We start from the raw sequence: 144,179 nt of genomic DNA, 5'->3' as shown, positions 1-144,179 counted from the left end.
TGCAACAGAAGAAAACACATGCAAACACAAAAAAACACAAGCAAATTCAGAAAGCATTCGCGTTAGTTTGACGACACATGCCCTGCAAATACTCGCAACACAAGCAAACACAGAAACGCGCTGCAAGTTTTCGCAACACAAACAAACACAGAAACGCGCTGCAAATTCTCGCAACACAAACAAACACAGAAACGCGCTGCAAACTGCACACACGACAACGGAAGTGTTTCCGGGGGACCGCAAAAACTGATGCACCTGATTGGGACGCGCTTCACTTTGACTATTCAAATTCGTTAGTGGAGTTGTCAGCCACATTGAAGGTAGTTGCTTTATAACTTTATTTTAACTTTCTTAACGTACGTCCGTAGGATATTATTAGCCTGTCGATTTGAACAGTTTAACAAAAACTATGAGACGTAGTAATTGCTCGACTTACTTAAACAAGTGTCACGTTAAAAACATTTAATGGTTTAATGATTAATGATTAAAAATGTATTGTAGTCGACATAGTCAGTGTGGCTGACAACTCCACTAACGAATTTGAACAGTCAAAATGAAGCGCATGAAGTGCATCAGTTTTTGCGGTCCCCCGGAAACACTTCCGTTGTCGTGTGTGCAGTTTGCAGCGCGTTTCTGTGTTTGTTTGTGTTGCGAGAATTTGCAGCGCGTTTCTGTGTTTGTTTGTGTTGCGAAAATTTGCAGCGCGTTTCTGTGTTTGCTTGTGTTGCGAGTATTTGCAGGGCATGTGTCGTCAAACTAACGCGAATGCTTTCTGAATTTGCTTGTGTTTTTTTGTGTTTGCATGTGTTTTCTTCTGTTGCAGCGCATTGACACCCAGCGGCCACGGTAGATTTAACTAAAACGCCCAAATCTACATGTGAGTAATGTGGGCGGTCTTGTAAATGTCATTGTACCGTCGCTGGCGCAGCCTGATGTTCCGAATATGGTAAGAGGCGTTACATTTCCGTGCAGTATTCGTCCAATCACTACGCACTACTGACCTGGCCAATCATACCACACATCGCTTTTCAGTGCGATGAGCTTTGTAAAATATCATCGCGTTTCAGAGAGACAGGGCAAAGAGAAGATACAAACATGCACGGTAAGTGGAAAATACAGCGTATTTTTAACCTTAAATCGTGTATACACATTGTATTACATCTAAAGCAAACAATACTATTCGTTTTAACCGAGTCAAATGACATCACAGCTTTGGTGAGAAAAGGAGAAGACAAACGCCAGTGTCACTCACCAACGTAAATAAGAAGCTTCAAATGACACATATAACTGATCTGTCTATTCTTTTAACTGAAAATAACGAGCGAACATTATTTAGCTACTTTAGCTAACATTGTTAGTTTTAAACCTAGCAGTTAACTATTGGACAGAAACTAAACATAAAGGAAACTGTTATTCATCTCTCTCTCTTTTGGTTGTCACAGTGCATTAGTATAAAAGGAGAGGGAACAGTGAGAAGGCTCATGTTACTGTATGTGTCAGGTTTGTGCTTGTGTAAATGCATTTGCCAACATTTGCAACTGTTAGTATGTGCATCTGTAGACGTACACACTTAGTTTATCTTTATTATACACGCATGGTTTCTCTGTCTGGGAGGTGTAGATACCAGGCCACTTAACTGGAGTTAATCCTATCAGTTCATCCCTGTTTCCATCGAGTGAGCGCACACAGGTCGACCAGGTTCCCTGCTAATTGAAGTCAACTTTTTCAAAAGGAATCAAGGCCCTAGACAGTGAGCTTACATGTTACAATTAAAAAAAATGCTAGTCATTGTCAAAAAGCAAGCAAAAAAAAAAAACATTCTACAAACCTTTAGCAATGCGGTAAGGGTGAACTTCCTGCCTCCACCTAAACTCCACCCACAAATTGTATAAAAATCGGAGCTCAGATTTTGTTAGTTTTTTTTTTTTTTGATATGTTTAATAGCTTTCTACAAGTTGGAATCTCGTAATAACAGAAATTCTGAGATAAATCTGCTAGTGAGATCTAGTAAACGTAATGTAATTAGCCAATCATAGTACTGCCTTATACCATTTGTTAGCTAAACAGTAGGATTTAAATAAGAAACCAAGAGGCTGCCTCTTCCTTTGAAACTTATTCCGCTCTTGGACAGTCTCACTTCAAAACAAGTGCTTTGCACAATAGTTGATCTCCTGTCGTAATGCTTGTTTGTATTCCAGATTACCTTCCATTCCAAAATTGTAACATGTTAGGTTATAACATGCACCTGACTGATCATTTCTAATTTCTATATCTTTTCTACAATATCAAAAAAAAATGGCATGCTTAGATAAACTAAACTTGGCTCTGTACACTATAGTAGGCTTTATGAGACATGTTTTTATTGGTCTTATGCTTTTTGTTGTCCTGTTGTTTGCCCCAATTGCTTTCATTGTTTTCCTAACTTGTAAGTCGATTTGGATAAAAGTGTTTGCTAAATGACTAAATGTAAATGTAAATGTAAATGTAAATGCCCCTGATCCCTATACTCAAAAACATCCCGACACAGCTGCTCAAGGCTAACGGATTCATCAGGTGGAGTGTTCTGGCAGGTCGTGCTGTAAAGCTGTCAAAAGATCCACTCTCTTTCCATCAACTAATAAATTTATGAGATACGTGTACCGTGCTGCTCTGCCATCCCATATCGTAGCATGGTAACCAGAACTGAGTAGCAGAAAGTCATGATGAAGTGTGCGGAAAAAAAAAGACTGATGACTCCCTCCCCAGTCACCGTACATCACAGCGACTGGCCGTCTCAACGATATGACCACAACATGTCAGGTCCTGTTTTACTCCAAAAGTTTAATTCGCCCATCCAGCTAGAGATGAATGACCATGTCTCTGTTTCCGTATCTTTCTCGCTCTCTTTTTCTGTTTGTCTATGCTCTTGTGCTGGTCTGGCCTGTGTAAATTAACCGGCTGCTTGTCGGAGCACCGTGACAGGGCCCAGGAACGCAAGCTTGCTGGGGCGTTGTTACAAATTGCAAAATCAATGGTGACAGTCCGCTCACCTCCATCTGTCCATCATCTAGTGACAAGATGAATTCACCTGAACTCTGACAATTACCTGTTGCTTGTTATGTAGGAGCGAGGGATTGGGGTGGGGATAGGTTGGAGGGGTCTTGGGGTTTATTACTAGATTACATACCACATATTTTTGACAGCTATGGGAGCTTGGATGGGACATGGATTTAAAGCTCAGTGGTATTTGATGGGAGGCTTATTGTGAGATTATTTTTGTTTATTTCAGCAACATCTTTGAAACATCTCAAAGTAATGCAATTTGTAAACTGAGGATTTTGATCAAATAAATCTCACCAAAGCTTGTGTGACCCTGTGAAATTCTTAGCTTATAAAATATAAAAAGAGATCTTTAGAGTGTCGGATTTAAATAAAGTGTAATTTCTTTATAAATACAAGAGAAAACTTGCACAGTTTAATTTGCATTCATTTGATTCAAGCAGATTTCTTGCACTGATAGTTGAAGTACCTGTTGTGTGTTGCTGTATTCTCTCCCTATTGTGCGTCTTTCATATTTTAGAATAAAATGAATCTTGTTTCAAACAACTAAATAGTAGACTCTTAAAAAGGTTAGATATTTAAATGCTGCCATTCCACTTGTTAGATTAAATATTATTTTTAAAAGCTTAAACTACGGGAAAGTTAGAAATGTTGCCTTGGCAAAAAACTGAAATACGTTAAAGTTGAGACACGTTGATAAAGATGAAACCAAAATAAAATAAACATATACTATGTTAAAATGTTAAAAATGTAACTGAAATGAACATGTACACTACCATAAAATACTGATAAAATTAAAGAAACAATTCATAAACCTCCGGGACACTCTTGTTCTCATTTCAAATTTTCAGGTTTCAATTCCAGTCAAGGTTTTTAAATAATGAATGTGTCCTAAAAATAAAGGACTGATTCCTCAAGTATGCTCAGTAGGTCATCTTAACTTCAATTTCTAGGTTATAAACATGTTTATTTTTTTTACAATAATTACAGATTTTTATATGCTAGTAAAGAGCTTTATTGCTTCTCTGTTTTAGCCGTTACAACACTTTAAGCATCTGGGGAGCTATCTTGTAGTTACCGTAGTTCTTGGCTGAGCATTACTGCCTAAGGAATGATGTTTAAACCAAACCTCAAACTTGAATAGTCATGAGATGCGTATTTTTACGCACAGTACAATATTACTTTACTGTAAAGACAATGTGAAGTTTTAATGTGCTTACAGGTGTTAAAAAGAATCACACACACACACACACACACGTTTAGCACAACCTCATGGCAGGGCTTCTGAGTGGCAGGTTTGAAATGAAAATCAATATGCATATACATATCTTTCTGACACTACTGACACTTAAAAGCTGGTCTATTTCCTAATTACATTTCAAAAGATAATGTCAGCAAGAGTGACACCTGCATTTATAGAATGAGAAGATTAAATGGTGTTGGATCTTATTCGGCCATTTGCTATTCAAGATGTTCATGAAAAAACCCTGAAAAGTCATTCAGGATTCTTTTCTGCCATTGCCGTTGTTCCACTTTATTATAGTTTAATTTACCAAATAAAAATGTTAGAATCTTTTGTGGCATGGTTATTATGAGTCAAAAACAATCACATTCATTCCATTCTAAACCAGAATCCAGACATCATTCAGAATTCTTCACGGTAGGATCAGGGTTCCCATGTTTTCCTCGAGTTTTGTTGTCAGTGTCAGATGTCTCTGGGCTCATAAACAACAGGGTTAGAAGAACTGGGATGTTCTTTGGTTATTTGTCAAAGTAGAACAGGTGTGGAGAGCAGCTCACACTAGACAACAACCCAGGGGAGTCAATACTGGCATTTATCATCCGCAAACCTCAACAGATATTGACACGACGGCTGATTGTGTAAGCCAATTGCTTGGGTTGGATTTGAGATACTGTGGTGTTCTGTTTAGATGAGGAATTGAGTCTGGGCACATTTCATCATGCAAGCAGAGTTATGGTATAGACTAGAGAATTATTTTTCTTGATACCGTAAATGTTAAAGAGCTTGAAATATCGAAATACTGTGAAAAATTAGTTTTTGTTAAATGTATGGTGCAGGCAGTTTTTAATAAAGCCTTAGCAGGTGCTCGGGTCCTGATTATGTCATAAATACTGTTTTGATTGTATTAGCAAATCATCTTTGAGCAGACGTTGAGAATAATTAAATCACTCCTGTTGACAGAAGATGAAAGAATATTGGCAAGGAACAGTGTGTACCAGTACCAGAGAAATTATGAATTTGAAAACAAATCTGAAGCTTATATTTCGTTCTTTCCCTCTTCACCAGATGTTTCCGGAAATTTTAAACCAAGTGCTTCAATTTTACCAAAACAGCATAATCTCTAAAGCAAAAAGGCCATAAGACCATTCAGAGATCAGGCAGTGGAGGTCTCTGCACTCTTAATCAAACATATGTGTCCTTTGTAAGCAGCAGGCACGTCCACACTCACAGGTTCGGCTTCTTTTTTCCAATGGCTGAACGCACGTGAAATTTTTTTAATAAATCACGAGCTGCCGGGAATGCTTTGTTGTTCACGTCATTGTTTAATCAGGCAAGTAATGCTGTTCCACTTCGGTCTGGAATTTGATAGCCCCCAAGAGCAACTTGTGACACCTGTCAACATTTACAATAACCCATTACTGCATCACAGTAACCATTTCTGCTTTCACGTTCATGCCTATTCAATCACAGTGTTGCAACTATCATTATTAGACCTTTAAAAGACTTCTCTTGCAGAGTAATGATTACAGACAAAAATGGAACCACCATCAAAATTAACATGAAGGTCTTGCAAAAAAAGAATATCTCGCATACACTCATGGAGAACGGGCTTTGTAAGGGCGATGGGCTGAATGGGTTTGGTCCATTTTAAAAACAGTTCCAATTGTCTCAGCATTGATGACCACTGAGAGCGAGGGGCAGGGCAGCAAGCCATGACACATGCTCGACAGCAAGCATCATATTTTCTTACCTTTTGCCACTTCCTTTTAATAGGCAATAGACATTGCGTTACTTAGATCACAGAGTCATAATTTGTATAAAGGTGTTTAATAAGTTCTGGGCTTAGCACAAACCAGCAAACATTTTTCTATCCCAGACACGGTAAATCATTTCTAAATGGATCTGCTGTGTGCGCAGGGACAACGTCATGCTGGAACAAAACAGGGCTCCTTTACAAATGCTTAGTTAAGGGTATTGCATGCTTGATTTTATGCACTAGCAACGGGTGTTCCTGAAATAGCCAAACTCATTAATTAGAAAGGGTGTCCATATGCTTTTAGCCATGTAGTGTATCAAAATCCATCTTCAGTTTGAGCAAAACATTAAAACTAATGATGCATCGCATGCTGCATTCCGTTCCCATATAAACGTTTGGAGAAGAAGAGGATTTAGTGTGTAAATCTATTCATGCCCCACCTCTCTGTCTTAATGGAGCCTCATGAGAGACTCATGACTCAAGGCAGCACACTAGACAACAAATAGATTACAGCGAATATAGTCAGGGAATGAGTGAGCCACTTTACACAATAAACCCCACAACCACTTATACGCACTCACTGTTCTGGTGAGTTTATTTGGAACAATAGAGAAGTAAATGTGAAGGTAGAGAGGGAGTGAAGTGGGGAATGAGATGGCAATACACAGCCAAGGGCATTTAAAGATGCCATTGGGTGCATGGTCGATGTAAGAAAAAAAAGAAGTACAGTAACAGATAGGTCCCTTAAACACGGATTTGAAAATATTTATTTTATTTTTATAATGTAATATTTGAAGATGTACTTTTTCCGGTTTATACATTTTTACTCAAAGAAGATTGTGTCATATCAGTTAATGTGAAATTGTGAAATTAAAACCACTCAATAGTCCAGATGCCTTATAATCTCTTACACAGAATCAGAAGGTTTATTACCAAGTATGTTTACACAACAAGGAATTTGACTTGGTGACAGGAGCTTAGTGCAGAAGAAAGTTTACACATGGTGCCAACAGTGCAAAATGAAAGTGAATGCTCTATACACAAAAGTGAAAAATATAGACAAAAAAAAAACATATAATAGTTTAAATGAATGTGCTGATGTGTTATTTACAGTTTTATCGTATTGTTTCTTTGAATGAACAGTTTCAAGATGCTATGTACAATATGCAAGTGTGCAATGTGATGGACAGTGTGAGCGTTTAATTAATAAGGCTGAGGGAAAAAACTGTTCTTGTGTCTGGCTTTTTTGGTGGTCAGTACTCTGTAGCGCCGGCCAGATGGCAACAGTTTGAAGAGGGAGTGAGCTGGGTGAGTGGGCTCAAAGTGATTTTCTTAGCCCTTATTCTCACTCTTGAGGTGTAGAGATCTTGGAGGTTGGGCAGGGGAGCACCGATAATCGCACTTCAGGTCCTGAAACATAGTAGTGCCCAGGAACCTGTATTTCTCTACTGCAGCCACAGTGATGTTCATGATGGTGAGTGGGGGGAGTGCAGGGGGTTCTCCTGAAGTCCACGATCATCTCCACTGTTTGAGCCTGTTGATAGTGATGGTAGTGTCATCTGCAAATTTCAGGAGCTTGACATGAGAAGCCTTTTGCAGTGCAATTGTTTGTATACAGGTAGAAGAGCAGTGGGGAGAGCACACATCCCTGAGGGGCACCAGTGCAGAGAGTCCTGGATGTGAGTTTACCCATCTTCACTAGTTGCTGCCTTTCTGTTAGGAAGTAAGTGATCCATTGACAGATTGGGGTGGGCATGGAGAGCTGGGTCAGTTTGTCTGAGAGAAGCCCAGGAACGATGCATTTAAGACTGAACTGAAGTCCACAAATTAGATCCTTGCGTAAATCCCAGGTCTATCAAGGGCGTGTAGAACATAATGCAGCCCCATGTTGACTGCATCATCAACAGATCCGTTTGGCAATGGTCCAGGGATGTCCTTCAGATAGGCCAGGACCAGTCTCTCAAACGACTTCATAACTGCAGACGTGAGAACGAAAGGGCTATTGTTGTTAACTCCAGTGATTTTGGATTTTTTTGGGGACCGCAATGATAGTGGAGCATTTAACGCAATGGGAAATTTCACGCAGCTCCAGAGATCTGTTGAAGACCTATGTGAAGATGGGGGCCAGTTGGTCAGCGTAGACTTTTGAACAGTCAGGTGAAAAACCGTCTGGGCATGGAGCTTTCTTAGGGCAGAAGTAAGGTCCGCGCCGCCCACATGATGCAATTTTTTGTCATCAGAGGGGTCCGCGGTCATCCGCACAGCCTGTCTGCGTCATCCAACAGCAATATGAAAGACTGACAGCATGACAAGTAACATAAACTGTGATAAAAATCAAGGTTATCACAAATAAATTTTGTAATGGTCTTTTATTTTTTCCATGTCTGTATGCTCCAAGTACATTTTCCACATTAAATGCCCCACAATTTGACTTTCCAATATTTCTCATTTAAAAAGTATATATTGATACAATTTTAAGGTGAACTATTCCTTTAGAGGGTACATAACTAGGGGTTTTTAAGGTCTAACTTTGGTTTATGTAGATATCAACAACTAGTTTATGTGCATGAGAGGTGTAAAAAAACACTATTATTTCATTATAATAGTCATTTATTCTTACCTTACTTCTTGACTTATTCTCCAATGATTCGTTCCGCGATTCATCTGTCTAATCCCCTCCTTTCCGCTAGTCTGTCTGATGTTATACATGTGCTACATTGTTTGGAGGAAGAAGTAAAGTTTTCGCGGGCAGTCCTAGCAAAACGTAGGGACTAAATGTACTGATGTAAATCCGATCCCGTTCGCGAATCGGACTACGGACGACGCGTTTGTGTGATTAGAATTCGAGTCCTTTTTTTCAAGCCAATAACTTTGTTCAGCTTCGAATTTACAACTTGGCAGAAAGCTTACTTTCAAACACTTTTAAACACAGACTTTTTGTGTATTTTAGTTGGTTTGACTTATTCTATTTCTGTTGTACATTCTGCTGGGGCTTTTGTTTAGCATCAGTAGCTGTTGAATGAGATTGAGAAAGTCCTATGAGAACACACAAACCAACGTTCCAAGACAAACCAAGATGTGTATCGAAATAATATAACCATTTGTGGCCATGGTGGATAAGGTTAAATTGTTGTCACAGATAACAACTTCTTGAACATTATCCACAAAAAAAATGTTGTTACTGTGAAAAGAACTCTGGGAAAGTGCACGGCTGTCTTGCAGAAAGATTAACGTGTCACATGATTGCTCAGTGAGTCTTAAAGTGTGAGTCTGCGTGTTTATTGTGTGTAAATTCTTCTGTGTGTATCTCTCATTGCATTCCATTCTATCTGTTCCATGACTATCTAGTAGTGTGTGTTTTTTTTGTGCTCAGATTGATCTCATTATTATTTAAAATGCACTTCTAGTTCAATACATAGGCATTGTATGATTCCGTGCCTTTTGGCACAAGCATTAAACTGACACGAAGATGGCAATCACATTTATAACCAATGACAACCTGTCTAATAATGTCCATAAATATTTCAGTCTGTTTCAAGATCCATTGATTTTCTTACTGGTTAATAATACCGTGCCAAGAGTTTAGTGTTAGGTCAGGGTTATTATTTTTGTGGTTTTTGTTGCTTTTTCCCCCCTTGTAATTGGGACCATTTTCATTTGGTTTACTTTACGACTGCAAGTTTGAGATTATTCAGTGTTTTGTAAGAAAATAAAGATTGTTTACACTTTACAACAGTTTTTTGTATTGGCAAACATAAATATTATGTATTATGTTATAAACATTATAGAAAAGTGTTACCTATAAACTTTCAAGTGTTCAGACCTTGTGTTTTTGTGCACAAATATTTAATTAATGTGCATCTGGATAATGCGGGATTTTGCCTACAAACTGTAAATATATTATAAATAGGTTACTTATGGTCTCCAAAAATCAAAACATGTTCTACATTTCACCACAGGTCTAATTCAATATAGCTATCATTGATTCACAATATGGGGTGACAATCAAAGGGCTCTTATGATCTATTTGATTCAAGGTTGAAAACAAACTAACATAATACAGTATTACATTATTTCTGTATTTTGTATTATGCTATACATAGATGTTTTTCAGCCTAACTCGTCGCACCCCCCCCCCCCCCCCAAAACACCCAAACAGATGCACAGTCTGACATATAGCATCCAAATATTAATCAGAAAAATGACATGTAAAGCATATAATATTTCTCAAAACTGGGTAAAATTTACGTGAATGAATTTGTAAAAAGCATAAATGGAAAAATATCCAGTGCTACCAAGATAATGAAGTGTGTGTGTGTGTTTTATCTGTTTCCTAAAATGATTGGAGATGAAAGTGTCCTCCTCCAGATGCTAAAGATATCCAGTGACACACAATCACCCTCCCTCTTTCCCCAGCAGATTTAGGAATTATTGTGCCTGTAATCCAGGTTACACATTTAAACATGACACAAATGTATTACGTTACACAATCTCTGCTTTAGCAGATTAAGGATTGGATCACACTAAAGGTAAACTTACACACAATCAGTCTTAGAGCATATCTGAGCTTTTGTGCTTTGTTGCCTTTGAAGCCCACGGTTTACTGAAGCCTCAGCCAAATGGCATCACGCAGGAAGCTCAGAATATCCAATGAAGGAAAATAATACACAGCCTATAAAACTTACTGACATGAGCATCTGGACAGAAATTGTGATGGACAGCAACTCTCTTACTGCTGTTTGCTGTCTCTACATCTTCAGACATTTCTATCCAAAGCCTTAAAGTGTTTTTTAGTGTACATGTATGTGTTTTCAATGGGAATCCCTTTGTGTTATTATTGCATGGTTATTGTACATAAAACAATAAGTTGTGCCAGAAATCATACATTCACACTTGTAAATAAATCCAGTCACGTTTCTGTAGATTATTTAATGCCAATGAAAACACATAATCTTTATTTTCACAAGCACAGTCCTCTCTCTGTCTTCTGTCCATTATTAAAGTGAAAAATTGGCTGATGACTGTCATCTGCTCTTGACAGCAATGCCTTAAAAGCTGCTTTTAGTGCATTTATAGAACACGATCAACCAGCGGCAAACACATCGCTTTCTCCACATACATTAAAAACGGGGCACTTTGTCACATTGTGCTAAAAGGGCTTTGGGGGGCTATATTTTTTCATTTTATTGTCTCCTCGTACACAGTCTTCCACTGCTGTCAGTCTGTAATGGCAAAAGAACTTGGAACACGGAATCTTATTGGAAATTACTGCAGTATTGTAATAGGTACAGAGCATTTTTCCCTGGCCAGGACTAAATGTTGCTTTAAAGAAACATGAATTATAAATAATTCCAATAAATTAGAATATTCTAAAATAAATGTTTACTTTTATTTCTGTTCACTTGAAGGTGCTGTTTGTAAAATGTTTTGGAGGATCTAGTGACGGAAATGCTTAATAATTTAAAGATCTTTGCCCTTTAGAGGTGTATGAAGACCTTACATAATGAGGCTTCATGTTTTTAATGATGTATTTCTGTCTGTATACACCGTGGGTCCCTTTACATGGAATTCACTTTGTTGTACGTCAACAGCAGCCCTAAACGGACAAACTGCTCTATAGAGCGTCTTTCATATATACGTGATCTCCTTGGGCGAAGAAGCAAAAACATAACATCTTAGTTCTGTGTCAGCCACTGTAGTGCTTTGAAAGAGAGGGATGGAGTGAGCCTTTGGTTGCAATTCGCACCCTCACCACTAGATGCCGCTTAATTTCATACACCGGACCATTAAGTGTATTCGTCTATGGAAACCAAGCAAGAACATATGGTGTAACATCACACATGTTTGTCAACACAATGTTCAGTACAAGCTGTTCTTAACTCGACTTCCCATTTTAAAGGTGGTCTGTGGTACGATTCATATAAACATAATGAACGAAAGCCGCTGTGTTTCCCAAAATAATCTCAAACTGACATCCATCAAACATCAAACAATCTCTTCAGTACAGTCACATGCATTGATTCAAAGCCTCATACTGTATTTTGGGTAGAAATAAGTCTCATTGAAAAGAGCATCATGATGAAAGCACAATGCAAAGGGGACTCAGCAGCTCCCGATAACAAGTCAACATGTTTGGAGTTATAGGAACAGATATTTTGAAAATATGAAGCCCCTAAAGGCCAAATGAAAGAAGAAACAACAAAGCTTCCTATGAGCTAATACCCTCTGTTAAGATAGCACATCCTCCATCTATGACAACGGAAGAGTTTGCAATAAATCAAGTTTTTATACTTAGAGAGAAATCCCTGTGAACTTCAAACATAATAATAAAAAAGCTATGTTCATATATAACAAATGTTACATTATCTTTTGACAGCTGGACCAAAAAATCTTACTATGCACCGACTGAGCAAAAAAAAGACTAATTTCCATAGCAACACCCTAAATGCCAATACAGAAGATGATATTTAATCATAGATGACAAAGTTCACATCCTAGGACTCAAATCAGGGTTAGGTATGCACAAACCTGTCAATTTTATTAATAAAGACATTTTTACTTTTACAGATAATCAGCTTATAAATGTATTCAATATAGTTACCCTAAAAAATACAGGTTACTACATATCCTTACTATTAATTGCAAAATAAAATAGATAACATTTTAACTATTGTTTTCATACAGCTTAATTTTGTTAAAAAATAATATTTGGCAAACTATATGCAAAAACATGAATTTATATATCGTTCTGGACAATTAATCAACGTAAAAGTCATGGGTCTATGAATAGCACACGGTTGTTGATTGAGTCTTGGCCTGAATCACTGCAAAACTATACGTCTTCATTCTTCTCTGTCAGCTCGCTATAAACGCTAGCGTCCCTTAATCTTGGGCCAGTTTCCCAGTCTCAAAGACTGCTGAACAGGGAGAAAATGCTCGCTATTTTTAGCTTTGAAACATCAGGGATGCAGAGAGAGAGGAATGAGAGAGAGAGAGAGAGAGAGAGAGAGAGAAAGGGGTAAAGGAGGAAGAGAGCAAGCTTTATGTCACAGGATGGATTGTTTTATATTCGTGATTTACTCAAGTTCATTCAGAAGTTCTGAGGAGGTTTAGAGAAGCTGTTTGATTCACCCGCCGCATGAATCATAAACTTTACAGATTGTAGATTTTCCAGGCCGTCTTCTTAATGAATGCCACAGGGTGGCTATATTTAGATCTACGACACAGTGACTATTTTTGTAGGAAGGTCTTGCTTTTGTGATGTTGAGGTCGAGAGAGATGTTTTCCTGGATTGTCTTTTGTAGGATGAGGTTCAGTAATTAATACAAATCACTTTTCCATTAAAATAATTTAATTTGGAGAAGCTGATGGGGACAATGTGAACGACTATGTCAATGTTTTGCCATGTCCATGAGATGTGACCATGTATTATTAAGACCGATCTCTGACATTTCTTACCCTGAAAGGCTCCTGGCTAAAAATATTATAAAATCAATAAAAAAACGAATGGAATATCTGTGTGTTTCAGGACTTTGAAAAAGCAACATTGATCTCTGTAGGAGTAACTTTAACAAGTAGATTCATGACGCATGAGACGTTTCATCTTATGTGGTTTCATCTTATGTGGGTTTGTTGTGTGTAAGAATCTGTATGTGTCACAAATCGTATGTGTTTCACAACCGGCAGACCTATATCCACTATACAAATTAAGCCACAAATTTACAATGCCATAGAAGAATTTTTTTTTTCTTAAAAAACATGAATGCTTCTTTATGGAATCAGAACACAAAGATATTTTGAAAAAAGCTGGTAAACGAGCAGCTGTAATGTGTCTGCCTTCTGTTAGGTGATGTCTTTTATTTTGAAGGTTATATTAGGGTGACCATATGAGCCATTTCTCCAAGGACGTGTCCTTGCCGGGATTCGAATGCGTCTTCCGGGAGTCGCATTTGTCGACCGCATATTTGTCATGATCATGAGGTAAAACAGGGACAGAGGACCCAGGTGCAGACAGTGGGTAAGGGGTTTTAACACAACACTTTATAAATAATAAAGGCAAAACAAAAACCCGCAAGGGGGTAAACAAGCACAAGGGTATAACAAGATGACAAGATGACAAGACAGGACCAACCACTCTAAAACAAGGCTAAAGTTGACATATGACCTAAACTACAAATAACTAAGCTAGACTAGACTAGACAAGGCACAGGAACTCACCACACAAATCACAATAACCCAGCACAAGACAGAAAACACGAGGGCATTTAATAGGGAACTGAATCAAGGTGGAAACAGGTGTAGGGCATGAAATCATAACAAGCACTAACGAGGAATTGATATGAGGTATGATACCACGGAGCTACCATCAAAGCAAGTGTTGTTGAGGCTGCAGGCACTAATCTGGATAAGCTAATTAACACAGGAAGTGGGGTTCAGAGGACAGGCCCAGTGGAGGATAATCAAGAACTGGCCAGTGGTGCAGAAAGAAGAAGCCAATGGCTGTGGTTGAGGCCGATGGACACAGCATGGGCTCCCAGATGACCTTGTAACAATGCAACACATACCCAGGTCTGATCAACCTGCAGTGGGCTTCTCTTGGCTGAGAATGTCTTGTGATAAAGGGCCGAAACACCCAATTAGGCTAAGGTGCACAACTGACCATGCGTTACATTGATGAACAATAAAAAGGGCATTGTCAGCAGCACCTCACCAAAAGGCATCTTTTACCCAGATAAAGGATGTGATGAATGTGGGATCGGACACACAATTCGTGAGATGTCTCTCTGAAAATAGCAAGAAAAGGAAAGTAAAATTTGCTATGTATTTCTATAATCGTTTATCCCCCAAACACAGAGGATGCCTAATCAACAAACCCAGTGAAACCTCAAACCTCCTTTCTTTTTTCATATTCTTGACTGCTCCCCCTGTCATGCATAAGATGTGGGAAATGTTCTATTGGGCAATTCAACTGTGCTGAAATAGTGGGATTATAACATCTAGTCCTATTAAGCGAATCGGAACGCTCATTATTTTGTGTATATATTCCCCAGTGGTTGTCATTGTTGTGGTTGGTTATTATTTGCTGTGGTGTTCATTCCCATGGATTTATGATCTTTTTGTACTTTTGGATTCATATATATTATACCTGCATTTAGTCCAGTCTCATCTTTTTTCAACAGCACTGGACCCTATTCACTTCTGTTGTAATATTCCCATGCAAAATTTATGCAAGTAAATGGGGTCCAGTAAACAACATTTTTCAAAATATTTTATTTTGTGTTTTGCAGAAGGAAGAAAGTCAAACTTGTTTGAAATGACAAGAGTGTGTTAATGATGACAGAAGTTTTTGGGTGAAGTGTCACTTTTAAGTCTTAAAGTTTAAGATGACTAAAATATTTAAAATTAAATTAAACAAATATTAAAATAAGCTACAGTATAAAGAACTAAATATGCCTTATATGTGTTAATTGTTTAATTAATAAATATCTTAGTAAAGAAAACACCAAAAAATATATTATGCTGCTCACTAGGCTTAATGGGCAGATTTCTTTAAAAAAAAAATGAACATAACCTTTTCAAACGCATCTAGTGAAGGTTTTTTTCCATAACATCAGCTTAGCCTATGGATCGAAAAATTATGCAGTGCCAAGCAGATCATTGTGGTGCAGAATCCAAGTACAACTACAGGCAACTTATTATATAAGCAAACTTGTAAACTCAGATTTCACAAGCCCATAAGTGTGAATTTGTGGTTTTGGGATCATTTAATTTAACTGTATTTGGCTGTATTCGGTGCAATGTTTTTATCCTACCACAAACACACAGACGCCCTCATGCACACGCATGTTCCTCCCAAGAAGGCAGTGATGAGGCCATATGACGTACTCAAGAGTTACTGACCTCCCTGGCCACTTGACAGCGAGCCGCGGTTCTAATTAGCTGGTGACGGATTTGGTTAATGATACATGCAGTGGCCATGTGCAGAAATTCGGTTTTAAGGCAAAATTGCAAGAGGATAGAGAATGGAGAGTGTGTCCCGTGAAGCTTGCACCAGGCAACCCTGAGGACAAAAAGAGCAGCGGCTACTCGTGAAGCCCGATCAATAGCTGTCTGTGATTAGTCACCAGCTAAATAGTGGCCCCCCTGAGGATATGAACTGAGGACATGAAGTGTCTCCAGAGACACGGAGAGAAAAGATTCAAGACCACACCGAGATGAGCAGATGTCATCCTGGTTGCAGTCGGGATGCTGATCGCTGAAGAGCCATATGGCAGCTAATCAAAAGCTGTTTTTGTGAAGAAAGCTGATCTTGTCTTTGTTCCTTCATGATGTATGATCACCCACCTCTTCTGGGAGAAGTGTTTGTTTCTTAGCATCTTTATTACGGGTATATCTAAGAAGTCTCAAGGTGAGGCACGTTCATCTTCGCCTCAGATGTGACTCACAGAACGTTGGCTAAACATCTGATGCGCTAGGCACACTTCTTGGAAACACTTCAGCATATTCAAAGTCGTCATCTGATTGGTTGAATTCTACAGGATTTCCGGGAGATGTGTGTGTCGCATTCTGTAACGATCTGCCTGTAAACAACTCGAAGCCGTTTGATCTAAGTAGTAACTGTTGTGTAACAATGTTTGAAATAAGAATTCATCACAATTGACCAAATGATAAATTCTTAAAAGTATGCAAGGTTCTCTAAACATGATGCGGCACAAAACAAAACGTGATTGGTTACTTTGCCTGAAAGGCATATGGCCTCTTGGGTGGGCCTTGGCCATTGAAAGTTGCCAAAGTTCCCAAACCTTTCAGTATGAAAGCAGATGTTTGTGTTGAATGATAAAAAGCACTTGCATGAAACAAAGACTTTTACAAATGGTATAGATGCTGCCTTTCAACACGCCTTCTTTTGGCCAATTTCAAGATAGCACTGCATGTTACACAGAATGTAATACCATAATGCATTGCATCGATCTCAGTTAATAGAAGCGAGTGAGAGAAAATTCTATGACAATATTACTGTTATTGACATTATCATGACATACTATTACAGATTAAATCCATGGATGAAAACAGCTGAATCAACATTGTAGAACGATTTTGATAATTCAAAGTTTACACTTTTCAGGAAAATCATAAGTATTACTTGATGTTATCTCTGTCATTTGAAATGAAACTGAAAAGCCTTCAACAAAGTATTTAAAGAATAACACACATTACATATCCATAAAACATCACAGCCTCCTCCGCAGATGAATGTTCTGTATTATCACCATAAAAAGGAAATGTGTTCACAAATCTTTCCCACACTGTAAAAAAGAAAGGTTCTTTGAGGAATCATTTGTGGTTCTTCACATATTTGTGGTTCTTCACATTGCAACGCCGGCAGGACAGGGGAAACTCAAGGCACCGCTTTATGAAGGGCGGTTCTCTGAGGAACCCTCAAGGCTTCTTGGGGATCCCTTTGTATTAAAATGGTCTGGAATTATTTGTCATTAATCAGGATATATTTGCTATTCACAATATTTGAATAAGCAGAAATACTAAAACCAAATATACTCCAAAAAGACCAAAAAGAATATAAAGATAAGGTGTAGGGGAAATTCAAAACTGGTAATGTTAGAGATGCATGGAAAGGTCTGAATACAATGATGGGTAGGCAAAAAAAAAAACTGTCTAACAATATGGGGACGTTCAGTGTTTTGTAAACGATCTTACTACATTCTGTTCTAGATTTGAAAATAATCTATCCGATCTGACTATTACTAATGTAGCCAGGACCACGACCCAATCACAGCCTATGATTATACAGGAAAGAGAGGTTGTCACAGTGCTTCGTAATGTTAAATCACACAAGGCACCAGGCCCAGATGATCTGAACGGGATAGGTTTGAAGGAATGTGCAGCTCAACTTGGATGCCTCACTTACCCTCTTGAATAAAATCCAATGTCATCTGGATAAACCAAATACATATGGCAGAATGTTATTCATGGATTTTTCATCTGCTTTTAATACGGTTCAACACAATCTTCTTTTTCTCCGCTTACATGATTTGAGAGTTAGTGATTTTATGGATTAAAGAATTTTTAAAAGATCGACCTCAGCTTGTCCACATTGATAGCAACAGGTCAAATTGTTTGATCTTAAATTCTGGAGCACCGCAGGGGTGTGTACTTTGTCCAATGCTATTCTCTGTGTATGTCAATGAATGGCAAGGAGATAAAAACCTCTCTCTCATAAAGTAAGCTGATGATATGGCATTGGTCTCCTGTCAGGAAGAAAGGAATTGTTCTTCATATTTTAACTACATCGATGGTATTATACGTCGGCTTGAAAGCAGTTTTTTTACATCTTAATATAGCAAAGACAAAAGAACTATGCTTAAGTAGTCAAACACGAACATTGTGACCAGGACCTGCATTCGAACCAGTTGACTGATAGAACAGGTGTCCAATTTCGAATACTTAGGCACAATCACTGGCGATAAGCTTAACTTTGAAGCAAATGTAGAGTCCATTTATAAGAATCCAAGACAACGCCTTGGCCAGAAGATATGTATACAAAAAATAATTTGTCCCGATGGCAGTAATCTTTTTAAATCGAATGACTTTATGATTTTATATGTTTGCGGAATTGGGGAGTTATGTGCGATATGTGTAATGTTTATGTTAATATATTGTTATGTTATGTGTAATCTTATGTCAATATATTGAACCATGCGATCCGTTATTTTGAATTCCACCCTTTGGCGGGATGTTTGATCACAGACATCAAAGCACATTGAGTGCTTTAGAGATGCTATTCTGATGCCGTATGCTTTTAGTCATAAGGTGATCGGTCTGCACAGAGCTGTAAAAAGTTAAACACACATTCCAACGAAAGTGCCACATGCAATGACGCTGCAAAATTGGGCCAATAACGTCACAGTACTGGATGGCGAGACTGCACAATAAACACACAGAGCAGCTGCAGTTTGTTTGCATGGAAAGCACAACAACCTTTACATTTTCAAAAGATTTCAGTGGCTTCGGATCCACTTATATCCAATTAATATAATATCAACAGTATGAAATATAAAATAATTCAAAGCTTGCTGAATTTTTTCTAAATAACATGTAGCCTTTTCTAATCATGTGCATGATTTTATAATGTGTGTTCACATGGGGCCAAAAACCAAATTTTGGACTATTCTTATCCTCATAAAACATCAAATTGATCAGAAACTAAAAATGTAATGCAGAATTTTTGGGGGTTCCTCTAGTTATTGTCTTGTACAAGATTTATTACCATAAGTTTACAGATCATTTGAGGCCTTCAATATCCCGCAAAGCACTATGAGGTCCCAGTGTAGTGAAAAGGTGACTCCAGAACTGAATATGGGTTGTTCAAGAATCTTATAAGTTCCTGGAGGAATCACAAAGAATGTAGATGGTTCCAACAATAACACTATTATGAGACAATTTGCTTTGAAGCACTTAAAATACAGTTTTAGGTTCTTTGGGCACACAACAGGATTTTTGAGGCAGCTTTTATTTTTACAGTGCATGAATGGAAATTTCTGCTTTTCCTATTGACCTTGAGAGTAACAAAGAGATTCATGTCAGCATTTCACTACAGGTCAGAGCACTAACCCCAGGTTGCCCCAGAGGATTTTCCCTACATTTCCTGTGGCTTTGGTTAAATTTGGGTCGTTGTAATAGCATTTATCTGTTCTATAATCACATTATCTGTATTGATGATATTAACTTTAGAAATGAGAATTAGTGTCACAGGATGGTGTGTACCAAGAGCAAGGCAATGAGTATATTCCAAAAATAGAGTTTTTATAATAAACACAGACGGAAAGAAAACACAGAAGGAAAGAAAATCCAACGAGAGTAACAGCGTAACATTAACTTAAAACCAGACATCCGTCCTAATAGTATTTAAAAGTAGAATTAGTATGTCCCAAATCGTAGTTCGTTTAAATCCTTTAATTTTACAGCACCACTTTGCAGGCAACAAGAATTATCAATATTGCAATTACAATATTATGTAATGTGGGTTTATCGATGTAAATAATTATATGATACATTTCGAGACGCAGTATTCTTATTTTGATTCTTACTTCTGGGTTTACTATTATCTAACAGTAACTCATTAACTTACTCTAGTGTGCATATAACTCAAACACATGCATCGCTGGTCAATAACAAAAAGACGACACCGACTTGAAAAAGTTTGTCTGATGAACATGAAACAGCCCCTGGTGGTGCATGACTTATCTCAAGTCACAGCCATTACAAGATAATGCCTATACAAAATAAAATCATTCAAATTTATTCTACTATAAAAGGTTAGCAAAAAGTTGCTCTTTAGTTACCATCATGTTAACATCTACATTAGATTCATTGGATTTTGTGTACAAATATGTCAGGAATATTGCGTATTAAAACAAATGACAGACAGAGAGAGAGAGGTGATATTAAGAAAACTGTTGTTAGTATTATATCTAGTATTGATCGGTATTGTATTTTTGTATTCTAAATTCCACAACACTGCAGGTGCTTGCTGCATAATGCACTCCGAATGTGAACCTTTTTTGATATCAATGCCCTGACATTTTTTGGAAGGATGAAATTGAGCAGAGAATGACTCATCGTGCTAAAAACAGAATGAGACTGCCTTCCTTGGTGTTTTGTGCCAACTTCTTCCACCTGGTGAGGAATTAAAAAGAAATCATTATTAATAAACAAACTTCTATGATGAAACATGCAATTTGCCATTTACATGAAATATTTGCAATACAACCGTTCAGCTGCACACCAAACACAGTTTATTTACGGCTGCTGTGTTGACCCTTTCAGAGGCGGTTTTGTTATAAAACTATGAGGCTGACAGCAGAAACGAAACCACGCTGTCCGAGTGTGAGTTATGTCTCAACCTGTCTCAACTCTGTGTGGGTATTCAATTGTCTATATGCACAAAACAGCATCCCTGCAAAAAGGTCAGTGTTTTCAAAGTGTTGCACTCGATATAGGAACGAATGCATTCCAATGAATCTGAACACTTAATTGAAAATGACGTTCTGTGAGTCGCGGGGTTAATTTGATGTGAATTTGGACATTTTTGACAAGCAGACACCTTCACTTAACTACAGGAATTCAAATTACAATGGCTGTGCTCGCACAGCAGCAGAATATCGTTTTTCAACCTACTTCATACCAAATGTGTATGTTCCCCCACAGTTGAGTTAGTTGTGAGATTGACAAATACATTGTTTGGACTCCCTTACAGAGAACGCAAACGTGTTTGATTTCACACTTTCATTTATACAGACAGTGATCGATCTGGTTCTGTAAGATGTTGTCTCAACAAGTCAGAGCATAGAGCCACAGAGCTCTGCAGGGTCATGTTATGAACCGAGATAAGTGCTTGAGATGTCAACAATCGCTGAATTGTGCACGGTTCAGAAAAGGACAAAATCATCATCCCCAACCACTTTACATTGTGAACGCTGACAATGCACAGACACACTCACAGCCTGAGCGCTCAAACTTTTATAGACATCAGTTGAAGGAAACATGGTTGTGTGGAGCACGGCCTTTAAAATGGTAATCAAATTCAGATACAGGTTTGTTTGAGATCTATGATGTTCAAGATGGCAATAAAAAACGTTTAAAGTAGGTGACGCCATACTCGTAAACAATCAGATGGAAATGACCTCTCCTCTATGCTTTACAAAACGAGATTCATTTACATGTTAAGTAGCTCCTAGCAAAAGAGGAAACAATGATAATAGGAACAAATACAATATTAAACATGGACATCATCAGAAACCAATGCTGAACCTTTTAACGTCGACAAAGAAACGCACTGATTGGAAAGGACCGCATAAAAACTGCGCTCGGACCTAAAAATAACAACTTATGGTATTTACACACATAATGAAGCGGGAACAAATACCTGCAGATGGCCTGTTGCACTTCATTTAATTTATATTACTATTCAACCCCATCAGGGTAAATTACCTCTGCATAATTCAAATGAGAGTATCGTATTTACATACGTCAGTGAATCGTGAAGCCCCAAATATGAGAAGCACAGACTTGATGTGCATATTAAATCTCAATGGTGATATACATGCTGTTATTGTCTCTCCTTTTCTACCATCAGCAAAATCTGGTTCTGTTGTCCACGATAGAAAATGCAAAGAGGATTACCCACCTACACTCTAAAAAATGCTGGGTTATTTTCAAAATGCAACCAAGCGTTGGGTCAAAAGGGACAAACCCAACCATTGGGTTAAAAGAACCCAGACATTTTTATATTTGACCCAACAATGGGTCATCGCAACCCAGCATATGTTCATGTATAACCAAACAGCTGAGTTCATCCCTATTTGATCCAATGCTGTGTCGAAAATGACACAAAGCAACAAATCTCATGAATGTGACATTGTTTTATGTTAACAAAACAAAATATATAATTAGAATAATGACTGCATATTCAGTGATGGCAACCAATCTTATTTGCATTCATTTATTATGGAAAGTGGGGAAGCAAGTGCAGGAAATAAATGGTTGAGAGAAATAATGGCAATATAAAACACCAAACAGCACGCATCATGAAGAAAGGTAGATCTTATCTGAAGAAACTCTAACCTGTCCCCATGCAGCTAAACTAACCTTTGTTACACAAACTCTAGGTCTAGCCTGTAAGAACAAACCACTTATGTAATCGCTTTGCTTTGTACGCTGAGGTCAACCCAGAGGTTTCCTGGTTTGCTGGCTTTAACCGGGGGGAACAAGGTGAAAAAGCATGCAGAGGACAGCAGATAGAATAAACTAAGAGACAGATCTATATGGTTTTGTACAGCCCCAGTGCCCATTCACACAGTAGCTACTGTATATGACTACACATCATTGCTATGATGCTTGGGATTATTCACATTACATCACATGCACATACACAGAATGTGGCAAGCAGGCGTAAATTGGAGATGCACTATAGTGGGATGGGGGAAAACTAACGGCACATCATGTGACTCTGTGCTAATGTTAGCAACATTAAGAGAAAGTAAGATATTGGATTTGGAACACTAAAATAATTAATATGGAGGGATTTTTAAAAAACGTATTCATGGCAATGATTCCTGAACTATTCAGACACTATAGACATTGTTTCTGCCCATTCAACTAGAAAAACAAGAGCGACAATTCTCTCTAAGCGCTGGTATTTACTGGTACTAGTTGGTTTTTCTGCACATTACTCTATAATCCATAACATGAAGAGAGCAGATCAGCATTATTACTCTCTCACCACTGCAGAGTTATTCTTATTCTGATTCAAGAGGCCAGACCACCTGCATAAGCTTACTCACAAAAGCACACAGGAATCAATTCATTCCTTTTTGTTGTGTGAAGGGTTTCAGACGGTTTCCTTCTATTTTTAACACATAAAAATAAACTACATGGGACTTCCTAAAGCCGAAAACACCTGTGGTTTACACTTTTTTCAGAATTCAAAGTGTACGTTTACAGGCATATTTGAAGATGAAGTGGTGGAGCCAAAAGTTCTGTGGTGCTGGTAAGGATACGCCAACAAACAGTCACATTTTCTGTTTACACTTTCAGGAAAATCAACTTTCAAATTGCTCGGGTTGTTACAGGAAAAGGGTTTTAAAAGTGAAAAATCCAACACTATAATTTGAAATTTAAGTCAGTATTGTGGAAGAATAATCAATGAATGTATCCATTTTGGCTTATTATGTATTTGCCATAAACCAGACTTTTATCATCTGATAATTTTTTGGTAGATATAAATGTTTAAAGAAACTGAAATATGACGTACTTTATTTGTTACATGCAAATTTGTATACAGCGATATATAAGTGAAAATTTATATTTCATATTCACTTAAAGGTTTTTGCAAATTGTAAAGCAATAAAATACTGGGCAAAACATATTTTAAAGGATTAAAGTAATATATGTGACCCTGTCTGTGAAAACCATGCAGGCTAAAGTCTAAAGTATAAGTCAACAATTTCATTTCAGCCACTAATTTCAATATGATTTTGATGGCTTTACTCAACCAATATTAAATATATCAAGGTAACATTTTTGGGTTTTCACAGACAGTGTCACATATTTTCACAGTTCTCTTTTGTGTAAGTAAAGTGTGTGGCACACAATCATAAATTTAAAACATGAACTATCTTTGCATTGATATTACATACGTCCAAAGGCTCATTCAAATATGATACATGTTTGCAATTCAAATGCAAAAACCTCCTCATATTATTACACTGCAATGAATTGACCTTCTCTTTCTAGCCTTTGTGCTCAAATGGCCCATCAAAGCCCTTGATCTGACTAATATTGTAACAGTGTGAAATCAGTGTGGATTCAATATCCTTCTGAGATAATTTGATGCCGTAAATGTTATTATTTTTCTTCTTTTCGACTGAAGTCCTGAAAGAATGAGATTTGATGCAGAACCCTTTAATGGACATTTCTGCTCAGATTCCTGTTTTACCTATGACATTCAGCCTCTGGTATTTCATTAAAAACATACTTGCATTCCATACATCCAAAGTCCTCTCCTGTGTGTGGAAAAGACAATTCTGCACTCTTATGGAGTTATGCATTTGTCGTACATTTTACTACACCAGGACTGTAAAGTAGAACACACAAAAAGATCAGGGAAACGTTTTATTTCATTAAGTTCATATTGCTAAATATGTTGATCTTTTACAATTCATACTTCATACAGTTGCAATTAAAAGACTATATTGTAAACATTGGCAGTTTAGCCTAACAAAGTCAATGTCAAATGTCAATTTCAAGTATAAATCATAATGTTTCTAATCTTTTATGGATTCTGATAATCTGCGATATCAACCGTCCAATGAGAAGTGTACTGGAGTTGACGTCATGGAATAAGTGTCTCAAAATAAAGCTATGGATCCATTTTGTTGTCATTTTGATGTGCACTCACGAAATTGTTGTAGTATTATAGCTGGAACATTTTATTAAACCAAACAGTAATGGCCACAAGCTTGTTTTACGGTAGATTACCCAATTTAGCAGATGCTTTTTCCAAAGCAACTAGATAAGTATACCAAGGAGAACACAGTAAAAACATTTATTAAAAGTAAAATAGGACAAAATGAAACAAGGTAATCCAAAGACTGAAAACATACAGTACAAAGCCAAAGACTCCACGTAAACGGAAGACGAGCAAATGACATCTCAAACAAAAGGGATATATATACACAAGGGTAACGAGCTAACAAGACACACCTGCGGCGACTATCACAGGGGAACCAATGAACAAAAGAACTACAAAGACTACGGCTGTGTCCGAAATAGCCCCCTATACACTCATTCATTATTCCCTACATTAGTCCACTAATATAGTCCACTTAAAGTAGCGAATGGAATACGGACACTAGTGCCGAAGTGTTTTGTCATTGTAATTTTTATGTGTAAGTAAAAGACACACAACAAATATTGTAGTGTGTAAATAAACACATAATTAAATAAATATTGTTTAGTGTAAGTAATACATATTTTCTTTGTGAAAACAATGCATTCACAACAAACATAGATTTTGTACAATATTTGTGTAAAAATGCATACATGTAATCTGTCATGGAAACTAATTAAATTATTTATTATAATGTAATAATGATTCCGCAACCGCCATCTTCTTATGATGATGCGTTTAGTCGGTGCATGCATCTTCTTCTCTTGCGTTTTAATGATGGTTGAAAATAGCGCGTGCCTCAAGGTGCATTATGGGTATGGTCTAACGGTTGAGTGTATATAGATAATACATTCGTTATTGTGGTGCATTATGGGATCGAATGAGTGCACTCAACAATGTCCACTATAATTTTGGACACTACAAAATGGATATCCCCTCAAATAGGGCACTATATTAGGGTATAGGGGGCTATTTCGGACACGCCCACAACACGATAAAGGAACTAAAGAGGTAAAAACTAAAATTCCACAAAAACTAACATGAACACATGACAATAAGAGTATACATGAGCCTTTCTTAGACAATGAAGATCTAACACATCACATAAACGTAAGCCAGTGAAAACTGTTGAGAAACATAAATGTTATTTTGTTACTTCTATTCAGATAACCACATTTCCTCTGTTTATGTGTACGTGTTTGTTAACGCAGTCTGGTTGATTTGTCACTGCGAACGCAATGCTAATGCAACGTCTGCGGGTTCTAGAAGACCGAGTGGGATTGGCTCTTAAGTAGGGGCTTTTGTTACAGTATTTATGTTGAATTTACAACTGTATGGCAGAAAATTGCACCGCCTTTGTTTGAATGCACCAAGAGGGTTACATTAGCTGATCCAATACGATTCCTGTAGAATTTTCTTTCTTTTTAGTTTTTTCAATTTTTAAGGCGAGAACATTTATGATGCCGAAGTAGTCCAGGGCCACTTTTTAGTCCTAGACCGCCCCTGGGGGAGTGTATCGAGCACAGTAATACCCCAACATCCGTCCACTTCTTTTTCTGACATGTTGACCATGTCAAACATGAGAAGCCAGCACGTTTAACATTGTAAAGAAGTTAGAAACATTGTAGCACATCCCCTATAAAGTAACTAGATGACGATTAGTAAATAGCAGTGTATGAACAGCAGTGTTCGAATGAAAGAAATCCCTCTTCATGGCCATCTGATTGAATGAAGTAGTACAGTCTTGATTTCTCACATGTCGGATTAGGAAAAAGCTTTCACTGGGAAAAATAAGGCTGATTATTCGTATTCAGCTTGCGGTCTGTTTATTTTTCACCTCTTAAAGCAAATAGCCTGTTTGGTTTGATCTCATTTCATTTTTCCTCTTTCAATCTTGCCGGCTATGACATTCTGCTCACATACTGTACAAATAAGATGGACAAACAATTTAACCATCAAGAAAGGCTTTGTTGGGTGTATGGTGGGGTCTGAAAATACTGATAAAATGCATCTGTTGTGTATTTTCTTGATTATTATCTTATATATCTTAGTATTTGGTATGTCCACTTTTGAACTGAAATGTGTAAAACTTTAGCATGTCCCAGCATGACTTGAGGATGGTGGGTTGTATAAAAGGTCAATGTCACAATGTCGCTTATTTGATTAGTGGATAATCAATATTTTTTGTATTATGTCATAAAAAACTAGCTCAGTGGTAAGAGAATGGCACTAACATGTTATGGTCATGGGTTAGATCCTAGGGGATTGCAAATACTTAATAAAAAAATATAGAGGATAATGCGATGTAGCTCGCTTTAGATAAAAGCATCTGCCAAATGCATACATGTTCTGAATTCATCTAAAATTTGAGATATATTATTTCATATTATCTATTTGAAAAGTGACACCAAAGGAACAGTGTCACCTGGTAGTGAAGGAGATTCGGCGTCAGCAAGTAGATGCGCCAGATCAGTCTCTCAAGCCCAGCAAGACCGTTGGATGAGGTGGGAAGGCATTGAACGGCGCAAAATCACTTGGAGTGAGCTGTGGAGTATGGAAACGAACAGGCTTAGTTTTATTATAAGAGCTTCATATGATGTGCTGCCCTCACCAACAAATCTGCATGTTTGGTGTCGACAGGATCCAGCCGGCAACCTATTTGCAGCTCCAGCAAACTTTATGCATATTCTTGTGGGTTGTAAGAGGACTTGACCCAGGGGAGATGCACATGGCGCCACAATCAAGTACTAAAGTGCTTGGCTGCAGAGACCAAGTATAGCGGCAGCAAATGCCATCACCCAAAATGCCAAGGCTGACTCGCGTAAAAGGCAACCCTTTATTCTGGAGGGGCAAAAACCGCAGGCCAAGCCCTTAACCCTAGATTCAGGTCTGCTGAGTATAGTCAGGAAATGGGAAATGCAAGTGGATTTAAACCACAGACTTACTTCCCCTTGGAAATCACAGTGACCAACCTGCAGTTCTGTGGTCCAGCTCCAGTTGGACAGTATTCAGTTGAGTTGACTCAACCTTGGGAAGAGGCGATTAACAAAGCATTTGAAAGAAAGTATCTCCGGTATGCCAAGTGAACTAATGGTTAGAGTCGGACTCGTGCCCAGAAGGCTGCGGTTCGATTCTCAGGGCTGCCGGGTAACGACTGAGGTGCCCTTGAGCTGCAATGATACCTGCCCACTGCTTCTGGTGTAAATGTGTTCACGACATGGAGTGCATGAGTTAACTACTCACTGGACGGGTTAAATGCAGAGGTTATTGAGGAAAATCAGTCTAAAGACTTTGAAAAAAATTCACAAATAAGAAGGTCCACGTGTCAACTTCCAGGAAAAAAACTTTATTGCTCGAGCCAATAAAGTGAGATGTCCTCAAATCATCTGCAGATCAGAGCATGTGAGTGTGAAATATAGTCAGAGAATGGAGAAGGTTTTTATCCAAAGGCCGGAGTGATTGCTCTGTCTCGCTCTGGTTCCACTCCGATACCACTCACACCACGAGTCTAGGGCATGCACAAATCCACCCAAAATCCACCCGTGCCTTCAAAAATAAACAGAACTCTCAGCCTACACTTCAAAAATCGTTCGTTGTGAAGGAGGGGTGGAGTTCGTGAAATATTTCATGAAAAAAACGACAGGTCATTCCTGTCAAAAAACTACATGATAGACTAGGCGCCTATCTTTAACAAAGCGGTGTGGAGAGCCGCTCCTGGGATGCTCTTGAAACGTGCCGCAGCGGGTGTAAACACAAGTATAGACTAGAATGACCGTGATCAGTTCCGGTAGCCGCGTCAGAGCTGTACGTCCCGCAGATGCATGCGGTGTAAACGAGGGGTAAGGCTTCGGTTGAAAACTGCAGGTGTTTGGCATGTAGATGAATTTTTAATTTGAGCGAACGAGGAGCGATTTCAACTGAGCAGGATGAAATTGTTGTTGAGCGGAGAGCGGAATTGAGCGGAGCGGTCTGTTGCGACTTTGAGCGGTGGAGTGGGACAAACGAATACCCACAAGAGCGAGAAAATTATTCTCTCCGCTCAGCTCCACTCACATGCTCTGCTTCAGTTACAGTATTTTGCAACAACAGTTATACCTAAACTTCAGAGGGCGGTCTCCCTTTGCCAATCAGGTAAGGTTCTGTTATCTCTTGTTTTCTTTAGCCAATTTCATCTGTTTCAAATGGTTGAAACCAATCTCTGTGTATTTTTCATGTATCCTCACCCACCACAATTATGTCATGGTCATCATGACCTGTTTCCCCTTCTTCAGCCCCTTCTCTTGTCTTTTACTTGGGCAAAATTTTGGCCTTGCTCAATGTAGATAGTAGTCATAGTAACAGGGCGGAGCATGCCCAGATTTGGTCATACTAATGTAGATTGTAGTCATAGTTACTGGGCGGAACATTCCCAGATTTTGTCCTAATGTAGGTTTGGGGCCGGAAAAAGTTCCAGGATTTCGTAAACACTATCAGAATGAAAAAAAAATAAACTGCGCAGGGTAGTTTTCTGAATCTCATACAAATGTGTTTAAAACGAAGAGCAACACATAGTGAATAATGATCAAAATCATAAAGACAAACCATGAAATTCTTAAAACCATAGCTGACGAATAGGTCACTTTCCGAGGACAGGTCCAGTGGAGGATAATCAAGAACTGGCCAGTGGTGCAGAAAGAAGAAGCCAATGGCTGGCAGGTGACCTTGTAACAATGCAACACACACCCAGGTCTGATCAACCTGCGATGGGCCTCTCTTGGCTGAGGTTGTGAAATAGGGCCAAAACACCCAATTAGGATAAGGTGCACAACTGACGATATGTCGCATTGATGGGAACCATACAAAGGTCATTTGCAGCAGCCCCTCACCAAAGGCATCTTTAACCCAAGATAATGGATGTGATGAAAGTGGGACAAACAACTCATGAGATGTCTTTCTGATAATGGCAAGGAAAGGCAAGTATGCTATGTATTTCTGTAATCATTTATCCCACAAACACAGGATGCCTACCTGACGAACCCAGTGAAACCTCAGATCTGCTTCCTCTATTCATATTCTTGACTGCTTACCCCTGTCATGCAAGGTGTGTGAAGTGTCTTATTGGGCAATTCAACTGTGCTGGAATAGTGGGATTATAACCTAGTTTTATTAAGCAAATCTCTATATTATCTACCTCAATATCATAGACCCCCATTGAAATTTTCTGCAGCATGGCCAGGTTTACACTTTCTACATTTATAGTAAAACTAAGAAAACATTAATATCTTGCTATCGGATATAATATGTTGTGCTGTCCCGTCAGGATTTCCTCAGTTTTTGGGTACTTCCCAATTTTTTTTTGTTGGCTAATTGTAATGGCCTGTGCACTTTCGTGCAATTGTACATTTGTCCAAATTGTTCAGCCTCTGAGGCTGCCCTCCTACAAATCCGCTTGTGGAATGATTAAAGAGTTGTCAATGAAATCAGAATTTGAAGCCTAATTATAGATAACAAGTGAGTTTGATAAAAAAAAGGCCAAGAAGACCGGGAATATAACAAGATGTTAATTGCTCTATATGCACACAATATATAGTCATTCATCACATTTCTTAAGGTTATTATAATGTTATGCTGAAAGACGCATTTAGGGAGATGAGACAGATCTTTAAAGGGCATGTGAGTCATGTTTAAAACCTTGTCAAAATGTATCTTTTCCTATTCTTTGGGCTACTGCAGAGGGACAAGCAAATAAGAGGGTTTCAGTGACATTTAAAGGGGGGATTCGCATGTTAATTGCAGGCCATCACTGATTCATTTTCCCACGCGCCGGTTTTTTGTTCACTGCAACACAGTGAAATGTACATATCGGAAAAAGTAGATAACATTTCTCTCTTGTGGAACAGAAGGTGAAGTGATCATTGAAATCAATCGAAAAACAAAACACGCATCAAGGCTGCAGCATATGCATGGCATGACGCATGAATGCGGTGCTGACCATTTCAGGTTCATTGTCATTCAGAATGAACGATACAGTTCGTTTTATTGTACTGTAGAGCACAATTTGATATCATTTTTGTTTCTTTTAGAAAAACAAATACTATCTATTTTACAAATGTAACTGATAAGGAAAAAACAGACTGTCTACTGTCTGCTTTGATATGAAATTGAAGGATTTAAATCCTTTTAATGTAAAAACACACAGGTCTCCCACAAATTTTCTCTTAAGTCTGTGGTGGCTACCGAGGGGTTTAAACTGGCTAAAGCTGCACTATCCCACATGAAGTGATTGTATTTTCTTAATAAGTCCACACTGTTAGCTGCATCTCCCTTTTGGGCCTTATCATCAAGGAAACAGTAGGCATGGCTTTTGTGCCCTGTTGTCCCTTCCCCCATCTCTATTTGGACAAGCAGAGAATTTGGCAACTAGAATGCCCAGTAAATAAAAGAAGTTTACAGTGTCTCAGCCCTTGTCTGCTTTATGACCCACAGCTGTCATTCCGGGAAAGGTTTGAAAAAGAATGGCATATATTGGGAGCCCGCTGCCGTAAAAAGATCAAACAGAAAAACAGGCAAGGTTTGCCCGAAGTTAGCCACTGCCACCCTGACATTGTTATGAGTCTTGCCATGTCGCAGCTCACACAGGCATTACTGACCCTTGATCCAAATGTCACGGTTGCTTGACTGACGTGTAATGCATAAGAACTGACTATTATCCTTCTTTGGAGAGGATGTGACATGGTTAGGGCCAACCCATCAAAGTTCAGAAATATTTTGGAATTCAGGTCTACGTTCAGCCACCGACAAAACGTTGCTAAACATTTTATGCGCTGAACAAGATTGTAACTATGGCAGATGAGAAGGTCGTTCTTTGTGATCTTTTTGAAGAATTTTCGGAGCCTGATGAAATCGGTATAAATGCGTGTTTAATACTGCAGAATACATGTCTTCTAATATCTCCAATTGTTGCGCATACCAAGCTGCAGCGGACATTGTTGCTGCTGATTGGGCTGACATTTTTTACATACTCACGAAACAGAGAAAACTTATCTCAAACCTTGTTGCACACCGCTGCACAACGTTTCCAGGAAACAGCAGCAAAGGGTTTGAACTTGAACGTGGCCCAGCATAAAACCTTGAAAGATGCAACCATCGTTCATGCAAGATATTGACAGTCCTTAGAAGTCTTTAATACCAACCAGAGAAAGTCACATAACACTGATTTAAGATCTGGCTCATGAGATTAAATGAAGTTTATTTATTTTTATATAATGTCATTGTGATTATTGTGATGCATGATAATTTATAATAAGAATATGTAATGTTCTTTATATGTTTATAATATAAGTTTTTGTATTCTTTAAATTTATTTTGTTTAAACATCATGTTTACATTTACATTTATGCATTTACCCAACACTTTTATTCAAAGCATTGCATTGTTTAATACATTAGTAATATATCTTTGATATATATATATATACAGTATATATAAATTATAGATTTTCATCCCGAAAGAGGGACTTTGTATTAAATGTCTCTATTGTTGAGAAATCTTGGAAAATGACTTACAGCCGTGACTACGATTATTCAGAAAACATACAAAAATGTCGGTACACTCCAACACCGTGTCTACACCGGAAGCGACGGGCGAACCACGACATGACAGCCTTCTTGTGCTTAATGGATTTGTCGCGTCTCGCCGCGCCGCATCCACTGTGGACAATATTTGAAAATATAATGGGTTCTAATGCGTTTCTAATGTCTTTTGTCGTGTCACGTCGCGCATGTGATGTCCCCTGTAGACACGGAATTAGGGGAAAAAATACGTTTGACTTTTTTTATAAATCATAAGTCAGAGCTCAGGTTCATATGGTGAACTGTGCTCTACATGACACGCAAAGGATTCCCACTGGCCATCAAACACTGACAGGTGTGTGCTCTGTGAAACATGGAAATTGTCATAACTTATAACAGTCACATTTGAAAAGGGAATATATAGTGTCATGATTTCTTGGAGCAAGGCCTTCAAAGATTTCCATGAGGCATGATTTAGTATTCATATCTGTGCTAATAAATTAACCTTTTGTGACTTCGAATGCACTCTCTCCTTCTCAGAACATTAAAATATTCATGTGCATTTCTTGCTCAGCTGTTCGGAAAGTGTATTGTGACCTAGATAGTACAGCTATAAAATTGCACTCGTAGTTTTACACAAAACCTTTTTGTCCATTGTAACGGTTCTCTGCACAATTGTCTGCATCTTATCTGATTTTAAATGTTTTGTAGGGCGGTAAGATTTTTTTATGATAGCGGTGAGCAGGGGAGAATGAGAATGTTGTCTACAGCCTTGTGATGAGGGGACCCTTTAAGGTCCAAGATTATCAGCTTTGTCTAAGAGTGTCAGTTTCAAATAGAATGAGGACGTAGTATTTGGCTTCTCAGGGGTGTATGTGTATGTATAGTATGCTCAGTCTGGTTAAAATCTTCCTTGTCTAAGAGGCTCAATTAGAGCTGACCTTGAGTGACTGAAATCGATGGCAGAACACTTTATGATCCGGGCAGCAGACTCATTCCAGTGTGAAATAAGAGCTTGTAGGTCACATCATGTCTTGCTGAAGAACTGAGACTACGATTATATTCTAACCAGCTGACGTTAGAAGGTTGGTTCCCAAGACTTCAATGAGAGGCGATTAATTTTGCTGTGACAGTAAAATCATGGATCACAATAAAGACATGCAGCAAAGCAAAACACAGCGATCAATCCCAAAGCAATACTGGAAGAACGTTACTGTAGATGCGCAACGATTAAATAATATCATGCAAGCATCCAGAATATCAGCACAGCTTTGGTGTGAGAAAACGTCAACCCTTTTGCATGCCGCATAAACTAGGACAAACAGTGCAACCATGATATATTATATTATATTAAAGCACTCTTGAAATGCCGCTTGTCCAATAAGGTTATAGAGGTCCGTAACTAACTGTTGTATAATAAAGAATAAAGAATATCACTGCCGGCAGCAGCAACATAACCATCAGGGTGCAATTGAGTTACCGTGGGCCAGCCTGTGGGGATCTCTGAGACAACTGAATAAATAACAAAACCAGAAACCTCATTACTAAACCCTCCAAGGTCTCCAGTACATAGATTTTTTTCTGCCCCATCTGAAAAGGTTGCATTGTACGCTTGCATTCAGGATATAAGAGCTACCATAACTGACATGATCCCGCTTATGGTCTGTCCTCAGGCGACTTGTGAATAATTAATAGACAGGAAGTACTAACAGCTATAACATTATCATATTCCCAGAAAACTAGAGGAAGACGGGACTTGCCACGCCCGATTATTAGACCCTTCAGAGTCTGGAGTAGTCATTACATTATACGGCTGAAACCGTTTAAAGCTGTATGTCTTTCGGAATTAGTTTGGACGTTCCTGTAACTTGCAAAACAATCTATAAACTTGATTTGTCAATTAAGAAGTACATGATGGTCGAACTGTTTTATATAGACCACTTCAAAAGACGTAAACCTAGCTAGTCCAAGGCTTCAGTTTTTTCAAACAACACAAACGTTCAAACAAAATATAACCAACAGAACTTTTATAAGTAGTCAAAATGTTAAACAAACATATTAAGGTTTAATGTTATATATTTAAGATAAAACTAATAAAACTAATTAAAGATGAAAAACATTTAATACAATTAATACAATTAAATATTACTATAGATAAATATTAATATAATCAAAGAGATTTATAGTTGACATATAGTTGGCATGTGACTGATGAAACCATCTATAACCAATTTTCTTTACACCGTGGCTAAAGTAAACAATCTCAATTATGATTTTAAAATAAAAGCTATTTCAGACATTTTCATGACAGAATAAGAATAAGGTTGTATTATATTAACATTGGGAATGCATTAGTTATGAGACAACCTGAGCTAATAATGAACAATATACTTCTACATTAGTGAGTACTTTTAGTTAATGTTAATAGTCAATGCTAGTTTAAGCATTCATTGATGCATTCTTAAAATCAAAGGTTGCAGCTGCAATAGACAAACATGAACAATTTTATTGTCAGTTGTAACTAACATAACCAAAGATGAATAATTTCCGTAAAAACTATGTTGCCAGTATATTTTTAGTTCATGTTAGCTAATGTTAACGAATACAACCCCATTGTAAAGTCTTAGCAAATGTTCTTTCCTCTGTGTAACGAAAGACGTTAGTGACTGACAGTCCCCTCAGTCCCCATTTACCTTCCGAAAAGCACTGTAAAAAATCTATCAAGTTGCTTTGTGTATATTCAAAGTAAGTCATACGGGTTTGGAACAGCAGGAGCAGGAGTGCATAACTTATATTTGTGACAAATGAAAAAATGTTCTTGTTTGTTTGAACTATTCCTTTAAGACGTATATGACAGGGATATGAAAATGTACTCCACAGAAACCCAGCCGGTCCCCATCTTCAGCAGCAGTAACAGATTGATTGACTGATGTATTGAAGAGCTTCGTACTCCATTTCAGGCACAACACATCTGCAGTCCTCATTGTTAAAACCACAAAAAAGCATCTTTAACAGATTTGGATTGCCTGCATTTAGCATCAAGCTTTGAGGAAACCAGTTTTCCTTGATTGTACAGACCAACATTTTACTTCCATTGTTGAACGGTAACTGCATTTTGATAACTGCAAGAAAGACTGCTGTGTTTATGCCCCATTTCTGGCTCCAACTCCAACTCTGTCACCCTTTTCCTGACGCATCGTATGAAAGACAGGAGCGATCGCTGTGATTGCCACAAATCTCCTGGGGATGGGAACTGGGTCAGGGGTTCGGTTTGTTTGCGTCTGTCTGTAGTCCTCTCATGTTACGCCACGGTGCATAAAACCACGGTAATTGAATTGCACAGTACTGAATAAATCAGCAGAAACTGGAGACTGATGTGGGGGGAAATTTAGAAGAAAATTATTGTGTAAACATTCTCTTTGTTTTTCTCACTTACAGTCTTAAATATGCACTGTTTGATTGATCAGAAATAAGATTTCGTTATTTCAACAACTTCAATACTACTGGAGGTCATTCCAGAGAAAAGCTGTATTGCTTGTTAGTTGTTCACTCTCAACTCAATCTCAACAGTGTCTTAGAGAAATAATTGCTGCTGTAAAGGGGGCTCACTTCTGATTTTTTTTTCCTCTGGGAAGGGTGGGGTGCAACATGGCCTCTGAAAACATTTTGCACTGTAAACCTAATACTCAATACTTCTCTTTTCAACCCAGCAAAGGGCCAAAAAAAGGGGCTCACCCAACCATTGGGTCGTAAATGAACCATTAGGTTGTTTTAATTGTTGGGTAAAATGTAAACATGTTTAACCCTTTTTGACCCAACACTGGTTGAAAATAACCCAGCTTTTTCAGAGTGTTTAATGAGTGAAGATACACCTTAGTTGGGTAAAAGATAAAAATCAGCCGTTGGTTTAAATGAACCCATGAAATGCCCATTTGAATTAATGTGCGATTATAAATAGCACTATAATAGCAATGTACTATAATTTCCTACCATACTAGCAAAGGAGTGTCATCCAGGATGACCCCTGTGAATAAATGAAACCAAGTTTGAAACCATTGTGATCATCAACTGCTCTTGGCAAAAGTATTTAGAGACAGGTAATAGCTGAGTTCAGACATCATTCAGTAGCAGATCTGCATGACACACAGTGTTGGGTGTAACTAGTTACTAAGTAATTAGTTACTGTAATTTAACTACTTTTCTCTTGAAAAAGTTAAGTAAGGGATTACTCTTATTTTTCTCAAATTTAATGTACATGACAGGTAACGCACATCCAGTTACAGTTGCAGTGTCTGACGAACAGTTCGCTGGGGTGCGCCCATAGGCGGGCATTTCTCATTGCTGGCAAACAATATGACACATTTGAAGTTTTGATTGTATAGATATAGATTCATATCAACTTCATCCAACGCTCTTTGAGTTCTGCGTGTTCTTAAATTTCGGGTTACGAGGAGTGAATAATCCATTGCAGATCTTGCTGCGAACTGAACAAATATTTGAAGCGAGTCATTAGCCTATTCAAATGGTATTGCCCATTGTTCAATTAATCCTTTCAAAAGAATCGACTCAAATGAATCGATCACTCGGGAATGCCCGTTAAAAGAGATGACAACCTCGAATAAAACAACGCGTTTTAAAATGTGTATTTTAAAATGAAGGAACGAAGGAACATCACGCGATGCAACAAAGTAAAAGTACAGATTTTTCTATTAGAAATTTACTCAAGTAAGGGTAAAAGTACACACTTTAAATTTTACTTTAAAAGTACATATTTTCCAAAATGCAACGAACTAATTGTAGTGCGTTACTACTCACCACTGTACTTTAGTCAGTTAATAAGAATACTTTATGTAGTTTTATATTATTTATTAGAGCAGTTTCATATCAATCCTTGAATCACTTAACTATTCAAGGTTGATGTAGGATATAGAAAGTAATTAATAAGTAATTTCAATTCTTTTTGGAGAGAGTAATTTGTACAGTAATCTAATTACACTATTGAATATGTAATAAGTAACTAGTAATTTATTACTTTTTCAGAGTCACTTGCCAAACACTGATGACACATGAGTCAAAGTTATTATTACTATTTCTGGAATTGTGTTGTGGAGTGTGGAACAGGTTTTTGAATAAGACACCGGTGCAGTAGTCATAACACTGAAACTTGAGCTCAGTATAATTCCCATCTCAAAGATTAGAGGTACATTAAATTAGGATCTCATGCCGCCTGCTTGGCACTGCTGGTTACGTTCTGCAAACTAAAGGGATCTGATCATCTGTCTCTCGGCCGAATCATTGCTTTCACAAGAGGCGTGAAAATGTGGTTTGGCTTGACAGGGCTTAGCAGATAACACAATGTAGAGGCAGCTTCACCTTGTTTTTCTGTGGCATGTTGTTGTGAATCCCTTCAGACATGCCACTTGTCACCACCGCATTCATAAAAATACTAAAATTAGATTTGCTGGGTATATATATATATGTGTATATATTTCACATAGCGTTACATTATGCTCGTGTTTATTTTAAAATGAAAGCCAAGGTTTGGCACTCGGAAAACAGTTAGTAACGAAATGATAGTGAATATGCACTGTTCAGGTTATTAGATATTTCCAGATTATATTTTTAAATAAATGTTGATCTAAAACAATTTCACTACTAAGTGGTTTCATTATTTGATAAACAAAAGCTACCGTGAAGTACTACTTAACAGTGAAAAAGAAATCCACAAAGTTATTTTTGTAATTTTATTCTATGTGTGTGTGTGTGCGCAGATGTGTGTATGGAGCCTGAATGACTCATAAACCTTGTGCCGGAAGTCTGAGGGCATCAAAGTATTACTTTCACCCTCTTGACCCCTGGCTAGTGTTCTTTTGGAGTAATAACATTCATGATGTCATCCCCTTTTTACTAAATTAGCAGTGAAGAGAAAGTCAAATTTCACAAAACAACCCCTGAAGCCAAAAAACTGCTCGGCATCCATGTTACTGGCTATAAAAAATGCTGTTTTCGGAGAAAAAGTCACATTTCATTTAAACACTCAAGGTTTCTAAACCATTTAATATTAGCCAGTTATTTGAACATGATGAATGTAATGGAACAGATATAAGATCAACTATTAAAAATGACAATGCATTTGTAAGCCTTAATGGAAAACAGCCCAGGATCATGTTCAACATAAAACTCATAGTATATTAATGTCTGTCCCTAAAAGAGCTTACTCAAAAATTCCTGTTTGCATCCCCTGAAGCAGAAATTGCCTTTGGGGAAGAAGAGTTCCATTACTTCCATGTTCAAAAATGATTCAGCGAAGATAGGTGACAATATGAATGAGTCATGCATGCCTTGCAAGCGCAGCAATGGATGTCAATGTGTCATTAGAAAGCTGATAGCGTGTCAAAAAAATAAAATGTATGAGATGTACTGCAGCAGGTGTTGTGATAATGAATAGTTTTGCTGTGAATGGCTCTCCTGGAAAGTATCGAAGAGAAAAAGTTCTCATTCATTGTGTTTTTAATTTCTTGTTGTTAAAGTGGATAAGAGAAAATATTACTTAAACAGTAGAAATTAAACAGTAAAATAAGTAATTGTTACAAATAAACTTAGAACTTAAGTTATTTTTTATTGTTGTTGAAGTCAAATTTTAATTTGACAGCGTGATGTACAGTGTATTTTAATCAAACCGGAAAATGCGAAAAAATTTAGGAGGTGTTATATACCAGAATGTAAGCTTGTTGGGGTTTAAAATTAAGATGGACAAAGATTATGACATCACCAGAAAATGCGGTTATAAAAAGATCAAACGTTTTAATTTGGTGTGATATTGTCACAGACCCTTCTGTTTCCCTGCCTGTTTTCCCGTATTTCCACTTGAACTTCATTTCCCATGTTATTCCCTGCTCCCTCACCTGTCTCGCATCTGTATCACCGCACCTGTCAGCAATCCCCACATCACCCAGACACTTGCTATATCTGAATTCGTCTACTCATACTATGCACTAAACATATGTTCTACTTTTGTTATGGAAAAGCAAGCACGGATTGGCTGTTTCGAGAGTATCTGAAACATTCCCGGTAGGCCTATGTTGTTATCCCACTGTAGGGGCGGACTGGCCATCTAGCAAACCGGGCCGCAACGCAAACGCATGGGCCGAAACACAAATTCATATGCGGACAGATGGACAAATTAGAAACGCAAATCGTAATGACAGCATTTAATCCTATACCCATATACTGTACATATTAGTGTGTAGCAAAACAGTATGCACGCACTGACATACTAACAGGAAACGGAAGTGGCCATTGTTGCCTTGACAACATTGTGACCATTAACACACACATCAAAATTCAGCTCTTCTTTCCTTTTTATTAATTATTCTTTCATAGTTTTATATGTAACATGAACTCTATAATTATATTTATTAATTAAGTGATGCACCAGTTTTATTAATGCGGTTGAGCGTCACTAAAATATGCCCTCCCGCAGTGAGTTGTGGGTAACATCAGCTGTTAGAGCTTTGCGTCTTTTTGCAATTCAAATTACTACCGGAAGTAGTAGACCTTCCGGGAATCTTTGGAAAACTCTTTTCAACATACTACGATTTGGGACATACTAATTCTATTGTCAAATACTATTTAGGACAGATAGTATGCGGATTCGGACGCAACATATATAAGCATATAATCCTAATTCGAAGGCTGCAACCTTCTTATTTAACCAACCTTAGAAATGTACATATGTGAAACACAATAATGCATTAATTAAATCAATGAACAACATCATGTTTAATATAAAAACACAGAAAATAAAAGTTTTTTGCAGATTACATACTTTTTTTAACTAAAGTTTCAAATTTATATTTAACAATATGCAGTTGGTATACAGGCCCTCAATTAATCTCGGGATAGCCGATGCTGTTAAGAATCCATTCGATGTAGCCTTGTCAGCTCACTGAAACCAGGTCTCATGTTGAGGCTGCCTTTGAAGTGGCCTTCGAAATGGTTCAGCTTGACCAGTATCCAGTTGTGCTGCTCTGTCGCAAACAGTCCTGAAATGCAGCCTTCGAAGTATGCAGTATCTGAATTGGGACACAGCTATATACGCAATCCATTCTCCCAATCATTGTGTTTTAAATGTAAGTTACATGGTATCCAAAAGTGACTTAAAAAGAGTTTAGGGAGCAATAAGCGATATCATACAGGAGCAATCATACGATTGGTGCCAAAACAAAAAAAAATGGCTTCAACAAAAGCTGTGTTAGAGGGTTAGAGTTTATTTTTTTTGTCTGTCAAGTATTCACAGAAGAGATAGTAGTTGTTTGAATGTTGTGAGAGATGTGGTTGAGAATTTCTATTATTATAGAAAAATACCTTTTGCGATTATCGTTCCTCCTCATCTGTGGGCTGTGTGTTCCAGATTTGTTCTGATAAAGCATGCACAATAATGACAACTTCACATTTTGTCCTATAGTTTAGTCACATGTTGTTCCCTTCATTAATATCTGTGAGTGATCATGTTTCTAATTTTATGAAGTTGTGTTTTTTATGTATTAAGAGTAGTTTTAGATTATGATGGTGAATCTAAACCCAAAAATAAAAATAGGGAAAAATGGGAAAAAACAGATTCAAAATATTTTATTTTGAGTTTCCTATACCCCAGAAATACTTTTTTATTGAGGGGTTCTTATGATTTTAAGTTTAAAATTGTTATAATCCATCTGTTCATTCCGGATGATAAGTAATTATGTAATACTGATGTGAAGACCTGAGTGAATATGTAAAAGTTTCCATGTAATACTGTTACTGACCATAAGTGCTTACTTAATACTAATATGGTAAGACCAGAGTAATTATTAAAGAGTTATCATGGTTTTCACTTTATAATACTGTTCCGGACCATAAGTATTCCTTAATACTGATTTGGTAAGACCAGAGTAATTATTAAAAAGTTACTATGATTTCACAGAATAATTCCAGAGAAACACAGAAATACATTTTTTTATAATTTCAAATGGGTTACCAAGAATTTCCTAATAGTTAATAATGAAAACACAACTCTTCACCTATTGTCCAAGACTCATAAGAAGGGAGAGATATGTCAGATATGTTTGATGTAAATTGACCTGTGGGAGGTGTACTTCTTCAGTTTCTTTCCATGTAATTAAATTAAACAGAAAAAAGGATAAAGATTCATTAGATTTACTTCATTGATGTGATTGATATGAAAAATAAAAATCTTGACGAGGACAATAGTTTGGTGGTATAAAAAAATAATTGTATTGGTTAAATTGTATTTTTAAAGGTAATCAATTAATAGTTTATTGACATAATTATTTTTAGAAGCTGTTCTGAGTATTTACAAGCGTTGTCTGCAGATACATGAGGGGGATTCGGTGGGCTCTCAGCCTTAATCTGTGTGGTCCAAACCTCTATTGATGAAAAAATCTACTTTGAAACAATGGCAGTTATTAGTAAACTTTTTGGATGGGTAGTCAGAGAATTTTGTGAGAAATGGAAATTTATGTTGTATAAAATGTTTTGAAATGCAATTAAATTACAGCATGTAAGCATCAGAGGAGAGTAAGACCAGAGTGTTGAATAGATTTGTTATTGGGCACCTATTTTGATCATTTAGACAGAGAGTTTGGGAAAGCTGTCTGCACTGGTCACCAAATCAAATCCAAAAATGGACATTTCCAAGATGGATTTCTATAGTGTAATTTAGGATTGATTGTATAGTATTAATTACTGTCATTTATGTATTCAAAGAAAGTTACAGTAAATACAGGAACAAGTAAGAAATAGAGCATAGGCTGATGGTATGACAAATTGCAGTGGCAGTAAGCTCGTTTCATCTGACAGACACATGTGCGTTAAGCGTTAAGCGTTAAGGAACGAATGGCATGGCAAGAACACTAACCATTTCTGATGAGCCGTGAGACAAAATCCAGTCTAATAACTCACCTTCAAGCAAGTTGTTTGTTAAAATGTACCCCTTATGAATGAGAGAAAAAATACCATATCCTTTGTCGTCCAACAATGCAAGTATGCTACTGCAGAAGCAAATAAAAAACATAAAAAGAATAGAAAAACAAATCATGTTAGATATGTATAACAGTTCTCATACATCTCAAATTATACTTTACCAGGCGCAGAGATGGAGACATATTAATTCCCAAGCTTGATTTTAATAGCACACTGTTTGCCCCATGATGCGTTTCTTTTACGCGTGCATGGGAATAATATATTTATAGCAAAAATGCGGTTTTAAATATGTTTTAGTGCCCCACTTTAAAGAAGACGTTTGTGAAGAGAAAAAGAGAGAAGTGTTCAGGGACAGCTATGCTAGAATTTGTTAAACGCATTATTAAGGCTCAGCGTTGGTGTTGGTGTTCAGCGCGAGTGCGCAACACACTGTGAACCAGTTTGAAGATAACGGACGCACAGCCCGCGTGGGAACCACACAGAATAGTTTACACCGACGAACTCAGGAAGACTTTCCTGTATTGTCGTCACGCTTTACTCGCTAGACAACGTTATCCACACGCGCGCAAAATCCGTGCAGCTATTTCGTTCATTTGTGCGCAGCAACGCCTCCTTTCTGTCAAAGCAGGGCTTCATAGGAGCGCATTACAGTTGACCGATGGGACACAATCTGAGGGTCACCCGGTGCGACGAGGCAACATAAAGACGAGCCGCTGTGTTTACAGCAACGAATCATTTTGAGAGAGAGGAAGAGCAGATTTTGGTCCGACGTAACCCGTAGTACTTTGGGAAAAGTTCTGTCTGAGCCGCAGGGGAACGGGTGGAAATGCTTTTCGTGCTTTAACAGGGGCCACCAGCTGAGCGTTACGCGCGACGAGTGTCGCGCATTTGGGGCAGAAGAGACTGAACAAACCATATATATACACCTGCCTCCGTGGACCTTAAAGAACTCAAACACGCCTGAACGGGAAGGATTAGGTGCTCATCTGAATTTCTAAGTAATACGGATATATATCATTGATTCTAAATGAAAAATGAAAGAGCCCTTCAAACGCGCGCAGAATTCACCATGACACAGATTGATTTTCCGGTGTAAGTGTTGCACAGAGGGTGCATATGTGTTGTTTTTAAAGCAGAGGTCTGTCACCCCTGAGCGAAGCATCCGGACAGCTGGATCTGGAGCGCTGTGCTGTTTGAAGCTTTCTGCAGAATAACACTGAAGCGATGAGTCGCATCATCCATCCGCAGGTACGAGTATTGCTTCGTGAACGTGTGATTGTTCAGATTGTTCTCATTTCACATTGCTTAGCATCACATTCTCAGACTATGGACGCTGGTAATTTACTTTTTAATTTATTCTGCTTATTTCTATTAAGTCGCAACCGAATGCAATAAATGAAACGCATGTAAAATCCCTTTGAACTTTTTCTAAACTATTGCACCCATTTATCTTGTCTAGTTTTTAATTGTTTATCGCGTTTTAAGTAAAGGTATGCTTAATTCAATTTCAAAGAAAAAAATTCAATCTCACCATTTAACAGGTATAATGAAAGACACATGTATTATTACTTATAAATGTGTTACATACACAGAATGCAATACATAGTGTCGTTTAAATAACAATGCACACGTACCCAAAATACACATGCGTGCAGCAAACACACTGGCATTTATATGTGTAAACAGCCTATTCATACATTTTTGTCACCAAAAAAAAAAAACATTTGTGTCTACTTGCAGTTAATGAGGTGTATCATGAAAGTGCGGTTTGACATTGAGATTACGAGGGAAACTGTGCAGCTAATTAACGATGATCAGCCAATGTGACTCAGCAGCGTGTGGGTGTGCTATTGAATTCTGTAGACGGGTAAATACAAGCAGGAACAGGATCGACCCAATCCTTTGCCAGTCCTCAGAAGAGCCTCTAGACTATTTTAAAGAATGTCATTTCTATCTTATTATGGAAGCTTGGCATTGCATCACAAACAATTTTATAAACGATCATTTATATTAAAAGGCATCTCTGATAATTACAGAAGCAGCACTTTTATTTTAGGGGTTTGTCACTGTTTTGGGGAGCTGCCCAGCTTGGCACCACAAGGAAGACGTGTGGTGAAACTCTGACAGTCATAACAGGTTGCTGGTTGCATACTTTTAATAATTGTTAGAATACTGACACACTTTTTATGATTCATCTCTGTAGACGGCTGTGGTTATTTTTCTCGGTTACGTGACTACTATAACTGTGTAGTGAATGTATTTATTGAATGAATATGCGTGGCTGTGATTATCAGTTCGTGGATTTGTTTGTAGGCTTCGCAGAGGTATGAAATGTCTTGTGTATCTGGTGCTATAGTCAAGAATGAACACAACCGCTCGTATTTAAAGGTGATATGTGTATTTTTTGACTCTCTGAAAGGGACAGAAAATTCTGTCATCATTTATTCAACCTTTAGTTGTTCCAAATCTGTATACATTTCTCTGTTCTGATGAACACAGAGAAAGATATTCGGAAGAATGCTTGTAACCAAACAGTTCTTGGCAACCATTCACTAAAATAGTAGAAAAATTACAACGGTGCTTTCCCACATTCTTCAAAATATCTTCTTTTTTGTTCAACAAAACAAAGAAATGCATAAAGCATTTATTCCTACTACAGCCGCATAGCCCTATCATTTATTCTTTTTAATCTCTGCGTAATAAGATGGACGAAAGAAATCACACACTTCACCATTATCTTTTCTCCCTGCCTCGGCACATTAGTCCGGTCACTGTGATCTAAGAGGAAAAGATGTGGCAGGTGATCCAAACAATGGGATAGCCACTTTCATTCCTGGAGGATATAGAAATCGGAGGTGTTTGACAGGCCTTTTGTGCCGATATACAGGTATATAATAAATCTCTGTGCAGAAGAAAACTGACACATTCTATGACAGGAGAAAGACAAAGGGGCTTCTGAATGTGTACTAGATTTTAACCATGCCTCTTTTGCCACTGGTGATATAATTTCTTTCTCTCCCTCCTGCCCATTTGATAGCATGTTTCCATCACAGTTCCACCGGCTATTTACAAGGAATTCTCGTGTCTTTCATTGACAACCCGTGAACTCAGAATGCTTTGTTTTTCAAACCATTTGTGTTTTCTGATCAAACTTCCTGCAGGAAGCATAATGTCTGTGAGGTCATTCACCCCACGGGCATCCTTTTGTGACTGCTTGTTCTGTGCTGGTATCACCCGTTAAGAGAAGAATTATTTCAGCCATACGCCATTACTCGCTGCCGGTACTTTGGCCTGGTTAACCACAAAAACAATCTTTTGTCAAATTAAAGTCACTCTGGTGCGGTTCGACAAGCACGCGGCTCTAATTAACTTATCATGGAGGCGTGAGGTGCGTGGGGTTTCTCGCTCTCTGCAGACCCGGAGACTTTCAGCGAAAGGTTTTAGAAATAAATGAACAAACATCTCGGAGGCAGGAAGGAAGGTGCTTGTCAATTTCTCTGCGAAAGATCAGAATTAAAATGTCAGCTGCTGTGTGGTGTGTCGGGTCCATTGGTTATTTATTTGCTGTCATGATTCACCTTCGCTGGGAGACGTATTTGGTATTTGCCTTTTCTCGCGTGGTGAAATTGAATATTGTACATGTCTCATTATAGTACTTAGAGATGTCTCAAAATAACAAGACAGGATTTATCTTTTGCAAAACAAAACTTGCAGAAATCACACACTAAGCTAAATTCATATTCCATAACTAAATTTCCCTTTCGGGGACATAGATTAGCCGTTTCCATCGCATCCAAGTGTATTCAGCACTCACCGTGTCTTAGCAACGGCAGGTGCTCCCTTACATTTTTTTGGTCTAATATCCCAGGGGTCAATATCAGGTCTATAATTTAGCTCACGGAATGCACCGCACTGTCTTAGCGTTATCAACTGAATGAGTAGAGAATAAACACATATGAAGCATCCCAATGCTCATAATTCTTTTCAATGAACATGTCAGATGACCTCTTGTAACCTAAAACTGGACTTCTGCATCAAGCTAACTTTCCTGCAAACAATCTAGGGATCAATTGTTTTTTTGAATTGCAATGTAAATTGAGCTTACTTGGTGCCAACCCTGGGTGGTGTTTTGTCTTTGTTGTGAGGGCTTTTTCAATAATCGCCTCATCTCCTGAAAATGTAGCATACTATAGTAATACTGTTTAGCCATTTAGAGCTGCTTTTCAAATGTCTCTTTTCAAATCCCCTCCACGTCTCTTAGAGTTAGACTCATGAAATTGAACTAGCTGCTGAGAATTGTGAGATTTCTAACTTTTCGGCTCTTTGGCAGATGGGGATGGTTTTTATATGCATGACAAGTGTGAACTTGTGCTTTCCTGTCATTCACGATATTGGTCTTGAAGTGATTCATATCTTTCCCGGTTAAATTAATTTTCTTCTTACCAGAACCATAGTTTATATAGTGTCTCCAAAAGCCACAACCAGTATAAGGAATGGTTCCCTTTCTGTCGGTCTCTCGACGTTGTGTCGAGAACGACAGATGGGGTTCGCCCTTGAGAACCAATCAACTCTGACTACTATAGAAAAGGCCAATGAAATTTGGCGAATGCAATTTGCATGCCGGGCTCCGCCCCCGGAAATCCGGTATAAAAGGAGGCCGGCTTGCAGCATTCACTTACCTTTTGTTCTTCAGAGCCATCGCTCATGAGTACAACTCAGGATTCAATCCTCTACAACTACACGCTGGTGCTACGACGTGTTACAGCGGATCGTCCCTTCCTGCAGCGACCTTCCCCTGGGCGTCTCGGCGGTTCCGGAGGTGTTAGAGATTTTTTCTAAAAGTCCTTTTCAGGACTGACTGAGCATTCTCCAGCGCGGCATGTCCCGCTGTTCTCTTGGGTGCGGCACCCTCATCGAGGAGGGGGATGGACAAGATCGCTGCATTAGGTGTCTGGGCGTCCAGCACACTGAAGCAGCGTTCGTTGACACATCTGCCTGCACTGCGGGCAGATTGTCATTCAGAAGTTGCGGTCACGGGTGGCTGTCTTCCTACGGGAACCAGCCACCATTTCGTCTGCTACCCGGGCTGTGACATCTGTGGCTACGGCCCCGATGACCACCCACGTTAGCAGCGTTAGTGATATGGGGAACTCTGCGAACGTAAACCCGCCAGCCAAGTGCTCACGGGCCGATCGCACCCCGATTCGCTCTTCTGAACGTTCCCCAACCGGCGGTGGCATACCGTCCGGATCCTCACGCACACACTCGGAAACGATGTGTGACGTAGATGAGATGTCGCTCGCAGCATCGGAGGGAGACTGGCATCCGACTCTGCCGAATCCAAACTCCACCCCCAGCGGTCGAGTTCAGGAGGAAGCAGAAGTGATGTCATCCGTGCTAACCCGGGGATACGTGGTTCCCGAGGTCGGTGCGCGGTGCAAACCGCGCCCACCCCGGGTGCCATGTTTTTCCCGGAGGTGCATGAGGAGCTGTGTAAAACTTGGAACGCTCCACTCACGGACCGTTCCAGTGAAACCAGCTCTGGCTCCCTTACTTCCCTCGATGGTGAGGCAGCCAAGGACTGCGTCGAGATCCCCCGGGTGGAACGTCCGCCCGCGGTGCACCTGTGCCGCGGACGGCTACCGCCTCGGGGGGATCGACCACTCCTACCGTCCAAAGCACCTAAGACTTCGGCATCACTGGTGTCGAAAGCTTGCGATGTTGCGGGCCAGGCTGCCTCCTCTCTCTATGCCTTGGCCATCCTGCAGGTCCGCCAGGCCAGCGCGTTGAGAGGGCTCCACGAGGGTAAGGCCGACCCGGGTATAATGCAGGATCTCCGTGCCACCGCTGACAGCGCTCTACGGGCGACTAAGGCGGCGGCACAGGCCCTGGGTCGGACGATGTCCACGGTAGTGGTCCAGGAGAGACACCCCCGGCTATACCTTGTGCAGAAGAGTGACAGCAAGGAAGTCCGCTTTCTTGATGCACTCATCTCGCAGGGTGGGTTGTTGGTAACACCGTCGAGGACTGCGCTCAGCAGTTTTTTGACGGCGAAGCAGACAGTGGCAATTAACCACATTTTTTTCACACCGCGACTCGGCCGCCTACAGGCCTCCGAGATCTCACGTGACGTCTGCTTCCCTGCAACCCAGGACCCTTTCGACATCGGCTCCGGTTCCTGTGCCCCCACAGGCGGCACCCCGGAAGCAGAGGTCGAGGGGGGAAACCTCCACCCCGTCAGCAACCTCCTCGCGAGAAGGGACACTGACGGGAAGACCCCAGGGAGAACAACATCGGGCCCGAACCTTCACAGCCACGGCTCTGATCGGTCGGTACGGGACGACTCCTGCCTCGTCACCAAAGCCGGGCCCTTGTTAGGGCTTGGCGCCCACTTACTCACTGAGTTTTCTGTTCTCCCCGGGTTTACTTGCAGCCGATCGCACACTCCACTGGACTGTGCTCGGCGAACCGACCTCACACCCTGGCGAGGCGTGAGGTCGTACACATACGACAGCCGTCACCACTCTCAAACCGACAGTGCGTGCCGTTGTCCCGCCAGGCAGGTAAGTAGGCGGAGCAAACCTTCCCTCCGGGGACTCCCAACGACATGGTTAGCTCCGCCAGCCGACGAACCACCCCCCGTGGGAATGATGAAGCAGACCGTCCCCTTGGTCACCCTGTCACAGTCCCTGGGAGCTCGAGAGCTGCCCACACTGTCTCGCTGGCTAATGAGGGCGGTCCGTCTTGGTTACTCGATCCAGTTCGCCAGAGACTCACCCAAGTTTCGGGGCATCATCTCTCCCTCTGTCAGAGGCAGGGACGCATCCGTACTTCGGGTAGAGGTCACCACCCTTCTGGCAAAACAGGCATCGAGTTCGTCCCTCAAAACCAAGATGTTCAGTGGGTCACCACCCGCACTTCATCGTTCCCAAGAAAGACGGCGGGTTGCCCCCAAAGGCTGCGTACCCTGAACAGAGCACCTTCACAAGCTGCCATTCAGGGTGCTCACACAGAGGCGCGTCCTGACATCTATGAGGTGTCAGGATTGGTTCGTGGCAATCGACCTGAAGGACGCTTACTTTCATGTCTCGATCCTCCTCGACACCGGCCGTTCCCACGGTTCGCGTGCGAGAGGCGGGCATATCAGTACAGAGTCCTCCCTTTCGGTCTGTCCCTGACCGCCCTTTCTCCCTGAGAGGAGGAAGGCGAGCGGGTACTAAACTATCTCAGCGACTGGCCTATCTTGGCACACTCGCGAGATCTGTTATGTACACAAAGGGACCTGGTGCTCCGGCACCTAGGTCGATTGGGACTCCAGGTCAACCAAGAGAGGGGCAAGCTCTCCCCAGTGCAGAGCATCCTCTTTCTCGGTATGGAACTCAACTCTGTCACCATGTCGGCACACCTGTCCGCAGTTATGCCCAACCAGTGTTGAACTGTCTGAAATGAACATTTTAGGCAGACAGCGGTCCCCCTGAAACAATTCAGAGGCTCCTGGGACAAATGGCGTCCTCGCGGGTTAATACCCCTCGAGTTGATGCACATGACACCGCTCCAACACTGGTTTCAGAGTCGAGTTCCGAGGAGAGCGTGGCACACCGGCAGCAGGCGCATGGTGATGCCGCCCTGCTGCCGACGCACCATAACCCCTAGTCTTTATGACTTTTTCGACGGACTCAGGTCCCTCTGAGCAGGTTATGAGGCAGGTCGTGGTGACGACTGAAGTCTCCCTGCAGGGGTGCGGTGTAGTGTGCAACGGGCACGCAGGTGGGGTGTTGGACGAACCCCCGCCTGCGCTGGCATATCAATTGCCAAGAGTTGTGGGCTATGCTACTTGCACTGAGCAGGCTACGGCCTCTCGTGCGAGACATGCACGTGCTGTTCCGAGGACAGCACTATAGCTGTAGCGAATACAGATCGTCAGGGTGGCGTTCGCACACAGCAGCTAAACACAACTTGCTCGACGCCTCCTCCGGTGGAGTCAACAGGTGACTCGTTCCCTGCAGGCCACACACCCCGGGCAAACTGAACTAGACAGCCGACGTGCTTTCTCGCCAGTTTATGCCTCGTGGATAGTGGCGACTCCACCCCCGTGCAGTCCAGCTCATTTGGAGGCTGTTCGGGTAGGCCCAGGTAAAACCTGTTCACCTCCCGTAACACCACCATTTGCCCGCTTGATAGTCCCTGCCCTCGGCACGGATATCCTTGCGCACAGCTGGCCCGGATGCGTGCCCAAGAAGTTCCCACTACTCCCTCCGGGGCCAAGTGGTGAACTTGCAGGCGCTCCCCATAGGGGAGGAAGACCCAACCCGACTAGTGTTGTGTCCAGTACGTACTGGACCGCACGCAGAGCTCTGAAGCTCTGACCAGCTCCGTGTCTGTTGGAGGACAGCAGAAGGGGAAGGCTGTCTCCAAACAGAGGCTGGCGCACTGGGTCGTGGACGCCGTTACGACGGCATTCCGATCTCAGAATCTCCCATGCCCATTGGCAGTGAGGGCTCACTCCACACGGAGTTTAGCCACCTCCTGGACACTGGTAGAAGCGCCTCTCTAGCAGACATCTGTAGAGCTGCGGGTTGGGCTATGCCCAAACACCTTCGCAAGGGTTAACAACCTTCGCGTAAACCCGGTGTCAGCCCACGTCCTGCGTGGCGACATGTAGGACTGGCATCCGGGGGGGCGTATGCCTGCGAAAGCACCTTTCCACCCTCTAACAGGTTGGGTCAGTGTGCTATTTACCTTTTCTTCTTACCCGAACACATCGCTAAGAAACTGGTACCTCACCAGCCTCCCTTCTTACCCAGACACTGGTTAAGAATAGGCATTCCATCCATCACCAAACAAGCACCCCCTGGGGGCTGGCTGGGCAGAGCAGCCTTCCCCCTTAGGCCGGGATACCATGTGAGCTATCACAGATAGCTCTAACCGGACCTAGTGCTACCGGACGTCTGTAACACCCCCTCCGTGGGCTGTTCCGTCTGATGTATCCTGATGAGAATGGTTCCCACTCCTGGTAACCCATGAGCTTCCCCAGGTGGGCCTCCACCTCGCAGTTAACTACTCAGTCCGCACGTTCCATGCGTTCTCCTCCAAGGACGAGACCATACCTATATCCACCATATTCCTCCCCACGGGTAGGAGGTGGCCTCTGTAGCGCTTCCCTGATTAAGAGTCGCGCTTACCCGGTGTAAACTGATCTGGACGGCCTCTCGCCTATAGAGAGCTAAGGCCCCGTCCGTGAAAGTTACCGGTCAGGGCTGTACCCATCTTTCTCCAAGAAAGCTCTGGAACCCCCCGACCACCACACTGGAAGGTTACAGTCTCACGAAAGCTTCGAGATGACACGCCCAGGCTTGTTACCGTCGCTTCGCTAGAGATTGTGACGCGATACAGCGTTGTGGCGTTTTCCATAGGCAACCCCATCTGTCGTTCTCGACACAACGTCGAGAGACCGACAGAAAGGGAACGTCTTGGTTACGTATGTAACCTCAGTTCCCTGATGGAGGGAACGAGACGTTGTGTCCCTTATGCCACGAACACGTATCGTATTCTGCTGCAGTTTGAGAGGTCTCAGGCTCTTCAGAACAAAGGTAAGTGAATGCTGCAAGCCGGCCTCCTTTTATACCGGATTTCCGGGGGCGGAGCCCGGCATGCAAATTGCATTCGCCAAATTTCATTGGCCTTTTCTATAGTAGTCAGAGTTGATTGGTTCTCAAGGGCGAACCCCATCTGTCGTTCTCGACACAACGTCTCGTTCCCTCCATCAGGGAACTGAGGTTACATACGTAACCAAGACGTTTTCTTGTAGCTTCTCAAACAGCAACAGATTAAACTGATTTAAATTTGAGTGCTATCATAATTTCTCTCTACATTAACTGTAAATTACTGCTCCTCACCCATTTGTGGTTTGATATGCAGCTGTGAAGGCAAAATAAATGACATTTACCCAGTCTAAAATAACAGAAACAAATCGTGTGGTGTTTTGTCACTTGTCGCTTTCACAACCAAAAGGACAAAAAGGTCTGATGTGACAACATGACATAGTTAAGCATCGCTTACATATTTTTTTGTGGTGTAAATTTATCGAACTGGACATGTGTGTTGTCTGATATTAGAACTCTGCAGGCTTCAGGTTGATGGGTACAGACCAAGGCGTTGTGCCCCTTTGAGTGACAATAAAGACTTAAAAAAAGCTGTACAGTGACAATAAAGATATAGTCTATTCTATTTATTCTATTCCTAAACATGAACTGAAATGATCCCTCTCGCACATCTGGTCAGTCCAATGGGGTCGGTTTTTCACAGGTAATTTCCAACAGTCATAGATCACCCTCAACATCGTGTTGAACGCCTGCAACCTTGTTCCCTGCAGAACGGTAAAGTAGATATGTTGCTTATTGTAAAAAAAGACGTAGAGCTCAGTTGCTATTTTTGACTTGTTTATTAAAGCAATATATTAGGTATTTAAATCCAAGTACCCTCAAGTTATCTTTACACTTTACTAGGCTATTTTTTATGCTATGTTCAAACAAAAATGTTGGGAAAAGTTTATGTGCATGGCTAGAGATTACCAGAACTTATTTGTAAAGAATTAAACATCTGATGGACTGTCAGCTAGTTGAACGGTTTGAAAGTTATTTTGGCCTTGTGTGAAGATGTATTATCTAATTTATAAGTTGGTTGTTTACATATTAATGTGGTAGTATTCATCTCCACATCTTGAGGACTCCATATATAAATAGATCATTCCGTTCATTAAGCATCCAATTTTTTTGTTTTTATTATCAGTAGTCAAGAAACACTTGATTAAATAAATTGGTTTCGGCCCTTTGTACATCGAAAACAAGGAAAGCAAATAGCAGAATGAAAAGTGATTGATTATCGTATTAATATACAGTATCATTTTGGTGTAGTTGTGAAGCGTGAGGGTAGACTTGTTTCAACTTTTACACAAATTAGAAATATTGTGTTAGCCGACTCACAGCTCGTCTCAGATTCGCCTCCCTTTGAGATGAAATGAGTGAATTAACTCAATTAGCCTGTCAGTGGCTCCTCACATACAGCTGCTACCTGGCAGATGCTGTGCATACGTAAAGACCAAGCCTCATTAATCCCTTTGCAATCGATTTTCGTCTTCCATCCGGCGTTTTCCACACACAGAACCTGTGTCCCACTTTAAACCGAGAGTATGTACATCAGGGGGTTTCGCAACGCTTCCCAAAGGGCATTTCTTCCTTTGTATTGTTTGATCAGGATGCTGAACCATTAGGAATGATGTTCTTGTTTACTTCAATTTTTTACGTTTTTCGGGGGAAATGTATTCTCACAGCAGATTGCACAAGCAAATAAGTGAGAGCCGCTTGTTTGGAGAGGACTAATTTAGATCTGTTGAAAGCAAATTTGGCATTTGCTTGCTTTCGCTTTTTTGATTGTGAAAATACTTTTTGTTTGTAAAGAAACAAATGGGATCTGTTTAACTGTGAAAAGACTGTGACTTTTGATTATGAAAAAGTTGAATTTTAGTAATGTTTTTGAGGTTTCATGAAGCCTCTCTCTTTTTTCCATGTGTTCATGGCGGCATCTGTTTCCTCTCATTACGTTTTTAATTTAGTTTTCAGTTTTGCTGGCTAGACAACTAACGGCACTTAACGCACATCGGATGCGAACAACAATGAACAGTGAATTCAAAAGGAATGAATTACGGAAAAGCTCAGACTGAATGCATCCTTTACTGTGCAGGCAATCCCATAATGCACTGCGACAAGCTCAATGTTTTTGTGAGCTATGAGCTTACAATTGTTTTAGACACGAACTCACTTCTTTTTTGTCTCTGCATTTTGAACAATGAACACAGAGAAAGATATTTGAGGGAATGCTGATAACCAAACAGTTCTTGGCCGTCATTGACTGCCATAGTAGGGAAAAAGGACAATGGTAGTCAAAAGTGCCCTAGAACTGGGGACCAAAACTGTTTGTTAAGAAGCATTCTTCCAAATATCTTTCATTAGATCAAAAAAATAGACACATTTCTAACAACATGAGACTGAGTAAATGAAGAGAGAATTTTCATTTTTGGGGTGAACTGGTCCTTTAAGACCCTTCATCAGATCATTCCATGCAAAGTGGAGGCTTCAGTACAGTCTTGCAGAAAGACTGAAGAACACAGGCAGGAGGAGCAGCACAACGTCCAAGTGTCTTTCATTAATTACCCAGCTATGCCTGTGGAACACTGGCAAAAAATATATTGACTCCTTGCGCTAACACTGCAGCCCGTGTCATCTCCATTTATTACAATTAACAACCGAGCAGCCCTGAGTAAAGCTGAACAGTACGACCTCAAGGTCAGTTCGAGGTGCAGTCCGGAGCACTTAATGAACTCTCTGAGCTTTAGATAACATTTGTTATTTTTTATTTAATTCCTTTTTATTATTTAGTCAAATTGAAACTGTATTGGTATAAAGTGTTTGTGAGGCGCAGACATTTTGGGAGATGATCATATTATTTTTGGAGTTTTGTTTTTCTTGGCCTTGTTGCAACACTTACATTTTCTGCTGACTGACAACTTTACGACTGAGCTGAAGCCTCTGCCAGCAAAGTTGGACTTCGAGGCATTGGATCAGGCTGAGGTTAAATTTGGGATTTGGGGAGTTTATTTTTGAAACTAGGATGAGGTTAGGAGGTAGATCATGCGCATCTTTTCAGCCTAAAAGCTCTTGAACCAGCTTTTCTAAATTTAGAGGGAAAATACATAATGCATAACACTGAAGCTGAGACCCGTGTGCATTCATTTCCTGACATCGAGAGTGTCCTGGGATTTAAAGGGATTGTTCAACCTAAAATGAAGTCTAGGACTGTATACCAATTCGGGGGCTGCAACCTCCTTAGGTTGAGACTTTACAAACGAGGACTTGTTCTTCAAAGCACGCAGCCTTAAAAGTCAAAGAAGCGAACTAAAAAGAGATGGTGTAGCCTCACGGAGGATTTCCTAATTCCGTCACCTGCTGCTCATGTTGCGCTGACAGCAGCAGGTCACAGTAGAGACGTTTATGACTTTTTTTAACAAATACGGAGCCAGAAAAAAAATATTTTAATGAGAGAATATGACATGTTTATGTTCATTTAAACAGCCCAACAGTATATTTAATTGACTTCAGAAATTTAAAACACAACAATGTTAATTAACAAAATTACATATAATATTAAAACACTGAAATGGACCGTTTTTGTGAATTACATGTTTTTATTAACTAAAGTGTTGAATGATTATTAAAAAAAATTCAAGACGTTACAGGCGCACAGTGAATCTCGAGAAAGCATTTCGGGGCTGCATTTGAAGCAACCTTTGAATGGGGACAGCCTTACCAGCCTTAAGTTGCGCTGCTATGACGCAATTGGTCTTAAAATGCAGCCTTCAAAGCAAGCAGCCCAATCAAAATTAATAATACATTTTTTGTTCTGCTGAACACAAAAGAAGATATTTTGAAGAATGTAAACAGTTTCTGGGGCACTTTTGACTACTACTGTAATTTTTCCTACTATGTTAGTGGGCTCAAAGAACTGTTTGGTTACAAGCAGTCGTCGAATTATCTTTCTCTTTGTTGAACCAAACAAAGACATTTATACAGATTTGGTACAACTAGAGAGTAAGTAATTCATGACAGAATTTTTCATTTTTGGGTGAACTGTCCCTTGATTTAAAGTAGTGAAATTTTAGCAGTCAACCTCGATCTACAAATTGGGCTTTCTTTGTATGCTTAATAAAGCAAAATGTAAGAACTGCGTGTGTAAAAGATGAAAGATTTTTCGTTTTTTGCCCAACTATCCCGAAGTTAAAACTAGACCTGAAACCAGTTTCATCTTTTTGATTCAGTCAAGATTTGCGAAACCCATCAAGTTGCTGTTAAACGCTTGCCTGTATGTTCATTCGTTTGTCTCTTTCACACAAGCTGTCATGTTTATAATCTAACTGTGAAATGATTTTACACTACTGTCACGATGAGTCACCAACTACATTTCTTTATATGTGTAGACAAGCCTGCTCACAAATCTCAACTGAAACATTCTCTGTACTCTTTGTGCGCTCTGTTCAAATGCCACACATGGTTACTCATTCAGCTGCGTCCCACATAAGCGTCAAACGTCCCAAGTCTGGGAGCTCACATACGCACAGTTACGTCACGGGTTTGGCCGTGCACTCTATCATAGATTTATGGTTCACACACATATACAATGAACTTGCATAGCACACATGTTTTCTAAAAAGCATCCCCTTCTGAGGAAACACGCACACACAGAGTGCTCAGATTATCACGGGGTACAAAAACAGGAGGGTTATAGAGGGCAGTCTGAGTAAATAGTTTTGCAGTCAAACAGCATCCTTAATGCAGACGCGGAGGACAACAGACACATGTTAAACAAGCAGATATAAGCAAGCAAGAAGACACAAAGTTCTCTTTGGCCTCCTTTGATTTGTTTCCAAAGCATTAGAAGCGTAATCCTATTAATTTATAGTTTGTTTTATTATGCAGGTTAAATAAAGTTGTTATGTCACATTGGATTAACCTACAGTAGAATACGAAAATGCATCAAATGTGTTTTTTCTACTCGATTGTTGCATTTTCCGAATTATCAAATGTTACTAAAATTGTGATTTTTATTTATTGATAAGAATTTTTTATTTATATGTATTTACTCATGCTTATGTATTTGTTGTATTAATTTTAAATGTAATTAAATTATATATTTACTTATTTACTTACATTATATGTATTCATTCAGTTTTTTTATTAATATTTATTCTTTTAAATTCACATAACCCGGCTTGAACATTTAAAATTTTTAATCATTAGAAAACTTTTTTTACAGTTTAAGTCTGTTTTTTACCCTATTTGTAGAATGCAAGAAGCCCCTCATTAATTTCCACAGCAGCTCTCTCTCTCTTAAATGTTGCACACATCTTTCTGCGCAAGTCCACGCCACACATCTCCCCATCACCTCAGTTTCCATGGCGTCTATGAGGCCTAGCGACCGGGTGATGGTCAACAGCATCACTGTTGTTGTGTGTCTTAACTGCAGGTTTGAGGAGGGGATCATTTTCTCTCTGAATGACTGAGTCATGTGATCTGAGAGGAGCTCATCTAACCCAGAGCACCTGTGAAGGATCGCTTCCTTATATCGGCCAAACACCCTCAGGTCGGCGACATATAACCCTTGTTATTGACAGGTTAAGCTGGTGAGACTGTCGGAGAGCAAAACTAGACTGGACAGGGCTCAGTTTGCAGTGGGTTTTGAGGGCTTTGCAATAAGCTGACCTACATATTGAAACGGTTGGTTCCCATTGCATTCCACCTGCAAAAGCTATCAGCAGGGGCATTCACATGAACCAGATGGATTCACAGCACGATCTGTGAACCTCTCGAGTCGTTGACTGTTTCTTTGCAGTCGTACCTTTAAGCAACCTTGGAGGCTGCAGACGTTAACGTGTTGAAGACATATGAGAACTTATTGTGAGGATACATAAGCTATTCGTCACTGTCATCACGGATAGAGGTGCGTTGCCATGGTTTTTGTTCTTCACCCGACTAGTTTTGTTTCAGGTTAGACGTATGTACCATTTGTGTCGTTCGGAGAAAAAAGAAAGCAAAACGAATAGAGAATCTCATCCCTTACTTCACAAACACAGGAAGTTCAAAGTCAATTTTAATCGCTTTTCTGTCTGCATCTGTATTCTCCGTACACAACCGTATTTTGCTGTTGAATTCATGAGGTTTCTTTTATTTTTTACTGTTTTTAATGATAAAAGGTATTTTAAGAATATCAAACTTCTGAGCTCTCCCTGCCAGAGAACTCTTGAAAGGACAGTTCACCCAAAAAAGCCTGTCATGATTTACTCACCCTCATGCCATTCCAAACCCATCTGACTTTTTTCCTTCAGAGCACGGTAGGAGGGAATGAATAAATACTGGAGCTTCAAACCTCAAAAAGAATGCAAACGCACCATTAAAGTAGTGTGCTTGAAACTTGTACACTTCAAGTTTTATAATGGCAGCCATATGATGGCAGACTAAGGTGTAGGTCATTATTAACTGAATATTCTGGTACACACCCCTAACTCTTCTGGCATGTATATGAGAGTCTGTAAAAGAAGTCTAATTCATGAATAAATTGTTCTTTCGATTCAGATTACTTTCAATGAATGGCTTGAGCAAGTTCACACAACTGAATAATTCATTCACAAATCGAACAGATCCATTCAGCTCACTTACTCAATGAATTTGCTCGCTGTGGTTCTGCGGTTCTGATCTCACCGGAGGGGAAATTTGATTGTGAATTGTTTTTATTTATTTGCCAGATGCTTTTAGCTCTTACAGTGCATTACAAGTTATACAATTTATCTGTATATGTGTTGCCTGAGGATCAAACTCATGACATTTACTTTAAATGTTCTTGTTGTTTAGCTATCATATGGCAACAGAAGACTTAAATGTAGTTTAGTAGTTGTATGAACCTCTTTGATTATATTTAATAATGCTTTCGTGTCCTTTTGAAGCTTCAAAGCTTAAAAAAAATCAAGCATTATTAAATATTTCTCTTTGTGTAACATGACAGAGAAAAAGTAATGCGGGTTCGTAGTGCCTTGGGGGTGTGTAAATAAAGACAGGGTTTATCATCTTTGAGTGAACTATTCTATAAAACTCGATGTTATTTGCAGGCGTGACGTTGCTTTCTGGCAAATTGACACGGTTTCTAACAGATGTTTGTTATTTCAGCCAGATTGATTAACTGCAGATGGGTTAGATTAACAAAAACAAGTGTAACAAGAAGCTTTTGTACTATAGCAAACACACCCAGCCACTGTGCACCAATAAATTAAGCTCTTTCTTTTTTTCTTTCTTCATCTCAGTGACTTGTTTAATGTTTCATTCAACACTTCTATTTTTGCAATATGGCAATTTAAAGGGCCAGCGTAATTTGCGGCATCTAGTGGTGAGGTTGCGAATTGCAACCAACGACTGACTTCACCCCTCCCTTTCGAAGCACTACGGTGGTTGACACAGGACTAAAATGTTGTCACCCTTGCTTTTTACCTCTTTGCTGAAGAAGATAGCCTATTTACAAACGCGCTCAGAACAGTTTGTCCATTTAGGGCTACTGTAGAAACAACACGGCGAACTCCATGTAAAGGGACACGTTGATTATGTAGATAGAAATAGCTCATTCTAAGGTAATAAAACAACGCTTCAATATGTTAGGTCTTTATACACCTCTGAAGACATAGTAATGTATATTATATTGCATTTCTGTCAATAGATCCTCCAAAAATTACACAAAGCATCTTAACCTTATTCTTTTCCATCACCAGCTGAATGTACACTTTTTTTTAAATTATAGATAAAGATTAGATTAGATTAGATTCAACTTTATTGTCATTACACATATACAAGTACAGTGTAACGAAATGTAGTTTAGGTCTAACCAGAAGAGCAATTAGCAAGTGCAGGATATACAGTGTGAATAAATACAGAGTACAATATTAGGAAAATATTGTAAAAAGTATATCATATAAAGTATTATAGATAAAGCTTCAGCACGTTGAAAATTTAGACAATATACATCCTGTTATTACAATATGCCATCGAGATGTCATAGTGAACATTAAATCATACAGTTCATACATAAGGGAATGATTGTGTAAATAACACCACAGAACTACATAACAAAGATCCTCACTGCAAATTTCTCATTTTCATATTTATTGAAAAGCTTGATTGAAAGTAACATTGTGAAAAAAACCATCTCAATCGAGGAAGGAGTCTCGGGGTTTATTGCTCCGGGACTTGTTTTAAGGTCAGGGTCTCAAGTGTCTCCTAGTATCCTTCAGTAACCCACCTGCCTTTCACAGATAGAACATCCTAAGAGAGGATGACTGCAGGTGTTTGAAAGACATGTGACATTTGAAAGGATTCTCCTGTTGTTGCTTGATTCTCAGTTTAAGTGGACCAGCATGTCAGAAAAGCAACTATGAACCTGAGGAAGAAAGGACAGGAACCCTCATTCTAACATTACTTATGCTGTTAGCCTGCAGTGGTATTATAAAAATAGAAGAATGACAGTAATACAGGTTTGAAATGAAAAGTGTTTGAGTAAATGATGACAGAATTTCCATTATTGGGTGAACTATCACTTTAACTTGAAATCACTCGAATTTACCATAGTATGCATTGTTTCAAGTCTTGAAAAAACCTAATCTGAAGAGACGAAAGTAGTTGAAGGGAAAATTGCCCTTTTGCTTCAGCTACCAGACAGACTTATGAGAGGATTTCCATATTCACAGTTTAAGTTAACCAATTTATTGCTTTAGAGTTTGCCTCTGCCAGGAGAGCACCGTCTCTCAGTACCTCATTTTTCAGATTTGAAATTAAATGAGGTGCAAATAGACTTATCGGATTTGGAAAAATGTGTCCATTACACTAGACGTGACGTTTTGGAATGTGACAAATCTCTGGAGTTGTATTCTGAAGAAAGTACAAAAAAAGGACAGCAGGATTTAGCCAAAAAAGTGATTTGTTTAAATCCCTTTCGTTCATCGGTTTCGAATTTGTAACGGAATCTCACTTGGACAGTTACAGGATTTTATACTTTTTTGGATTTTCTTTCAAATGCACGGTTAATGAAGTTAATATAGATTTAATGATATTTCATCCGGCTGTTTTGACTAACAAGAATAGTAAGTCAATGTATTTCTGTATTTCGAGCTTAGAAAAGAGATAAAGGAACTAAAATGTGGCAAAAAACTGTACCCACAATTTTGCATCCAATTCCCGAGTTTTTATTTATTTATTTTTGCAAGTGTTTGACAGCACAGTAATGTGTCTTGGGACCCCACAATGTTTTACCGCTGTTTTACTGTGCTTGCATATACATACACCAGCTGACACATGTGCTGCCCAAAGCCCAGCTGGCCCAATGTAATATTGAAGCCAGACAGCAGACATGCAGTTTGAGGGCAAAAATGGCTATTTTTATCCTGCTTTCATAAGTGTCAATATATTCACATTCAGTTTGTAATAGACCGTATAGGAAGCTCAAAAGTAGAATAAAAGCTCTGACATATATCCCCAAAACTACTGCAGGACTGTTTTTACCACAGACACTCTGATTGGAGAGGGAGGGGAATAGCCTGTGACATCTCATTAAAGTGTGTGATAAGCTCAAGCTTTATGCTCATGAAAACTCTAACATGGATTCCCAACGTGCACTGGTGTCTGTGCTGAAGCCAGTTTCTAGAGTGAAATGTCTTTGATCCTTTAATCTTCTTAATGTCTCGTCTGCTCTGATTCCTTATCATTCAGTGATCATTCATTAAGGAAGAAGGGTTTGGGGTGTGATGACGCAGAGCCGGAGATGTGCTTAATAACACACAGTGACTAAAATAAAGCTCTAGAATCAGAATTTGCTGTCCAAGTATTTAAAGTGAAGATGTTTTTCTGGATAACATGTTTTCTGTGCAGCTGAAAAGCATTTTTTATACAAACATGCAATAGACATAAAATGCTACACACACTACACTGTAAAAAAATAGCCGTCAATGTGTAATTAGCTTTATGAGTCAATTAATATTGAACTGATTTAAAAAATCTAGTTGTAAGTCAGGTCAATATAATTTAAGTTTATTGTAACGAAGCTGTTTTTACTTAAATTTTTTAGTTTAACTTTTTAACAGTGAGTGTACCTTTCAAAAGTTTACGGTATTTTGAAAGAAATGTTAAGCGAGATAGATTGTGTACAACAAAAGAATATAGAAACAACAGACAACACAACTTTCTATTGTGTTTGCAGACTGTGCACTTCAGAACTAACATACACAAAAGTGTGCTGTACGATTTAGAAATGAGTCGTGTATGTCAGTGAAGTCTTATTTACAGGACTTCTAGAATGTCTTCCAATTCAAAGATGAATGTCCACAACAGGGTTTTCGAGTTTTGTAATGAATGATATTTGAACGTCAAATGTAAAATTGATTTGTTACTGTTAAGCATTTAAAACATGTCATTTCTGATTACTGCTGCATTATTTCATAGTTTCCAATATGGATACAGAGTTTCAGTGAGGTTAGCCAGGCCTAATGAACTTCTTTCATCTCCTATCATTCTAATCTCATAACAACAACCGGATGCTCGAGTCATTACTCACTATATCCATTACCAGCCTGGCCTGAATTAGCTGTGAATTTTTCTCAATCGCTCATTCACAGATTCCAGAAAAGTTATATGATTAATACTTCATATCAAGCAGAATAATTAACACCTTCTTGGTTTATTTTACAAACGCATTCAACAATTATTGATATTGTTCTTCAAAATGAAAAGGGTTATGCGTATTAAAAAGTTCTGCATATTGGTAGCTAGGCATGGCCTGATTACCAGTTTCAAGGTAAACACTATATACTGTACAGTAGATATTGACATTCCAAGGTATATATTGTCTTAAAAAGTCACGTTTTAAATTCAAATAAAATATTTGCTCAACTGCATTTTTTACATTTGTGTGTATATTCGAATGTCAATTGAATTACTAGAAATGCATAGAAACAAATTACTTGGGTGCCGTGCTTTCAGAAAGTTTGGGAACTACTGTTTTACGGTAGCCTGACATACTTTTCATGTTTACTATTGTTTTCAAATATTATGTGTTGCTATATGCAATATATTGCTTTTTACCCAGACATTTACAATAACACATTTTAAAGTCGCATGCAATCGCAATACTGCTATACTGGGAAACCGATTAATTTTTGCTTTAGGTTATACCATCAAAATGTCATACTAGCCCATGGTATCATAGTATTATTGTATTACTGTACAGTGTTGTGATGGAGTAATTTCCAACACACATTTTCTAGTTCGCACACGTTCCTAGAAATTAAACAACATGATCTTGTTTTATAAATATATCACTAGTTGGTTTATAATTTAAAAATGAACAAAGTAGGCCTACTGTACATAGTATGTCTATTATGGATGGGCTTTATTTTGTGATTACAACGGGCTGGATTGACAGCAGCTTTAAGGCAAAACACAAAGGTAAGATCAGACGAACATGCATATTGGTTTCACTTGGTTTTAAATCGTTTTAACAATGCATTTCCAGAACACCAAACATGAGGTTCTGGTTACACTGCTCAGATTTCTCTAAATTTGTAATCTTCCTTGTTAGGGGTCATGTACTTCATGATGAATTGATACAAGTTTAATAAAATGAAGTCGGCCCCTCCACCAGTACCATTTGATGTTGATAACCACTGATGGTTTTCAATCAGACAACCAATCAATAGAAAATTTTGGTAGCAGGGGTTAAATACAAAATTGCATGCCGACACACATGCATATTCCCTGTTTATAGTCACCCATGACAAAGACTTTGCATATTAATTATCTGTGCAACTTATCAAGCACACACATAAGTGTCCACACGTGCTGAGCACACGCAAGTAAACACACAGCCACGTATATGAGCATGAACATGAATATAAGTCGATCTCATAATCCAGTATTCAAAACTAAAGAGGTGAAAACAAATTGACAAATAGGTTTGTTTTCTTTGAGGGCAGATTAAGATGTATCTTCGTCCTTCTGAAAAGAAAAAGTCATACAGGTCTGGAATGACATAAGGGTGAGCAAATGATGAAAGAATTGTCATGTTTGGGTCAGCTATTCCTTTGACAATTCCTGAATTATTTTTTAGCCCTGAATATATTTTGGCTGGGTTGTGGAGCAACTAACCAAAATGAGTTAAGTAAAACTTAGTTAAGTCGTTTAATAAATGATAAGAGCCCAATTGATCAAACTTGTTATGTATCGATAGTTGTTGTTAAAGACCATAATACAGAACATCATGAATAGCTTGCGTACAGTTTTTTTTAATGAAACATGTTCCCTGATCCCAGCTCTATTTGTCTCTCTCTCGTTTACACTCCCCTGCGTTGGCATCACATATAGGCCATATGGTTGTGGTGTGGTCTGTGGCTTGGCATAAAGACAGTTACTGTTGAAGCACATTCTTTCATAATGAAGAAGACTCTTTTATTTAAATGAAAGGATATACTGATCAAAAGAGCAACACTCTAAAAACACATTAATATTAGTTCCAGTAAAACACAAGAATACCGTTCATTGGAATCATGCAGCTGACTTTCAGTTGTATGTTATTTAGAATGATCCCCTCTATTTGGCTGATTGTGTAAATTGGTTAAAAGAGAAATAAAACCTTGAGATAAATTGTTATCTAAGGTGCATGTGATTTTTGTAGCAGAATGTTGCTGTTGCTACAGTAGATTTTCCTTCGAGGACATTTGAAACACATTGTATAAAATAAATTGTGGTTAATCTGCTCAGTAAATGAAGATTCAAAAACATTTACAAGTCTAAGCCTGTATGTCTGTAAACAACTGCTGTCTGACAACATCATTTATCCAAATTGCTGCATTTGATATATGGTGCGTCATATATATTGTAACTTCTGTACTTAGGTTTTTTATAGATTGTCAGGCTATTTGTCTTCAGATAACTGGAGTTTTCAAATTTCTTTTCTCCTATGAAGGGTGGAAAAATTACAATGAATGAACTTTTATTTACTTTGTTATTTGCCCTTCAGCAGAAAAGAAAATATGTCTAAATGTCATTGTGGCCTAATAGTGAAATTCCCTTAATATTATAATATTATATATTATAATAATTTAATATTACTTATTTTTTTAAAGCTTAGTTCACATAAAAATGATTTTGTTAACTCAATAGCTGATTATAAAGCATCTATCTGAATATGTTTTTAGAATTGATATGTTATTTTAACTCTATTGATTTGATCTACAAATTTGCTAATTTGCATTTTATTATTAACTAATTTTAAAGCTGTATGACTTTCCTGCTTCTGCAGAACACAAAACAAGAATGAATTGTTAACCGGCACACTTTCACTTGCATTGGTTTTTTTGTCCATACAATAGAGGTGAATGGCAGCCGGCGCTGTTCGGTTACCAACTTTCTTCAAAATATTTTCTTTTATGTTCTGCGGAAGCAAGAAAATCACACTTTTTTTTGGTGAACTATCACTTTAACTAACGGTAAGCATTGACTTTATTGACGTTACATTTTTATTATTTTTCCCACCGTTCAAAAACACTTTATAAGTTTATGCAAATATTTTTCACTGCTAGTTTGGTGTGGAGTTGCAATCCATCAGAGCAAGTCTATCTGGAAAATTGTTGTCTTGAATCATTACCGTAAATTTGATGTGTAAAAAAAATTATGTTAAAAAAAAGAACCTTTAAATCAGAAGTGGTATCAGACGGCATTAGTGACCACATCTTCCCACTGTTCTATTAACCCACAAAACATTCAATTAACCAACTTTATGCTACCTCTGGCACTCGCCCTTAAATCCCCAAAGACCGAAATTGTCAGATGGAGCTGTGGGATCACAATAGCTTTACGCTTTCAGCCGGCAGTCTGGCATCAATCCCTAGGATTTCTAGCCTTTGTATCCTGAGATCATCCTTCCTCTTCTGGCCGGCAATCTCCAGCGCCTTTGGTGGATCAGATCACCATTGAGTCTTTACTGGAAGGGTTGGGGCTTACGCTCACAGTACTCTGATTCAGACTTCAAGGCCTCTGGCTCCAGCCAATCCAACTATTTGTCTCCGCTCTTATCCAAAGTCAGGCCAAGCCAGAGGAGAAGTGTGTGGAACACACCGTTACGTGTCCGTGCGGTGTTCCTGTTTGGAGGGCTATTGTTAGAGCAGTATAACACATTACCAACACCGCTGCCAGAGAACAGCCGTCTCCTCGGTTGACCTCATAGAACGAACCGCAAACTATAATTTCTCCTTTCAGACAACGGCAAAGTAAGGTCAACCGGCTGCATTGGGATATTGTCATTTCTGTTACTATATCTGCAGGGGCAATATTTTATATTTGCTTTCAAAATACAAGAAACACTTTTCCATAATGTTGTATTTGTTAACATAACTAAATGCATTAACTAACATGAACTATAGAGAAGTATAATTTTAGCATTTATTAGGCTTTGGTAATGTTAGTTAAATTCATTTTTTCATCTGAAATTGACAAACAAAACCAATGCAAGTCAAAGGGTAGCGACATTTTTTATGTAGTAGTAAATAGTGAAATCTTCTCACTTTTCATTTAATTTTTCATTTAATTTTAAATATCTTAGGGCTGAGCAATTTATCGCAAACGAATCGCAATCGAGATGTGAGACATTCCAATTTGCTAATAAGAAAATGCGTCCCTTCTAATCATGCTTTGAGTGGCATTCTTGCTAACTAACTGAGTCAGCGCACCTCTGTTATGCATAATCGGCACTGCCAGGGCCAACTGCGTAAATTTCCGTCATTAAGAAAACAAACAAACAGAAAGCAGGAGAAAGAGAGCGTGTGTGTGATTATGACATACGCAGAGTCAGATCGATCATGTAAGGCAAATAAATATGAAAGAAAATGAACTGAAAACATTTCTTGAATGAAATTAAAACACGGATGAAATGAAACATTCAGCACATTTTCTACTTGTTTTTAAAATCTGAAATACTTGAAAATGAATAAATCAGCCTATGTACTTTTTTAAAAATTCACAGACACAATCGAAAATGTTATGGATTTAAGGGTTGTAATGAGATTAGTATTAGTATTAGTTTTAATGGAAAGGACAATAGTGAACACTGGTATTTGGATTCTATAGGTGTGATGTAATCTGGCAGTAGGGAACCAATAGAACAACAGTAAGTCCTATTTGAATAACGCCCAAAACACACTACAAAAAGGAATTTTGTAATGGTTTTAATGGAAACAATTAGAATTTCTGTTATGGTTTTAATTGTTTACTTTCAGCAGGGTAACTATACACATACTGTGCGGCACACTATTGACAATATTGAGCCGAAGTTTGACTTTTTTTATTATTAAATTGCAAATCAAATCGCAATTGCAATGTCTGTCAAAAAAAATCGTAATAATATATTCTCCCCCATCGCACAGCCCTTCCAGTCCTCAACATGCATGCAATTTATCTGAGTATCGTTTTGAAAGTTGCATTAGATCCTCTCAAACAGCTGCATAAGTGTCTATTTACAATGTACAAATAGCCTGCCTTGTTATCTCCACCCAACAATACTGTATGTAAAAGTGAAAAAGAAAGTGTAAGAACGATGCCAATTCAAATAGCAACTCGCGTAAGGTGTAAAGTCTGAATAGCTTTGGCACTGTAGACCAGGGTTCCAATCCACCTCTCGCTGACATCACTCTTTTACCATTTTCTATCACATTACAGAACAGAATGAAATTTGTTTCAAAGAACTTGATTTAAGACTTAAATTCATTTTTATTCATAAAGTTTAGGTTTAGGGTAAGGTTAGGTGTATGGCTTTAGTATCTCAATAAGTTGCCTTCATTTTAATATTTTTTATAAATATAATGATTTACACTTATTATTGCCTATTATTGCATGATGTTGATACTGATGTGCAAATAGTAACGTTATCTGCCACTATTTATATGTGCAATCTAACTAAAATTTTTTACTTGATCAAAAGAAAAAGCACCTATTTCCGGTTAGTGTAAATAGCATATCGCTAAGAAATGCTTCTATTTTCAATTAGAGTAAACAGAACCTACTGCTATTTAAACTTAGTGTAAATTGCATCTATTGCTAGTTACACTAAGTTCGAAAAGCCGTTTCCTTTATTCATTCTTTTTCATTGTTAAACATTTGAAAGTAAAAGGTACATTGACCTCCTGGCCGCCATCTTGAACTCTGTGTGGTAGCGATAAGACGCTTGTGACTGACGCTGGTGATCATTTCCAAGAAAGCTGCGTCCGTAATACACAAGACAGCACAACTGAACCTCTCTTAATAAAGAAAGACACATAATCAAAGGAAAGAGATGTATGTTATAGTGCAGACTGGCGATGGCCGGTTAAAGTGTGTCTTTTTATCCTTTTGGTCTATAAGCAGGATTAGATGTTTGATTCTGTGCCCGAAATAGACCTGCCTCTGAGAAACATACATGCTTGTGTTGGATTGAATTTGATCTGCTCTAAGCTTCTCAACAATTGCTTCTAAAGAACTAATCGTAGAATGTTCTGGTCGAAGAAGAACCAGTGCTGGGTTGAGAGCTGAAATTGCATTTCCTTCAAATTTCATTTAGCGGTCACAATGTGAGAATAAAATAACGGTAAAGCCAATAAATATGCCTGTAGGTGAATTTATCAAAATGCCATCTTCATTTACTGCATCATTGCATCATAAATGTTTTATGTGTCACATTACTCTACAGTATGTGTTAAATTCTGTCACATCTAAGTCCTCCTTAACCAAGCATTCAACTGTTTAGATCATTTTTTTAGATGATGAAAATGTATGTAATATGTTGCAATGGTCTTCACATCTGTTAGCCCTTGTGACTCTACATGCATAATAAAGGATAAGAGAACATGCTCAGTGTTTTCTCCAGTAATGCTATTGAGTACCAAACATAAATGTTAATGTCATTTCTCCAACATGTTAAATCTTCTCTCGGGTATCTGCTTATTGCAAATTGTTCCAGAGTTTTAATCCCACAAGGCACATTTTTTCCTTTGTTGGATTCATCCGAGCTCTGTTAAAAGGGCCTGGGTCTGTTCTGCTCAGGCACTCTTTCCTTGCCCTCTTTTTTCGGAGAGGTTTGAGTGTTCCTCTGTGTCCTCCCTGTGTTCCTCAGGAGAGGTGAAGGAACTAGATGAAGCAATGCATTGGCTAGAAGGTTAGAGAAGGGTCTGATTTTGAAATGTGAGAAGGAATTGAGTTGTCACACACCTATGGTGTATTGAAACAAGAGTCGTTTCTTGGCCTCATGCCTTTTTATTAGTTTATCTGTAGTCTCATGGGGAAGCATCAGAGGCGCTTAATAGCTTCCTTGTGAAGTCTGTTGTGTTGTGATAAAGGAAGGAAATGAACAGTAATGTGTGCTATGTGTTGTTCCAACATTCGAAGGAGATCAAGTATATCCAAAGTCCTCTGGAGGTTTTAGAGCTGCTTATAGAGATGCACGTAGGCTTTCCAAACCAGCGCAGTTCCGCTTAAAGGTTTCTTCACATAGAAGAACCATTTTGGTTCCACAAAGAGCTATTCAGTTAAAGGTTCTTTATAGAACCATCTCTTCCTTACTTTTTTATAATCTTTTTTGTCACAAGAACCTTTTGTGAAACAGAAAGGTTCTTTGGATGTTAAAGGTTATTCTATGGCATCGAATTACCTTTTAAAGCACCTTGTTTTAGAGTGTAGTTTCCATGCTTGTTTATTCTGCTTTAACTATTCAAATATAGTTCATAAACTGCTTTTCACAGATGGTGACAATATTTTGAGGGTTTAGGGATTGTTTAGACAGTATTTATCCCATATTGTTCTAAACACAAAATGTTGTTAAATCACAAAATATGTTCAGGCAGTGATAGAAAATCTCCTGCAAATCCATCATGATCTCGCAAGAATTTAGAACTACAGTATTTTGTATTTTGAACTAAAGTAAGGTGTCTTATTTGAATGAATTTGTAAATCTTCCAAAAAAATACAATTTAAAGAAAAATACAACAAGGAAGCCCACCCCTATATCTAGCAATGTGAATTTAAGTTGCACTTAAACGTATACATTTTTGGGAATCAGCTACTTTGAGAATTAAGTTATGACTGGTTCCTTCTTAGATATTCAATTGTTTTATAATATTTCATTTTAAGCTTGCACGACACATTTGATTTTAAAAGGTGAGAGCAAAAGCTGTCAAAGACAAACCTGCCAAATCATTTCTAAATCTGACTTGTGAAGGTGCTTCAAAACTATTCTGCTCCACAAATGCCAACGACGTAATCTCCCTGAGAATAAATACTTAATTTTTTTTTTAGAAGTATATAAAGTAGAGGCTTTACATCCCATTATTTTATTAAAACAACAACAAAATCAAAATTTACTCAAGATAATAATCCACATGATAAGGATGTCTTGAATGTCCCAGCCTTTTGCCCTTTCTGGACTGTTTTGTTCTCTTGTTTCTTGTTGTATAGAACAATGCATCCCAGAAATCAGCATTCAAAACATATGCTGATGACCAGCAGTGCAGTTCATTGGGCAATTCTATATCTCTTTGTCATATAAATATATGTTTACAGGTGTTAATAGCCTCATGGGTAATGCTGTCAAGCACTGTCTGTGTGTATAAGGATTAGATGCTGGCATTACAGTGGCTGAGGGCGATGAAGTGAAACTGTTCCATGTGACACGAACATCTGCAGGCACAACCGCCCATAGACACCTGAACTGCACCCGAAACACAAGAAGCGAGACGAGGTTTGTAAAATGGACAGAGAGAGGTTTAAGAGAGAGAGGAAAAACACAACGAGTGTGAAGTATTTCTGGAAGAACTTTAGGAAAGGCCGTTTCCAGGGCTTAAAGAAGATTACAGCAGAGTGAGCCAGGAGCAGACCAGCGACATGAGTGTTAGTCTGCCAACTAAAGAACTTCCCAAGGGCGGGTTTCTCCCCCCACCCTCCATTCTTTATTTCTTTATGCAAGCTTGAATGTGTGGTATAGACGTCTTAACAGCTTTACAGCACACAACTCTGTAAACCTGTCCTCATCTGACAGAGGTCAAAAACCATCAGACAGAGAAAGGCAGACTGCCTTCGGCTGTTCATCCTGCGGCGCTGGAAAAGTTCTGTCATTTTTTTAACCGCCAGCAAAATTTTCAACACATAAATAAAAGTCGACATGACAGTCTTGATTTCTGTTGACGTGATGCGTCTTTGTGGATAGTGTAAATTTTCTTGGTTTCATCATGATTGGAGTCATTTCTCTGTAACACCGAAAGCGTTTAGAGGTCATGTGATCGTGCAGTGATGTATCTTACTATACTAAACATATTTGTATTTAAAAAATTTAACAGTTTATAATAAACAGACAAGAGAAAACATTTGTTGTTGTTTTGTCCACACATTCAAAAGAAAGGTGTTTAAAATGTTCTTCACATCGATGCCATAGAAGAACCATTTTTGGTTCCACAAAGAAACATTCAACCATTTTCCTTTTTCTAAACTTAAAACCCTTTTTCGCTACAAAGAATCTCTTTATTATTCATGTGTGTTTTATATTGTGCGATATTTCTCTCCCCCGCCCACAGTATCTGGTACTATGAACTAAAGCCAACAGTCTCATGCTACCGCACAACAGCAAGCCTTTCCATCTCTCACTCTCTCAATCTCTCTCCTAATAGAGCCATTAGTCTTAAAGCTGTTGTTAAATAAAACATCTCTAATGGATTCAGTTTGAAATATATAAATTGCATTTAGTTCAGTTGGAGTTAATCATTTAGTGAATGAACATTTCAGAGCACAAGGGTGCAATGATTTTACCTTTGGTTTTCTAAATGTGAATGTAATGGATGTGGCTGTAATACCTTCTTCACTTGGATGCCTCATGATCTGAGGATCTTGTGTGGTCTGTGATTTGGATTTATTATCTGTGTTTTTCAAAAATCAGTTTGTTTTAGTTACAAGTATGATACTGAATTGAATTAGACTCAAGTTGAACAAGCAACGCATTTCTGTTCTCAATATCTCAATTTGCTCTGAATAACTATACACACAATTTTTTTATTAAACTTAATATAATTGTATAATAATATTAGTGTCCCATATACATTTATAAAGTACGATGGCGTTTTAATGCCACGTTAGAAATAAAATGAAAAAATAAGATTTCGAGAATAAAGTTGAAATGTTACGAGAATAAAGTCGAAATGTTACGAGAATAAAGTCGAAAAAATGTTATGAGAATAAAGTCGAAAAAATGTTATGAGAATAAAGTTGAATTTTTTTTATGAGAATAAAGTCGAAAGAATGTTATGAGAATAAAGTCGAAAAAATGTTATTAGAATAAAGTCGAAAAAATGTTACGAGAATAAGGCGAAAATGTTACGAGAATAAAGTCAAAAAAATGTTATGAGAATAAAGTCGAAAAAATGTTATGAGAATAAAGTCGAAAAAATGTTACGAGAATAAGGCGAAAATGTTACGAGAATAAAGTCAAAAAAATGTTACGAGAATAAAGTCGAAAAAATGTTACGAGAATAAGGCGAAAATGTTACGAGAATAAAGTCAAAAAAATGTTATGAGAATAAAGTCGAAAAAATGTTACGAGAATAAGGCGAAAATGTTACGAGAATAAAGTCAAAAAAATGTTACGAGAATAAAGTCGAAAAAATGTTACGAGAATAAGGCGAAAATGTTACGAGAATAAAGTCAAAAAAATGTTATGAGAATAAAGTCGAAAAAATGTTACGAGAATAAGGCGAAAATGTTACGAGAATAAAGTCGAAAAAATGTTATGAGAATAAAGTCGAAAAAATGTTATGGAAATAAAGTCGAAAAAATGTTATGAGAATAAAGTCGAAATGTTTCGAGAATAAAGTTGAAATGTTTCGAGAATAAAGTAGAAATGTTAAGAGAATAAACTCATAGTAATACGAGAATAAACTCGTAGTAATACGAGAATAAACTCGTTATATTTTGAGAAAAATAACAGAATTGCTAGAAACAATGGCTGTGCAGGATTTGGTTAAATCCTATTTAAGATTAGGATTTAGCAATAAGGAGATTCTTTGTGTTTTGGCACATCATCACAGAGTTATAAAGGACACTGGAGCGGTTATGTAGGAAACTGAATTTATTCAGAAGAAAAAATCAGACATGAACTAAGAACTAACTCACTGGCTCAGATGATGTGCTTAAACATAACTTACACTCATAAAATACAACTTTCACGTAAACAAAATACGTATTACGTCGACTTTATTCTCGTAACATTTCGACTTTATTCTCGTAACATTTAGACTTTATTCTAGTAACATTTAGACTTTATTCTCGTTACATTTCGACTTTATTCTCGTAACATTTCGACTTTATTCTCGTAACATTTCGACTTTATTCTCGTAACATTTCGACTTTATTCTCGAAATCTTGGATTTTTTTATTTTTAACTTGGCACTAAAATGCCGTCGTAATAATGCATTATGTTTATCAATAAAGTAGACATTTGTACAGATATTAGTATGATATCGTATCACCAGGTTCCAGTTCATTCCCAGGATGGTGTCTCTTCTGGTAAGCACAACTATGTGAACGACATCACTTGTGTTAAAAAACCAAGAGACAGATGTTGACCTCCTTTTCTTTTCCATCACATGCTGTCTCTCACTGTATGACCAGATGGATGTTAGCAAACAGTTTTTTTATTCTACCTCCACAAATTTTCATCTCTTTGCAACTCTGTTGCAGGTGTTGAGCATCTGGATTACGCTCATCTCCAGAGCGACGGCTGACCTGACCTGTGACGCTCTGCTCCTACTCTCCACAAATCTCACAGGTAAGTCATCATAACTGATCTGAACCCGCTGTTGCCCTGTATGTTAAGGCTTAGCTTGACAAGGGTGATCGTACATCAGTTCCACAAGTCTGGTTAATGGTCTCTTGTGTTAATGGCCTTTCGTTTGAAGTATTGAACAAGTTTTATGGCCGCCAACCCGATTTATAGTTAAACTGCATATCACCAGTGCATCTAAGAACGGACTTCTTGTTACTTTATTGAAACCCTTAGTGGGTTTCCAGAGGTACATAACTTGAGTGAGATGCTTCAAGGCTAACTCAGAGTGGATATTTTATATATGTTTGATTTGTATGAGGAAACATTTATTCTAGGGATGCACCGATATGAAACATTTTGGCCGATAATTGTTTAACACTGGAAGCCGATAATTGATATACTGGCCGACATGCAGTATCTTAATATTAATATTACATCTTCTGAGACTGAAACAAAGGGCAAAAAGTGGACAGCTGCTTTTACTTGAAAACATTCACTGCAGAAAACAAGGTCTAGTTCTCTTTTTCCCCGAAAATCAAGCCTACTTCACACAAATTAAAGATTGTTTACCTTTTAAACTTTTCTGGTATGTTTATATAATAAACAAATTATAGATGTTCTTCCAGAGCAACCCAGAAAAGTGTTTTTAAAAGCAACATGTCTAACATGTGTCAAGACAGAAAGCATTCAAACAGCAATCGGCTATAAAAAATATGCTTTTGTTCCTTTAATTTATACATTCATAAATGTCTACATACTGTTCCTACATTAACAATATTTTGCTTGTAAGTAAGTGAATGATCATTACAGAACGACAGTATTGTACTGGGTTTTAATTTTGAGTTGGGCAGCTGAAGTGCTTTAACCGGAGAAAATGATTAATAGTATATCGGCTATAATTTATCAGTCTAAATTGAATTATCGGCCGAAACCGATAACACTCAAAATGACCGTTTATCAAACGATATGGACGATAATTTATCGTGCATCCCTAATTTATTCCTAGTGTATTCAGCACACTTGTGTTTGACATTATTGGTCAGATGTGCTCATGACTAGAGACGGTTTGTTGTTTATTTGGTCGAAGTATATGCTGGAATGTTGAAATACACAACAACTCTGTTTATGTTCGCAGCTTTGATGCGACGTATAGTGAGGGTGAAGTAGTCTTGTTTCTTAAACAAGGCTAAAATACTTGCATTACATAATGAAGTGTTGTGTTTTTATGACCTTAGAATGAGCTATTTCTATCTACATATACCACTTGTCACCTTACATGGAATTCAACATGTTGTTTCAACAGTAGCCCTTAACGGACAAACTGCACCACAGAGCGCGTTTTGTAAATACGTTATCTCCTTCGGCAAAGGAGCGAAAACATGACGAAGTGCTTTGAAGAGTACAGGTGAAGTGGAGTATGCCGTTAGTTGCTATTTCCAATCTCAGTGCTAGATGCCGCTTAACTTTAAGTATCAAAATTGTCGTAAATGTCTCGTTTTTACATTTTCTTAAGAGAAGTCTGTCTTTCTTTCCAAAAAGGTTTCATTAAAAAACCTGATTTTACCCATTAGAGATGTTCTTGGTCAGGAATATTGTTATCCTGGGACAACATTCCTATCAACCAATCAGATTTGAGGGATAAGTTTACAATTAATGTGCAGTTGAGCCTTTCAACCAGGGTAAGGTGTTTCTACTTCACTATTGTTTTATAACTATTATTTTTATCGGATTTTTGGGATAAGTCCAACTTATCGCACAGGAATTCGTAACTGTTTTACAAGGTGGCTAATGCTTATGAATTCATACAAAAACATATGATTCTGAGAAAACAAGCAATACTGAAGCCCCACTCCTAAACCTAGCGTCACTGGTGCTTAAGCTTATTGTAATGAAAATGTACGAGTGAGATCGTCCATATCCATACGAATTAGCCAACTTTGCCACATTGTGAAATAGTTACGTTTTTGCTATGAGGTTGTGATGGATATGTTATATCACTATACATAGTGTCTAAGAGAGTTACTGTTCAATTCTTTACATTTTGATTGTAGACAGCTTGAGACGTTGTTGAGATCTTTTTGCAACCCACAATGGACACATTGTGTCTTCTAGTCACAGAGTAATTTTGGGTTCCTCACCACCGTTTGCATATTGTTTTGCACTATCTGCCTGGCCGGGGGGGCTGCTTTAGAATTCATACTTGTATTAAATGTGTCTCATGTACAGCTGCTTTGTAACAATGAAAATTGTAAAAAGCGCTATATAAATAAAGTTGAGTTGAGTTGAGTAAAGTTCTCAGATATTCATATGTTCAAAACAGATCCTAAAGATCATGTGACACCAATCCTGTGTATGAGATTAATCCTCAAAACTTCAAGAAGTTAATCTCCCTCTGTCATGTGGTTAGGTAGAATTTTCCTCTCAAATGCGGACACGTCCTTATCCATCGAGTCGACAGATTCATGAATCAGGTTTACACTGCCGAGTTTTATATGCAGTCGTACAGGAAGCTCATTCAGAGAATCGATAGTCAGATCTTTAAATCGGCAAGCACTTGCAGTTCTTATCTAATATGTTTACTTTGACTTACAATCATTTTTTTTATGCACCATTAATAATAATAATTTTCCAAAGGTTCCAGAAGTAAACCAAACATCGTATTTTTAACGGTTGTCAATATAACGCACTATTAAAAACACATTTTTAATTTACGCCTCTAAAAGCAAAGCTCACTCTATAGTGTCCACCCCAACCAAGTGATGATATAATTACACAAGGAACTTACTTTAGGAATTTAACCGCTAGTCTCCAGCACAGCTGTGGCAACAAAGCCTCCTGGTGCCAACACAACAATTGCAAGCTCATACAGAGCTACAGTCAATGCTATGTAATATTCTTTAGTAAAAACACCTTTTGAGCGTGTGAAGAGCTATGTGTAACGCTTCACGCTGCTTAATGAAGGCTTTAGTCCAGTCTTAGATTCAATTTGTTTGTGCGCTGCATCGCAAAGAATAAAACAGGCTGAGGAAAATTGGGGGGTTGTGGTGTTCCTGTGGGGGCGATTGTGAAATGCAGAGAAATACCTTTGGCTCATCTGTCACGCTCAGTATCGACACAGAGCACCAGATGATGTCAAATATTTCTGCCTCTCCCAGGTGCTCCTGCGAGTGAATCTGGCACCCTAAACAATGTAGAACGCCTCTTAAATATCTGCACAGTGTGATAAAGAGCTCAGAGTTTGAGTAGAAATGTAGTCTCAAAGAATATTGAGTTTGAGATTATTGGAGCAGGTGATGGATGATTTTATCGCTGAAATGTCGTCTACACACGAGGAAAATGTTAAATTATTTTTGATGAGTAAAACATAAATGAAGGGTTGTGTTGTTCAAAACTTAATGACTTTTTTTAAAAAAAATCTGTTTGAGTGAAAGAACAGAATAACGTTGATACATTTTCACATTACAGTGAATAATTACCAAAGGATGTCATGTCACAAAAGTGGAAATACATATAGTTTTGGGTAAAAAAGATAACATTTCATTTGTTCACATTCTCATGTGTGGCATTTAAAGATGTGTCACACCATGACATCAGTGAGGCCAAATGTCATTGGTTTTAATGTGTTTTGTAACATTCAAATCCCACAAATAAAATATTAGAGCTTAGTGTTAGAAAATGTGACCCTGTCTGTGAAATCCATGGATTTCAATCCTTTTAACATTGATTTCAGTCTTTGACATGGCCTTACTCTGTCAATATTCAAGATATCAATTTGATATTTTCGGAGCATGATTCTTTCTATTAAATCACAAAAAACCTCTTAGGCCTATCCTCACAGACGGGGTCACATATACATTGGTTTATATTGAACTTTGGTGTGATTCACTGAGCTTTAATCTTTTTCCTGAAGCTCTTTTTTGATCTATAGTGAAAGGCAACAAAATAGGTTCATTATTTGGACTAACTTTGATGATGAAATTTTCTTTTTTACCATCCCTTTATATTTTGCATTTACATGAGCAAAGAAACCTGTCAACCCACGGTATTGTGGTGCCAAGTCTTTGATTCCTTGAATCGTCTTTGCGGTTGTTTAGCAACAGTTTGTAACCCACACTTCTTTAACACTTTTTAAATGAGCTGTAAACACTATACACTAACTAGGAAAAAACAACACTCTCAGTAGCTGCGTCTGCGCTTTGAGTGAAAGAGAGAGAGAGACGCTTTTAAAGAAGTGTGTTAAAGTGAAATAAAACTAATCAAGTGTTTCTTACTGGTTTTATCTGCTTTGGGTTTCTGCGGTAACCTAGGCGGTACTAATAGAGAGTCTTGAAAGAGAGATGTTTAACAAGCTGACCTTTCATCACTGCCTGTTGTTTTACAAGGTGCTCTTTGTTTTTGGATCAGAACAGGTCAGAGTGTTGTCATTTATGACCTGTCTCAAGAGTGTAGATGATGTTAAATGGAAATAAAATGGAATATCAAGTGAAAAGAAAGTGCTGTCTGTCCGTCAATCATTTTTCATAATTTATTTTTATTTTTATGTGGAGACGTTTATTTTAAATAATGCTGAATCTGTCCAAGATCGTTCCAATTTTAAAATATTACTATGCAGATGGTCATCAGGTCTTCTGGGCAGAGCCGGCCCTCCCTATGAACTAATTTAACAGCTGGTTAGGGCCCCGCCGCCACTAGGGTTCCCCCAAGAGCATATGAAATGGCAGTTTTTCTGTGATATATTTTCAACACACATTCCTTTTCTCACGTATGGCGGTACTCACTATTTTTTTCTAAGGTTTGTATCTAAATTTGTGAAACTACTTACTAAACGAAACATTGCAATATCAAAATAAGTGAGGTGGCCAATCAATGAATGGAGGCGGGAGTTACACAATGGCAATTCAAAGTGCTTTACATCAAATGATTGACAGCTAAATTTGTGTGTTTTTAATCTGGATTTAAAAGTAGCTTCTGTTGGTGAACGTCTGATGTCTTCTGGAAGCAGATTTCAGCTGCGGGTGGCGTAATGGCTAAACACTGACTCGCCTTGTTTTGAGTGAACCCTTGTTATCTCTTACTGATCCTAATGATCTGAAAAGTCTGTTTGGTTTTTTATTCAATAAGCATATCGGAGATGTATTTAGGTCCTAGATCATTGAGTGATTTATAGACAATTAATAATACTTTGAAGTTGATTCTAAAATGATCTGGTAAACAGTTTAAGGACCTGAGGATTGGAGTGATACGCTAAATTTTTGGGGTTTAGGTCAGAATCCGCAGCAGTGTTCTGAATTAGCTGCAGCTGTCTGATGGTCTTTTTGGGAAGACCTGTAAGGAGTCCATTACTGTAATCCACCCTGCTGGTGATGAAAGCATGAACTAGTTTCTTTAAATATTTTTGAGATGGTAGTACGCTGATACTTTTTTTTTCCTTATTACTTTGACATGACTGCTGAAACTAAGGTCAGACTCTAAAATGACATAAGATTTTTACCTTACTTTGTGTCTTTAGACCTCTGATGTCAAGGTATTTGTTTACGTTGTTAGTTTCATCCTTGTTATCAAATCCAATGACTTAAATTTTGTCTTTATTTAACTGAAGGAAGTTTTGACACATCGAGCTGTAAATTTCATCAATGCATTGGCAAAGAGACTCAATAGGCCTGTAGTCATTGGGTGAGAGGGATAGGTAGATCTGAGAAGACGGAGCTATTGTCATGTCTTCAGCTGTTCAGCAAGGCACACGCAGTTTCACATGTATAAAAGACAGATACAGTTGTTCGATTATATAGACCGTTTATATAACATTCCTCACCGAGATGCAGTGAACAAACAACGCAGCTGTACTTCATGAACGCAGTGCCCTTTCTCTGGCTTGCTCTAGCTGGTTGACGTGTGGGCATGTTCTTTTTCACGCTCTCCCTGGCTGACGCATGGGCATGCAATTTCTTCTATTTCTGGCGTGTTGACGCGTGGGCATGCTTTTATGGGAGAATTGTCAAATGAAGGACTAAGAAAAGTTGTTACGAATTGGATTTTCATGTTCAAAAAAACTTTCTGAAACCCGACGAACACAGAAATGCTCCGTTATACTTCGAACTTGACCATGTTAAGCATGAGAAGCCAGCACGTTGTAAAAAAGTCAGAATGCATGAAACACTGTCGCACACCACCTTTAAAGTTCCATGGGTGCTGTAAAACCCACAAGAAGCTGTGTATTTTGAATGTACATTGAATATTTGAAAACTGTTTAGTGTTTAACGATTGAAGTGTTGAACATCCGAATGTATTCACTGATGAAAACGACAAAATGCTGATTTAGATGAAAATTATGTAATTTATTGTCATTTAAAACATCCTCAAGGGCTGTGTGGCTTTAAATGGGTGTTTATAGGTTGTCTTTGCAAATAGTTAAATGCATTGAACAATAAATGCTACAACCTTTATATGATCTGTGATCAAAATTTAAAGGAACAGTTCACCAAAAATGGGAAGTAATGAAATTCTAAAAAGTTTTGAAATTCACAATACACCTGTAATTCAAGATTTATGTGTTTTTTATGACATTCCTACATCCCAAACACAGCTACAACTGATAGAATTGGGTGTGTTAGATTCAAAGTGTGCGTCAAACAATCTTACATTGACAATAGTCTCTGCTTCTGGCTGTAATATTTAGTAGATCAAATATCAGGAGTCGAGTTGATCAGATTTCAAGAGATCATGTTCTGTGTTACAGTTATTTGTTTAGTCATTGTTAACAGTTTTTATGACATGAAAACATTCACACATCCGAGCCTGTGAAGACAAGGTGCTTATAAGACCCCTGCAATTAGCTGGAATTCTGAAGCCCACTCAGTGTAATTAACACCAAGTGCCCCCTTGTTCTCTGGCATGTTGTCATGGTAATGATGAACAATTTTCAGTAGTGATATGCTGATCAAATGACTTTTTCTCCTTGTATTTATACAGTAGGTCTAATATTGCATTTTTTTTATTCGTTTAAGGACAAGGCCTTACAAAATGTTGAGAAATGTGAATGTGATTCAATATATACAACATGTAAAGTTAAAGTGATACTTTACTCAAGAATGTTCTCATGAACACAGAGAAATATACAGTATTTGGAAGAATTCTTATAGCTTTGGGCATGTAGCCAGGCCGGGGTCTCAGCTCCACGTGGGCGTTACCCGCCCGAATTCTAGGCATTCATTGGACACAGAGAGTGCATGCAGATCCCCTACCCTTTTACGGAAGCGAGCGCCACTGAGAGAACCATAAGATGAGGTGGGGTGGCTTCCCCTATGGGGTCAAACGAGGACCCTTGGCCCACATTAAGGTCCCAAGAGTGGAGTTTATTCCAAAATGACTACAATGCATTATCATATACATTTTGTTTTTAAGTATGTGGAATACCCTGGGATCAAACCCACGACCTTTGCCTTGTTAATGGCATGCTCTTACCACTTGAACTACAGGAAAGCTAAGTAGGTTACATAGAACAAAAGGTGAATGAATGGGCACGCCATCTTCTTTCTATACCCATATGTACAGGGCGGAGACTGGCATGCCATGCCATTCACCAAGTGCTAACATTCTTCCAAATATCTTTGTTCAACCGAACAGAGAACTTCAAGTTCTATTATTCAAGTTGAGGGTGAGTCCCTTGAAGATTTAGATTATTGTCTGGGAATTTGAACCTGCCACTTCTTTACATACATCTTTATTTGAAGCAAAATTTGCAGTCTTTATCTCTTTAGCAACTTTCTGTGCTGTAGTTGAGATTACTGTTCATTTAATAAATCAGCAGAATTATAGGATCTGAAGTTTGTTCAACAATATATGGGGGAATAACACTGGTTCAACACTGGTTAAAAATATCCTTTTAAGAAATGTATGGCACTTAAAAAAAGAAAATTTGTTTTGCAGAAGCAATCACACTTCATATGAAGTATAAAGGCAAAACATAATAAAAAGAATATGTATTCTGCACACACACACATACGCACACACACAAACAACATTTATGAGGACATTCTTATGATATATTCTATCCCCTAAACCTACCCTAACACCTAAACCTAATAATCACACAAAACTTTCTGCATTTTTTGTACTTTCAATAAATATCATTCTGTGTGATTTATAAGATTTTTTCCCTCATGGGGACCTGAAAATGTCCCCACAAGGTGAAACTCTACTGCAATTACTATCTTTTTGGGAACACAGTGATGAATACCAGTACACACACACGCAAACACGCACACACACTCTCACTGTAGGCTTCGTTCTGTTCCTCGATTCAGTGTAGACCATGTAGTGTAATCACATGTAGTTTAACCCCAAAGAGCAGAGTTCACAGTGAATGTTTTTTATGTCAGCACAGTTATGATAAATATGCATTAATACATTATTTTTACGTTGTTTTTAGTTTATGTAAAAATATCCGAGCTGATGTTATATGGAAGCCAAAAAGAGCTGCAATAGTAGTAAATACTGCATGCAATTGTTACTTTTGTAACAATTTGTATAACGTTGTTTTTAAAAATATATATATTTTTACTAAATTTCCTAAAACGAAGCAGACAAAATAATTAAGTATATTTGGGGTTATTTGTACATTATATAAAAAAGTTGTTTGCAGTACTCATCAGCCATGATTATGAAACTGGACAGGATTTTTCTAAGGAGGTACTTCAATACTTTTTGTGGATGGCGGTCTGGAATTCAAAATGATTTAATGTATGTCATTATTTGTGCTTTTGCTATGTTTCCTCAGCTGCTCAGGTTAACAAGTGTTGAGACATTTGTGATATTACAGAACCCATCAGAAATCCAGTTTTCAAGTAGATCCCTTCCAAATCGGGATAGTGTTTCCTGGCATACAGGAGCTGACACAAAGCACGTCGACAAAATATGTTAATCTCGCGCAGCTCCTAAGAGGCCTGTTGTTCCAAGAACGAAATATAAACAACGCTGTCAGAATAAATTGCGTTTGCAGGGATAACAGTGGTCTTCATTGTTCAGCCAAATAAACAAACTCCAACCATAGGGTGGATCCTCATCTTTAAATTAACGTGTTTATGACAGGTCGTTTTGTAGCGTATCCGTTACTGTGACTTAAAACAGTTCCTGGCGAGATGAATCCACGAGAGAAGGAGGGACCTTTTTTAGTGAGAAGCACTTGCCAAGGATTGTCATCTTTCACCAGTCATTGTGCAGTATAAAGGTGCTTCATTAAACTACAGTATAATACTGAGAATCAGACTGTATAATTTGAAAGAAGCACATTAGTATGCATGTATTTCTTCACAGATATGATGATAATGATTTGTATTTTTAAAGGGAAAGTTTGTCCAAATAATAACTAAACTGCTACCATTTACACACCCTAAAGTCATCTTAAATCTTTAAAAAAGTCTTTTATTTTCTGAAATCCCACCTGTTGAAGTTTTTATCCAATTTGTCTGTCAAGTATTCACCGGATAGATGGGTTTTAAGTAGTTTTTTGAATGTTGTGACAGATGTGGTTGACCAGATCGAGTTAGGAAGGATGTTCCACCAGGAAGGAGTAGTGAAGGAGAATGAGCGGGAAAGCGATTTACTTGCCTTCTGAGAAGGCAATACAAGATGCCGCTGGTTTGCTAAACACAGGGTTCTTGATGGGACGTAGGAGTGTAGGAGGTTGTGAAAGTGTGCCGGTTCAGATCAAGTCATAGTCCCCGTAGCCAAGCATTAGTGACTTGAATCTGATACGGGCTTCAACCGGTAGCCAGTGGAGAGAGATGAAAAGGGGTGTCATATGAACCCTTTTGGGCTGCTGGAAGACAAAGTGTGCTGCTGTATTCTGAATAAGATGGAGTGGTTTGATAGCCTTTGCAGGAAGACCAGCAAGGAGAGCGTTGCAGTAGTCCAACCTTGATATTACCAGGGCCTGGACAAGGAGTTGAAAATCAGTGAGATGGGGTATGACCTTTTTAATGTTGAAAAAGGCATGTCGGCATGACCGCATTGTCTTTGCAATGTGATCATTGAAGGACAACTGTTCATCAAATATGACTCCCTGGTTCCTGGCTCATTTGGAAAGAGTGATAAGTTAAGTCTCACCATTAAGTTGAATGGTGAGATCGTGTTGCACCGTGTTTGTACTGTTAAGATATTTATATAAACAAAGTTGCCTTATTTTTATGGACAGGTAAGGTTCAAAAATATTGTAGCAGGTATTTTTTATCAATAAATACTAAAGTGTACGGATTTTAGAGGCTCATATTAACCAGAAACAGAGAGACTAAATTTAAGACCATTAACAGCAAAATCTTACGAAAGTAACATTTCAAACTCACAAAGACAATGCACAAAGTATTGATAAATGTCGTCCTGTGTTTTTTCCCAGCTCGCACTTTATTCCTTTGGAATCAGACGTCCACACCGACCAACTCCACAGGTCAGTTTCCATTTCTGTTTTTTGCAGTGTGCATCTGTAAACATGACAATAAAAATGTTACTACGGTATTCATGTTAAGGGATATTCCAAGAAAATATATTGTTATTCAAAAAAAATATATATATATATATATATATATTGATTATAACATCGGATTAAGAAGCTGCATATTTCACATCTCATTCTACTGTAATTCTACTTCTATAAACAATTCATAATGGTCCTGTGATTCACTGCTATTGAGCGATGTCTACTTAATAACATTATAAACTTTTGTAATCAAAACATTCAATCAAATGCTCAAAAAAGTCTTGATTTGCTGGAATGAGCAATGTTTACTCCATTACACAAGCTCTCAGAAGTGAAACAAGAGATGACAGTGGCAAACCCAATAATGGGGTTTGCATAGATTTTCCAGCTGTCTGTAAATATGACTTAGTGTGTCATAAATAAACCTTATATTCCCTTAGATGGAACACAAACAAGAAATGGAAAACTTTTAACTTTTGTAGGAAATGGTAACATTTTCACAAAAGATAATAGAAGAGTAAAATAGAAGTGAATGGAGCAAGAAATGCTCCTTGTCCACTCACATTCTTATGAAGCGGTTTTAAATGCATTTTGTGAATGTAAAGTATTAAAACAGATCAAAAGCCTTAAAACACAGTACTTTTTAATATTTTCTGAGCACCTCAGAGCTGCTTTGATTAAAAATGAAAGTGCAAAAAATTCTGAGACGTGAAAAAGAGGGCAATTTGAAAGATATAAGTGCGGCCTCCAGCTAACACAAACACTGAGAGGAAAGCACTAGAATTGAAGAGGTATAGAGAGATGCTGTAGATTGGAATGATTGGAACAGATCTGAAACCCGAGTACAGACATCATCACCGAAAGCTTTAAGTGCTTATGTCAGCACGTCTTAATTTTTCTTTAAGAAATGTGATACTTGATGGTTGAGGTACCACATAGAAAATAACCAGTGTTGAATTATCTCCTGTAGAGTTCATTTAAGACACTCGAAGATGTTAGACTCAATTTAGAACCGTAGTCAATATGCAGAGCCGTGTTGGAATCTGCCCCCGCCAACCTCAGGAGAAAGCTCTGCAAATTTTGGAAGAGTCAGAACATCCATCATTCACACAGTTACATTCAACACTTTTATTGACATCGAGTGGACAGGAAGTGTTTAAACCAGAAAAAGTCACACAAGCATCACTTCAAAGTTTTCCCTTTGTTTTCTTTTCTGTTAGGTCTCTTCTGTAACACATCTATCGATGGCATTGGCACGTGTTGGCCCAGGAGCAGTGCTGGAGAAGTGGTGTCCCGTCCCTGCCCTGAGACCTTCCTCGGAGTCAGATACAACACCACAAGTAAGTTTATATTGTGCATGTCCTGCAACAGCTACAATTATTTTAGATGAAAATAAGATCTCTGAGGTCTTTCAATCAGGTTTTAGAAAACACCACTCGACTGAGACTGCTCTCCTGTAGATTTGAAATGACATTCTATTAAATGGTGACACTGGGGATCATTCTGTGCATGGTACTCCTAGACTTGAGCGCTGCTTTTGACACTGTGGATAACGCTATCCTGCTTGCTCATTTGGAACACTCTGTAGGCATCAAATGAAGTGCTCTTGAATGGTTTAAACCATATTTATCAAATCGAAGTTTTATGGTTAATATTAGTGAATACTCATCTGAGGTGGCTTTTCTGTCATGTGGTGTTCCCCAGGGATTCAATTTGGCTCCAAATTCTTTTCTCATTGTACAAGCTCCCATTGGGTTATAATTTTAGGAAATATGGTCTGTTTTTCCTTTTATTCCAGACTAAACTCAAATCTATCTGACCTTAAAACAGAATTCAAATGGTCTAGAAGCACTTATGTCTTAAGCACTTAAGCCTGTCAAATGTGAAAGCCTGGTTGTCTTCACATTTTCCAAATTTCAATAAGAATAAAACTGAAATTTTGTGTTCGGTCCATCAGATTCTCGTAGAACACCTGATGCCATGGGTAAAAAATCTGGGGGTTATTTTTGATGATGGTTTAAAACTTCACAACAGATCAATACAATAGTCAAGTCCTACTTTTTTCAACTTCATCATCTAGCAAAAGTAAAACCTATTTTGTCCATTAAAAAAATTGAACATTAATTAATGCTTTTTACCACATATTTTTGACTGAACATCGACCCCTCTTGTCTCTCCATTCAGCCAATCAGACATTATTATTAGTCGAAGCTGAAATGCAGGGGTGACCGCACTTTCTCAGATGCCGCACTTAGATTGTGGAATGCTCTGCCCCACTGTATCAGATCTACATCTTCACTATCTGTTTTTGATTTGCCGTTTTGTCAATAAGAACTTTCTTCTGTATTGTTTCTTATAGTAATTAGTACTGTTTTTATTGAAATCTTTTTATTGAGCAGCACATTGGTCTACCCATGGTTGTGTTTAATTGTACTATATAAATAAAAGTGACATTGACATCGCTTTTTCTAGTAATCATAATATTTTGTTTGATTCACATCGTACAATTAGCCGTGTAAAATAGTTACAGATTCCCATCAGATTACGCTGTGCTTGAGATTATAAAAAGTGCAAACCCCATATGAAATGAATACAATATTCAAGCTCATTTAACATTCAATGTGTCCTAAAAGGGATGCTAAGCAACATTTTCCAATGGTTTCATCTGTTGGAAAGTTTCAAGCCTTTTTGCACCCTGGTTATGAAAAATTGCTTCATAGTCGTCCCATCTGAACTCTTTCTTCTGCATATTTTGCCTGTTATTCTCTTCTCTTCTGTTTTATGGTAGATTTAGCTGCTTGGCTCTCGCATATGTAACTTTCTTTTGTCTGTCAGTGTTGTTGGACCTCACAAATTGGCAGGTTTTCTGGTATTTCTGCCTCAGACATGTGGAAGTAAGGTTTTAGATGAATATAAACTTTGCACAGCATGCTCTGAACAGCAGTAGTCAGAATACCAGAACAAGGATGACAGCGGAGATTCATAACAAGGTTTTAAATTTGTGTTTGTGTGTGTGTGTAGGATGGAAAGGAGTGTTAGCATGCTAGCCAAATTGGTCTGTGTGTGTTGGGATATGTAGGTCAAATTTTCTGCTGTGTTGAATGATGCAGAGTTATGTTTCGCCATTAATAACAAGCTCACTAATTGTTTTGCCAATCTGAGTGTACTGAGCATATCTTCTGGGAGGTTTGTAGATTAAGTCAGAGGAAGTGTGCGTGTGCGGGAAATTAAACATTTTTTGGATCGATTTTTTCTGTTTAGATAATAGTAAACCACTCTTACATTGATATTCATATTGATATTTATTTATATATTGATATTTATGTTTATTGTTGTAGTTATAGTTATATTTAGTTATAGTTTTCCTCATAGTTATGTTTATGTTTATATTTATATTTTAAGGAAATCATGTTTGGGTGGCAAAAAAAGGTGAGAGAGGGGGTGAGAGTATCATTTCTGAAGCCAAACTCAAATATTTAGAGATAAATGAAAGATAAATACACTATATTTTATTCAATTTTTGAGTTTATATTTTATTAGAATATTTTATTTATATTATATTTTTTATATTTTATTTTATTTATTCTAAAAAGGAAATCATATAGATTGGTAGTTTAAATGGTGAGACTGAGAAAAGGAGAGAGGGGGTGTAGAGAGAGAATACTTTCTGAAGCCAAACTGATAAATGATAGAATATGGATGATTTGCCTGGAGACAGTGAACGCTGACGTGAGTAATGGTTTGTTTGAACTGTTTTGTCCATAATAATAATTACCTTTTCTCCCGCACCTGCAACAAAGCCCAGAAAATCCATGAAATGTTCAATAAAGCATAACACAATAGGCAGGAAACTCAGAACATTTTTCCTGTCACTAGATCGTATTTGTCGTGGTTGATAAACCCAAAGAAAATAAACTCTCTCATACACATGAAAGAAGGCCGGCGCAGTGGCCGTACGACCAAGCATGCTTCTTTACTTGACTGGTTTATCAAGATTTACTGGAGCTGATAGCACAATTGATTTTAAAGCCCCACGGAAGCAGCATAAATAGCTTCAGGCAAAGTACAGGGTACATCATAAACATATAGGCAATACAGGACCTTGCACACAATCTAATGTTTGTGTTTCTGTTCTGATAGGTTGTGTATGGTACACTTTAGTGTTCTTTTATGTTTTTGGAAAGCATTGCAACCAAAAATCTTGTTTTAGTTTTAAATGCACCAAATGTTTGTATCGCTCTTTTTTATTGAATTGGATTTTGTCTGTTTAATTTTTATGTTTATCTACTGTTTATATCTAGCTTTAGATATCACATATTTAGTCAAGTTTAAAAAAATTGCAAACCTCATAGAACATTAACATAAAGTACAAAATCTTAACCTTATTTTTTTATTATTAAAACACCAGCATTGTTTTAATTAGTTTGTTTTTATGTATACTCTTTCCCCGAAGTGCATGTTTTTATTTTATTTTTTAGAGTATGGTGTACGTGCATTACTGTAAATACAGAGATGTGGAGTGTGGTACTTTTGAGCAGAATTTAATGAAAAGAAATCGAATGAAATATGGGTTTTCTTCATGCAGCAAATTAGCATTGACATTGTGTTACTGGTCAAATCGACTAAAGAAATTTTAACCCAGCAACTAGATGGAAAATAGACTGAGGAAAACATTAATAATGATCAGCCAATAATGATTGTAAATGAACAATTTAAAAAACATATAAGATGAGCTTTAGTACAGTAAGGAAACAGACTGATGCCCGGAAAAAAAACTGTGAGAAAGGATGGAGTCTTATCTGTATTATATACATAATTTTTACATTACTGTATATACAGTTGTCACACATAAGTGTATAAATTATTTACAAATTCTGAACAGACATTATAATGGAGTATTTGTTATTTAAAATAACCCCAGAATAAAAACAATTGTTTTTTCATAGTAATACTTAAACGACAGTATTTAAAAATTCTGTCATCATATAGTCACTCTCAAATTGTTCCAAATCTGTAAAAAAATGGTTTGTTCTGATGAACACAGAGAGCGATATTATGACCACCATTGACATTACCATGGTAGGAAAAATTACAGTGGTAGTCAAAAGTTCCCCAGAACTGTTTACCTCTACATTCTTTAAAACACCTTATTTTGTGTTTAACGGAAACAAATCAATATTTTCCTACTATGGTGGTCAACAGTTGCCAAGAACCATTTCGTTACAAGCAGTCTTCCAAATATCTTTCTCTGTGTTCATCAGAACAAATACATTTATTCAGATTTGGAACAACTTGGGGGATTAAATGACGACAGATTTTTCATTTCTGAAAATTTTCATTTTCAAAAATACTTAAAAAAGAATACAAAAGGATAACAAAAAATCTAAGCAAACTCTTTATAAAAAGAATCAAGAATCAATCTCCCTAAATAAATTATTTTAAAAATCACCAAAGAAATCTGTATTCTAGAGTCTTAGACCTTTCCAATGATATATAGTTTGTCATGACTCGATTAGAAATAACATGAACAATATTGACGCAAACTAAGGTATCCCGTATACGGAACGCGTGACAGTTTACAGGCTACATGCAATAAAGGTCCAGACAGTGAAATCTAGCGGCAAGGTTGTGAATTGCAACCAACCGCTCACCTCACCACACCTCCCCTCCTCCCAACATGGCGAATTAGATGCAAGGGGACCCGCGGTGTATGTAGATAGAAATAGCTTATTCTAAGGTAATAAAAACATATCACTTCATTATGAAAGCTGCACCCTTTGAACACATAGTTATGTATATTATATTGCAATTCTGTCAATAGATCCTCCAAAAAATTACACAATGGATGTTGTAATTAAAATAAATAGAACCTTGTGATTGGTGGTGTGTCAGTTTACAGCAAATTCTAGTAATGTCCTTTTCGACAAAAATGTAAAAAATCAGGGTTGCTCATTCTACACTTAGAGATCAATAAACTTCCAGCTCCAATTGAAGTACCCGAGGCGGCTACAAGGCCTTGAGTTCATTTTCAAACCACATTTGGTTGTGACTAGACTCTGCAGGAAGTCTTCAAGAACCAGTTTGAGCACTCTTGGTAGATGGAGCCACGGCAGGTTTAAAGTGCAGCATTAAAAATAGAGCATTATAAAAGGCTTGTTTTCGAACACAAGAGCCCTTGAGAGAAATGTGGAGGGGAAAGCTCACTACTGTCTAGTCCTCACCTCAGGGGAAGTGTGTGAAAGTTAATTATACTCCCTTGGTGGGAGGAGGCTTTTGCGTGAAATGACATAACTTCTCATCTTCCCTCTCCACATCACTTTTCGTGCCTTCCTTCAGGCACTGTCGTTCTCTCGCTGACCTTGATAGGCCCATCTATTGGCCTGGCTTTTTGCAAAAGCAGCACCATGCAGCGTTTCAGCGAGTTTAAGTGACAGGTAAAGATGCTTCAGTGGGAGCTGAGCTGGATCTTTCTGTCACTATGCTAAGTGACACTGGCTCTTCATGGGTCACTGGCAGAGCATGTGACAGAAATGAATCTGTAGCAGTATTCTGTGCATAGAGCTGTTTTGTCTTTTTCAAATGCTACTGCTGCATCTGCCACTGTACTGACTGATATGGGGCTGTGTGTTTAGTATGTCAATTATGTTTTTAGATATCAATTTTAATTGAAATCCCCTTTTAACCACTTTGATACTCTGCTGATGTTTTTTCTGATTTCTATATGCTTTCCTTTCCTCTAGTATACTGTATGCATGGGTCAAAAGTGATGTTGCACAATGGTTGCTTTAAATGCCACCTGAGTTTATTTTTAACCATCAAAATACAAAAGCCTTTGCAGGAAGACCAGGAAGAAGAGCATTGCAGTAGTCCAACGTTGAGATTACCCGGGCCTGGACAAGGAGTTGTGCAGCATGCTCAGTGAGGGTTAATCCTTTTTTAATGTTGAATAAGGCATATCGGCATGACCGCGTTGTCTTTGCAATGTGATCATTGAAGGACAGCTGTTCATCAAATATGACTCAGAGGTTCCTGGCTGTATTGAAAGGAGTGATTGTGGTATTGCCAAGTTGGATGGTGAGATCGTGTTGCACCGTGGGGTGCGCTGTTAAACTAGAGTTCTTAATCATTCTTAGTAAGTGTGACTTAAACATTTCATTCATCCTTCTCATGAAATGAAGTAGACAGAACTCATGTGTTTTAAGTTAAGTGATATCAGTTTCTTTATTTTGCATATTTATTAGTCTCGGTGTGCACCTTACTTATGCAACCCAAGATGAGCTAAAAGAGACTGATCTCAGAACCGGCATTAGCATAGTAATTGCTCACTAGTGACACAACACAGGATACATATAAGCACTTGCACTACTTTCCCCCTATCCACTGTTGATATTGTGTTAATCAAATAAAAAGGAACAACACAAGGTCTTTAGATATGTGTTTACCGACATATTGTGTGGTTTTTAGCAACAGTTTTTATAGTCCATGATGTGAATTGTTTAAATTACAAAATACCGAACTTTTAAGGTATTTTTTAGACAGGTGTTTGACAAAAAGCAAGCTATAGCATTAAAGGGAATATGGGTTTTATTGGAATATACAAAAATGCATGGAAAAAACATAATTCTTATGGACAGTTTCATCAGATGTCCACGCCTGGCCCGTAGTTAACTTCTGGTCTGTGTCTGGTTATAATATGACAATTTATTTTATATTTAATGTTAATAAATGTTTAATTTAATATTTTATTAAATATGAATTGTATGAAATGAAAACTACTCAACATTGGATTCTTTGCTGAGGTCTAGCAGAAGTAAAGTTTGGGCCGCAGAATGTTTGTTGATGTCGTTGCAGATGAAACCGTCTGTAGAAAAAAGTAACTGTGCATGTGTTGCATGTCATTTTTTGTACAAGCTTCTTAAATTGATACCAAAGCTGAGCTTAAGTTTTCATTTCAAGTACAACAATAAAACATTATCAACAAAAAAAAATTATCTTTGAAAAAAATGTTTTAATTAAAAGCAATTTTCCATTGCATTTGGCCACTAATTTTTACCCCATATATGGGCTAAAAGGGTAAATATATATCATTTTTTATTGTTGTTATTGGATATAGCCCACAACATTTGGACTTTTAGGGCTAAATTGATATTTAAACCAACAAGGAGCAACAAATTAGTTTTTCTTTTTTAGTTGAGAGTTACTGCAACTGAGATTGTATCCAACAGAGTTGTACCTATGTACGTCAACCACCTGATTGTACCAATTCAGTGTATCTCTCCCCTCTGCTCTCTTAAACCATTTGAAAGAAAACTCTGCTGTAAAACCATTTGTTTTGTCCTAGTCATGGTCTGGTCTAGTTGTAATTTTGTGTTAACTAGTGCCGACCCTTTGTTTCTGTGCACCTTACCTAGTTTGCATTCTGTTGGATTTACCCATTTCCATGGGTAAATCTGTTTAATACCTGCTTCCCTTCTGTTGGATTCACCTGTTTTCATTGAAACCTCCCGTTTCGACTCCGTTCAAGAGTAGAATCGTTCATCTGTTAGTGGTGTGTTACACTGATGTCTTAAACCACACGTTTACCTTTGGTCACGAGACAAGAACCATTTAACCCTTGTTTGAAGAATTATCACATTGTTTCCAGCATCGTCCACTACTCATCATCACATTAATGTGCCCTTGTCTTTAAATGTGCCTGAGGCAAAAGTTGAATGGTTGATCAGACGGTTGGATAGGGATGTTTACAGATAATTCTCCATGCAGCGGTTCCTCTGTGCCCTGATTGGTTGAGTGATCAATGGAGCTGCCTTTCTCCCTCAGTTACTGAATCAATATAGCCATGGGCGAAAAGTAAAGAGAAGTGTGGGTTTATAAGAGGGTAATGGAAAGAGCATTTCCTTGCCCGCTGTAAGTGTTTGGGTAGAGTTCACAAAGTTTTAAGTGCGCTTCTTACACTGTCTGGTTTGAGAGTTAAGGCTTTTGTCTGGATCTTTCTGCTTTTTATAAATTAAGATTAGATTTACATTAATGCATTTGGCAGACACTTTTATCAAAGGGCTTTTTTTCTCAAGGGCTTTTTTTATCAGTTTGTGTGTTCCTTTGGAATCAAACTCATGACCTCTGCACTGCTAATGCCACGCTTTACCAATCAAGCTACAAGAATAGGTTAAAATTTTACGATATACTGATTTGTCTAGTTAACATATTTTTGAGGTTATGTTTGTTTACTTCTCACAGTAATGTCTTTGTTAGTCCTTCTCACAAGACCGTATGATACAATCTACAAAATTGCTTAAGATGGGGAATATTAATATTCATCAAAGTCCCCTCTCAACCGCATAGACATTTGCATCTCGCCAATTTTTAAGAGACCCCATTAGTCGACAAACCAAAAATGCTTGGCGTATTTTTTTTTTATGAGTCACTCGATGTATGATGTCACTCCAAGCTGTGAGGAAAACGGTTTCAAAGAAAAATCAAGTACGTCTTAGAAATAATATCAATTTCCTCTGTCAATGTTCCATGATGGACGACAAGCTCCGGGAGATCCGATAATTACTTTTTGTATGGCTGCTGATGTTGGATCCATAGAGCAATCAGGCCTCGGATCAGCTTATGGCATCCAGTGTTAGAAATTCCCTTTAGCTTTGAGCGATTCTTTTCCCCCTGGATTTGCTTTTTAGAGGTCATTTTTTTCACATTAATGAGGGCATTATTTAGCCAGATATACAATACCATCATTGTTTGTTATTTATGAGTTATTTAATGAATTTGTTAACATGAAGTCAGCTTTAAGTCATATTTTATGTAATAACATGTATAGCTAAGTATACAGTAGAATATTAACAACTATAAAATGCAACAGAAAAATTAGCATCGATTTATTTTGCTGACATTTGTTTCTTATGCTATTTCTGTCTGCGACCCTTTTCATTTCTAAACTTGTTAGGATTGTATCTTTTTAATTTTAATTTGCCAGACAAATTGCAGAATTTATCATGGAAACTGAAGTTTATAAGATTTATAAGATACTGTGACTTTTCAACTTGTGCATCACTCTAATGATAGCTTAAAGCGAACAGTAGCTTTGTTCATTGTGAGACACTTCCATAGAAATTAGTTTTGATTGTTTAAAATAACTTTGAAGATGTTTTGTACACTTGCTTGAAAACCCCTGGAGTATTATACCTTCATATACATCACCAGACATTACCTGCTCCAGTGCCTTATGTTTTTATACATATGTATTATCATGTGTGGGCACCAGATATTCTTGAAGTGCTTCATGAAAAAAAACTTTGCCCCAGATTCCTGGTTGGATCTAATAATAGCAATTGGAAGCACAATACAAGTCTTTGTATCTCTGAAATGGGAAATATAAAACCTAAACTTACATTTCTTTTATACACTCACACATTCTGGGATTTACCACAGATTTATGTTATGTTTTTCAATCAAGTAAGATTGACAGATTTATACACTCACACATTCTGGGATTTACCACAGATTTATGTTATGTTTTTCAATCAAGTAAGCAAAGGTTTTAGGGGTTTCTGATATTATATTTTCTGTTCTTTTATGTAACATACAGTACATATTTAGTCATTGCTCATGTGCAGTGGGAAAATCAATTTCGATTTTGAGTGTATAGTTCACATGTACTGTGTAATTTTAATATTATTCCTAGCATTTAAGGTCATTGCATAACTCAAAATAATGTAAATGAAAGCAGTGTGTGAGGTGGGAGATTTGTCATACACATTATAAGGGAATACTGGGGCTAGTTGTCACATTTTGTACTATAAAAAATATTAAGAGTGGGTTTGTTTTTTAAAGTCAGACACATACCCTGCTATTAAGTAGTCAGCGCACGTAGGGCATTTTGTCACAATCAATGTATCCTGCCATTAAATATCTTATTACATAAAAAATACTCAAACACTTGCACTTTCTAAATTATAAACAAAACATTTACCAAGTGCCCTAATAAAGTGACAACTTGCCCCATGTCATAACATCATATTTTAACGTAGTTCTACTTTGTTGTAAGTTATGTGCATCTCATTTTGCGTGTGTGTGTGTTTTACAGATAATGTGATCAGAGAATGTCTTGCCAATGGGACCTGGGCGAAGAAGGGAAACTATTCACTATGTCAAGAAATACTCACAGAGGAGGTATGTGCTTCACTATTCATCACACACTTAGTTACAGTTAGAGGAACAGATACAAAAATCATGTTTATAAATGTTTTAATCACGATTGTACGTGATTAACTATTCACATGCTGGATTGTGGTAACCTGCAGCCTTCCACAACCCAGTGCTCACAACTAGCCTTAAAGATGTGGAATTGCGGCATGCAAACAGATTTTGTGGACACGTTTGCATAACCTGTTTTGCATAATTCCTTCAGTGAACCAAGCGGAGAAATAACCCAGATGGCGCATAGAAATAAACAGCGCTATTAGTCGGTGCAATTCATTCTTGGTATATTTTCCGCTTGGATGTGGATGTTATATTACAATGACCTTTGATGAACTGAAGGGAATCAAATTAAATCAAATGTCTCTATGAGAAAGAGTCATTGCTGAATGATGGGCACTTGTTATGTTTTCAGTGAGGCTTTTACTACATCATTGTGCCACAAAATCCTTTAAATCCTCACGATAGACCTCAAACATTCATGCTGAGAGTTGTCACTTTGACACTTTGGCAAGATCGTGATGATTGTGCTGTGTGCGGTTTATATTTTTTCTATTTAATGTGTTCCATGTTCCAGCTGGATACTGGGCGTCAATCCTTAGATGTATAATGAAGAGTAGCTGTTAACATTGAACTTGTCTGTCTGTTATAGTATTATTATGGTGTTGCACAAAACTGTAAATTTATTTTTATAAAGAAGGAAAATAAAATCTAATCTTTAAAAATAATATACCACCATCATATAAACATTATAGGAGCCAAGAAAAAGAAATCCCTACACATCTGAAATTCTGAGTGACTGTATTGCTACATTTTTATGTCAACATGAGTCCAGAACAGCTGTGATCTATCCCAACAACTTTAAAGACAAATCTCTGTTTGAAACACACACGTCGGACAGAGACAGTGATGCCACGTGTCCGATTCATCTTTGGTGTAACAGAAGTGAAGGATTAATAATGGATGTGCTTTTATCTGAGCTCGCTTTAAGCAGAAGTGATAAGCCAGTGTTAACATGAGGCTGGCGAAATAAGAAATCGCTCATCCAATCAGAATGGATGATGGGGTCGGATTGAAAGAATAAAGTTCAGCTTTATATTTAGCCAGCGGGGAGGGCTTTCTTCCACAGTCAGTGGCTTTCTGGAGCGTTAGATTACCAATAGACTCTACTTTAGCAAGCGATAAGGATTTTTCTCGTTACTGAGCAAACTGTTGGAATCCATGTTCATATTGGGTTTAACAATACAATAAAAGAGAAAGCCTCTCAATAATATCCCGCTGTTTCATTTGCATACTCAAACTCCTTTAAGAGGTATTTTTTATAATTGTCAGGTCGGGGCAGATTGTCACATGTTTTGTATGTTGCAAATCTATATGATTAATTAATTCTAATCAGTGTTATCAAACGATTAATCATGATTAATAAAAACTAATAAAAGTTTGTTTTAATAATATATGTATGTGTACTGTGCATATTATTTTGTATTTAAATATATATATATATATATATATATACATGTATGTGTATGCTTTTGTGTATAAAAATGAATATGCACACACATTGGGTTTTAATTGTTTAATTTGCGATTAATTGTTTGGCAGGCCTAATTTATAATTGTCAGTTCTCTTGGCCATAAAGGTTTAATACTTAATGTTTCATTATACTTTTTCATTAAAATACAACATAAATGTGAAACCTATACTTTAAAAAACAATTTAAAAATCTTTTTAGGTCAAACAATAATCCGCTTATTTAGCCAGCCTGCGTTTGTTTCTGTAAAAGAGCCCCTTGTAAGCAAGTTTTATTCTTGGTTGTATCTTTTAAATTGTTTATTTCCATTTCCAACCTTTTGAGTATCCTTTCTGTGTTTTGTGTAAAAGGTAAAAGGGTGCAATTTTCAAAACATTTCTACAGCAGGAGTAAGCAGGCCTTTGGTTCCTTGACTCAAAAGCATAACAGTGGAGTCTTTAAGTCTTTAAGCCTTTTTATACTTTGTCAGCAGAGGCCGGCTGGCATTTAGAGCTGGCGCTGTGGGCCGGATGAAGTGAGGCGAGTTCCTGCTGTTGGATGTTTTAAATGTGGCTGTAAAAAGAATTAAGTAACTGTATGTACTATCATGCTCACATAAGTTGTATTATACTATATGAAGGTCAGTAAGTAAAAATGAAAGCTTTAGAGTAAAAGAAGAATGTGTTTTGGCTGGAATTTGTTGGTATTTTTCCATTTAATTTGTTATTAATACTGTCTAGCTATAAAAAGCATTCCTGTAAGATATTGTATTCTCTATTTTCCGATATTTTTGGGACATTGAGAGTCTTCCAAAAATGTAAATTCTGTCATCATTCAATCACTGCATGTTTATATAAATCTATATAGACTTTACACAAAAGAAGATATTCTGAGAAATGTCTCTGTGGTTTTGGGTCCACACAATGAAAGTCTATTGAGGCAAGTAGTGTTGGTTACCAATGTTCTTCAAATTTTCTTTTGCGTTTTGCAAAAGATAGAAAGTCAATCAGAGGAGTGTCATGAGTGTGAGTAAATGATGACAGAATTTTCATTTGTTTTGGTGATCTATCCCTTAAAATCTTTTAACAGTGTTGGGAAGGTGTCTAAACTGTTCAAACAATATTTTCACCAAAAACTGGTAAGTGAAGAATATAGACATCATCAGTTGCCTGGTCACCCACTCAGCAAACACACTCTTGCTTTTAACTCGTCTGCATCACTTGGAAAGCGTTTGGAAAGCGTTTTACCAGAGGAACAGATGATTCAATACAGACTCAACACTTATAATGATGCCATTCATATTGCAATTAAATAAGAATTAGAAACAGAAGGCAATGAATGTTTGTACTCAAGCAAACGACTGAGCTTTCAAAACCAAATTTTGCTAACAAAAAAAGCATATGATTTGGAAAGCAACCTTCCCAAACCACTTTACTGTGATAGTTTATTATTCATTAGTTCACAGTGAGCTACAGTATATTAAGCCAAATGTGACTGCATTGAGTCCATTGAGTTAATGTGTGAGGTTTAAATCGCCACATTTAGTGTGATTCTTCAGCAGAAAGCGAAAGAAGATATTTTGAAGAATGTTGGTGGCCGAACAACGGCGGTACCAATTCACTTCTATTGTAGGGACACAAAACCAATGCAATCCTATAGCTACTACCATTATTCGGTTACCAAATTTTTTTATTTGGTGCCACGCCACTTCAGGAAATCTTACTGGTTCTCGCGTGACCCATGACTAGTTGTAATATGCCTGTATCACCATGAGAAGTTACATCAGTATTTGAATTAAGTGTTCTGATCTGCATGTTAACATTTCAGGCTACAGTATGTTTTGAAGTCATTTGGATTCCTTTAATGATGACTTAATACTGTATATGTGCTTTTTGAATCTTACGATTTTTATGAGTAATGAAAAGTGAATTTTATTTTTCGGTGAACTACTGCTTTAAGATAAGATGCAAAGCAAACAGCTAAAAACACACGTGTTGAAGACCATAAAACTGTATCAATCTGACATTGGTTGGGTGTGGCCGTCCTCACATGTTTGTTTTTAGCCATGTCATTCTTTAGCGTGAAGTGTTGGGTGATGAGCTCAGTGCTGTGGGATCAAATCACAGTGTGATGTATTTATTCATGTTTCTTAATCCAAACTGAAAGAGCGTTTAAATAAACATTGTAGCGTGATACCAATCACTTCGGTTAAACTGGAGGTGATGATGGCTCATTAACACTTGGGCTCTGATCATTTCAAACAGTGTTCAGCTGGACCAGAAACTGTAAAACGTCTTCCTCCAGATTTAAAAATAATTGCGTTAAAGACTAAGCATGGTTACCTCTACGGTAGTTAGTTTTGTGCGATACGCACAAATCAGCCTGCTAGCCAACTGGCACTTGGCACTGCTGGGACGTGTAACAGATCCTAGGTAGTCTAAAACCACCCACTTACCTACAGAACACACACACGCATACCAGGCAGACGTGCATTAGCTGGCCGCTATCTGTGCCATCTGTTTGCTGCGGGATTGTTGATTTAATAATTAATAAGTTCGCTGACATGGAAGAACATGTGGTGCTCACAGTTTAGGCAAATGTGGAAGTGGAGCCACCAGGGAAGGCCACACTTGCGTGGGTTTTGCCCTGAGGGATAAGCACGGCCAGGCAGGCTGAACAAACTTACAATCACTGCGCTTCTGGCTAAAAAGAAAAAAAACCGAGACGGTGAAGTGTGGCAGCTGTCATGGGATTTGGACTGGACTGGGTTTATGGATTTATATAATTATGTCTGTGATCTGTGATGTCTTCAAAATACTGTACAGTAGTTGCTTTTGTCAGTAGTTACTGTGAGTTGTGATATGTACACTAGTTTTTTCTGCTATACTGTAGCAACTTGGCCTTGTGGGCTCTTAAAGTATATTGTTCACTGCAAGATGCAAATTCTGTCAACATTTACTCGCCCACTTGTCAATTCATACCTGTATGGCAATATTTTGAAGAAAGTTGGTAACCAAACAGCAGTGGTCCCCATTAACTTCTATTGTATGGACACAAATCCAATGCAACTGAATGGGGGCCTGCTACCGACATTCTTCAAAATATCTTCTTTTGTAATAATTTATAGTAATTTTTCAAACACAGTTTTTTAAACAATTTCTTATCTTCATTAAAACGATAAAAAGCAAAACTGGATTTGTGCCCATCACTGCCCTGTAAGACATACAAAGAATGCATAGTTAAAAATGTTTTTAATAAAATATTTATATTTTCAGATTTTTCTGTGAATATAAAAGATCACTTTGTAATGATTTTGTATCATTTACATTTGTTTTTCAATTATGAAAGGACTGAAGTGAATCCAGATTTTTTGTTTGTGATTAATCCTCTTAAGTGTTCCCTTATAATAATACTTAACATTTCAGAAAGGAAATATAAGTGGAGTAGCAAAAAAATTGAAGGAGGAACACGTCAGGTAATCAAACTAATCCACCACAGGTGATACCCATTCAATAACCATCCGATCAGGGGTATAAATACACAGCGTCTTACCTTCCTCGACAGTTTCAAAGCATCCCTCCTCCACCCCTTCTCCACACAAACAATCTCTTAGTCTCAACCGGGGGGATGCTCTGGGTTCTGGCCGGTCCGATCCCAGGAGCTGGGCCGGTTCCCGGGCTCTGACCAGATCCCTGAGTCAGAGTCCTCCCCTCGGTCAGCTCGCCAAATAAGCATATCTTTTCATATGCATTACATGTATGTGTGAAGTAGTGAAACAGTCAATTTTAAAGGATTATATTAAGCAGTAAAACTCAGCTTGGTTATACTTGTGAAGTTTTTCAGCCCGTGGAAACAGAAACTTAGGTCATAAAACGAAAACTATGTAGAAACCCACTGTACCAAAAAAGCAACGAGTTTTGTGTTTAAACCACTGAAGCAATCTCCACAAGCAGATTTCGGTTTAAGGGATATTTCAGGGGCAAAACTACATTTCCCCTTGTTTTACTCGCCCCTCAAGGCATCGTGACTGAATATGACTTTCTTCTTAAAGAATAATGCAGTCAGAGACCTTTGTTATGACCACGGAGCCATGTCGAGCCGTTCTTGGATCGATGGAAGAATTTTTCTTCCAAGCGGTAAATTGGGAGTGAATGGGGGCAATTTTTGGAAGCTCCAAAATGTGAATCCATCTATCAAAGAGCGGCTCGACACGGCTCCGTGATCATAACGAAGGTCTTCTGAAACGAATCGATGCATTTGTTTAAGAGAATTATCCGTATTGACAGAGACTTGTTTTTCACAGGCCTGTCGTACGTTTCGATGACGAATGCGGAATTTTTCGTCCAATAGGAGACCTTCTCCTTTGTGCGGGAGCTTTCGTCACCATCGTTAGCTGAAAAAAAACAAGCCTCTGGTTCATGCGCAGCTGATGGAAAATGGAAGCTAGTAGACTTATTATTGTTAATAGCACTCTCAATATGAATATTTCTCTTAAACAAACGCATCGATTCGCTTCATAAGACCTTTGTTAAGACCACAGAGCCATATCGAGCAGTTCTTTGATCGATGGATGCACTTGTTGGAGTTTAAAAAATGCTCCCCATTTTCTCGCATTCTCCCACTTGGAAGAAAAATTATACGTGGTTTTATAACCCCACTGCATTTTTCTTCAAGAAAAAAGTCATATTCAGTCACGATGGATTGAGGGTGAGTAAAACATGCAAAAGAAATGTTTTGTCTCTGAAATATCCCTTTAATACTGAAGTCAATTTAAAATTGGTTTAGGTATGAGTGGGATGCACTTAATCCAATTAAACAATTAAATGAATAAGCTTCAGATGTTTAATGAGGCACTGGATAGTCTATAATCTTATTTGTTTGGAAAGATTTAAGATAGCCGTTATCGCTTTAGCAATTGTCAAATTTTCCGTATTAAATCTTTATCTAATTTCAATTTCCCTGCTAATGAAAAATAAGTTCAATACTGTTGTTTCCAAATGAATGGCTTCTTTTAGCATTGAGGGAAACCACATTGAATGGCTCGGGTTTCAAATGAGCAATTGCCCTTAAACCATCTGGTTCTGCAACAGAAATGTGTATGCTTGGTGAGGTGGTCCATGAGCCAATTTGTTTCCTATGAGTTACCTGCGTTGTTAGAGAATCTGAGTGGGGGGGAATATTCGTTGCTCACGCTATAAGAGGCATAGAGTCAGCAACAGTAGAGTGAGCCCTGACTGGTCTTGTGTCATCCTGAAAATATTTATTTTGTAATGTTTGCCGGCTGACTGTACATTACCTTGTGTTTTTATAAGGCTACTTGTCAGATTGATAACAATGGATATTGATTTGAATTTATTTGAATCATGGTTGTCAGGCACAACAAATATACAGCATTAAAATGTGCACAGTGTGAACAATTCAGAGCTCAACTCAACATTTTCTAGTGATTTGTTGCCTTTATAGGAAGAGTTCACCAAAAAAATTCATGGTTTACTCCCCCTTCAAGAGAAATTTCTTTGTTCTGATGAACATTCGGAGTTATAATGCCACATATCCTTTTACTTCCAAGTGGTAGAATGGGAGTGAATTAGGGACAATTTTTTAGAACTTCAAAAATTGCATCCATTGATCAAAGAAGTACTCGATATCTTGGTCTTAACAAAGGTCTACCATTGTTGTTTTTCTGGCAAATGACACAGGTAAGTTCCAGTGAGGAACACAGCATTTTTGATTTCAGTCAATAGAAACACCGCTTCCTGTGGGCGGGAGCTTTCGTCACCATCATTTAACAGAAAAACAAGCTTCTTGTTGGCCTGCAGCATATGTTAGACATCAACGTTAGTATCATTGTCAATACGGATATTTCTCTAAAATAATTGCATCGATTCACTTCAGAAGACCTTTGTTAAGATCACAGAGCCGTGTCAAGCAGTTCTTTGATCGATGGATGCACTTTTAGTAGCTTCAAAAAATGATCTTCCATTCAATCGCGTTCTACTGCTTTGAGGTAAAAGGATACGTGTATTATAACCCGACTGCATTATTCTTTGAGAAGAAAGTCACATTCCCTCAGGATGCCTTCAGGGTGAGTAAAACATGGGCCTGAAGCCTGAAGTATCGGCCTTTTAAGTCGAGAATTTAGCTTTTAAATAAACGTATCTGTGACCTTATCGAAAGACTTTTACATGTAATACTGTATAATGCATTTCGATAGTTTATCTATAACGTAATATATGCAAATATGCACAAATACTGTATATAAGTTCATTCCATCATTCACAATGCATTATGTGAGTAATGTCTCTGTGGAATTCATTTAGGCTGTTCGCGTTTCCATGGTGATTGCCACTTCTCTAATTGGTGGATCCAAAAAGCAGCCCACTTAAAGATTATAAGTACAGAAGTACTTCACCACTAAATCAGCTATTAAATACAAATTGCATTCATTGAGTTAAACACCCTGACTGATGTCTTCAACAGAGATATATCACTTTACAACCCTGGGTCTGGTTTAAAGGGCTTTTTATCTAATTTTTGAAAATCAATTTCCCTTTGGGGGAAATGAATGGCATTTTTTACTACAGGAGCCCGACTGCTACTCCCTATTACCTCATGAATTTTTACGGCATTGTAAAAAGGTGCTGATGAAGTTTCAGTCGGCTGTGGTGTCTTTTGTAGACCGAAGGTCAAGAGCCAAAGCATCTCTTTTCTCCTCTGCAGCTTAAAATATTTTGCAGGCACGGTAGCTGTTGAGTTCTCAATGCTAAATGCTTCAACACAAAAAAGCACTCTGCAGAAGTCTTTTAAAAGAGTGCGAGACAAGAGTACAGACAAAGTAACTGCCATCTCCAACACGTTCCCTTCGGACTCCGTAAGAGACGGTGTGTTAATGCAGGAATGTAGTCTCGGCTGGCATCCACAGCAAACTGCAAGACCCTTTAAATTGAATCCCGTGCATTAGTAAAGTAGAAACTTTGATATGAGAAAACTTTGGCTCCCTCCAAAATGTCCGCAAGAGACCTTGCATTGTCGAAACCAAAATGACAGAAATATCCTAAATGTGAAAGCATGTGTTCCCACAGGCTCGTTGGATGGGGATGTTGGGTGTGAAACTGTCTGCTTTTAGCCGACAAGTAGTCTAGCCAGAAGACAGCAACGGTATCCCGAGGGAGAACGCTTTGCTCTTTTTTGGTGGAGCGAGCCTCTCCTTAAAATAGGACAACCGTGATACAATTTGGGGATCAGAAAGGGCTGCTTTGAAGAGCTCTTCTCTCAGGATTTAGCTAAAAAGAAAGAGGCATCAGAGAGAAAGAGTAAAGCTGTGCTCATGCAAAAATAAAAAAGCAGACGGAGGGTTCTTTCTGTCCCTCTGTTCGGTTTCATTTGAAAGGGAGACTTTAATAGGGATGTTTGTCATTTCTGCACCGCTCCAGTCGTAGATATACTACTGTATATAAACAGTAGTAGGCCTAATCATTTTAGGGTTGATTTGAGGTAAAGCAAGAACAGCAATGTTGTCAGACTGTATATGTATATTGAACTGTAACCTTGAGCAACATATTCAAATACATTTCTATCTTCATGACTGACCGATATTAATTCATATTTTTTTTTAATGAACTGACCTGCCAGCTTGAGAGATTGTTCAGTATCAAACTATTTTTAAGTTTCTAATCTTTACGTAAGGCACTTGAACACATTGCTTTCCAGACGATGCGCATGTTCGCATTTGCAGAGATCTCGAATATCTCCACTGGCATTTGTTATTATGATAAGCGAAAAATGGTGTTGATCTGCAAAGTGCCGTGGCCAAGAAGTGCAAAACAAAACAAGTAGCAAAACTAAAATCCAAAAAATGCAAGATCAAATCTAAAATCAAAATTGCAAATATTAAAACACAACTAAATGCATATAAAACATATAAATACTAATATTTATAGCATAAACAAACAATCGCGTATGTCGCTCTCTCACCATAACCAACAGGGACACAGATTGAAGTACATATCATGTTATATGCTTATATTGTATGTATCTTGTGAGGGAAAACTATCATGGATGGTTCAGAAGCAGTCGCCTTCAGCTTCACTATGTGTGCTGCTCAGGGCTCATGCCGCGCATGCATGCAGTGTGAACAGACACGCATCTTCTCCTAATGCAAGATGAGCCCGTTTCAACTATATAAACAAAATGTGGCTTTTGAACCTTAATCAATGAGTATGCGCTGTATCACATATGCATGTCCTTTTTATAGTAACATTGAGCGCCCTGGATATCTTGATTGATCGGAGTTTCTGACTTGGTATTGGTTTTGTTTTCTGACTTGTCGATGTGGTTTTTGACTTATTGTTTTCCGAATTGTTGTTATGTTTTATGGTTTGCTATTATGTTTTTAGATTAGATTTCGTGTTTTCAGATTTGTCATTTTGATTTGGGGGGTTTTATTTTGCTTTTAGATTTGTTTTTAGTTTTGCGATTTGTTATTTTGTTTTGCACTTCCCGGCCACCGTAGCAAAGTCTGATAAACAATCTCACCAGTAATGGATCATCAATTTATGATACATTTGCTGTAAGATTTCTACAATTTCTAAATTGTAACTGCTCTCTTCATCCATTCCATTCTGAGGATTAGAGACACTGGAGTCCAGAACTGACTTTACTCCCCATGCTTGGACAGTCTGTTACATGGTTTCTGTGCTCTAGTGGCTCTGAGCAGTGGGGGCTTTGCTTCATAGGCCTGTGAGGACCACAGGAAATCAGCGGCATATTTGTGCACCGGGAGGACACAGTTAGGAGCAAGAAAAGAAAAGGTCCTGGACCCATGATGCCTAGCACATGACGCCTATATGCTCACACATACGCACACTATGTGTTACGTGATCAACATATGCTGCATGGAATGTAAACTTGCCATTTGGGAGAAACTCATAATTCATATCCATTATTGATAGCAGTCTTGCAAATCTGAGGTAGGTTTAAGACATTGTTAAGATCTCTTCTACGCTGTAAGAAATCCCAACTCATATTATTACTTTTCTTATCTGCAAAATTTTAACTTTGTCAAATACGTCGGACTAATCAATTGGATAATCACAGAAAAACTAAGTTTAGTTGACTATGCTGAAACACTTGAGTTTTTATTTCTCAAGACGAAAATATGGAAAGACATTTAAACACATTAAAAACTTTAAAAACTCCCACCTCATCTCATGGGAAAATGTAACTCTTTTCCAAAGTGGTGAATTAGTATAAATTTATATGATGTAAGTTGTACAAAAACAACAATAGACTCCATGCACGATCGCCAGCTCAGTTAAATCCGGCGCACGTAGGGTCCATGGGGAACAATGTTGTATATGTAGTATACAAAAAAGCAAGAATAAAGCCCCGCCCCTATCCCCACCCCTTAATCTAACATGACTGCTGACGGCAGATTATACTGAAATGATCTCAAATTAATTTACATACTATAACATACAAATTTTCATTAACATTGATAAAAAATGCAATGATATTGTTTCAAAGTCATATTTCAGATTTTATTTAATATAGTTTGGATAGTTAATCCAAAATTGAACATCATGATTTCCCCTCATATCATTCAAAACTAGCAACAGTTGCTGGTTGGATATTAGCGCGGCTGCTATTAGCATTAGTCTCAGACAGAGTCATGTAAAATGATCTTCTCGTTCAGGGTTTATGCTTACGGAGAAGACTTTGTTAGTTTGCTATGCTTTCAGGGTCAGTCTGTGTGTTGGCTGCAGTGGGATTTTAAATTGTTTATTGCATGTTTTATTTCTAATGCTGCTCGAGACACACACATCTGATCCAAATCTCCTCGGTTGAGTAATAATCAAGACGATTGGCAGCTGTTGTTAAAGGTAGCCAATTCAATCAGTGGTAAACTGAGAAATCATATTAACCAAGATATTGCAATCATTTTTTTAAATGCAAAACATTATCATTATCAATGCAGGATTATGTCATTCATCAAAATCTGAATGAATACTGCAAGGTTGTTCATCAGATGTAGTTTAAAGGGACCGGTCACCCAAACATGAAAATTCTTTCTTCATTTACAAGTTGTTCCGAATCTGTTTAAATGAAAAATAGATGCCTGCCAAATTAAACAGCAATTTTTTCCAGTGGTCTTGACCCTGTCAGATAATTCTTAAATACTGTACTTCCAAGCTGTATCGTTCTCGTGGGTCAAAAACTGAAGGAAATATTTGTTTATTTCTTTAAATGTCTTAAAGGAACAGTACAGCCAAAAAGGAAAACGTCATCATTATTTATTCGATTCTCATGTTGTTGTAAAACTGTATGTTTATTTATCTTTCTATTTTAAGCAGCGTTTTTGTGCAATAATAGTTCATTGTGATCAATGGAACAAACTTGCGACAAAAAAACATTTCATCCATTGTTGACAGATACGGTTATTATGAACTATCATTCTATAGAAAATGGCTTTGTGAAGATTACACGGATGACAGTAATAACAGTATACAGATATGGAACATTATGTGGGTGAGAACATAATGTAGAAAAAGTAAAAAAATGTGATGCAAAAAAACAGTGTGGAAGTGGACTTTGTAGTCTTTGTAGAAGTTGAAGTCTGTTCCTTTAATGCCCCGAAAAGCTTTTAGCGTTTCTTCCATGTTGAGATTTAGATGCCACATATCTGCAGGAAGTTTGTCATTTTTCTAATGTGTTTCTCTGTGTGTCTGTCTGTGATCTTTCAGAAAAGGAGCAAGCTGCATTACCACATTGCAGTCATCATAAACTACTTGGGACATTGTATATCACTGGGAGCCCTGCTGGTCGCCTTCATCCTCTTCATGAGACTCAGGTGAGTGAGAACCTCCGCCATGAGGACTTTTGAAGTGCAGATCGTGTGGAATTGAGCGACGTGTGCATTAGCCACACCACTGGACGTGTACAGTATGAGACAGATTTATGTACGGGCTGCTCCGCTGGGTTTTAAAGCGGATGAGGAGGGCACCTCAGGAATATAAAGTGCACTGTTTTAGCCCTTCTCCAAACTCTGGGAATATTTTAATTGCTTTGAGCTTGCTTTTTTACATCTCAGGAGACTTGAGTATTCAGTTACACTTCAATTAAAGGGTAAAGAGAGTCATTTTTGAACTGCTGAAACAGGCGATGTTTTAAAGCACAAATATATAGAGTAAAATATCCTGATTCCTCATCAATGCTTTCTTTTCTGGTCAAGTCCATTGTCATGCCCAATGTCCTTTGCTTTGATCAACTTTTTGTCAGTTTAACCAAATGAGACATGGTCCTTGTCCTCCTGTCACGTCTCATCAGTACCTCAGTTGTATTTCTAGCTGCTGACAGAAACTTTACATCAGGTCTGAAGGATTGAGTGTGCTTCGTGATCACGCGTGACGTTTTGGTTACGGGCCTTCTTGATCTCAGGTTTCTGGGGTCCAAGGACAACCTGTTCAGATTATCTCTCAGTTGTCACTTCACCTGAGAAATCGATAAGCTACGGGTCAGCAGACTGGCCCACGGCAATGAGATTTTAGAGTGATGGCGTAGAAATTAACACACCTCAGCACAGCATCCAAGGACATGAGCGTATGTCTTGCTGTTCCAAAGTTTAGGGGTTGGAACTGAAGGTCTTTATTGTCTGGTTGCCATTAAATGGTGCTCAGACAAAGTAAAGGGTTTGTTTATTGATAAGATGTTCATGTCTTAAGGTCTTTGCACATAGGGTCCGAAATTTTCGCATTTGGCGCTCGTTTGTATGGTGTTTCTGAATTGTCCAAACGTCTCTCAAAATGCTTGCTACGGATGCGAAAAACGCAGAAAATCGAACCCAGTTCGATATTTTTTTATGATGGAAGAAGATATTTGAGAAAAATATAAAAATATATGCACACACTTTTATATTGAAATGATTGGTAAATATAAATGAACACATAAATATTTCCTAAATATATTCATGTATGTATAAATGTTTTTATAAATACAAAATTGGACAGTGGAAAGTCATATATATGTGAACACAAACATTTATTCTGGATGCGATTAAGTTTGACAGCACTACTTTTAAATATAATATATTTTTTAGTAATAATAACAACATTAAATGAAAGGGTAATACGTCAATAGACTATTTATTTCCAACCAATCTTTTCCCCCATACACACACCAACAATTAAAGTAATAGCGCACTGAAATGGTTTTTTTCAATGGTTAGTGCATGGCCCTAGCAACGCCAGGTCATGGGTTCGATCCCAGGGATTGCACATACTCTGTATAGGATTATTGTATTGGATAAAAGCACATGCCAGATGTGATTTCAATTCTACAATTGAACACAAATATTTTCTATTAAATTGACAAAAAAATCTCATATGCAAGTATGCCAATAACATCAAAGCTCATTGGTTCCTTCATCTCCTATGACATATTGTCTTTTACATGTTTTGTTAAGAGACACTCGAAGAACCAATGAGATTTGACGTTATTGAATCTTCATATTTTGGTGAACTATTCCTTTAATAAACCGGACGTCAGATACAGTATATCAAAGTGTTCCATACACACGCTATGGTGTCTGGTCCACAAATTGTGTAGACAGAGCAGATTATATAACCAGCCTTTAGCATTCTTTCGACTAGATTATCTCAGATTTAATCTGTTTTGATTAATCCGGTTCTGGCATCTTTTCCTGGATTTGCGATTGAAATCACTCTAGAAATCATCTGACTTGTTTTTTTTTCACACAGCCTTTTAAAACAGTGTTGTCCTGCTGATTAACCTCTGTCTCTGTCTGCCCGGCTAATATTCTAGAGTGCGTCATGGATGAACTGAGACTGTGAGTAATAAAGCGAGAGGTCATAAAGTTAGTTGGGCTGGAGCTGTTTTTGTAGCATGGTAACAGTGTAATGAAATAACTATTGAGCAGATGTTTAGGGTACACACTGAGAGCACTCGGACCCTTCGGCTATATTTATGTCAGGATAGTAGGACTAGGAGATTAATTTCTCCGCAAATTAATGTTTTGAAGGGTTCATTTCCAGCGTCAAGAATTCCAGGTTTTGAAAACGTGTCTAGGAGACCCCTGGCTCTTAAAATTGTTGTTTTTTTAAAACACATGGTTGGGTCAAAAAGGGACAAACCCAAATGTTGGGATATAAATTAACCTATATGGTTGGGTCAAACATAATTTTCACTAGATGTGTAAAATGCTTTAGAAATTTTTTGTCTTAAGGATCAAGTATCCTTACTTTATTTTTATTTTATTTACTTCATTCAATATAAAGGATATATCATAATTTTAACTCAAATACATTTAATAAATAGATGTCAATTTGTTTATTAAAAAGTGCATAAAAATCATAGTACTTACGTTTACTCGTGTAATTGTACTCAAAATTAGTTTTTCTTCAGTGAATATAATGTTATATGAATATAAAGGTTTTTAAGTAAAAAGACCATGTACATTTTTATTTTTATGAAATGTAGTGGAGTAAAAAGTATATTATATGCTATATAATTTAGTAAAGTATTTTTTACTAAATTATATAGTACTATAGTACTTTTTACTAAAAAAAAGTAAAAACATAAAAATACTTAATACTTAATAAATGTACCTGAGTTTTTCAAAATGCTTTTTTAAAGTGTGGTAAAATATTTCTTTCAGGTTTCAGAACTAGACTATATTTATTTTTCCATGCACTGCTTACTTAAAATGAAAAAAATGAAAATGACCACAAAGACAAAGTACAAAAAAACTGCTATTGTAAAATAAATGTTTATTTTAATTTTGCAATCATAGTTTAATATTAGACTAGACACAGTGTGTGAACATATGATAAACTAACATGAGATCTCTGTTTGCTTTAAGATTCAGAAAACTTTTTCTGTAAGTGTCAATAAAAAATTCTTACAGTGGCAGGTCAGTGTGAATATAGTTTATACTCTTCCTGATATAAAAAACAGAATAACCTTCAATGTGATTTCACGCTTAGTCAATAAAGTCCTCACAGCACTCTACTGACAGGAGTTTTATCCACATCTTCAGTCATTCAGAGAATCAGTGGTGCTGGGTAAAAAGATGTTGCTCACTGGCTTTCACAGACATCAAAGTGTGAAAAAAAAACCAAAGCTATAGCGAGTGGTACTATAGAGGGGCTCACCAGGTCAAGATAAAAGAAACAGCCCCCTGTTGACATTGCTGTCTCTTATCCTGTTTCTTGACAAATGCCCGAAACTCAGTGACTCCTAACGTGTTCCTTTAGGGCAGAGACAGGCAGCAGTAAACTGCACATCATTTTTATGTATACGAGCATCTGCATCAAGTTGAAAATCAAGGCTGCTTGCATAATCCACCCCACAAGGCAAGTTTTTATCTATAAAAGTAACTTTTGAAAAATTGTGATCCTGGGAAACTAGCGCATATCATTTTCTTTTTTGAAATTTCCACAATAATGTGGCTTTGATTAAGTGTGTTTATCTAAATTGGGTAGTGCCTCATTCTTACAAACATTCAGAGCTTTCATTCAAAAAACGAGACACATCCAAGAACACTTAACACTTTGCAATACTCTAACTGAAATTGCATCGAATTTGTTCAGTAGATCACCTCAGGCAAAAACACACTCGAATTTAGGAATATAACACATTGTTAATATGGCTTTAACCTTTTAAATAGCTTTGGGTTGCTTTTTAGATGCTTATGTAATCAGACCTATAAAGATATCACCTTATTTTCACATGGGAGTGATGAAGTAACAGGGAGAAATCAGAAAAATTCAGAGTGGGATGTGTCATGGGATGCGAGAAGGCCTTTTGGTGGGGGTTATTATTATTTGTAATTCAAAGTTATATCTCACTTTTGTTTTCATTTTTGTATAATGAAGACATAGCTTTTTTGAGTCGTTCCCTTAAAATACAAAGCAAGAGAACCCCAAAAGTGGAGGTTAAGGGATAGTTCACCAAAATTGAATCCCCATCAGTTTTTCCAAAGACAAAGATATGTGAAAGAATGCTACCTGTACTTCGCCACCATTGAAACTTGCTTTATACCACAAACAAAGATATTTTGAAGAATGTAGGAAGGATCTCCAGTGCATTGGTTTTTTTTTTGGTGAGTAACTAACCAAACACTTCTCGTTAAACATACCCCACTAAACGTGTCCTGCAACTCAAGTGGCACAAGATAAGGAGGACCTCAGTTTTTCTATTTTTATCCGTGCTTACGCAATGAGTTCAGCAGGGTGATGGAGTCAGCAGACCTCAGAGCACATGGTCACTGTATGAGTTGGTGGCTCTCCGCCAGCACCCCCGCAGTACCGTATGCTTGGACAGACAGGTCGCTCATCCTGGTCCCCAGCAGGGGATGTTACCAGTACATCTGCACACAATTTTGGCCTGAAGACGCTCCAGGAGGTCCATATCTCTGGTGCCACGGGCTCTGCATAAATTCAACCCGGTTCGTTAATGTCGGCCCCTGTGGAGCGAGGGACCCTAAACTGCCCTAAGCATACTGCTTTAGCTCCCTGCAGGTTTTGATTATCGTTACCATGTTTTTAGCCTGAAAATGCAACTCTCAGTGACTTCGCCTGTGACCCCTTTCCGTACTAGCTGGAGGATCAGATTGTGCAGCCAAACTCATGGCAAATGGCCCAGGCAGGGGCTTACATATTCACAAAGGGAATCTTTTAGGGGAAAGAAGCCAGTGCAGTGATCAATACAAAAGTAAATGATGAGGGGGAGGTCTTGAATAGACAGCTGTGATACACACTTCCATTGGCACAGGCAATGGGAATGCTAATAAGTGAAATGTGTGCAATTGTGTGCAGGCATTGGAACAGTAATGGACCCACGCTAAGATTGAGAAGTGGATGCAAGAGCTTTTTCAAAAGCACAAGTTATTTTTCTTGGCTCTGGTTGAAGAAGTGTGTGTATGTCCTGGTAAACGTCCCCACAAAGATAGTAATTCCAGTCATTTTGTACCTTGTGGGGACATATTTTTGGTCCCCATGGGTACAGCAGGTATTAAATCCTTAAACTTAATGTTTATTTGAGAAATGTAGAAAATTTCCTAGGAGTAGGTTGAAGGTTATGGGTAGAATATGCAGTTTGTACAAAATCATCCAGTGATTGAGATGTGCCCGTGTATGGGCGCTTGTGCTTGTTTTTGGTGTGTGTTTGTGTAATATGCAATACAAATCAGAATTGTAGGATAACTTGTACACTTTCTTATATATATATTTTTAATTTAAGAATAAAACCAAACAGTTATAAAGTTTTCATTGATGCTGGGCTCTTGTTGCCTTTTTTATTTAAAGGCATCTTTTCAAAAACCTTCTTTATACAATTTATCAAAGAAAGTATTAGTTGGTTATTTGTTTGCATACTTGTTGCAAAAAGTAGAATAGAATACATAGAAGAACCCATTTTTTGCTGTAAGGCTCCATTAAGGACCCTTCTAGTGAAAAGGCGCCCTTTATAATTCTACTTAAGAAACTTTAACTGAATGATTCTTTGGGAACCAAAAATGTTCACCGTTTATGAGAGTGTAACTTTAGACATACAGTATTCTGAAACTTTAGCATTCTATGTTTTTGCGCTCCAGTCCAACAGTTGTGAAGTCTTTTATAATGGACTTGTAGATGAAACTGGGATGTGGTGTGTGGAATGAGGCTACAATCTCTGTAGTGCAGCTTCAGTGGTGTAATGACCAGACCTTCTCCTGCCAACCTGGCTGGCCTTTCAACGGAAACACAAGCCTCTGGGCACTGACTCATTCCTGTCCTGCCACCAACATCCGCACTGCCAGACAGCTGCCAAGCACCTTAGATATCCAACAAAGCTTTATGGTTCATCCTCTAAAGCCTGTTTGTTGTCAGATGGCAAACTCAATGATGCAAAATGAGGTAAAAAATTATCTTTGATGAACTTTTGACTGAATGGTTCTTTGTCGAACCAAAAATGGTTCTTCTATGGTCTTGTGAAGAGTAAATAGATTGTTTCATTGAATGCGTGACAGAATAACCAACCTTTCTAAAATATGGATAGCTATGGCTTCTCTCCAGAGGCCATCCTCAAGGTCCTGAGGCAGGATGGTCGGTCTCTGGAGAGCTATATGGAGGAGTTTCTGGAGTTGAGTTATCGGGTGAGTTTGAGCGATCCTTTTTAAACCATCTCTTTTGGACTGGTCTGGATGATGACCTGCTCGCCCTCCTTGTGGTCCCCTTCGCAGAGGAGTCTTCACTGGAGGACTTTATTAATCAGGTCCTCCATGTGGGAGTCTCTGATTTCTGTGTTGGGGGTGCCGAGGAGGACTTGAGTGGTCGTCATCCAGAACCGGTGGAGAATGGAGGGTCAGCTCCAACTCACTCCATATCAGCTCCACAACTCACAGAAACCCCTCATCGCCGTAGAAACCGGCGACGGGTCAAAGGGGACCTACTCGCTGAGCCGGTCCCGTCTGGCATTCCAGCCGCCATCGAGTCGGTCCCGTACGGCCTTCCAGAGGCCCTCCAGCCGGTCCCGTCCAGTACTGTAACACTCCAGCCTGTCCCCTGCCTGTGTTCCCCATGTGTTTTGCCTTGTTCTTTTTTTTCACCATTCCCTCGTCATTGTTTATTAGTCCCACACCTGATTCTGTTTTCCCCGACTGTTTCCCTATGTATTTAAGCCCTGTGTGTTCCTCAGTTCCTTGTCGGTTATTGTATTGTCAACCTGGTTTGTCTCCCCTGTTCCAGTGTTTGTTTTCATAAAACCCTATGGATTATACCTTTTGCATCTCTGTTCGTCCCCTTGTGACATCTGTTTGGCTATGTCTAATAATATAACTATTTATATTTCATTTAATTTATGTTAACACAAATGAACATGATTATTTTACTGTATAATAATGGTATTGAATCGAACGATTTGTTGAACTTTGTTTTCTGTTCATTTTATTAAATAAACATTTTGTTGAGTAGTTTTGACGCATTTAAACAAACCGTATTGTACATTGACATCTAGTGGTTGAGCTTGGTATCGCAGTCTAAATTCAAAACATTGGAGAAACAAGTTTAGCCAAGTTACCGTTCTTCTCGGTTTCTTTTGATTGTTATCAGAAATAATCTATAGGCACTCTGTTGTTGGTGCATTCACAGTAATATTTGTTTACGTTGTTAAAATGAAACCGTCCATAGGGTGTATACGGTTTATCCCATGGTAAATATTTTTTAACATGATATAAATTGCCAGACTTACACCGTATATGGATGTGTTAGTTGACCAATTGGTGTGTTATTACTACAGCGATGGCAGTAGTATTTTTGTAATATCGTCCATGCCTGCTCAGGATAAACATTATCCTTATTAAATTCCAGCTTAGTTCAGATAAGCTTCTATAAAAATTGTTTCATTCATTATTATACAGTGTGAATAGGGCTCTTTCTGATCCGCGCTGGTTTCATAAGCGCTGCAGTAGGCTCATTTCCAGGTTTCCACTGGAGAGAACTTATGTCCACTTGTCACCAGTACTGCCAGCCTGTTCCGCCTCCCTCCACCCTCATATGCCATGGTGATGGTTGGCAAAAAATGCCACTCTTGGGCTATGTGTAATATAAGTGTGGATTGCTATTCTCTTCTTCCAAGAGCTTTCATACATTCAGGTACGGCAGGCAATAGAAATTATTTTCAGTAGGGGTTGTACTGGTCTGAAAGGAGCTATTGTTGAATTGTCCCTGGAAACTAGAGATCTGCAATTTAAAATTTAGTATTATATCGAGACATAATAGACTAGTTTAAGGAGTGGATTTTTTGTGCAATTCATGAAATACCTTTAAATTAATATGACAAAGGAATGATAATGATTTTTTGCGAAGCTATTAGGACTCTCTGGTAATAATCAGTTTAAAAGATTTCTGGGATCTTTATCAACATTTAATATGACAGCACTTACCCCTACAAAGGCAGGACATGAAATTAGAAACAAATGCTAACGTCAGATTTTTCTCCTGAGGTGATAAAATCTAACCTCACACGTGTTCTCCTCTGGAGTTTCACATTGTCTCACACTGTGTTCTATTTTGCAGACTTTGTAATCTTGGTAGGTTATATCATAATCAGCGACTTCAGTGTTAAGTCAAATACTTTTCATCCTGAGATGTGACCTAAATTTTGTAACTTTGTATCCTTACTGTATGTCAACTTGTGACGAAAAACTCAGGAATCAGATGTAGGGTACAATGAGAGGTATTTTTGCAGCACACAGGGAGAGACGAACACAGTACCAAGAGTCACAAACAGGGTCTATCACCAAGCCTGGAGGGACCGGGACGAAAGGCTCGAGCCCTCGGCCGGGGAGAGGCGAGAGGAGTGGCCCGGAGGAACAGAGGCAGCCGCTGGGGGGGAATGAAGACTAGCTAAGCGAGAGAGATAGTTCATGAGAGATGTAAACCCCGCAGGGAGAGATGAATGTTACTCGGACCAGACAAACCCGTAGGGAGAGAGAATACACTTGGGACGAGAAGAAATTTCCCACAGCTGGAAGGGAGGCTGCAGCGACGAGGGTGGAGAGTTGCTGCCGGAGCTTGTGTCCCCGAGGTGAGATGATGACGGCAGAGAGACCTGGAGACCCAATCCGGGGCAATGAAATACTCCACACTAGAGGCGAGAACGAGAGCCTTGGTCACCAGGGCAGCAATCAACGGGTACAGCAGAAAACCTGCAGGGTGCTATCAGCTCTGGTGCCTGAACAAGACATGAGTTAGTAATCCAAACCGAATTAAGACAAGACACAAGCGGTCAGGGTGGTTAGAAAAGCAAACGGTCTGGCACGGGACAGAAAAACACAGGAGCTTAAATAGAGAGAAAGAAGACAGCGAGAACGGAAACCAGGACCGGCCCAGCCTCTGTTGGTGCCCTAGGCAAGTTTGCGCCACTACTATACAAAATAAATAAGAAATAAATACAAATCTCAGAAAATTTACTTTTTTATATTATATATATATCATACTTATTTTAATTTAACATGAATTGTGATTAACAAAATAGGAAGTAAATGAATAACAAAAAAATATTTGTAATAAAAATGTTTCTAATTATGTTATCATTGTTTGAAAGTAATGCTGACAATCAAATACAACTTTCTCAAAAATTATGGATGTAGTTGAAAATTAGAGCTCATAAAACGTACTGTATATTTGATTATTATTATTTAGATAAAGGACAAGAACGTTTTTTTTACATTTTGTAAAGCTCTGCAGAAGAAATGCTATAGGTACACAAAAATAAGTTTATTGTACTGTTTTGGATTTTCTTAAATATAATGGCATGACCTAGTCACAGTGCCAGGAAACACTTTTTGCAGTTCACTTAGCTGAAAGAGCGTGAGTGAATGTGTGAGTGTGTGTGCCCTGCGATGGGTTGGCACTCCATCCAGGGTGTATCCTGCCTTGATGCCCGATGACTCCTGAGATAGGCGCAGGCTCCCCGTGACCCGAGGTAGTTCGGATAAGCGGTAGAAAATGGATGGATGGACTTAGCTGAAAGAAGTCAAACACTGCACGCAGTGTCAGTGTTGCCAGTAAATTGGTTCTTAATAATCAAGCTGCTCCGGGTGGGATTCAAACTTAAATCAGGCAATGAGATCTTAATGGTAAGCAGGCGATTTTACCACAAGGCCACAATCTAACTCAACTTATGTGGACATTTCTTGAACTCGCGGGGCATACACACGCAATGAGGGCGGGGCACACACACGCAATGAGGGCCGGGCACACACACGTGTACTCCGAGCACATGGTGAGCTGTCAAAACAACCCCATGTGCTCGACAAAACCACTACACAGAGACGAAACGAACAAAACAAGCAGGTGATCACACCCGGTACCTGACACATCTATTGCCTTCTTTGTTATGTCTGTGTTTTTTTGTTATGAAGGAGCCATATTCAAGAAAATGTTAAGATGTCATACATTTCATGTGAAACTGCTTTCACCCATACACAGAGAACACATTTGCTGGTTTATTCTCTTGTAATGTGTGTGTAACACTGGCTCTGGGTGATATCGATGCTTCCTGACTGGTCAAACGTAGTAACATTTTTTTTGCACTTGAGAACCCAACTTTTGTATCCGTCTGGTGAAGCTTGCTATTCAGATAATACAGACTTCCCCTTTAAATAATACTGGGAGTTGGAATCTGGTTTGGAGCATATGGGGGAAGGGTGAGAGAGAGATAGAGATTCAGGGTCAGTCACATCGCATTGCAGGAGAGTCACAGTAGACTTGATCTATGTGTCACATTTACTGGAGGAGGTCATTGGAAGGTAAGATCCACTCGCTCAAAATGTCATTGAGCTTTGGTGAGATAGTCTGAATGGAGCGCAGACACAGATGATATGATCATATACCAAACAAATGAAATCGCGTACAAGTTCACCCCAAAACATGATTCTTTTAAATTCTGTGATTGAATTTATTCATTTGTAGATTATTAATTATTAGTTTAAATTATTACACAGTCTAAAAAAGAAAATAAACAGCTTACAGCTTTTATATGGGACTGTATGAGGGTGAACAAAGTCATTTTTGGGTGAACTCTCTTAAATGGATAGTCAAACATTTGTTTACATTCATGTCATTCTGAACCAGTTTGACTTTCTTTCTTCTGCAGTAAACAAAGGAAGATATTTTAAAGAACGTTAGTAACCAAACAACATTTCCCCTCATTGATTATATGGACATAAAACAATTCAGACATTCGTCAAAATATCTTCTTTTGTGTTACACAGAAGAAAGGGTAAAATACAGGTCACATACATGATGGTGAGTAAATGATGACAACATTTTTATTTTTACTTGAAGTATTCCTTCAACAAATGCAAATAATGCTTAAAGACCAACAGCTCAAACATTTTCTTTCTGAGTTAAATGTACTGTATGGATTCTAAGCACAAAAATGCACTCATTATTTATCCTCTGATGTGTTTCAAACTGGCTTTAAAGGAAAAACATCCATAGGGTAAATTTAATGAGATCTGTGCATATAAACGCGCAATGTACTGGATACACAGAGGCATCTCAAGCAATGCATTGTGTTAACAGAACTTCATTAAAAACATCTTAACAATATACAGACACACACAGCCACACAAACCAAGATCTGCAATCAAACGTGCCAGAGCTTATTTACACTGACATTTAGTGTGTGTGTGTGTGCGCAGTTTGTGAGCGCACATCTGTGTGTGTGCGCTTGCGAATGTACCATCCGTAACTAATGAGAAAGTAACGTCAGATTCAGCTGCTCAGCGGGTTGTGTGAACGAGGTCAGGGAACAGCACAAGCGTCAGATACTTGGATGCTAACAGCCCAGAGCTTGTGTTTTTGTACAAGGGCAGCTCTGGCCTTACAGCTGTCCTTCCTCTAGATAAAAGTCATCTTCAACAGCTCATTGTGTGTCGGCATTCATCCATCACACTAGTAACTGTACTTTAAGTTGCTACCCAGCGCTTATCAATTAATTCAGTTGGGGATTTAAAGGAATAGTTCAAACACAAAATCCCTGAAAGGTCCAGTCCCCATTCACTTTCTTTATATAGAACGAAGGGCACTAGAAATTCACATTTTCTGTTCTACAGATAGGGAAATGAGATTCAGTGCTACTAACTATCAGAATGCAATTGTTTCAGAAGCTATGGATGGATTTTTAATGACATGCGAGGGGGAGGTCTGGTTTTTGCTTAATAATCGGATTGCATGGAGAAGATACGAAATGAGACGCATTGAGCGATCGGCTCTATGTGAAATAACCTCTAATACTCAATTATAACCCAACGGCGCCATTAATAACCAACAGGGTGTAGCTTGAGTCTATACGTCAACTCTCATCTCCGTCTCAGACTTCACAAATCTGAAGCTGGCGATTACCATTCAGACAACACCATGCCCTCCCATCTGTCACTAGGAAAATTACATCATCATACGATCCATCTATCCATCCTGATGTCAGATGCCCGCTTACTACTGTTGATTGCAGATACTTTTGATAGGCAGGTGTTTATTTATGTTTTAAAACATAACACAATTTTACTACCGTATTCTCGCTGTCTTATAACAAGAATTTGTCGGGCCATTCAATATGCACACCCTTCTAGCTGAGATGTTAGAGGATGTGATCTGAATAAGGAATGGTGACTTGTTTGAGAAAGACTTTTACAAGAAGCATGCTTTTAATCTTTATCCCGTCTTAGATCTCTGATGTAGCTACTCTGTGAAGTCAGACCTCTAATGTCTTTGATATGTTGAAATGAGCTGAATGAGAGTGTGTCTCAGGGAGGTCTATGGATCCAGAAAAAATCTTCTTTATTCATGTACATGGCAGTTGCTCTGCTGGTACAGGACGTATTATTCAGGAGCCATGGGACTATTCGGTCAGAAAAGTATTATTAGTTGAAAGAATCTCAATTTAAAACAATTATACCTGCTTACGTTTTTATTTTAGAGGCCAAAGGAGGATTATTTTGTGGCTGTTTTAAAGGTCCAGTGGATGAAATTTAGCGGCATCTAGTGGTGAGGTTGCAAATTGCAACCGCAGCTCACTCCAGCTCTCCCTTTCAAAGCACTACGGTTGCTGACACAGAACAAAGATATCGTCACTTTTTCACTTCTTTACCGAAGGAGATAACGTTTTACGAAACGCGCTCCGTAAAGCAGTTTGTCTGTTTAGGGCTACTGTAGAAACAACATGGTGACTTCCATGTAAGTGGTCCCCAGGTGTATACAGATAGCTCATTCTAAGGTAAAAAAGATTGCTTCATTATGTAAGGTCTTTCTGCACCTCTGAAGACATACACTAGTCATGTATATTATATTGAGTTTCTGTTGCAGGTTCTGTTTGGACCTGTCTTTAAGTCAAGCATATAAATGCATACTGCATTATAAACAAATTCAAAAAGACAAATAACGTGACAGGAACTTTGCTCGCTTTTTGTTTTCCGTGATTAAAGCGTAGGCAGTAAAACAAAGGCACGCTTTGTGCCGTGTAATGTCATAAATTGTTGCCCTGCGTCCCACGTTTGTACTAAATGAATTTCCACAGACTTTCATCTTCCTGCTGAGATAAATGCAGAATGTGTTTGTGCAAGTTTGCCTGAAGTCTCATGAATGTTTTCTGAATGTATGGCAAGAAGTTTTGTATTTGCAAAGATATCATTTGTTGTAAAATATATTCATATTTAGCTTAAAAAGTTAGGAGGATAGCTGATAGTGTGTGACGGTCTTCTTATTTTTACAAAATGTAGATTCATTCAAATGACTTGATGTGAAAGTCTATTGGCAGGTTAGGTTGTGTTTTTTTGTTTGTCTTGTCTGTACATGTGTGTGTATGTGCGTGCGTGCACGCGTGTGTGTGTTATGAGATATTTATTTTAGTCCCTGAAGCAACATCAAACAGAAAAGATAATTGTTTGGCGACCGAGTCCTGAAAATGACATGTTGATTTCTTGATGTCAATTCAACATCTCCCTCTATTTTACATTCTCTTGTTTTGAACTGTTTAGGTTAATTGGAGAAGCTCAAACACAGAGAGAGAGAGAGATTTGGGTATTAATCTTATCTTAGGGGCATTAACTGTGATGGCAACATTATGTGTATGTCTAACAGGCAGTCCGATTGAAGCTAATCGATAAAATTGATGACATGGGTTGAATAAGTGATGCAAAATCAGTGCCAGAATCTGTTCATCATCCCTTAATAACCCTTAACGCTTTAAAGTTTCCAGAGCACGAGGTTTCATCTAGCATAACTTTACATTTATCTTGCGTAAGGATTGGCAAAGGCTATTTTCCATCCGAAGTGTAAATGTGTCTTTCGAGATCATTATGGGGCTAGAGATCATTATGGAGATGACTGCGCCATATTCTGACATCTCTGCGGTGAGGATGAAGGATCTAAACCTAATTTGCACATTTGCGTGTGTTTTTGTGCATGCCTCATGTGCAAGTTTCTTTTTGTGAAAACGTTATTCATTCTTTTAAATCGGGTTTACTACATGCTTTTATTTCATCATGTGTTCTTGATGTAAGAATGTGTGTTTTTGATATGTGAATTGGTTTCTGGGTTCATTGAGGCGACTTCATGGGTTTCTAAAGAAGATAAATTAAATGTGGAAATGAAAAGGTCTTCCATCATGCTGTGAATCCATAAATAGATTTTTTGAGTTGTGTGGAGTTCTTCCTTCTTTCTTCTGATCTGGGACCAGTTTTGTTGCATATCTCATGAAGAAAAAAGCTTGGGTATAGACAGCAAGGGCTTGTTTTAAGTCAGTCGTAAATACTGACTCCTGCCTAAAGCTGATATCACAGCCAAGTTGACCTTGCAGTTGCAGTAGTGTGATTTATACCGTAACAAAAGAGAACTAGAAGAAGAAAAGGAGTCTAATAAGGGTGCTCTTCTTATATCCAATGCTATTCAGGGTATACATTTTACTGGTATTTGTGCTCCTAAAATTTGATCCCCGGATGTGTGTGTTACTATTACTGAGGTGTGTTTGCAATGCAAGCGACTTTTGTGCATGCTCAGCTTAAGTTGGTTTGTAGATCACATATCCTCAAAACAAAATACTAAGGCAAAATAAAGGTCATAACAAATTCACACTGCACGACAAGGAAAGAGTACAACAAAACAACACATTTGCAAGTGAAAATGGAAGCTTTTAGAGAAATCTGTTTTAATGTTGTTCTTACATACCAATACTCACAAGAATTTAGCCTTAACATACCATAAACATAAATATTCTGCAGTAATGCCATGTTTCTGAAGCACTATGTTCATTTCAGGGTTAAAAGTGGCTGCAGGGGCTTGAACATATTATAACCAAGGGAAGCTTGGGTGCGGAGTAAAATGAATATTGATGGTTCAAAAATACATTTGAATGTAAGTGTTAAGACTTTCAACCAGGCTCCTAACTTGATGTGTTTTTTATGAAATGAGTGCTGAATGTGAAATATGAATTACTTAAAGATGCTTTACCCAGTTGGTGTGCCATCTGAAGATAAACATAACATGCTGGGATGGGAATGCACGCAGAGAAAAGTCAAGACACAATGGATGTACAGCCAATAAAACAACGTGATGTTGTTAAATCATGCTGCAGAGCCAAAAAACACACACTACACAAACACTCAAAAATGTGCACAAACACTCACAGCCCAGATAAAAACTTTCTTTTGTAAAATGTTTTTTTTTTGACCGTTTCATTTTTCTCTACGGTCCTTTCATTCTTCCATCTTTCTATCTTTTTTCCCCTCGCTCTTCTTCCTCCATCTCTCTTTCCTCCTCTATTCTCAGGAGTATCCGGTGCCTGAGAAATATCATCCACTGGAACCTGATTACGGCGTTTATCCTGCGGAATGCCACCTGGTTTGTGGTGCAGCTCACCATGAATCCCGAGGTGCATGAGAGCAACGTGGTGAGTGCGGCCCAATGCACCCCAACACACACGTCTGTGCCTATTCCATTTCTCAAAATACACAAACAGTGAGCACTTTATGCAGTTTTCCACAAAACCCACACGCCCTATCTATTGTCCAAACCATCTATTGTTCACACTCTCTTTGGTTCCCTTTCTTTTTCACACACATGTTCGCACACTCAGGTTTTAATCTTCCTCTATTAATTGGATTGAAAACCTCTGACCCCTGGAGTTTTATTTCTGGCCTTTCATAACCACTGTAGCTCCAGCGAGCACTGCTGTAGATGTGGGTGTCTGCGAATGCAAACAGTTTGGTCACCATCCAGCGTGCCTTCCAGAAAATTAATCACCATCCAGACTTCTGTGCTTCCTTTATCAACTCATCTGAGCCGGGCAATTAATTCAGCTACTGTCATGTCAATACCAGTCTCGAAGGGTCATTCCCAAGCATTCTGTAACCGTAAACACTTTATTTTACATCCAGTATTGGAAATAATGACATGCACGGGTCTCCGAAGGTATTAGAATTCGATTCAACCAGGTTCGACCTTGATACTTTATGTTTTGTTGTTTCCAAAGCATAGATTTGACCAATTTGTTTATCAGTGTTTCACGCAAGGACAAATTAATTGGCTCTCTATGCTTATATTGTGTAGTCGTGCATTAGTTTCACCTCTGAGTTGGCATACCACTGGAGAGGGATTTTTACAAGAAAGGCAAAAAACGTTGAGGAGTGTTTTAAAGTGAAGCGGTAATTAAACATTCCTTTAGGTCTTTGTGAAACAGCTCTGAACTAATTCTCTTGCTTGCTGTACGGTGAAAGGTTCAAAAAGTGAGTTGTGAAAGAATGACTGCTATGGACTTTGTACTACAAGAAGAATGAAATGAAAATAATGGGAATATCACTCGAAAATTCAAACTCCTTCCTCCATTTTACTCATCCTCATGTCATTCTTAACCCCTATGACTTTGAGACATCTCTGTGAAATTTCTCAAAATATCTTCTTTTGTGTTCCACAGAGAAAGTCATAAATTTTGAAAGACATAAGGGTGATGACAGAAGTTTTTTGGGAGGGTTGAACCGTAAAATTTCTCTTTGTCAGATGAAGCTGCATTCAGAAGATCTGGAATATAGCACAAAAACATGATTTTCACTTTCAGAAAAACCACGTGAATTTTACGTTTCACATGGGATTAAACGGGTTTCACATGGGATTTCACAAAAAATGTTCCAAGACTTTTCAAGAAGTTCCACTTCTGTGTTCGGTGGATGAAAGTCATGTGTTTGAAACAACACCAGTGTGAGTAAATATTGACAGGTTTGCCTCATTTTGCTATATGTACAATTCATTTAGACAATGCTCTTTTCTTTCCCAGTTTTTACAGCACAAAGTAACACCTTTTTTGTGAAAAATGGCACTTTGTGAAGAATTTACGATACAGCACTTGATGAAAGACATTGTTCGGTAAACAACTTTAAAATTAGCTATAAAGTTTGCACAGATGAATATAATCTCTGCACACTTATTAACTCTTGTCACACCATAGGCCTGTTAATGAAATGGGTTGTAAAATTGAGACATGCAAAATGCTTCAGAAATACTTCTGTAAACTGGAGGGCTTTACGACTCGGGGAGCTTTTAATTTTTATCCCTCTATTTCACATGTTGAAACAAAAAAATTACCAGAGAATATATGTAATGGACTAAGGACTATTAGCTCGCCCATTAATGCCTGGAAAATATGAGTCGACGGTAGTTTCTCAAGCCCACAATGCTGAAATAAATTTAGATTTTGTTTTCTCTTAAGGACTGTAAAAGAGTGAGAGGACTTTATTGTGAAACCAGTGGTTTGCAGCAATGCAATACTCAAGTGTGACCCCAGTGTTAACACAAGATGTAATTTTCAGTCTAGTGCTGAGATTGACAGATCTTTATCTTCTTATGGGAAAACATCCTGATAGAGCCTATGGATGAAATACGGTCTGAACAATAAAAAGAAAGGCAAAGTAAATAAATGGAAACGTAAATTTGAAAATATATACATGTGAAAATATATTAATGTGAGACATAAATACATAAATGGGGAAATACATACAATTAAATAAATAGAAAACAAATACAATTTATTTATGAAAAAATAACTACATTAATAATTATATGAATTAATTAATGTGGAAAATATAAAGAAATACATGTATAAACACAAATTTAATTATATGTATAAATTAATTTTGCTTTTTTAACATTTTCATGTAAATTCATTTTAATGTTTTATTTTTGCTTTTTTGCATTTCTTTATCTTTAGATTTATTTTTGTATTTTAAAAAAAAAATATATATATTATTTCAATGGAGCCAGTCATGGAGACTCTTTTTTTTTGTTAAGCAAAAAGTTAAAATAAATCAATGTCACAAATCAAACAAAATCTCTGATTCTGACCATGTTAAGTTCTTTGTATAAAATGTCAGATTTCCTTGCTTTTGTCATGCTGGGATAATTTGTAGATCCCACGCGTTATCATCTTATTATTTAAAAAGGCTAAATTGAAGCCTTTTGGACCCTGACAGTATGTGTTACGTATTATTTTCATTTTGGTGAAATGATTTTGTTTAATCTTACATATCTATGACATTAATTGAAGCAAAATTAATCAAATCCTGAGTCAAAGCTGTGTCTTAGTGGTCAGGGTTCAAGACACATATGACACAAATGTCCGACCCAGGTCATGCCCTCATACTCACGTCTTCCTTATCTATCCTATATATATATATAAATATATTTCAAAAATACAATACAAAAATGAATCAAATCCTATCCAACATTTTATACCAAATCTACACGGTTTAGGTTGGAGAAATATGAGTTGTTTTAGGAGAGCTTCAATCTTGACTGTGACCATCTGTAATGGGTCCTAAGAGGGGTATCACACTTCTGATGGTCCTGTCATAAGAACCTAAAATCCTCTGGCTTTCATCATACTTCCATCTGAATCTGCTCCATCTCAGAGGGTTGTTTCATACTCCCGTCCCTCTCAACCCATCTGTAATGTCAGCTCCCTTGAAAAAGCCAGGTTTTACCCCCCCCCCGCTTGTTATTTGAACTCAGCATCATTCAAAAAGATTAACACATATACACACGCATACCAAAGCTTTCATTTCCTAAAGCTATTATAATAAAACTGTTTTTAAAACAACAAAAGCTAACAAGAAGTGGCATAGTGATTTCCTCAGGCTAAATTGAGGGCCGTTTCTAAATATCTAACTGGATTTTCTATCCTTCTCATCTTGTCTCTCTCAGATCTGGTGCAGGCTGGTAACAGCGGCATATAATTATTTTCACGTGACCAACTTCTTCTGGATGTTTGGAGAAGGCTGTTATCTACACACGGCCATCGTACTGACCTACTCCACCGACAAACTCAGGAAGTGGATGTTCATCTGCATAGGCTGGTGTACGTATTGTATTGGTGAACTGATTTTATTCTTGCATATTGCAGAAACCCATATGCAAAAACTAAATCTTGTGATTTTAAAATGTTTGGATGTATTATGCTTCCAATTCTACAGTTGATTATTACTCTGATGAGGTCTAGTATTGGATCAGGTTTCCTTCTGAACTGTTGCAATAAGATTATGTGAATTGTTCTCATTAAAAAAGTAAACGGTATTGCAAATGAGTCACAGCCAAATTCTTAAGGCAGTACTTTATTAGGATGAATTAAACTGTTTGTGTAATGTCTTTGATATTCAAAGTAAATGGAATAAGTGTGAATTTGCTGCTTTCTCTTTTTTTACAGGTATTCCATTTCCAATTATAGTTGCCTGGGCCATGGGAAAACTCTACTATGACAATGAAAAGTAAGTTTGTCAATTGTCTTCACCTTAACTTTTTCCCTTTTGCATGTGTTTTACACACAGTTAAAGCAATTAAAGGTTAGATTTACTCCAGTTATCTCTGTCATCCACCACTGCTTCTGTTCTCTAAAAAATCGATCCACCATGAAGACAGCAAAACGTCTGGGGTCTGTATTGTATAATGCTGTATAACACCTGGTGCTCCCAAAATGTCCCTCTTAGTGGGATTGATCAGAAACCTATCTTTAATGTAACACTGTGAAATACTGTATATTAAACACTGGAGCTATGTATTCAAGAAATTGCACATCTGTATTGATAAACTCAATACAGAATCCAGCAAGCGTATAAACACTACTGTATGCTCCATTGCGTTCAACATCCTAAATAGTCAATTATAGAGAGTGTTTATCTGAAAGTCATTCATCACGATAGTGTTAGTGTTAGATTTAAAGACTGGACAGTGTTGCAATGTGAAAAGATTTGCTTTGCTATATAGAGGAAAATTCATTAATTAAAGAGTCTCTGGTAGCCGTTGTAACAGCTTGCCGGTCATGACCCTGAAATGGGTCGCTGGTCTGTTCATATTGCTTCACAGGCCGCCAGCAATACAACATTTTTTGAGAATGCAAATATGAAGTCCATCTAAACGTTTATTCGTGTGTGGATAGCAAAACGTGAGGAGAAAATGCTTTGCATATCCTTTGTTGTCGATGTTAAAAGCCGTGTGCACTACTCCACAGTGTTTGGCCACTTTGTGGTAACCAGCAAAATGAAACATTAAGCAATATGGACAGGTTACATCACATACCCTCATCCTCGAAAAACTATGGACACGGGTTAAAGAAAATTTGACCCAGGCTACATTAGTAGGCCATATTGGTAATGTGCTTGGTTGTCATTTGATAATGCGGTAAACGTAAAATGTGTGCAGTGCTGCAGTAAACATGCACATTTCCAAACTTGAGGTTGGGTGTATTTTAACTTGACTGAACCTGTACATCTGTTTTGCTTGAGCTCCACAGGTGACACCATTTTGCCATTCCGTCTCTCTCCCTTCGTGTGGATTTGACACATTCAGTCGAAACAAAGTCAGATTAAACTCTCAACTCGACTGAAACTGTAAAAGCGAACTGGTACACATCTGCCCCAGGGACTGCATACGTCTAACTCCTCCTCGCTTTGCTGCTTTTGAGAAAAGTTTTCTTTTAGATTTTTCCCCCCGTGCATCTGATTTAATCAGTTAACAAGACTTGCTTCTCTAAACAATAAATACATGTTTGCTTGCAAAATCTATTCACACGAGTGTTATATGAATACACAAGGAATAAAAGGGGTCAAAATTACAACAGCTCACCTGAGACAAGCCAGAAGGAGCCATAGAAATGGGTCTTTTACATGCTCGAACAAAGACATGTTTCATTTCAGATCTGATTGTTTCTCTGCAGATGCTGGTTTGGGAAGCGGGCTGGCGTTTACACTGACTATATTTACCAGGGTCCCATGATCTTGGTTTTGCTGGTGAGTCACAGCACAGTAATTACATGAATGTTTCATGAGATTTGCTGTGTGGGGGGAACTGAACAGACTTTTCTTATATATTTATTTTGTTCTGTCACAGGAGGCTTTATGTGTCGTCTATGATTTATGTGTGCACTTTTGTAATGAGAATTCGTCGCGTGATACATTGTTTTTTGTTTTTTTTCCTGTAGATTAACTTCATTTTTCTCTTCAACATTGTGAGGATACTAATGACTAAATTGAGGGCCTCCACAACTTCAGAGACCATTCAGTACAGGTGAGACATAACGTCAGGTATTCTTATTGGTAATTTTCCTTTGTGTGTGCAGGCGTTATGTTTGTGTGTGTGTGTGTAAAAGAGAGAGAGAGAGAGAGAGAGAGAGAGAGAGAGAGAAGGGACGAGTAAAATGAGTGGGTAAATGATTGATGTAATGAAGATAGAGAAAGAATTTTGTGTGCGCATACACAATGTTCAAATTCACTCTATTTACAGTATGATTAATGTCTTTGACAGTGCCAGTTAGTGGCCCATGGCAAATGCAATGCAAACTGCCTATACTAAATTCTCCCCAATGTCATACTGTTGAACTCATTGTGTTTTGGCCACTGACAGTGTGACTCTGTGTAACATTACTCAGACAGCACTTTGGTTACAAATTAATCATATTTTGCTTACAATTAGTTCCTTTATGGTGTCCAATTTAATAAAATAATTTGCCAATCTCAAATAAGATGCTGTCATTTTCATTATAGATGATATGGAGGATATGGTTCGCGACATTTCATTTGTTCATGCATGTGAAAAAACATTAATAGTAAGTCTTATCAACATGCTTTCTATGTATTTCCAAATTATTAATTGTTTTTTCTTTATATCTACAGTATACTTTTTTGGTCTCGAAACTCATTTTGGGTTATTTTCAAACCCAACATTGGGTCAAAAAAGACAAACCCAACAGTTGGGTTAAATTATCCAGATTTTTTTTATTTGATTGAATAGTAGGTTAAAACAATCTAGGTAATTAATTTTCCTAGTTTATTATACATAAACTAGGAAAAATATTTCAAATGTTGCCTCAGAAATAAACTGTTATGAGTTTAAAGCACAAAAAAACAGAAGTAAAGAATGTGCACACCTATTGCCAACAAAACACAGACATATGACTCCGGCATCTTTTAGCGCTGGAACTATTACATCAATCAGTTTCAAACGATCTCCAAATCCAGTGTTATATCCACCGTTTATGTAACAATCCTCATCGAAATGCAGTGAACAAACACAGCTGAACATCGCGAACGCAGTGCTCTCTCTCTCTTGCTCCAGCTGGTTCATGTGAACGCATGCTCCTTCTTCCCCTCTCGCTGGTTGATGCATGGGCGTGCATTTTTCGTGAGAATTGTCCGATAAGGGACTAAGAAAAGTTGTTACGTAAGGGAATTTCATGTTCGAAAAAAACTTTCCGAAACCTAGAAGAACATGTCAATCATGAGAATTCAGCACATTTAACATTGAAAGAAGTCATTTCTTGAAGATAAGAGTTAAGAATACATAATTGTATAGCTCATTTGATTCCATAAATGTTGTTCTCTAATACAGTATATTTAATTTCTGTGCTACAAGTTTCCCTTTTTATCATTTAATTTTGTTATCATTTTTCCTTGTCTTCGGTCATCACAGGAAAGCAGTGAAGGCCACACTGGTTCTTCTGCCTTTGCTGGGCATCACCTATATGCTGTTCTTTGTTAACCCTGGCGAAGATGAGATTTCACAGGTCGTCTTCATCTACTTCAACTCCTTCTTAGAGTCCTTTCAGGTAGGCAAACAGATTGTTTAGTTGCGTTTAACCCAGATATCTCTTCTTATCTTCTAAAGGGGATGACAAAAACAGATGGGCTCAAACCAAATGCACAGCTAAATGTTGTTGATTTGAAAATTCCCAGTTTGTTTCCTAAAAGTACATTTCTCACAGAAATCAACCGTGTCCAAAGCATGCAAGGTTAACTGCCCTGGTTTTGCCCCATTTGCTTCCTGCCGTGACACAGAGGTCTCACGCATGTTGAATCTATGTTTTCCTCGCATTCATCTTCCTCTCACAGCTGTTCCACATCACATGGGAATGACCCCGTTCATCTGTGGGGAAAACCGAATGCTGGTGTACTCATATTATGTAAACATGTTAAACTCATGCTGAGGAGAGATTTCATGAAACTATTGCATGCGGTGTTACGTGTTAAGATTCACTAACCACCCGCAATTCCCTTTCTAACACAGGACTATGGATAACAAATCATTGTTTTTTTCATACTGTAGTTATGTTTACAAAGACAATGATCAAATCCAATACAGAATATTAATTTCAAATGTTTTAACTATTTGTATAGATTGTTTCACTAGACGCACACACATGACCTCAAGTTAACTTCCTGTCTTTGTTTGGTTATATAACAATTTATTAGATTTAAATTATATTTTACATTTTGTAAAATATATATTTTATATTGATTTATAGTAATATTTTCTTGCATATTAATTATATTAAATTAAATGAAAACTATTCACAGTTGTTGATTCTTTTAGGAGGTCAGCCAGAAGTTACGTTTTGGCCACATAATGTTTGTTAATGTTGTTGCCACTTTATTGTTTGAATATTTGTTGATGCATCTTGACAAATTATAGTAAAAGGCTAGAAGATGGTTTACCTTTTTAAAAAGCATTATACATTGGAATCTGTGATACATTTGTAACATCTGTTAGGATTGACTTCAGTGATGAAATGAAGACAGGCCTTGTATTTCCTTTTTGAAGGTCACACAGAAATGAGATATTAACATTCAGCCCCAGCCTTATGTTAATATAACCTTGACATGAAATTGATAGATTTATGATTGATATCGGGGCTCAAATTGTTCCGGTGACATAATTACTGTGTCATAATAATGACTTTTTATAAGTTTGATTTCATTCAGACAACACTTAAAATTCACATTAATCATCATATTAGTTTCAGTCAACATGAAGTCACAAGATAAAGCAATGCTTCAATTTGACCCATTCTTTCAATCTCTTTGCAGGGCTTCTTTGTGTCGGTGTTTTACTGCTTCCTAAACAGTGAGGTAAGAAAAGCTAATTTCCGGAAATCCTTGTCCCTTTTTCACCCTTCATTGTTGTTTTCTCCCTTATCATTAAAATGTTTTTGAGTCTTACTTCTAAACCTGTCTTTATGTGATGAGTCTCGGGCATCTCTTACTGATGGGTTCTTTGAAGTGCGACGCAAACAGACTGAGTTATTCAGGCATTGCAGATTCCTTCTGCCATAGCTGCCCAATGAGACATGCCCTAAAAATAGAATCACATTGAGACCCCCTTTAACTCTCAGTTAACCCAAAACCTCCCCCCTTGCAGTCCGTATCTATAAAACGATCCGTTCATTAAATATTAATTGCTCGAAGGACTAAAACTGGCTTCTATTACATGCCCTTTTAAAAGGACAGTAAATCTATGGGAATTCCAGCCAACATATACCTCTTCAATGTCGAGCCCGGAGCGCAAGCAAAAACCCACCCTGCGCATCATGTTGTTCTCCAGAGCAGATGTGCTTACGGTTGTTGAAAGTGGATATAGAATCCGCTTAGTTTGGGCTGTTTTGATTGTCATTTTAGCCAGTGAACAAGTCCGAGGGAGGCAGAAAAGTGTGGGTCTGAATCTGAGGTCACCCTGAATCAAAGATCGATATCAGAATACACAAGCAAAGCAGAGAAGGGCAGGGAATACAGTATTGCTTAAAGTCAAAGCGATAGTATTGATCTGTTCCCGGTACATATGAAAAGGACTCCACGCTGTCAGACGCAAGTCTTCCAAAAAACACAGATGCCATCATCACTTTGATAGTTCAGAGGAAGTCTTTAGCTTGACACAGTATGTTCAGAACTGAAAAACAGCAGTACCAAGTTACTTCTGCGTTGACACACAAACGTAAGGCTTTACTGGAAGTCAAAGGAAAACAGAGAAAGGATCTGGCTTGGAAGCGCAAGGGTATAAAAGATAACAAGTTGAAGAGGCTGTTATTGAACCAGTCATTGGGTCATTTTGTCTAGGTTTGTTCAAATTGCTCATGGGCTGACACTATTTAAAGGACAAATACACACACAAAAAAGAAATCCTTTAAAATCTAAATCTCGCATAGCTTTATGCTGTACATATATATATATATGTATGTTATATATGTTAAATGTGGCAAAATTGAACTCCGCTCATTACCCATTAAAAACCTTGGCATTCGTTTGTGTCACAATACACAAGAACGCTCCTTTTATGTTTGGGAAAAAAATGACCCAAAAACATCTTTTGTATCCTGTAACGGTATATTGGTATAAGTATCCTGGGTGTATTTTTAAACCAGGAGACCTGAAAATAATCAATAACAAAATATATTTCTATGATAGTTTTTGTTTTACTTTGTTTTATTCCTGATATTTTATTCAAGTATTATGTAGGTACAGTGCGAGTAAAAATGAAAAAAAAACAATTTAAAGTCCCCCTGAACCGGAAGTTTTTAATTCTGACGCATAAGTGAAAATGGAATTTTGAATGAGAAAAAAAAATTGTGGGCGTTAGGGGTTGAACGAACCATAATTTTTCTTCGGGTGGATGACGTCAAAAAATAAAAATAAGAGCTTGGAAGGGAGTGGTCAGTAAGACACTCGGACTTCCATACACAGCACCTCAGTGACACAGCAGCCAAAATGAGAAGCATCTTTATTTCTTTCATGCTTTATTAAACGGGAACAAGTACAAAAATAGGCTATAATATAAGGCTTTACCTACAAGCTTTTGCAGCTTCAGAACAAATTGTGAATGTTGCGGACGAAAACAGGACACATTGTGAAAGATGCGTGCAGAAGCAGGAAAAGATAACATATATTATTGCCGGGAGTGTGACAGAATCCCACTGAACCGGGTGGCAATAACATCCGTCCAACACACAGGTCCTTGGAACAGTCAGCAGTCTTCTTAAAGGTACAGTGTCAAAAAAAAAATCACATGACCCGTGACTAGAAGACATCAAGCTTTAAATGTCGTGCCAGAGCATTAATTCAGACTAATTTGTCCAACACCTAGTGAGCATGTTTTTTTTTACTGCAAGACTGACAATTTAAGGGAAAGAGTTAACGGATGCTCTGCCCAAGCATCTCATTTACGTCCTTTGAGATGGTGTAACTGACTGTCACTGGCGAGGAAGAACAATGTCTCAGGGAAACAAATAAAAGGTGCAAAAAGTTTAATATTCAAAGGGAAGTAACAGGAACAAAAAGGTGAATCCAAAACAGGGTAATCCAACAGGGGAATAACATTCACGGGAACAAAACAGGAACAAAAGGAAATCCTCAAAAAATCTCTATGGAATAAAGAGAATAATCCAACAAGTAACATACATCCATCCATCCATGGACCAAGGGCAAAAATCCAACACAGTTACTTAATACCAGACAAATGCTTGAACTAGATCTTAGACAGAACAGATAACAATGTAAAAACAGGTGATGGGGATGAACTAATGAGGAACAGGTAAAAACAGTCAATGATGAGAGAGCGTGGGAAAAGTAACGCCTTTGGGCAAAAACGGGGAAAACAAGACTAGAGGGACAGACAAGAATGTGACAGATGGGTAGTCACTAGAGGGCGGAAGTGCATTTTCAGATTTTAACTGAAGCCATGAGTTTTAATAAGAGAATGACCCACATTGGTAAGCTATTTACAACAAACCAGTGGTTCCCAACAGGGGGGCCCTAGCAGACTTCCAAAGGGGCCTCAGGATTACTAATAATTAAAAAATGTATTAAAATAAGCAATTTTTCCAGTTAATAACAAACTCTGAAATATTTTATTGGGTAGAAATTTTGAGTTTTTGTGAGAGGGAGGGGATCTTTTAAATATTGTTGAATTCCGTGGTGGCCTTAGAGTCAAAAAGGTTGAGAAGCCCTGCAATAAACTCTGCAATATTTCATGAAATACATGGAATTGCATTTTTAATATCTCTGGGACTTTAAATTTGAGTAAATGATCATATATTTTAACATTTGTGGGGGCAATATTAAGCTAAATATTGCTCAAATCTGCACATAATAATAGCGTTTGTATAGTAGTTGAATAGAACTGCTTTCAACCAAATATACAGTATGTTAAACAGTATATGTATATGTCTCTTCATTTAACATTTTGCTGATAATCCATAACGAAACTCGTTGCTTGATTTAAAAACACATATTCATCGATGAACCTTTAAATTATCTTCAGACGTATACTGCCTCTGTTATAATGATGAATGTTATGATGTTAAATGATGATATTACACGGCTCATTGGAATGCTTGATTCTGATTGGCCAGTCTCGACATTTGCAGGTTCGGTATTTCCAGATAACAACCTCTCAAAACTAACAACACGCGGTAACCCGGCAAATCAGCAAATCATTTTGACAGTTTTTCTTGACAAATGAAATATAAATATGTCTTTAAATAACAGATACTGTATGACATTACAAATTATTAAATCAAATTGCCTGCTCGTGACATTTGAATGTCGTTTCTTACCTTTAAACCGAAAGCAAGCTGCTGTTCCTAACGGAAGATCTGCAATCAGTAAAAATGAGCTAATAAAATATTTCAAATTCACATTTCATGTCCAGTTTTATTTCAAGTAGCCGTACAATAACCGGTTGTTATCAGTGAAAAAAGCCCCTTCGGTGTGAAACAAGACCATCCTCTTTGCGTCAGGTCCTGATCACTCTGTCGTGGCTTATTTCTACGATGGCAACCGGGTGCCTGTACATTATCCCTTACTTAATTAGCTTTTTCGTGCTTGTGTGACCTTAAATAAACATTCATGTCAGGGATTATTTTCAACGAATTCAAAAAACTGCATTTTTACTCGGCAGTCTCTGACCCAAAGCCCTTCACGCTTAATACAGAGAATTAGCAATGCGGGTAGAGTACACATCTTTCTCAAAGCGAAGCTTCAAAAGCACATTTGTTGTTTGAACTGTTCTATTTAACTCCTCTAGATTGGTTTTTGATCGCCGGATATCAGTTTGACCCTGTGTGCTCATCTTTTGAACCTTTCCACTTGACACAGAACACATGAGCTATGGTGCTCTCTTTTGATGTGACCTTTGAACCTCGTGGAAATAGGAAACTTATTCATGCTTTTTCATGAGCTGCTGTGAAATATTGATAAATCACTTCAAGTTACTCTAATCTGGCTTTGGGTAAATAAATTGTGACTAATAAATAGTATAATTGACTATGGCTTTCATCTACTCTGGCTTTCAACTAATTTTAGTTCTTAAAGCAGATCAATATGAAACGCCTGATATAGTGCAGATCTGTTCAATGTAGCTCCGTCTCTTGAGATAGTGAATCCTTCAGATTATTAACAAGCCAACAGATTTATTTCAATGTATTTCAGAGATATTTCAATGTTTATCCGCATGTGCAGGGGCTCGTGGAGTGTGTACTGGTATAAATTCCACCACACACTATTGTTGACACAGGTTTTGGCAAATGTATTGTTTTCGAAGGCTTTCTTGCGAACTGTATTGAATGCAGTGGGATGGAGAAAAGGTTTAAATTGTTTAGTCAGACATCAATCTCATTGATTTGTGGACAGTGAGGCTTTTTAAAGGCATTCGGTCCGTCTTTCTGAGGGCCATCACATTGATTAAGTGAAACACCCTCCAAGAATTACTGTCTTAGATTATGAATATTTTCATACATATTCGGCTCAACCACTGCATCTGGTTACCTCACCTGAATTTAAACAGTTTTGGGCATTATGGTTGTTCTATAGACTGTAGAAATGTTAACCTTCTGACAGCATCGACTGAGGGGAATGCCATAGGTTTAGTTGTTAGGGAGAGAGATGTGAGGTCGCTATGGTGCCACACTTTTCATTTTTGGAACATTATCCGATAAGTATAATAAAAATGTTATATCAGTGATGGATGCAGTGTTGTTTTATCAGCAAATTTATTTTGTAAATCACAACAATGCAATTTTGCACCCCACTGTATAATTTATTATCATTTTTATGTGTGGGCAATCTCTCACCCGGTGTCTCTATTTTTCTCTGTCTCTGTCATCACTCCTTTAAATTAAACCTGTTTTCTTTGACGCGCAGTCCTCTATACACACACACACAGTCGCTAACACATAGACCCACACACATTCACACATCTTTATTTCCTATTTCACACAAACACGAACATCCCCAAAGACACACACAAACTCACACTCTGTTAAGCCTGTGGCATGTGTTCGCGAGTGTACAGCCAAACGCACAGCCGTGCAAAGTATACTTCCTTTCAAATCCTACGCGTACACACAGGTTTTGACGGATGCGTATTTTGACATGTTGCAATACCTCTCTGTACCTACAGGGGTCAGGTTTTCTTCTACTACCTTGAATCGAATTTTACAAATACCGTCTCTTTTCCTTATCATGATTCTCAACAGAAAGCTTATAATTAGGATTTATATCTTGAGCTGTTGGTTTGATTTTGTTGAGTTTAAAGACATGCTGACTTGGTTTTGCTTGACCTTTTAACCATTGTCTATTTCATCCTTAGGTGCGGTCAGCTGTGCGTAAGCGCTGGCATCGCTGGCAGGACAAGCACTCCATCCGGGCACGCGTGGCTCGGGCCATGTCTATTCCTACATCCCCCACCCGAGTCAGCTTCCACAGCATCAAACAGTCGTCCGCTGTCTGACCTCAGCAGAAGTGATGTGTTCCTTTTCGTTTCTTGTGTACCATCCTCAGATAACCCTCCACACCTTCTCCAGAACCCAGGGATAACAGCTAAGGGCCAAACAGGGTATGATCCTCCGCTGAAACACACATGAACAACAACTGTGTACACAGACAGTAAAGGCCGCCTCCTGAGAACGCAAGCACTTGTGGTCTTATTCAGAAAGGAAAGATAAAGGTGGCACAGATGATGAATACATACAGTCAGGGTGTATTTTGTTAAATGGCCAAAGTTATAATACACATCCTCCTCTCATCCTGATCACCCGATAGAAGAAATTATTCCTAACTCTTTTCCAGAACTCGGATCGGATTATGATAATATGGAAGACAACATGGCCAAAAGTGCAAACATCACATTTTTGGGATGAGTCAGTGACCTTCAGAATCTAAACAGGAGCAAATCCCAGGAGCTAAATTGTGGAAAGCGTCTCAAATTCACAGATGCTGTTATAGCACCAAAGAGAGGACCAACCATGTATTAATGCGTATGGTTTTGGGAATGAAAGTGTGTTCTGGTGTCCACATATATTTGGTGTATTAGTTGTAGGTGTTAGTTTTAATAGAATCACATAAAAAGACTAAAACAGCCGTTTTCCGTTAAAAATAATTGGAAACCTGACTGATTTCAAGAAACTGCATATGTCTCGGATTTCTCTGTGAACGCTCTTTATCGATATGGACTGTTTTAACTGGATATGACCGATGTAAATATTACAGACTTTTCTTTAGGTTTTTCAGATTGTGATTATATATTTTTGTTACACTTTCCTTGCTGCTCTATGGTGTCCAAATGATTGCAAATAGTGATCCCAGTCGTTCCCAAAAACCCATCCGTGATAAAAACTCACCCAACATGGAAGACTCAGCGCTTTGAAATTACGAGTGAATCTATTGCTGTATTGTGCAATTCCTTTGGGACAAAACGTTGTAAACAATTTCTACAAAGATGAGCGGTATATGTTGATGTTTCCATGCTTGTTTGCATCCTGGATTCAAGGATCTACGAACCCCAGGGAAATAAGGAAGGAAGCTCACAGGAACAGAAGACCTTCCCAAAACACTCTTGAGATGGACGACCCACAAGCTAAACCGCAACGCATTCTTTGAAATATTGGGTCAAGAACAACGCTAGATTTATCTTGCATTTGAAGTGAAGCAGGCGATTGAATGTATTCAATTATCTGTTTCTGTGTTCACACTTTTATTCAAATAATTCTTATATTTCCAAGCAGAGATGATTGGGACACAAGATGCCTGATATATTACAATCAAGCTACATTTTGACATTTATGTTAGTGCTATTGTTATTGATGTCATAGTGTTAGGTGTTGAATTCTGGACAGCAGGGAAATTGCATATTCTTAATCAATATTTCTATCTTGTTCTTACGTAAAAATGTCTAAATGTTTTTTCCTAAACAAAATCTGGTAACAATAAGGTGCTATTAGTCAACATTAGTAAATACATTAGCAAACATTAGCTAACAATGAACATTTTCATTTTTCCATATTTATTAATCCTTGTTGATGTAAGTTCATGTCAATACAATTATTCATGTTAGGTCATGGTGCATTAACTAATGCTAACAGTGACAACGTTTGATTTGAATAATGTATTAGTAAATGCTGAATTGAACATTTAATGCTGTAGAAGTATTGTTCATTGTTAGTTCATGTTAGCTAATGCATGTTATTAAATAGCACCTTAATGTTAAGTGTTACCCAAAATCTATGATGGTTGAGTCAAATATGGACATTTTCTGGGTTTTCAATGCTTGGGTTCGTTCATATTTTACCCAACAGTAGGTTGAAACAACCCAGCATTTTTTAGAGTGTGCTTAAAATCAGGACAGAAATACTGATCATTGTTTTTGCAGTGGACCATTTGTTTTTTTCTCCTAAGCCTTTTCTTTGTGTGAAAACGTCTCTAAATTAACGTCTTTTGTGGTTATCTAGGAACATATTCTCCATTTCATTGCCCCATCTAATGTCAGCTTCAGCAAAATCTTTTTCTACCCAATGAGTGAGTCAAAACAGTTCTTGAGCTTATTTTAACATCCATCCTTGTGCTGAAATTCTCACTAAGCCTGAGCCACCAATGACCGCCTCCTGTAACCGCTCTCTGCTGACTCGGCACTAAAACGCAGATACGATGCCTTTTGTGCTGCATGGATTCAATCAATCACATCTGATAGGGATTGAAGGAGAGCAAGGTTAGTTCAAAAAACTGACTCAGGACCTTCATATGCTTCTGTGCTCTCTGACCTTCTCAACACACTTGTGCTTGAATTGTATAAAGTCTTCAGCATATACAGCTTTAAAGGGATAGTTCACCCAAAAATTTAAATTTTGTCATCATCCTCTTGTCATTTCAAACCTGTATGTCTTTTTTACTTTTGCAGAACAAATGTATATATTTAAAAAATATATTTTGAAGAATTTGGGTGAACTGTGGTACTGTTTTGTATGGACAAAACCAATGCAAGTAAATGGGAACCGCCGTTGTTCGGTTACCAACCTTCTAAAGATATTTTCTTTTGTGTTCTGAAGAAGAAAGTATTTTCATTTTTGGGTGAACTATCCCTTTAACATGCACTTCATCCGTGCTTTTCGTTGACATGTCTAGAATCGCCATATGTATGATATTCCCATATAGTTGTGTACATACAGTATGAGTGGTACTAAGCTCGCATTGTGGAGTTTGCTTTTTCTGAAAAAGACCAATCTCGTGTTTCTGCAAGTAAACAGGAAAACACTTCTGTATTAGTGTTTTAGTATGGTACTTAGACTAATACAGTGTCTTGACCAGGGGCGATACACTAATGGTGTGTTCACACCAAACGCGAACAATCTGACGATCTTTATCACTCGCGGAAAAAGGTTGAGTGGGGCGAGCTGACAAATATTTTCAACTTGCACGGAAAATGCAATTGATGCATCAATCAGTTTGCATTGACTTCGTGTGTAATTTACTCACGCAAATCGCTTAATTTGCGTTTGGTGTGAACCCAGCATATGTTTCCAGCATTAAGTAGTTTTCTCTTTTATCGAGGAAAACTAAAACATTTCATTTTCTCTATCACTGTTTCATCGCACTTACTTTTCTGTTAAGCAGTGTTACTATTTTGCAGTATTACGATTTAAAAGGCCTGTAGTGAAATCCAGCCAAAAATGTCAGTGATAAAATAAACAATTATGACATTCCATTCACTCCAGTTAAAATAGCAAACATGATTCAATCTCTTTTTAAATGACTATTTAAATATTTACAAGGAAACTAAAAATAGCTTATCGCTGAGTAGCAAAGCTCCAAGATGCAGCAGTGAGAAATATAACGGAAAGCAGAAGAGCTTTGCTTACACGTACAACTTTAATTGTGTTTGCCAGTAAATGTGAAATACTGTCACCTTGGGTCAGATTTAGCAGTGCTGGCCTTAGGGCTTCATAGCACAGACGTATTACATTAGCCTTTGCCTCACTATTTAAAGCACTTTAATAGTAAACAGCTTTCACAATTGAAACCGGGTTACAGGTTAAAATGCCCTCTAAGGAGACATATATAAATAGTATATTATCTAAATTTGTGACATGTGTAGTGAATTAGATGTTTGTTGGAGCTTTAGTGTCCATAAGTGTGTGCAGTGTCTCATCTATTCATGCACTACAGTAAGAAGATAATTCCATGTATTTTTGAAATAATTATTCATTTTAATATGGAAAAGTAGCGATACAGTTTTTCGATCGAGAACATTACACGTAGATTCTAATTGCAGATTTTACTAATGTTCAGAACTGAGGATTTTTTAATCAAGCTCTTATTTCATGATAACATATGTGGGATTTAACCCAAACTCTTTCTGCAACTTTTATGATATGAATGATACATCGTGCTTGTTGAGGGGAGGTGTGCTGTCACTTTTCTAGTCAGATTTGCTATGTTGAACATGAGGAGGATAAAAACGTAAAAGAAAGTCAAAAGAAATCCGGTTGTTTTAAGTGGGACTGTGCTGTGAGCTCTTTTGATTTCTTCCTAAAACTAATGGACAAGGGCGAGCACTGCTTCCGTTCTCTTCAGAAAGCCAAAACCCAACATGATTTTATGGGAGAACTTAACATTTTACGTATTGGTGGATTTGAATGAGAATCAGCCAAAAAACATACGATTAAAGGAGCAATGTGGAGATTCTAGCGGCATCTACTGGTGAGGTGGTAAATTGCAACCAACGGCTCACACCCCCCTCCCTTTTGAAGAATTTTGGCAGCTTTGACAGGACAAATATGTTGTCGCATTTTCGCTTCTTTTCTGAAGTATATAGCGTATTCACAAAACGTGATCAGTAGACTAGTTTATCTGTTTAGGACTACTGTAGAAACAACATTGCGAATTCCGTATAAGGCGACCCGCAGTATAGGTAGATTGAAATAGCTCATTCCAAGTAATAACAACTTTACGCTGTATTATGTAAGATCTTTATACACATCTGAAGACATAGTTATGTATATTATCTAACATTTCTGTCAATAGATCCTCTTAAATATTACACACAGCACCTTTAATAGACAAAAGCATGAATGAAGGTCCACACTTAAACTTAATATCACTTGGCGAATGCAGATTGAAATACATCTTACAAATGAAATCATACGAATTATGCACCAAGTGTTTTGCAAAACTTTGATATTTTTGCAATTCCAGATGGTTATACTATGGATTTAATCTAAGATTCTGTGGCCTCTATGTAGTAGCCTACTATTTTCTGCTACTGAGTAATTTGATTTATCCTTCCTTTTTCATTTTGGCTTTTGATTGAAACGTTGGTCACGTGACCACCATACAATAGCCATCATATATCATTCCATAGCAGACGTTGTCGTCCATACCAGCGGGGTTCAATCCGGTTCCTCAAACATGCCTTAAAGATACACAAAGACAGTTTCTTCTTATGATTTATGATTTATTGATATACTTCTAATGCACAAAAGTAAAGATTCAGACTCGTTCTTGGTCAGGTCAGGTTATGTATCCTGCATACAGAGCTGTGAGTTTTCAGTATTATTTTGATCTGTTAATGTTATCTCTTCTGTAAGTGGAGTAACGTGGAGAGTGCTTTTCTCACCCCTTGATTCTCAGAAGCAACACTGCTGTCCGTTTCCTTATTTATTTTGCTCTCCAAAGTCATGGCATGTAGAGAGGGGCAGAACAAGTACATGCGTGGTAGCTCTATTTGTAACACGATGTCAATAAGAGTTCTTTTCGGGTATTTCTGTTGTGTTTAGTCGCTCATGTGAAAGTGTATAAAAAGAAAGTATTTATTTATAAATATATGGCACAGAAAATATATATTTATCTCACTATTTAAATAAAGGTCAGAATACACAAGCCTGCACACGTGACTTATGTAAGTATATCCATTACATTAATGTCCAGAATGGGTAAAACATGTAAATGTGTCTTGCTTTTTCGTGAATCTGTGAGACAATCTTGCCATTTTCGGTCATATTCTGCAGAGCTTCGAGAACATTCTATTTATTACTTTTGTTTCTCTTTCATTTATGACTATGTTTGATGTTTGAAAGAATTTAGGAACTGTACAGAAATGTATATGAATCAGCTACACAAAGAGTCAAATGTTGAAGGCATATGGTACTGTGCTGATCAAGATGTGCATTAAATAGTTTTTCCTTTTCTAAAATGTCGTGGTATGTTTACATGCACACATGCTGTCCTACAGTAGGTCGAAAACACAAGTCACCTGCAGGATATCAAGTCCTTCGAAAGGTGAAAGCTATTGAGTTTGAACCCTTACATATGTCATTACATCACCTTTGAGAGGCATGTATAGAAATGCTCTAATCCTTCTTTATGTTCAATTGACATATGATCTCTTTGCGGACACATTTTGTTGAGGATAAAAGTTCTAATCTTGACAAAACAAAGCGAGGGGAAAAACAATCTGTCAAATGATAGTGAAGTATTTGTTTTCCTTTTCCATTTAAATAGCTTTTTGTCTGGTTCATGGCTCAAAATAGCATCTCTTCAGTTTTACCTACATACTCAGGTTCCCTGGGTGTTTCTCGTTATAATGAAAAGCGCTCTATTATTTTGACACCTTTTTCATAGGGGGTGCTGTAGCATTTCACTTCCCTTGGTTTTCACGTCTACGGCGTACAAACAACTGGTTTGGATTCCTGTGCCAAAGAGTTGCATGCCTACCAGCTGAGACCATCGATAACAAAGTCCGCCTTTAACTGAATCCAAGAACATTCAGATGTCCTTCAAGGTATAAAAGCACCCTAAAAGGCCGACCTAACAGAGGTACGTCGCTTTGTGCGTCACTGTCAGCACAATAACTATAAAGCCAAA

General features: G+C 38.0%; 1 protein-coding gene across 1 annotated transcript; it reads left to right on the top strand.

Annotated features, from left to right (window-relative positions):
• The first annotated feature begins 43,107 nt into the window (after nucleotides 1-43,107).
• Nucleotides 43,108-143,502, top strand: crhr1 (corticotropin releasing hormone receptor 1). Its single transcript, XM_056753183.1, has 14 exons — nucleotides 43,108-43,784; nucleotides 73,916-74,003; nucleotides 84,391-84,441; nucleotides 85,692-85,811; nucleotides 95,561-95,646; nucleotides 107,926-108,032; nucleotides 123,511-123,631; nucleotides 126,934-127,087; nucleotides 127,433-127,493; nucleotides 128,939-129,011; nucleotides 129,203-129,288; nucleotides 130,690-130,825; nucleotides 132,084-132,125; nucleotides 137,635-143,502. The coding sequence occupies exons 1-14, from the start codon at nucleotides 43,761-43,763 to the stop codon at nucleotides 137,773-137,775; spliced, it is 1,290 nt and encodes a 429-aa protein (XP_056609161.1). The 5' UTR covers nucleotides 43,108-43,760; the 3' UTR covers nucleotides 137,776-143,502.
• The last annotated feature ends 677 nt before the right edge of the window (nucleotides 143,503-144,179 follow it).

This window comes from Triplophysa dalaica, chromosome 7 (assembly GCF_015846415.1).
Source record: "Triplophysa dalaica isolate WHDGS20190420 chromosome 7, ASM1584641v1, whole genome shotgun sequence".
Classification (NCBI taxonomy): Eukaryota; Metazoa; Chordata; class Actinopteri; order Cypriniformes; family Nemacheilidae; genus Triplophysa; species Triplophysa dalaica.
Note: the sequence above shows the minus strand (reverse complement) of the source record. Positions and strands in the feature narration are given on the sequence as shown.

What these genes read in the sequence shown, in the direction of transcription:
- crhr1 (XM_056753183.1), top strand. Translation starts at nt 43,761, where the DNA reads ATGAGTCGCATCATCCATCCGCAG. An exon ending in ACTCTCCACAAATCTCACAG is followed by an intron (nt 74,004 to 84,390) that starts GTAAGTCATCAT and finishes GTTTTTTCCCAG; the next exon opens with CTCGCACTTTATTCCTTTGG. An exon ending in CCTTCTTAGAGTCCTTTCAG is followed by an intron (nt 130,826 to 132,083) that starts GTAGGCAAACAG and finishes ATCTCTTTGCAG; the next exon opens with GGCTTCTTTGTGTCGGTGTT.